This window comes from Miscanthus floridulus, chromosome 12, assembly GCF_019320115.1.
Source record: "Miscanthus floridulus cultivar M001 chromosome 12, ASM1932011v1, whole genome shotgun sequence".
Taxonomy (NCBI): Eukaryota; Viridiplantae; Streptophyta; class Magnoliopsida; order Poales; family Poaceae; genus Miscanthus; species Miscanthus floridulus.
The window spans coordinates 69,200,859-69,343,770 of record NC_089591.1 but is presented as its reverse complement, the minus strand read 5'-3'; the positions used below and the strand labels follow the sequence as shown (position 1 = coordinate 69,343,770).

At 47.6% G+C, this 142,912-nt stretch overlaps 10 protein-coding genes and 2 pseudogenes across 10 annotated transcripts in view; 8 read left to right on the top strand and 4 right to left on the bottom strand.

Annotated features, from left to right (window-relative positions):
- LOC136496071 (uncharacterized) overlaps nt 1-8,918 on the top strand; it is an 11,538-nt gene extending 2,620 nt beyond the window's left edge. Inside the window, exon 4 of the mRNA XM_066491796.1 lies at nt 8,729-8,918. Coding sequence (XP_066347893.1) covers nt 8,729-8,918 — 190 coding nt within the window. The remainder of the gene's footprint in view (nt 1-8,728) is intronic.
- Nucleotides 8,919-30,874: 21,956 nt separating this feature from the next.
- On the top strand, nt 30,875-32,028 carry LOC136498627 (pentatricopeptide repeat-containing protein At4g38150-like). The gene has a single exon (XM_066494515.1). It carries the CDS (start codon nt 30,875-30,877, stop codon nt 31,688-31,690), a length of 816 nt encoding a protein of 271 aa, XP_066350612.1. The 3' UTR covers nt 31,691-32,028.
- Nucleotides 32,029-33,702: 1,674 nt separating this feature from the next.
- Nucleotides 33,703-34,493, bottom strand: LOC136495280 (norbelladine synthase-like; annotated as a pseudogene).
- Nucleotides 34,494-53,363: 18,870 nt separating this feature from the next.
- Nucleotides 53,364-54,593, top strand: LOC136495273 (transcription factor MYB93-like). Its single transcript, XM_066491242.1, has 2 exons — nt 53,364-53,729; nt 53,900-54,593. The coding sequence occupies exons 1-2, from the start codon at nt 53,386-53,388 to the stop codon at nt 54,591-54,593; spliced, it is 1,038 nt and encodes a 345-aa protein (XP_066347339.1). The 5' UTR covers nt 53,364-53,385.
- Nucleotides 54,594-59,931: 5,338 nt separating this feature from the next.
- Nucleotides 59,932-66,070, top strand: LOC136497065 (protein TORMOZ EMBRYO DEFECTIVE-like). The gene is made up of 14 exons (XM_066492847.1): nt 59,932-60,417; nt 61,478-61,660; nt 61,821-61,970; nt 62,562-62,767; nt 62,854-63,139; nt 63,222-63,356; nt 63,498-63,616; nt 63,703-63,859; nt 64,209-64,455; nt 64,546-64,622; nt 64,716-64,835; nt 65,110-65,240; nt 65,316-65,490; nt 65,628-66,070. The coding sequence occupies exons 1-14, from the start codon at nt 60,082-60,084 to the stop codon at nt 65,961-65,963; spliced, it is 2,658 nt and encodes an 885-aa protein (XP_066348944.1). The 5' UTR covers nt 59,932-60,081; the 3' UTR covers nt 65,964-66,070.
- A 452-nt stretch (nt 66,071-66,522) lies between these two features.
- LOC136496539 (uncharacterized membrane protein At4g09580-like) lies at nt 66,523-69,649 on the bottom strand. The gene is made up of 4 exons (XM_066492243.1): nt 69,223-69,649; nt 67,848-68,118; nt 67,509-67,679; nt 66,523-67,403 (listed from the first exon to the last, which is right to left on the bottom strand). The coding sequence occupies exons 1-4, from the start codon at nt 69,381-69,383 to the stop codon at nt 67,242-67,244; spliced, it is 765 nt and encodes a 254-aa protein (XP_066348340.1). The 5' UTR covers nt 69,384-69,649; the 3' UTR covers nt 66,523-67,241.
- A 24,043-nt stretch (nt 69,650-93,692) lies between these two features.
- Nucleotides 93,693-94,732, top strand: LOC136498664 (pentatricopeptide repeat-containing protein At4g38150-like). The gene has a single exon (XM_066494543.1). It carries the CDS (start codon nt 93,693-93,695, stop codon nt 94,506-94,508), a length of 816 nt encoding a protein of 271 aa, XP_066350640.1. The 3' UTR covers nt 94,509-94,732.
- A 3,014-nt stretch (nt 94,733-97,746) lies between these two features.
- LOC136496070 (norbelladine synthase-like) lies at nt 97,747-98,316 on the bottom strand (annotated as a pseudogene).
- Nucleotides 98,317-108,193: 9,877 nt separating this feature from the next.
- On the top strand, nt 108,194-108,568 carry LOC136496069 (uncharacterized). The gene has a single exon (XM_066491794.1). It carries the CDS (start codon nt 108,194-108,196, stop codon nt 108,566-108,568), a length of 375 nt encoding a protein of 124 aa, XP_066347891.1.
- A 19,448-nt stretch (nt 108,569-128,016) lies between these two features.
- On the top strand, nt 128,017-129,152 carry LOC136495179 (transcription factor MYB41-like). The gene is made up of 2 exons (XM_066491168.1): nt 128,017-128,288; nt 128,459-129,152. The coding sequence occupies exons 1-2, from the start codon at nt 128,017-128,019 to the stop codon at nt 129,150-129,152; spliced, it is 966 nt and encodes a 321-aa protein (XP_066347265.1).
- A 5,401-nt stretch (nt 129,153-134,553) lies between these two features.
- On the top strand, nt 134,554-140,524 carry LOC136497049 (protein TORMOZ EMBRYO DEFECTIVE-like). Its single transcript, XM_066492837.1, has 14 exons — nt 134,554-135,033; nt 135,932-136,114; nt 136,275-136,424; nt 137,016-137,221; nt 137,308-137,593; nt 137,676-137,810; nt 137,952-138,070; nt 138,157-138,313; nt 138,663-138,909; nt 139,000-139,076; nt 139,170-139,289; nt 139,564-139,694; nt 139,770-139,944; nt 140,082-140,524. Exons 1-14 carry the CDS (start codon nt 134,698-134,700, stop codon nt 140,415-140,417), a joined length of 2,658 nt encoding a protein of 885 aa, XP_066348934.1. The 5' UTR covers nt 134,554-134,697; the 3' UTR covers nt 140,418-140,524.
- A 759-nt stretch (nt 140,525-141,283) lies between these two features.
- Nucleotides 141,284-142,912, bottom strand: part of LOC136496475 (uncharacterized membrane protein At4g09580-like) — a 2,797-nt gene continuing 1,168 nt past the window's right edge. Inside the window, exons 2-4 of the mRNA XM_066492164.1 lie at nt 142,300-142,570; nt 141,961-142,131; nt 141,284-141,855 (exon numbers count right to left, since the gene is read on the bottom strand). Of these exons, the coding sequence (XP_066348261.1) occupies nt 141,694-141,855; nt 141,961-142,131; nt 142,300-142,570 (604 nt within the window). The 3' untranslated portion in view covers nt 141,284-141,693. The remainder of the gene's footprint in view (nt 141,856-141,960; nt 142,132-142,299; nt 142,571-142,912) is intronic.

The window sequence follows — 142,912 nt, the reverse complement described above, 5'->3', positions numbered from 1 at the left end:
CAGGCTTTAGATAATAGGAGTACAGCGAAGTTACTGGAACTCCGAACAGCTGATTCGAACGTATCCCAACTCCAAACAGATAGCAGACAAGCGACGCGGGGCGCTGATCGAATTCGCCATGGCCGATGGCGGTGTGTAATGACGAGTGACGACCAACCATGGTCGGAGTTTGAAGCACAACAGCAAGCGGTGAGGCGTAGGAGGGATCGATTGGGAAAAGTAGCTAGTACCTCGTCTTGCTGGAGCTGATCGTTGGAGCGGAGCTCCTCGTCCGGCACCTGGGGCTCCTCGCCCTCTCGGCGAGCCCGGAGCATCATATCACGCAGCAGCACCAGCTCCTCCTCCTCCGGCGAGGGCTCTTGCTCTACTCGCGGGCTCTCCATCCGCTGACTACGCTCGGTGCAGGTGCCGCCGCGCCCGCGGAACCCTCGCCAAAACCTGCCGCTATAAGGAGAACGGGTAAAAGTGCCCGGCTCGACGTATAACGACGATCACCGTGTGCGGGGCGGAAATCACGCGCCGTTTTGATTTGTTGCAGTTGCAGAGTTTCTGTTCCACCACCCCGTTCCGTTCCTCTCAGGACGGCGGGCGTTTCTCGATGTGGCTCGCTTTCGGTCCTTTTTCTGATGGGCCTGTACTGCTAGGGTTTAGCAGGCCTGTAATCGGTGATGGGCTAGACGTGCCACCAAGTCTCTCCGGCCCACATATGGGAAAAACAACGGCCAGCCCAATAAAGACTATCAAGGCAACTTAACAGTTTAGTTGTTAAGCGGGAACAAAAAAAAAAAAGGCCATTTTACCCCTATGTACATCCTGTGTGAATTTTGGCATGTTTCCTTTCTTACCACTCCAATACAAATAGACGACGATAGTCTATTATCTCAATTTTCAACAAGCACACTGCGCACACTAGTACAAACACAAATCAGGATTAGTGTGTACCTAGTTTTTTGCCCTACATACCCAAAAAAAAAATTACATCTACCAATGGAGGATGTTCCCTGTCCATATATAAAGATCTATAATTGTCTCAAAATCATGATGTTCCCTATCGAATAGAAGGGGAGGAACTATATACTAGCTAGTGAATTGTTTTCAGAACACAATTTCTGATGACATTTCTTAAACCAAGATTAGAATGGTTCGTGGGGAGCATATTGTCAACTCTAATTAACAATCCTTTCATGAAATTTGGATTACCCACACAAAAAGTTATCTATAGTAAAAAATACATTACTTATATGATATTAAAACGGCAACAAAAGTACAACCCTAATCTAATCACCATTTCTCAAGGAAAACAGATTATATTCTATGGTCCTAATGAACAGAGTATATCTAGAAAAGTGAGTAGAATAATTGATAACCAAGGTTTATTACAACTAGATCCAAATTACAGAGTATCGATATGGATTTTACGTTACAAATGAACAAACAAATTTAAGAAAGAGCAAAGATGATTATTTGGATAAGTTGTGGGTTCTAAACTTTTCTACAAACTCAATGTCTCCTAAGAAGTTAGCCCTGCAGGAGCAAGTTGATAGATTAGTTTTTTTTTAGTATAAACAAGACTGGCTCTCGTTCAAACCCTACTCTATGAATTTCTAGAGCTAGGAATTCTAAGATTCACGCAGCCAAACTTTTGCCGGTAACTTTTTGAAGGAATGGTTTTGTTCTTGCAGCTGAATTGCTACAAATTCTAGTCAACCAAGCAGCATCAATGAACCTACTCAGAATCACCCGGCAACTGTTCTTTCTCAAGAGCTTGCTGTATAGCTTCTCGGAATCAACAGGGCTCAAACTGAACTACCGCAAGACTCATATGTATCCCATCAATGTCACCGATGAGAAGATGGTCCATCTGGCCAGCACCCTAGGGGTGTGACATTGGCACAATGCCATTTACCTACCTGGGTTTGCCCATGGGGATGACCAAGCCGCGCATTGAGGACTTCACTCCGGACCGAATAGAGAGACGTCTCTCCACATGCTCCACCTAGTTGTCTTACTCCGGTCGGCTGGAGATGGTTTATTCGGCAATCACCCCCATCACGACTTATGCCATGTGCACCGTCAAGCTACCGAAAGGGGTGATCGACAACATTGATAGAGCAAGAAAGCAGTGTCTCTAGTGAGCTAATGATAGCCAGAAGAAAGGAGAAAATTTGGTTGCTTGGGAAGTTGTGATGAAGCCTAGGGAGAAGGGTGGTTTAGGCGTCATCAATCTCCGTCTTTAAAATGATGTCCTGCTCCTGAAACAGTTGGTCAAATTCTATAACAATGCCGACATCCCCTGGGTGCAACCAGTCTGGGGCAAATACTATGTGAACAAAGTGTAGCATGCAGCAAGGGAGGTTGTCTCCTTCTAGTGGAATGACGCCATTCATCTCCATGTCATTTTCCCTACCATTGCTAGATGTGAGACAGGTGATGGCGCCACGGTGTGTTTTTGGGATGATCTGTGGGATGAATCCATCCTCTCCCAAGACTTCTCGAGATTGGTATCCTTTGCAATGAAGGCAGATGCTTCAGTGAAAGAAATCATGCATGCTGAAAACCTTGATGATATCTTCTTTCTTCCCCTCTCACAGCAGGCATATGAGGAATTCCAACTTCTCCAAGGTCGGCTCCAAAACTTGCCGTATGATGACAGCAATAGAGATCACTAGGCACCTATATGGGGGAACAGGTATACCTCACGACGCTTCTATCGTCATATCTTCGGGAATATAGATTCACACCCCATTTTCAAGATTGTTTGGAAGTCAATGTGCACTCAAGAATCAAGTTCTTTGCATGGCTTGTACTGGTGGATCGGCTGAACACTAAATCAATACTCTATCGTCGACACTTGAACATAAAAGATTCAGCCATATGTGTCATGTGTACCAGTGGTGAAGAAGAGACTATACAACACTTGTTCTTTGATTGCCCCTTTGCAAAGGATTGTTGGGCAATTCTTCATTTCTAGTGGGATGACTCACTTCCACTCCTGGATAGGTTGGTACAGGCCGGGACTACACATAACCTCCCATTCTTCACTGAGGCAGGGTTAATTGCAGCTTGGTAACTGTGGAAGATGCGCAATGATAAGGTGTTCCAGAGGCATGACCCAACCCCTTCAATTTGGTTAGGAAATTTTAAGAATCAATGTAATCTTCAATCTGTTCGTTTCAAGGATGATCTTAGGTCATCCTTCTGTGTCTGGCTAGATGCTTTTAGTTAACTTTGTATGTAAGTACTCCCTCATTTATTTATTTAATATTAAAATCGCTACTGTGGGGATCTCCCCCACAGTCTTTTCGATCAAAAAAACTTTTTGAAGGAATGGTGGGGTTTATGAAATGTTGGAGCTAAGGGCAATGTTTGGTTCTCCGCCACACCATGCCACAGCAAAGTTGAGGCTACCACACCTATTGACACAGCTGTTTAGATCGCAAATAAAGTTAGGCACGCCACAACTTTTTGTACTGATTTACAACAGCAAAACCCGCCACATGTGTGGCGACTGCTTTTGGCGCCACAAGTGTGGCCATGCCATAGCGCGCATGGCGAGTTCTGGTTGGGAGATTTGTAGTTCATCGCATTTTTTCCAACAAATTTCAGATTGAATTGCTAACGATGCAAGCCATACAAACCCTAAAACTTGTTGCTGCGTGTATCCTAAACAACCTAAAAAAACTAACCTGGGCAAACAATTTAAATTATTGTGGCAGTACCTAGCTAGCAAGAATTCTCACATACAGGCTGGAAAGAAAGAATTTTATTACAACCAAACACGGTATTCTGGTCCAATGCTTCATGGTTATTAATAGAAGAAAGGTGAAAAAAATACCTTACATTACTCATTAGTAATCTAAAAAGAGAGGTTGGGCAGCATTTGATTTTATCCTCGGGGACATAAACATTATGGGCACCTAAACTATAGCAAACATAAATCAGTTATCTTTATCTATACTAATGCTGAGCAAAGACAGTATTTCTTATATAAAATCAATAATGAAAGAAAACGAAGTAATACCTAGGATGCACCGGACATCAATTGTTTATACATGAAAACATAGTTCAAGAAACAAAATAAAATCATATAGAAGGGCTACATCAAGCATGGTCCACTTTTGACTGACACATTCATCTATGTGACAGTGGTAGGCTCGAATTGTTCACAAATAACAACAATCAAATAGCCTACCTTCGTTGCTTCTGAATAAATAAGCCGATAACTTCTTCCTCTCCTACTGCTTCTGAATTTCTTCCTCTCCTACTACTTCTGAATTTCTATATGGTTGTTTGTTAGAAGGATAAATAGCAGACCCGAAACATAATAACAACGTTAAACATGCCTGAATCTTTAACTATCTGGAAGAAAACATGTCTAAATATAAATCAGAACAAATAGCACAAATTAGCAATCCCTTCCCAATCAAGTGTTGTTGAGGTTGAAGTAATTACCCTTCTGCTAAGATGCTCACAAGCAAACTCCTTGGATAGGTGCTATCTCAACTTTCAGATTTAAACGTCTAACTTATTTTCAATGCAAACAAAGATGTATAGATATCCCTGATGTGCTCTTTGTATAAAACATGTATATTAGTTTAGAAACTTTCTGAACTCCCCCTGCATTTGTTTGAGTTTCTATCTCATTTTCATTACAAACTACTATGTGACGTCAGTTTTCCAATATATTTACCAAACGGGAGTAAATACTTTTCTACCTCATGATCTTATGGATGGTTCCTGCTACCACTTCCTCCTGTATCTGAGTATTTTTTATGACATTATTAAAGTACCTCGGCTAGATCTTTGCAGCTTCTAAGGACACCAAATTTATCTCTGTAAGGGACCCCACTACCTGTTTCTGTGTAGAAAATCTAGATCTTGAAGGGCTTCATAAAACTTCCAAGAAAATGCGATTCCACATTCTTATGTCTCTCTGTTCGCATCTGTTCACTGCAAGAAAAAAAATCCTATCTACGTACATATACCTCTTATACACAAAAATTGCCGCCGCGTAGCCAAGAAACCACAAGGGCGCGACAAATCTATGAGAGGGAGAGGTCTTCGAGCCTTACCAGGGTCGCGCATGCCGCCGCCTTAGGCCTTGTTTGGATGCGTATGTATTCATCTCAATCCATATGTGTTAAAGTGGATTAGAGTCTAATTAACTAAATTCCATTCCATTCCACTCCAACACATATAGATTGAAGTGAATACACATGCATCCAAACAAGGCCTTACCGGGTCACGCACGGCACCGCAGATCGCATGCCCTGGGACACTTAACTCAGTCATAACTCATCCCTCCCGTGGCTCGATTTAGTCGTCATGCATGGTGTCTCTCCCAAACCTTCTAAGATGTAGGGTCACACCTTTTTTTCTTAGTTCCCCATATGCAGATCTAGGGTTGTTAGTCTGTGACACCTTTTTTTGATATATGGATCTCTACCTCCATAGGGTTCCTATGCTCTTGTGCTATGAATCTAGGTGTCACACCTTTTTTTCCTTGTTTTCCTTTTTCACGGTGCTCCGGCAAGCATGTACATTGGGCTATGAATCTAGGTTGAGGTTGAGAAGGGTGGCCATTGACTGATGACTACATGGTGCTAGTACTTGTACTATGATTTGGTCGCGAGCTGAGGGGAGATTTGGTGAGTTGGTCTGTGGGAACTCGATATGTCTTTTATTTTATTTTCAGCCAGGTAGTATTCAAAATATGGCCAATCTGGAGCGAGCACGTATGATTTCCTGGTCTTGATGTTGTATTCAATTCATTGTCGATTTGGTGTGGCAATTTATTCCGAGTTTGGAGTTTCTGTCAAGGCACCCATATGCAGGGATTTAGAGAAACGACACACGGAAGGCGCGGCAAAGAAACATGGCAACACCTATCAGATTGCAAGCAAGGTAGTATATCCTAAAATCCTAGATGATGATTGCTAAGGTAGCGATAACATGCATAAAGTGCACTGAGAAATAGTATAAAGACATTCATTGCCAACATTTTGCCAATGCAACTACCATGATAAAAAAAATCATGAGAAGTTGGTAGACAACATTTTTTTCTGTGACCATGCTTTAGCACGTTTTTCATTAAGCAGAAGCAGAGCTTGTTATAACTTTTCCCGGTCACAGTAATCCATTGATTACCGAGAGTCAGACCCAAAACACCAAAGCGCACGAGGTTGTAATTTATGCAAGAAACACTGGCGACAAGCTAAGACGGGACTAGCTAAACTCGCTATCAAAGCAACATCAGCAGTGACCACAAATGCCTATACCTAGCCAGGCATCACTCACTAGCCTCCTCCTCAATGCTTGCTGCAAGATGCATCGGCGTTGTAGCGACTCTGTTGAAGGTTCTAGCATTTCTCTCCTTCCATAGCCTCCAGCTGATTAGGAAGAAGATTGAATCGAAGCGACCCACTTGCTTAGGGATAAGCTTTCTGCTGCGAAGCCACCACTGCAAGGCGTGCTCATCCTAAAGGCCATGCTTTCATCGAGGCACAGCTTCCTGAGCCAAATCACCTAGACCTCTCTACTGAAGATGCAACCATGCAGAAGATGATGCATCGTCTCTGTTGCCTGATCGCAGATGATGCAATAGTCGGAGTCCTGAAGTCCATGACAGAATCTTCTCTCTACCGTCCAACATCTCTCATGCATCATGACACAACAATGGTCGCTATCCACCAGACATGTCAAGTTCACCCCAATATTAAAAACATTCTTTCTGTAGTATAAATCATGAAAACGATGATAGTAGAAAAAGTAGAGGCACCCCCATGAAACATTATCAATTCTACACATTAGTCACCCTGTCCTAGTCTAAAATTGCAGAAGGCACACCCATGAAACGTTATCAGTACTATACATTGTTCATGGTATAACAAGGTATCTATAAAACAAAAGGAGGTATCTGGCCAAATTTTTGCATACAATTGGCTCCATGTAAATTTTTGCATACACAGGGCTTGTCTTCTTGCGCCTAGGCCATGGTTGGTGTCGCAAGCCGGGCAGGAGCCAAGGCCCGTGCTCGGACGTGTCGTCGGTCGGGAGCTTGAGGCCCGGGCAAGCCTCCGAGTCCTGTGCGTGGGCCGCACCGTGCCCATGCTCGGTCAGGTTTCTTGGTCGGAGGGTGTGCACGAGCGTACCCGATGGGTATAGCCCCCGAGCCTTGGGCGATCCTGGAGGGGTCGGTTGGGGGTACCTTCGATTGGAAATCATTGATCCCAAGGCTTAACATATCCAAATGTTACGATCTCGTCACCCGGGCACAAGAAGACACGTCCCAAGCCATAAAGGCTCGGGGGCTCCTCGATGTAGCACTTTGGGTGCGGCCTTGCTGACCGCTCCCCTGACAAGGTCATGCACGGGGCGTGACACAAGAAGACAAGCTCTCCTCGGCCTCTGGGGGCTCTAAGGCTTCCAGCCCCGCACGCCAGCCCCTCGAGCCAACCTTCCTCGCCACCGAGAAGACTCCAGAAGGTGCGCCCAGGGAGGCCGATCCAAACCAACATAGCCTGACACTCAGTGTATCAGAACAGGTCAGCCAGATGATGCCCAAGGCTTCTTCGGCTCCATGACATCGCCACGGTCCACCCAAGCCACCGGAGACACGTATTCTGACACCGACTCGAACAACAATGCTTGTTGCGGTTCTGACCCTGTGACACCAGCCATGTACTATGTTTGTGCTACATATGGTGGAGGACAACGACCATCTTTGCGAAGTTTGGGTGGAACTTCGCATTGAAGCCTAGTTCTTTTTGTTGTTACCCCTGTTCCTAGTTGAGTTGAACTATGTGTTGTTGTTTTTATGTCTCTTAGACGTGAGAGTGTGTGCCTTTGTGGCCTTGGTTTGTACCGATAATCAGCTATGTATCATCCTTTGATGGTAGAGGCTGGAACTTTATTCCGTTATCTAAAGTTAGTTGAGACAGCTTAAATCAGTCAGTTGTTATTAGGTTGTAATTTGCTTCTTTGCTCTTTTTCATATATGATCATTAGATAGTTGTGATATCAAAAGGTGAAAAGATTGTTTCACTGACTCCAATGGCCAATTTTCAAGACAAAACAAGGTCGCGGCGGCGCTCTCCTGATCATGGTGACTGATACACGCATTCCTCGTGATTGCGGCTTCTACTTATGCTTCCTCTCATATTTGCCTATGCTTCCCATGTATTATGTATGCACATACATCCATGCATAGTGAAAAGATGCAATCATGAACTACCATACATACGTCTACACCCAAGAACAGAGCATTATTAGTTGACTAGCAAGTAGTAACAACACCATTTGACGATCGGACGAGGCTGAGCATCCTTTGTGTGGTTGATAATATGGTCTATGGACGTGACCGTCGCTCAAAGACTAATACGAAGCTAAAAAACAATGGAGCACTATCTATTATCTAGCACCAAGCTAGACTGATCCATGCCAGCACCAGAGGTCCGTGTGTCTGCAGCGGTGGTGCACGGCCGCACGGGCGGCCTGCCTAGCTTACCCTTAGCGATGGGAGTGGACACTAGGGACACGGGCAGTGGCATGTGGCAGACAACTAGGACAACAACACTTCATGCTTTTGCAAGTAATTGATTTGTCCTCGGCGATAAGATCTAGCTAGAACCTTAGCCTCCAGCAATGCTTCCGTCCACCTACCGCGACCACTGCCTATTCACTCTAGTTCCAGTCATGCTACTTATACTATATCTGGTTCTCACCTTAGGTACACCATACGCCGGGAGGGGGCCGAGGAGAAAGCCGCATCAGTTGGAACCTACCGCGGCGCCCAACTGGCCGTGGAGTCCGCCCGCTCGATGCAGCACCCCATCCGCCCGCTCGCCAAATCAGCTGGATTTGGTGGAGGGAGGAAAGCAGATGAATCACCGGTGGCCACACCTTATGATGGCAGATGAATCACCGGTGGTCGACAAAGTATTTTGATTTGGTTGGAGAGAGATAGAGAAGGTACTGAGTTTGGGACAGAAACGCAGGGGGTGAGGGATGGGAACAGCAAACAAGCCGGCTATGGTGGACTCCACCAGGCCTACCGGTGGGCGTGTCCACGTATGTGGGTGACTCGAAGTGTTTAGACACGCGGATTGCAAAGGCAGACTACTGAACACATGTGTCACTACGTGGCGGTGTTGCTGGCCTCTTTTCAAGTTGTTGGACACCACACCGTGGCATTTGTATCATGTTTGGTTGTGCTTCTTGACGTAGCGGCAGAGATGGAGGCAACGAGGGACCATGGAGCACTTCACGCTTTTGCAAGTAATTGATTTGTCCTCGGCGATAAGATCTAGCTAGAACCTTAGCCTCCAGCGATGCTTCCGTCCACCTATCGCGACCACTGCCTATTCACTCTAGTTCCAGTCATGCTAGCTTATACTATATCTGGTTCTCACCTTAGGTACACCATTCTCGAACCTCTAGGTGATTTTTTGCGCACAACGAAAACCTAATTAAAAAAAAGCATCATTGGTAGGATTGCTCTGGTCGGCAATTAAAAAAAAGGACGAACAAGAGACAAAAACGATTAATTGGATGATTTGCCATCACATCGTAGCAACACATTTTTTTAGATTCAAGAATGAAAAGTATTTCAGCCTCCCACATCCACACATGAATGAGTATGGTCATTCAATACAATACAAAGGTATTTAGACCATGCTCCGCTCACCTATCCATTCCGTTATGTAATATAGTGTATTTTAGAAATTTAAGAACAAATTATAAAGAAATCCTTATTTCATTTTCTGTTCAAACGCTATCGTCAGCAATGATTAATAGAGATTAGTCGATAAATGATAAGATATATTATCTATCAAATTTGTGCTACTGCTTAATGCAAAACTATCTCTTATCCTCCAAGATCCCTTATATTTGGTTGCAATTTTTGAATATTTAAATGTATAATTTTTTAGTATGGAGGTAGTATTTTTTATAGGTTCTTTATGTTCTAATCCAGCAGGTCAAATAAAATTTACTAGGAGAGCATGTGCCCGGATGCCCTTCACAATAACCGTCCATGTCTGCTACCAAGAATAGTACATGTGAAAACACGTAGCAGCGAGAGAACTCAATTTGTCTAGGAGCACAATTATTCCACTATCTTAATAAAGCTCGGCACCGAAGTAAATAATGAATGAAACTTAGCTAGTCCAAGCCGCCTAAACCGAGCACAGCAGGACGACTTACAAGTCTACAATGTGTAGCTTTACGTGCACAGCTTTATTCAAAAAAAGATTTAAGTGTACAATGGCCTAGTCCTTGTCTAAGCAAGAGTTAACGGCAGCGGCAGGCGGAGGGTCCACGTGCAGCGAAAGCGCAAGGAGCACCTGTGCCCCGTGAGGCCGTGAGAGCGAGTACGGCGCTGTTTCCGATCCACAGAACTGTCGCCCTTCCACAGGCCGATTAGTCATGTCGGCCCTCCAGCCATCGACTGGTCCCTATTAGGTGGCTGAGTCTGCCGCTAATGTATATGGGTTACGTACGGTAGCTGCACTTTACCAGTACAGAGCAAGGGGTAGGTGTATACGTGCATTGGTATGGTACATATACTACTTATATACGACCAGGATCAGGAGTGAGAGCACAAATAATTTTTTTTTGTTTACAAAAATGATTAGTATGATGCTTGGAACACACTACACACGAGTTGAAGGGTAGGCGAGTTGCTTTGCTTGACCACACTTTTTAATGCATCCAATGCAATATGCATGAAACTAGCAAGGTAATCAGGTGAGAAGGTTACTTATAGAAAGCTAAAGTATTACCAATAACATTCGGTCTACAAACTAATATTCCCTCCGTTCGTTTTTTATTAGATGTCGTATTAGCTTTGTTCCAAGTCAGATGGAGCTCTATCTATTATATAGCACCAAGCTAGACAGATCCATGCCAGCACCAGAGGTCCGTGTGTCTGCAGCGGTGGTGCACGGCCGCACAGGCGGCCTGCCTACGTAGACCTGCCTAGCTTACCCTTAGCGATGGGAGTGGGCACTAGGGACACGGGCAGTGGCATGTGGCAGACAACTAGGACAACAACACTTCACGCTTTTGCAAGTAATTGATTTGTCCTCGGCGATAAGATCTAGAACCCTAGCCTCCAGCGATGCTCCCGTCCACCTACCGTGACCACTGCCTATTCACTCTAGTTATAGTCATGCTATCTTATACTATATCTGGTTCTCACCTTAGGTACATTATTCTCGAACCTCTAGGTGATTTTCCGCGCACAGCGAAAACCTAATTAAAAAAAGCATCATTGGTAGGATTGCTCTCGTCAGCAATTCAAAAAAAAAGGACGAACAAGAGACAAAAACGATTAACTGGCTGATTTGCCATCACATCGTAGCAGCACATTTTTTTAGATTCAAGAATAAAAAGTATTTCAGCCTCCCACATCCACACATGATTGAGTATGGCCATTCAATACAATACAAAGGTATTTAGACCATGCTCCGCTCATCTTTCCATTCCATTATGTAATATAGTGTATTTTAGAAATTTAAGAACAAATTATAAAGAAATCCTTATTTCATTTTCTGTTCAAACGCTATCGTCAGCAATGATTAATAGAGATTAGTGGATAAATGATAAGATATATTATCTATCAAATTTGTGCTACTGCTTAATGCAAAACTATCTCTTATCCTCCAAGATCCCTTATATTTGGTCACAATTTTTTAATATTTAAATGCATAATTTTTTAGTATGGAAGTAGTATTTTTTATAGGTTATTTATGTTCTAATCCAGCAGGTCAAATAAAATTTACTAGGAGAGCATGTGTCCGGACTCCCTTCACAATAACCGTCCACGTCTGCTACCAAGAATAGGACATATGAAAACACATAGCAGCGAGAGAACTCAATTTGTCAGAGAGCACGATTATTCCACTATCTTAATAAAGCTCAGCACGGAAGTAAATAATGAATGAAACTGAGCACAGAAGGACGACTTACAAGTCTACAATGTGTAGCTTTACGTGCACAGCTCTATCCAAAAAAAAATTTACTTGCACAGTGGCCTAGTCCTTGTCTAAGCAAGAGTTAACGGCAGCGGCAGGCGGAGGGTCCACGTGCAGCGAAAGCGCAAAGAGCGCCTGTGCCCCGTGACTCCGTAAGGCCGTGAGAACCAGCACGGCGTCGTTTGTGATCCACTTACCTGTCGGTCTTCCATGAGCCGATTGGTACTGTCGGCACTCCAACTGCCGACTAGCTGGTGTCCTCTTCCACATGACAGTTTGTTATATGTCAATTTTTTGTATAATAGCTTCTAGATTTATCAATTAATCATTAAAAAATATTATTTACAAAAAAATTCCACATTCTTTCACACGCCATGCTTTGGCTCCCTCTTTACTCAACCTGAACGCGACATATTTTAGCTTTTTAAACAGGGTTATGAGTCTGACGCTAGTTCGACAACTCACGTGTAACAATGATACAAAGCCCGATTTCTAATTGTATTGAGTTTCATGCATTTCTGATTCCAAGATATATTGGATTTAGTGCGATGCATTAAAATTTAATATAAAAGGTAAAACATAAATAGGTATGTATCATTTTCTATAAATAGTTGGTTTTATTTCTCCCGTTGCAATACACGAACATATTTATTAGTAATAAAAAAACATGCTCGTCGCTTTTATTCTTTCGTTGCTCCTATCTTCTCGCCACTCCTATCTGCTCGCCTATAGCCTCCGAGGAGCAGCGCTCGGCCACCGGACTGTCGGCCCTGCCTGCTAGGCGCGACGCGTGGCTTATGCCTCCCTGCCCTCTGCCTTCCTGCCGCGTCTCGTGGCTGATGCCTCCCTGTCGCCTTGCACAGCCGCTGCCTTCGGCGAACTCCATACGCCGATGAGCCTACATTCTCCCAAGCAACAAGGAGATATTGCGATGTGACAGAAAACGCATGTTACAAGCGTATGTTCCATATGTTCCATTTAGATGTTTCATAGGTATGTTGCAATTGTTGTATGCGGATGTTTTAAAAGTAGATTGTGATGTTGCATACGGAGTATGTTGCAATAGTTGTACACATATGTTATAAATGTCTGTTACCAATGTTTCATCTGTGTTTTTGGATATACGTTACAAGTGTGTTTTATTTAGATGTTGCATATGTTTCACACGTGCGTTGCAAGTGTTTTATCTATACATTGTGTACGTTTGAATTTATTTTAACTCTTTGAAGAATGAGAACATGTTATGTCCTGAGGAACCTGATTTCGAGTTGGACAAACTCAAATGCTTTACCTCTCTTCAGTATTTCAAAAAAGAAAATTTACCTCTCTTTTATTAATTATGGCACCATAGTACAACACCACCTAGACTGCGCATAGTACCAGTGACTACACCCGTTGTCACGGTGTCGACCTTCTACTCTACTCACTCAGTGATTTTTTTTAACACTTTTTGTAAACTAATTTTAAATCTAACACTGTTTAATTTTTTTCCCCAAAACTAACACTTTTGGCCGCGCCTGTTACCATGGCGTGGCGAAACGTCTGTGCCGCGCCATACATGGTGGCGCGGCGAGAGGGATGACGTGGCGACGATCGGGCCGCTGACCGCGCGGCACTGACGCACTCTTATTAGTGGCGCAGCAGAGCCGGCTAGAGGCCCACGGCCCAGTCTCACCGCGCCACGCCCTACCCACCCGCCTGCCCGCACGCACCCGCCGCGCCTGCGCCGTGCCCACTACTCACAAGAGCATTATCGTTGCCTAGCGCATGATCGTTCGTGCAGCCCACACGACGCACTCGACAAATGTACCACACGGCCCACACGGCGCAGTCAACTAATCAGGGGATGGATAGACCATAGATTATATTGTTCAGCACTCAACAGAGTAAGCTGTACCACTTTGTTCCTTTATCTAACAAAACAGAGTAAGCTATACCCTTGCCAAGCATAAAAGCTTTAATATCACTACTACAAAAGTTGACACCAACGGCTAACACACATGATCATAAGCGACTTTTATCAAACCCAAAAGCACAAGTCGAAAACAGCAGCAGAAAGCACTTTCCAAATCTCACTCTTTGCGAATGATACGCACATTCATCATGTACTTCTTGGTTTTCAGTGGCTCAAAGAGGCAGATATCTCCCAGCTGCAAATTGTTGTCACGTGCAAACCATGCCCACCCTTTGCAAAGCCTTTTAACTTTGCGTTGAGCTTTTGGAACCTGAATACGGCAAATCACTTCCCAACTCTTGCCATGACACTAAAGAATCAACACTCTGCTCTTCAATGGAAGACATATATCAGAGTATTTTCTGGAGAGTTTCTAGTTATAGAGGAAAAATGTTTTCAGTGTTCGAAAGTCAAAACAGTTAAAGTTTTCTATCAAACTTAGCTTGTAAATTTCTTCATGGAGTCTAGGAAGCTAAACAACCTGCTTGCTGAAGGACGTGCAATTGAAATGCAATATTAATATTAATCTGGAACAAAAAAGAGAAAAAACTAACTCAGCATAGCTTGAGATCTTCTAGAAATGTTTGACTTCTTCACGACACACACATAGATGGAGATTTCAAAACAAATAGCTAGAAGTCTCTCTTTTAGTTTCTTCTTTTGCATACTATCAAGGCTGGTGCCTCGTGGGAGCATGTAACTCGGAACAGAATGTGCTTCATCGCCCTTTGAAGATGTCATTCCTCCTATGACCAAACAAAACAATGATGTCATAATCTTGTAGATATACATAGATGCTACTAGGTTTGATGACATTGTGACTCAACCTGATGAGTTGGATAGGGATCTTGATGAATTGATACTAATTCTACTCATGTCCCTTTGCTTCAATGCTTTCTTTTTAGTTTTCTGGTGTTGTCGGGTACCATAAAAAGGGGTCCCCTAAGCAAGAACCAAAAAAATCGCTTAGACCCTGTCGAAATCGAAGCCAAGGGACGACTACCAGCTAACCTCCGCCTTGTCCGAGGCTACCGATTCTCCGCCTCGCTCGAGGCCTCGCACGTAAGGCCTCGGACGGGGTATCGATTCTCCGTCTCGCTCGAGGCCCCGCACGTAAGGCCTCAGATGGGGTATCAATTCTCCGTCTCGCTCGAGGCCCCGCACATAAGGCCTTGGACGGGGAACCGATTCTTCGTCTCACTCGAGGCCCCGCACGTAAGGCCTTGGACGGGGAATCGATTCTCCGTCTCGCTCGAGGCCCCGCACGTAAGGCCTCGGATGGGAAACCAATTCTCCGTCTCGCTTGAGGCCCCGCACGTAAGGCCTCGGGCAGGGAACCAATTCTCCATCTCACTCGAGGCCCCGCACGTAAAGCCTAGGATGAGGTGCCGATTCTTCGCCTCGCTCGAGGCTGGCTCAGGCAACAACCCCGTCGCCTCTGCCTCGACCGATCTCCCTGACAGAACATCACGTCTAACTAATGCGACCAACCACTCCCGCAACATCAGCCAAACTGACGGCTCGACACAACGGAGTGACCGACAAGATGGGAAGTCGCATCAACACCATGCCGTCCTGGGACAGGATAGGGCAGGGGCTACTGGCCGCTGTGCTCGGTACTATGCCCACAATTGATGCCCGCACTGCACTGTGCTACCTGATCCTAGCCCCGAGGATAGCGCGACGTGGGGAGTCAAGTCCGAGGGTACCTGTAGCCTTGGAATTAGTGTATAGGACCAACTGTTCCCTCTGAGCCTTGGCAATCCGCTTTAGGGTCTCGATAGCCTCGGGATTCACGCCCGCCGAGCCCCCCAAGATGGTTTGGCCTCTGCACCGACTAGACCTCGGCTCTTTATGTTGTCGGCATACAGCGACCGATGTGTCGTCCACAGCATGTGCCATGCCCTGCATCAAGCCATCACTGGAGCTCCCACGTCGCACAAGATCGGGCGTGACCGACGCGTTGCTCCAGTGCATCAAGGACAAGACCGCTCTGTCGACCATGCCACCACAGTGGCAAGCTATAGGGCTCAAACACACCACCTCCGCTCATAAGATGCCATGTAGCGAACACATGTATCACCCCTGTCCCCCTTCAACTATAAAAGGGAGAGACCGGGGTTGTTTCTAGGGGGGAACACAGGCAGATACTCACGAGACACGAGCACACGAGCTCACGGGTTCACGAACTCACGCGTAGATGCTCAGACAAACACACGCTCAACACTCTGTAATACGCACGCTTCCTCGCTGCCTGAGATCAATATCTCAAGCAACCCACACTGCTCCACGTAGAGACCTGGGACTAGCTCCCTCTCTCACCCTGCTTGTAACCCCCTACTACAAGCACCTCAGTGCAAGGAATACAAGATCGATTTCTCAGACTGGACGTAGGGCATCTATCGCCTGAACCAGTATAAACCTTATGTCTCTTTGCATCACCATCCGGGATTAGGGGCACGTAGTACATTTTCACTAGTTGGTTGAGGGCCCGCCGGTCCAAAACACTGATAGTTGGCGCGCCAGGTAGGGGTTCTACTATGTGTCACCTTCGTCATCCCAACAAGTTCTGGATGACAGACCCCGTACGACCACTGCGTCTCAGCACGGTGATCTGGTTTGGGAGCCTAGAGTTCATGTCTCTAGGATGTGAGTATGATATGGTACTCCTCACACCTAGAGCCCCACCGACCGAGGATGACACCACGCACCAGCAGCCTAGGTGCAGGCGGTGCCCGGGCCACCGCTCTCGTCACGCTCGCCAGGCATAGCATGAGCGGGACCACCCCCGACACCACGTAGGCTCAAGGCGATGCACCGTGCTCCGCCGGGTACCCCCTTGCCCAGCTGTTGGTATAGAGTCCCTAGTTGGGGACCTGTCTAGCTTAAGCCTAGGCAAGGGAAAGACGCCCGGTGGCATGCAGCGGCGCCCAGTCATCAAGCTCTGCCCCGCCACCTCCTGAGCGGTCGACTCCGGTGGAGCATAGCCCGGTGATGGCACCATCCCCGTACCCCTTTAGGTTGACTAATGTTGCCATTGTCTATGCTTCCACATACGCTTCTACTCACATGGAGCCTCAGGATGCCACCAACGCTTTGCCCTCGACCTCGACGCTACAACTTCGACCTACACCCATGCTGACTCCTCGGAGGAGGACGAGGTGTGGGCCGGAGTAGACTTTTCTAGGCTTCGTGACCTTAAGGCTATGCGCTGCTTCTTGGCCATGAGCAACTACTGCTTCGGTTACTCCGACTATGACGACGAAGGCACTTACGATCCCACTCGAGAGTGCTTCCACATCGGGCTCAGGATGCCGAGAGCGAGCGATGAGGACGATGGGGCAGGCAACCGTTCCCTGCTCTACCAAGGGGTAGGCGATGCCACACCTCCGCGCATCGAGCCACCAGCAGCGCAGAGCGAGAACCCTAAGGAGCTTCAACGCCTTGACTTGGAGCAGCTCTGTGAGCTTCAGGCCAAGGTCGAACAAGACCGACTCTAGCTGCAGCAGCTCCGAGACACTCTCAAGCAAGAGCAGTGGGGTCGTGGTGATGGCGGAGCAGCCCAACGGAGGGCTCGTGACGTCAACCACCGCATCAACAACGACGAAGGGGCAAGCAACCCCCTATCTTCAATCGTGCTAGCCAGAATGTCACGGCGACGACAATGCTACTCCGAATGATGCCCGAGCCCTCTACTGCGGAGGGGTGGTGGGCCCACGACAAACTCCGAGACCTCCTTAAGACTACCACGGTGCAGCAGGCCAAAAGTTTTGCCTCTCGACGGCACGGAGGCGCCTCAAAACTTCCCATGGCACTGCCTTGGCAGGATAGGGAGGCCTCGGTTTGTCCTGAGCCTGCTCGGGCACCGATGGCTAACAGGGCCCCCACGGTGCACGATCGCCTTGGCGACCGACACGAGGCACAAGGCGACCACAATGTGGTCAGCAGGCGATGGTGCCACGACAATGAGGGGCCCGCCCAAGGCTACCAACCGCACCGAGGCGATCGCTATGACAGTGGGGAGGACTGCAATCCTTCTCCTAGGCCACCTGGTCCTCGAGTCTTTAGCAGGGCCATCCGCAGCGCTCACTTCCCGGCCCGGTTTTGGTAACCGGCCAACCTCACAAAGTACAGCGGCGAGACCAACCCCGAGCTCTGGCTAGCCAATTACTGCCTGGCTTGTCAACTAGGCAGTGCGGATGTTGACCTGCTCATCATCCGCAACCTCCTGTTGTTCCTATCAGACTTGGCGCAAGCCTAGCTCGAACACCTCCCTCTCTCGTAGATCCACAACTGGCGTGACTTGGTAAAGGTCTTCATCGGGAATTTCTAGGGCACAAACATGCGCCCAAGAAACTCCTAGGACCTCAAGAGTTATCGCTAGGGGTCGGACGAGTCTCTCTAAGACTTTATCCAACGCTTCTCCAAGTAGTGCACTGAGTTGCCCAGCGTCGGTGACTTAGAAATTGTCTAGGCTTTCCTCTCTGGTAGCACCTTTCGAGACCTGGTAAGAGAGTTAGGTCGGAACATGCCAACCTCGGTGGCCATGCTCCTTGACATCGCCACCAACTTTGCCTCGGGCAAAGAGGCTGTCGGGACCATCTTCCCCGATAATGACGCCAAGGGGAAGCGAAGGGACAAGGCCCCTAGGGCCTCGGCTCCCCACCTCCCCAAGAAAAAGAAAAAGGGTTGCCAAGGGAAGCAGTAGGTCCTCGAGGCTGGTCTAGTTGCGGCCATAGATCACAAGAATCCCCGAGGCCCCAGAGGCCCCGGGCTCTTCGATGATATGCTTAGGAAACCCTGCCCTTACCACCAAGGCCCAGTAAAGCACACCCTCAAAGAGTGCACCATGCTCCGGTGTTACTACGCCAAGCTCAGACTCCCCAACGACAATGCCAAAAGGAGGGATGCTGGCGATAGGGACGACGACAAGGACGACGGGTTCCCCGAGATGCACAATGCCTTCGTGATCTTTGGCGGGCCTTCAGCGTGCCTCACGGCATGCCAGCGGAAGAGAGAGAGCGCCGAGAGGTCTTCTTGGTGAAGGTGGCCACTCCTTTGTACCTCAACTGGTCTTAGGAAGCAATCACCTTTGATCAGGATGACCACCCCGATTATGTCCCAAACCCCGGGCAGTACCCACTCGTTGTTGACCCGATCATCGGCAACACCCGGCTCACCAAGGTGTTGATGGACGGAGGCAGCGGCCTCAACATCCTCTACGCCAACACCCTGGAGCTCCTGGAGCTTGACCAGTCGCAGCTCAGGGGTGATGCCGCGCCTTTCCAAGGCATCGTGCCGGGGAAACGCACGTGACCCCTCAGACACATCGACTTGCTCGTTTGCTTCGGCACTCCCTCCAACTACCGCAAGGAGGTCCTCACCTTCGAGGTGGTTGGGTTCAAGGGAACCTATCACGCCATCCTAGGGCAGCCGTGCTATGCCAAGTTCATAGTGGTCCCCAACTACACCTACCTCAAGCTCAAGATGTTGGGCCCCAATGGCGTCATCACTATCGATTCCACGTACGAGCATGCATACGACTGCGACATCGAATGCATCGAGTATGCTGATGCTCTCGTGGAGGCCGAGACCCTCATCGTCAACCTCGACCGACTCGGTAGCGAGGCGCCTGACTCCAAGCGTCGCGCTAGGACTTTCAAGCCCGCGGAGGCCGTCAAGCTCATCCCGGTCGACCCCAATGGCTCCGACGACCGGGCACTGAGGATCAGCGCCACCCTCGACATCAAATAGGAAGCCATGCTCGTTGACTTTCTTCATGCGAATGCCGATGTATTCGCGTGGAGTCCCTCAGACATGCCAGGCATACCGTGGGAGGTCACCGAGCATGCCTTGGACATCCAGGCCTGCTCCAGACCAGTGAAGCAGCGCCTGTGCTGATTCAACGAGGAAAAGCGTAGGGCTATCGGTGAGGAGGTGTAGAAACTTTTGGTGGCTGGATTCATCAAGGAAGTATCCCATCTAGAGTGGTTAGCTAATCTCGTATTAGTTAAGAAGAAAAATGGGAAGTGGAGAATGTGTGTAGACTACACCAGTTTAAATAAAGCATGTCCAAAAGTCCCATTTCCATTACCTCAAATCGACCAAATCATTGACTCCACTACGGGATGCGAAACCCTATCTTTCCTTGATGCGTATTCTGGTTACCATCAAATCAAGATGAAAGAATCCGACTAGCTTGCGACTTCTTTCATCACACCATTCGGCATGTACTGCTATGTGACTATGCCGTTCGGCCTTAGAAACGCAGGGGCCACATACCAGCGGTGCATGACCCAAGTCTTTGGCGAGCACATCGGGTGAACCATCAAGGCCTACATGGATGACAATGTGGTCAGGTCTAGGAAGGCCAGTGATCTCATCGGTGTCTTGGAAATAGCCTTCAAGTGCCTCAAAGAGAAGGGCATCAAGCTCAACCCCCAAGAAGTGTGTCTTCAGGGTCCCCCAAGGCATGCTCTTGGGATTCATAGTCTCGGAACTCAGCATCGAGGCCAACCCAGAGAAGGTCTCGGCCGTGACCAATATGGGACCAATCCGAGACCTTAAGGGAGTGTAGAGGGTTATGGGATGCCTTGCGGCCCTGAGCTGCTTCATCTCGCGCCTTGGCGAAAAGGCTTGCCTCTGTACTGCCTCTTGAGAAAATCTGAACACTTTTCATGGACCCCCGAGGCTGAAGAAGCCCTCACCAAGCTCTGCTCACCAATTCGCCCATCCTGGTGCTGTCGACCAAGGGCAAGGCCCTCTTACTCTACATCACCACAACGACCCAAGTGGTCAGTGCGGCCGTAGTAGTCGAGAGGCAGGAAGAGGGGCACGCTCTACCCATCCAACGACCTATTTACTTCATTAGTGAGGTGCTCTCTGAGACTAAGACATGCTACCCCCACATCCAGAAGCTGATATATGCCATAGTCTTGGCTCGACGTAAGCTGCGTCACTACTTCGAGTCCCACCCGGTGACCGTGGTGTTGTCTTTCCCCCTGGGAGAGATAATCCATAACCAGGAGGCCTCGGGTAGGATAGCCAAGTGGGCCATCGAACTCATGGGGAAGCCCTATCTTTCGTGCCTCGGAAAGCAATTAAATCCTAGGTCTTGGCCGATTTTATGGCAGAGTGGACTGACACCCAACTGCCACCTGCTCAAGTCTAGGCAGAATGCTGGACCATGTACTTCGACGAGTCCCTGATGAAGACCAGGGTAGGCGTGGGTCTGCTCTTCATGTCACCCCTCGGAGTGCACATGCGCTACATGATTCGGCTCCACTTTGCCGCCTCCAACAACACAGCCAAGTATGAAGCCCTCGTCAACGGCTTGCAGATCGCCATCGAACTTGGAATACGACGTCTCGATGTACGGGGCGATTCGCAGCTCATCATCGATCAAGTGATGAAGGAGTAGAACTGCCATGACCCCAAAATGGAGGCGTACTGCAAGCTGGTATGTTGCCTTGAAGACAAGTTCGACGGTCTCGAACTCAACCACATCGTGCAAAAATTTAACGAGGCTACGGACGAACTGGCAAAGAGGGCGTCGGCATAGGCCCCGGTCCCCTCGAACGTCTTCGCCAGAGACCTCCACAAGCCTTCCATCGACTATGCCTTGGCGGTGGGAGAGGGCCCACTGGTCGAGCCCACTGCAGGGCCCGAGGCCTCCTCTGTCACTGAGACCCCATCAGCCGAGCCCAAGGTCATGGAAGTCAATACGGAGCCTCTCGAGGCCAACTAGGGCACGGACTGGCGAGTCCCATTCCTTGATTGCCTCATTCGAGGAGAGCTTCCTACAGATAGGACTAAAGCCCAACGGCTTGCGCGATGAGCCAAAATTTACGTCCTCAGCAACGGCGAGTTGTATAGGTGAAGCCCATTTGGCGTCCTCCAACGATGCATCACCACCGAGGCAGGCCAAGCCCTACTTCGGGACTTGCACGTGGGAGCCTACGGGCACCACGTAGCGCCTTGGACGCTCGTCGGAAACGCCTTCCGACAAGGTTTCTACTGGCCAACGATAGTTGCTGACGCCACCAAGCTCGTACGCTCCTACGAGGGATGCCAGTACTATGCGTGGTAGACGCATCTCCTGGCCCAAGCCCTCCAAAGCATCCCCATTACATGACCATTCACCGTGTGGGGGCTCGACATGGTTGGGCCTCTACAGAAAGCCCCCGGAAGCTACACCCATCTACTGGTAGCGATCGATAAGTTCTCCAAGTGGATCGAGGCTCGTCTGATCAATCGAATCAAATCTGAGCAAGCGGTGTTGTTCTTCACTGATATCATCCACGGGTTCAGGGTTCCAAACACCATCATCACTAACAACGGGACACAATTCATCGGCCACAAGTTCCTGACATTCTACGACGACCACCACATCCGTGTGGCCTGGTCGGCTGTAGGACATCCTAGGACAAATGGCCAAGTAGAACGTGCCAACGGCATGATCCTACAGGGCCTCAAGCCAAGAATATACAATCGGTTGAAGAAATTTGGCAAGAAATGGATTACCGAACACCCATCGGTCATCTGGAGCCTGAGGAACACTCTGAGCCGAGCCACGGGATTCACACCGTTCTACCTGGTCTATGGAGCCGAGGCCATCCTCCCCACTGACTTGGAGTATGGTTCCACGAGGCTACAGGCCTACAACGAGCAAAGCAACCGCACTGCCCACGAGGACGCCCTCAACCAACTAGAGGAAGCCCGAGACGTTGCGCTGCTACACTCGGCCAAGTACCAGCAAGCCCTACGATGCTATCAAGCCCGGCGCATTCGAGGCCAAGACCTGAAGGTGGGTGACCTAGTGCTGAGACTGAGGTAGAGCAACAAGAGCCGCCACAAGCTGACCCCGCTATGGGAAGGACCGTACATCGTCGCCCAAGTGCTAAAGCCCAGAACGTACAAGCTAGCCAACGAGAAGGTCGAAATCCTCACCAACGCTTGGAACATAGAACAGCTACGTCGCTTCTACCCTTAAATTTCCAAGCATTGTATACATTGTTTCTCAAAATACAATAAAGAAGCATTCTTTAGTTATTCTAATTTTTCGAGAAATCCCCCCGAACCTATCGATGGGGGATCAATGTTACGATAACGCTACAAGGGAGACTTGGCTCTGCCTCTGCAGAGGTGCCCACCGTAGGGCTCGAACAAGGCTCAGCTCTGCCTCTGCAGAACTGAGCCTCCCTCGGGGGCTAGAAGGGGGGACCCCCCTAAGTCCCAGGCACCATTTTTTAATCATTTTTCGAATAAAACTCCTACGCCAAAATCTCTAGCGTGCTCTGACAAATCGATTGTAAAAAACCTAAGGACCGAAAGTCTGTCTCAGGGCCAAAAGGCCGGCCGAGCCACGAGACGTCCTACGCCTCCGAGCTACAGCACTCTCTCACCACCTTTTCCCCGAGGGGCAGCTTAGGTTCCGAGGAAGTTTTTTGCAAATGATATGTTCAGGAACAAGACAGAGGGCAGAGACTCAAAAATACAATAAAAACGATTAAAAGGCATAGACACATAAGTACTTTAAAAAAAGGCCTCGACGGCCACAAGCGTCATGGTACGATAATCCTAATCTGTTTACATGGCCCCTTTGGCCCAGGTCAAGGCTCAGGGTCTCCAGCATCGGTGGACGGCGTGGGAGGAACCACCTCCTCTTTGAACAGCTTCGCCAGTGCCACGTCGAGGCCCTCAGCCGCCTCCATCAGCTTCATGACCTCCTCATCGGCCTCCTCATCATCCTCAGCCAAGACATAGCCATCACTAATGGCCTCGAGGTCGATGCCGACGTAGTGCGAAGAGACGACGGCCAGGGCACGCTTGACGCCCGTGTGCAGCGCCCCCCGGAGTCGCTCGCGCACTTGGTCGCTCAACGCGATCAAGCGACTCCCAAGGGAGCTGCCCGACTCGACCCCCAACCTCTAGGGCCTCACAGGCGGTACGAGCGGCGCTCTGTAGCGCATTGTGCTCCCCAATCTCGGCCTCGAGCACCGCTTGCACTTCAGCAGAGGCCTCAACTGCCCGGGAAGCCTCCTTCTCCAACCCTGTGCCAAGACAAGCAGGATGGGGTTAACCACAAAAGAAAATAAGCCAAACAGGGGCGAAGGCCTATGGGACTCACCCTCGGCTTTCTCTTTCCAGCACTGGACCTTGACCCTAGAGGCCTCATCCGCCCTGAAAGCCTCCCTCTCCAGCTCTACATCACATTAGGGAGTTAGGGGTCGAACACAAGAAATACAAATAAAACAAGGGGAACAGGACTCAACCTCGGCCTTTCCCTTCTAGACCAAAGCCTCGACCCTAGAGGCCTCGACCACCTTGAGGGCCTCCGCCAAGGCACCTTTCGTTAGTAGGTGCGTGCCCTACTCTGCCCCTAGCTGCCCAGTGATGGCCTTGGTAGAGGTCATCGCTTCTTCAGCCTAGGACCTAAAGGTGTCCCACTCACCGGCCACCCGGGTCAGCTCCTCCTCTAGCTCCTTGATCCACGCCGCCAAAGGGGCGGCCTGCTCCCGAGCCGTGGCCACTTTGGCCTTCATATCAGCACAGCGAAGGTAGAGGTCCTCCACCTCCACCTCCGCACTAACAGAAGCTCATTGGCATTGGCGAGCAGGTCCTTCTGCTACTAGAGCTGGTCCTAGATGTCCCTCTCCCGCCAGAGGAACAACGACTTCCCGAGGGACCGGGCCTCGAGCTCCTAGATAGGTAGAACAGGGGTCATGCACTGCAAGAAAACTCAGAAAAAGACGACACTGCATGAGAAAAGAAGACGCGTACCTAGGCAACGCTGGGCAGATCGTTAGCCATGATGGACAGTGCTGTCCGTAGCGATCGCTCCGCCAAATAGCGGTATTGCTCGAAAGAGCTCCAGCGCCCCTCCTTGGCCACGTCCTCGAGGGCGAATAGATGCTCCCCCTTAGGGTCGTCCCGGCTCCGCCACAAGACACGCGGGTGATCCCACCCACGGGGCTTGGGCTGTACCCACACGAGGGTCGAGCTTCCCTCGCCAGAGGTCAGAGCTGGCTGCTCCATGGTGCTGGCTGCCTCGGCATCCGCCACCTCCTTCCCCCGGGAAGTATCATCGGAGGAGATTGAATGGACCTCCACTTCCCGGGCGCTCTCCTACGACGACGGTGGGCCTTGGACCAGTGGCGGTATTGAAGCTTGCCCCACCTCTATCTCCACTTCCTGGGCCGTCGGCTTCACCGTGCTCACGCTGGCCTCCGCCACCCTGGCCTCGGTGGTCCTAGGGGCTCAGGCCTCCACCACCTCAGCCTTAGTGGTCCTAGGCGCCCCGGCCTCTGTCGCCTTGGCCTTGGAAGTCCGGGGGGCCTCGGCCTCGCCCTTGGTGGCCACGGCGACTGAGGGCACCTTGGCCCCATCTGACTCACGGGCCTCGGCCTCGTGGGGTGTAGGCTCCTCCTCCACCACTTGCTTCATGGCTGCCTTGGTAGCCTCTCCCTGGGCGACCGGCTCCTTCGGGTCGGCCCTTGCCAACGCCGCGCCATGTTGTATGGTGGCTTGCGCCTCCACCACCCATTGGGTGGTGGAGCTGGTGCTCACCTTGAGTGCCTTACGTGGCGCCAGGGCAGGCACTTCCGCCTGATGCTTTTGGCTGAAGACAAAGCACCAACAAGGATAGCATACGACCAAGGAATGAATAGGAGATGCTACCAACTCCGCCGAAAAAACACTCACCTCGAACGGGAACACAACCGCTTCAGCACTGCGTCCCTCCTCTACAACGGCGGTGGCGGCGGCGATGGCACGACCTCCGTGTCCACCGGTGCCGGCTGGCCCTTGCCGGCCTTCGGTGCCCCCTCAACCCTCTACAGGGGTAGTTGCGTCGCCCCCACCGCCGCCTGCTCCACCTCCGCCATCGAGCCCATCGGGCTGACGGCGTGCTTCCCTAACGCCCGTGCCTCGGGCGCATCGGCCTCGGCCCTAGGGCGGGCGAGCACCGGCCCCGAGGTGTCCTCTCCTCCTCCTCCTGGAAATGTCAGGCTGCTCGCCGATGCCCCCGAACGTCGTCCCCCTAATGTCAGGGAGATGGTCTAGGATACCCCGCCCCGCCTCGCTCTCGCCATCATTGCTCGAGGAATCCGACAACGACAGTGACGGGGACAGCTCCACCAGGAGACCCTCATGCCTCTGATGTCGGCGATGTTTCTCTAGCTCTTCGCGCTCAAGGTTCTTCCTCTTGCGCTTTGCCTCCTCGACGTCCTTCTACTTCTTTTGTGCCTCGGCGTGCACCTAGTTCACCACCCGCCGCTCTGCGTCCTCAAGAACGGGCGGCGGGGAGGCTCACATGTCCCTCATCCCCTGCAAGAACGGCAAACACAAATAAGGGAATAAGAAATGGTGAGGAACGAGGAGGCCTTAGGGGCCATAGCGGTGCGTGACTTACCAGAGAGAGGTACCCCTACGACAGGCGCATCATGAATGGGGTCAGACCACTACTCCTCAGCCGCCCCTCCATCATCTCTCTCACCCGACAAAGAATCTCCTCGTTGGAGAGGGCGACGGTGGACATTCGGACACCATTGATCGGCTCATCCGGTGTCATATCAAACAGGCGCCGCCGCTGAGCCATCAGCGGTAGCACCCTCCGGCGGTGGAAGGCCACCACAACCATAGCCACCATCAGGCCACAGCTGCACAGCCTCTCCAGCCCCTCCAGGAGCAGCTGCAGCTTAGGCTGATCGACCACCGGGACGCCGTACCTCCACTTCTCTGGCTAGCTCTCCACAACCCGCCCGGTGTAGGGGGGAAGTCCACCGTCGTTGTTGCGGAGGTAGAACCAGCTATTGTACCAGCGACGGTTGGACAACGTGAGCTGGGCCGAGATGTAGAGGGGCTACCGGTCTTGGCGCACTTGTAGAGTGCAGCCACCGACCCTCATCGCCTTCCGTGTGCCCGTCATGCCCATCGGCTTGGTGGTGAGCCCCACCCAGAAGAGGTGGAGCCACAGCTCCTAGTGGGGGGCAATGCCCAGGTACCCCTCGCAGACGGCGACGAAGATGGCCACCTACGCGATGGAGTTGAGATTGAAGTTGTGGAGCTCCACGCTGTAGTAGTGCGGGAGCGCCCGCATGAACCGGTCCGCCGGTAGGCCTAGACCACACTCGTGGAAGGCCACGAAGCTCACTATGTAGCCATCGCGTGGCCTTGGCTCCGGCTCGCCCCTCGGAGCAATCCACTCCGGCCTAGTGGGGTCGGTAACCGAGCAGAGGAGGCCGTCGTCGACGAGTGACTGTAGCGTCTCCGCCGACATGTCGGACGGACCCCAAGGATCCGTCTGAAGGACAACAGCGCCGCCGACCATGGGTGCGGTGGAGAATGTGGCTAAGGTGGTAAGGCTCGCTCTCTCTCCCCTTCTCCCTTCTTCTCCCCGGCGCTCTCTATTCCTAGCAACGGCTCGAGGGCAGCAAAGGCAAATGCAAGCAAGGTAAGGAGGAGAGGGGCGAGGCTCATTACGTATTTATGCGGGAAGGGGGCAAAATGGACGGGTGATGAAATCAGGGAAGTTTCCCTCAGATCTGGCATAGTTAATCTAGATCCAATTAAACCGCCCACGCGCCCACCTTTTCCTTATTAATCGTGTGCACAGTAACGTCCCATCTGCTGACATCGCATCGCATCCGACCGCAGCAATGGCAGGTGTCATTCCGTCTCCCCAAGAAATGCCTCAAAAGGTGCACCTGCCGTTGTCAGCCGATGGGAGGGGAATATCCCCCATCTGATTCCTTTTAGATGAAGGAACTAGGCACCGAGCTCATTACGGTCCAGGGGTTAGAAGGCTGGGCCCCCGAGTGTCTCGACAGCCGCCCTAGGACAATAGAGTCAGGGACAACTATAGGCAAGCCCGTACATGGCTGAGGCCCGAGCAAGCGATCGCTCGGGATGCCCTAAGTCGTGTCCGAGACCAGCAGGGATGTCTCTGAATGGGATCCCACCGCAGGGAGGCGCCGAGCCCCGAGGCCCATCGAATGGCCCTGGGACCCACTAGAGAAGCCCTCTGGTACTTTTGGAGTGAGTCTTTAGACCACTAGCTGACCCTTATCGAATGGGGACCGGGCCTCCACTCGGACTTACCCAATAACAGCTCATCGGAGGTGCCACTGCTCGCGCCCACTGAGGGTAGCCTGGCATACTCCACCCCTCCTTCCGAACGAAAAGGATGTGCGAGGGTCGCACAAAAAAGACAGAGAAACTCCTGATCACCCTCTCGCTCCGTGCGGAGGCTCGGGGCTCTTCCTACAACCAAGCCGAGACCCAGCGACCCAAACTCACACTCAAGGGCTCGGCAAACAACCCCTCCTTCCAAACGAAAAGGATGCGCGAGGGTTGCACAAAAAAGACAGGGAAACTCCCGATCGCCCTCTCGCTCCGTGTGGAGGCTCGGGGGCTCTTCCTGTAACCAAGCCGAGACCCAGCGACCCAAACTCACACTCGAGGGCTCGGCAAACAACCTCTCCTTCTGAACGAAAAGGATGCATGAGGGTCGCACAAAAAAGACAGAGAAACTCCTGATCGCTCTCTCGCTCCGCGCGGAGGCTCGGGGGCTCTTCTTGCAACCAAGCCGAGACCCAGCGACCCAAACTCACACTTGTGGGCTCGGCAAACGTGATAAAACCCCTCAAACATGTGAAAAGCCCCTGAAGGAATAAATCCACTCCTCCAGGGCCTCGAGGCTACACCCAGCAGGTGCGCTCGCGCGCACCCACCGAGGTCTCGAGTACAAAACGCCATCCCGCCAAGAGCTGCCGCAAGCTAAGTCTCGTCAAAACCTCAGGGAGAGCGTTCACACTCTCCTCGAGGCTCGGGGGCTACTGTCGGGTACCATAAAAAGGGTCCCCTAAGCAAGAACCAAAAATTTGCTTAGACCCTATTGAAATTGAAGCCAAGGGACGACTACCGGCTAACCTCCGCCTTGTCCGAGGCTACCAATTCTCCGTCTCTCTCGAGGCCTCGCACGTAAGGCCTCGGACGGGGTATCGATTCTCCGTCTCGCTCGAGGCCCCACACGTAAGGCCTCAGATGAGGTATCGATTCTCCATCTCACTCGAGGCTCCGCACGTAAGGCCTTGGACGGGGAACCGATTCTCCATCTCGCTCGAGGCCCCGCACGTAAGGCCTTGGACGAGGAACCGATTCTCCGTCTCGCTCGAGGCCCCGCACATAAGGCCTCGGACGGAGAACCGATTCTCTGTCTCGCTCGAGGCCCCACACGTAAGGCCTCGGACGAGGAATCGATTCTCTGTCTCGCTCAAGGCCCCGCACGTAAAGCCTCGGATGAGGTGCCGATTCTCCGCCTCGCTCGAGGCCAGCTTGGTAACAACCCCGTCGCCTCCGCCTCGACCGATCTCCCTGATAGAACGTCACGTCCAACTAATGCGACCAATCACTCCTGTAACGTCAGTCGGACGACGGCTCGACACAGCGGAGTGACCGATGAGATGGGAAGTCACATCAACACCATGTTGTCCAGGACAGGACGGGGCAGGGGCTACTGGCCGCTATGCTCGGTACTATGCCCACGACTAACGCCCACATTGCACTGTGCTACCTAATCCCAGCTCCGAGGATAGCGCGGCGTGGGGAGTCAAGTCCGGGTACCTGTAGCCTCGGAATCAGTGTACAGGACCAACTGTTCTCTCCGAGCCTCGGTAATCCGCTTTAGGGTCTCTGTAGCCTCGGGATTCATGCCCGCCGAGCCCCCCATGATGGTTCGGCCTCTGCACCGACTGGGCCTCGGCTCTTTACGCTGTTGGCATACAGTGACCGGCACGTCGTCCACAGCATGTGCCATCCCCTGCGTCAAGCCATCACTAGAGCTCCCACGTCGCACAAGATCGGGCGTGACCGGCGCGTCGCTCTAGTGCATCAAGGACAAGACCGCTCCGTCGACCATGCCGCCATAGTGGCAAGCTACAGGACTCGAACACGCCACCTCCGCTCATAAGACGCCGCGTAGCGAACACATGTATCACCCCTGTCCCCCCTTCAACTATAAAAGGGAGAGACCGGGGCCGTTTTTAGGGGGAACACAGACATATACTCACGAGACACGAGCACGCGAGCTCATGGGTTCACGAACTCATGCGTAGACGCTCAGACGAACACACGCTCAACACTCTGTAATACGCACGCTTCCCTGTTGCCTGAGATCAATATCTCAAGCAACCCACACTGCTCCACGCAGAGACCTGGGACTAGCTCCCTCTCTCACCCTGCTTGTAACCCCCTACTACAAGCACCTCGGTGCAAGAAATACAAGATCGATCTCTCAGACTAGACGTAGGGCATCTATTGCCTGAACCAGTATAAATCTTGTGTCTCTTTGTATCACCATCCGGGATTAGGGACACGCAGTATATTTTCACTAGTTGGTTGAGGACCCGCCGGTCCAAAACACCGACAGGTGTTCTTATGGGAAGAATAGCATAGCTGCTTGAAATATCAATGGGTTCTTCTATCTTCCGTCCACCACTAATAGCATTTTTCGTGACAAAACATGGTGGTACTTTCTCGCAACCAGGATCAAATATCAGAACCTTCATCCGATACATTCCATCGTACTTGAATACCAAGAAGTCCATCTTTTTCAAGTCATGGGCACTAACAAATGACCTCCACCCAGATTGAAGCACTATTTTGCCCATATTCTTTGCAACTTGAACATCAAAAGTATAACCGCCAAGTGATTCAAGAGTAATACTTTCTTCTATTTTGTCTCCGAAATGTTTAGCAAATTTACCTGGTATGGCCTGCGGCAGCAAGATTAACGCAGAACAAAGTTTAGATGAGGTAAGAGAACTGTATAAAGTTCAGATGAGGTAAGGGAACAGAAGTGTTAGTTTTAAAAAAAATATAAATTTAAAATTAGTTTTAAAAAGTGTTAAAAAAATTCCACTCAGTCACCCCGCTCTCCTTTCCCATGGCAGCCGCCGCCGCCGTTCGCCGCCTACTGTGTGGGGTTTCCTCCACCTCCGTATCCAACACCAGCCGTCTCCTCTCCTCCACCACTTCCCCACATCCCCACCGGAGCTCCAACACCAACTCATCAGTTGCTTTCGACTGGTCCGACGACGACGCTGACAGCTCCTCACATCCACCCCCGTCCACGGCGAAGAAGGATGAACTACCTCCCCCCTACTACGACCCCTTCAGCAAGAAGCCCGCCGTTGCCGAGCCGTCCGACCCCACCAACCTACAGGAGATCTTCCACAGGATGCGGAAAGAGGGCCTCACCGATTACGCCATCAAGATGTTCGACGGATTGTCCAAGGACGGGCTCACCCACGAAGCTCTCGCGCTCTTCGCCGTCATTAAGGATAAGGGCTCCATGCCCGACGTCGTCGCCCACACCGCCGTCCTCGAGGCCTATGCCAACGCCGGCCCCGCGCACTGGCTCGACGCCGTGCGCACCTACGACCGCATGCTGGCGTCCAGCGTCGTGCCCAACGCGTACACGCTGGCCGTGCTTGTCAGGGGGCTCGCGGCCAGCGACCGGTGCACGGAAGCCGGCAAGTACCTAGTGGAGATGCTCGACCGCGGGATGCGGCCGAATGTGGCGACGTATCTGGCCGCGTTTGAGGCGTATCTGAGGATGGAGAAAGTGGAAGAGGGGAAAGTGCTGCTAGAGACGATGAAGGGGAAGGGGTTCGTACCAGACGAGGAGGCCGTGCGTGGCGGCACTGTGAAGCGGGGGCAAGTGTTCGATGGCATAATGAACTTGCTCTTTGGCAAGTGATAGTGGTACGCTTTGCTTGGTGCATGTTTGAATGTTTGAATCAAAAATAGTATTTGCTCTTTTGGCAGTAGTGGTACGCTTTGCTTCTTGGTGCATGTAGGAATGTTTGATTCAAAAGTAGTATGTTCTTGTGAGCCTTCAGGACTTCCAAGTGAAATATGTATTGTTTGTCCTAAACAAGGCTAATGGCTAATGTTCCTTGTTTAGTAGGCTAAAGTAACAAGTTTTTGGGACAAATTTTGAATGCTAGAATAGTAAAATGTCAAGTTTTTTTAGGGCAGGGTAGTATACAATTTTATTCATTGTGGGAAGCCCTCACATAGCATGTAAGTTCTATACAGCGGAAGTTTTCCAATATTACTTATTTCTTTATTTTTGGCTTGGAGTAGCATTTTGTTCAAATAAATTATGGAGGAAAGCAAAAGGGATGAACTGGCAAATTGATAAAAGCAAGTGAAAAAATGAGCAGGAAAATATTTTTTTTGAAACATTGAGCAGGAAAATAATGAGGCAAGCGGAACCATGCTTAGCCATAGTTGGTCAAAGGAAATCTAAGGAATCTGGGCTTTCAAATTTTTATGGTGATTTTAACATCAAACAGATTTCTCATGCATTTTGCACCCTCAAAGAGACAAATGATGGTGCATGTCCTTCTGCGTCATGATCCTCTTGCAGTTTTTTAACCCGAATGCACATAGCAATTGTTAGACATGTTGTAGCAGTAAACATTTATGAACTATGCATAAAAGTACTGCAGTTTTATATATCACATGTAGTGACCTTTACTCCTTAGTTTTGCATGGAACACCTTGGGTTAATTGCAAGAACCACATAAATCTCTTAATCATGCAAGCCCTGTTGGCTGCTCAGCAGGTAGGTCGCAGCTGTGAGCAATGATATCCTAGTTACACAATCAAAGAAAAATAGAAAACAGACAACCATGAGCAGGAAGCAAATTTCCCTTTCACCTGTCTACTCTTATCCAGCATTTCACTTCTATCATTATCATCATCTAGTCGAGCAAAGAAACAGCCAGAACAACTTAAGCTTTCTATTCTCCAAGACCTAACCATATCTATTATCTATGCTCCGAGCCTGAGAACACATGGGATTCGTTGGATCAGGCCTAACCGGCTAAGCACAGTATGAAACTCTAGTACACAGCCTAAAGAAAATGGACGGAACCAGCGGCAACAGAGAAGCAAGAGGTAGCACATAATCTACGTCTACCGGGTTAGGATGGTGTCATTAGTTCTGTAATTTTTTCATATATAAATTTCTATAGGGATTACATTGAATAGTGATTATCTGATTGTCTGTTCCATGATGTTTGCTGGATCTTTTTTTTTCCTTCAGAGAGTGTGCATCAGAAAGAGAATACATCATGTGGTTAATCATCTGACCTAACCTTTTCGCAAGCACAATATGCTCTCCTGTAGGCATAAGATTCAGAGCACCCATCTAAATTCAGAGCTACGAACGAAAATACATCATGAGAATAATCATCTGAACCTTAGCACCTGGATATGCTATCTGCCAGGCATAATAGTGAGAACATTCATGTAAGTTTAGAACTTGGGAAATAACAAAGGGTTTTTGCTTACTGTGCAATGGCGCCGTAAATGCAAGTCATAAGTCAGATCTAATTCCGATTACAATAGGGGTAGCTTTGGATATGAACAACTCTATTTTTACCCTACATAGCAGACCACACCATGGGCAGGTAACTGAAATTACGATTACACAAGAACCACTACAGAGCAGTACCAAATGACTATAACTCTAAAGTATAATATGTTGTAAGACCAATAATTCAATAACCACACCATTGGTTAACACTCCAATCAAATATAATGATAACAGGAGGAAAGGGCAATGATAATGCGAAATACAGTACAGTACAGATGTAGACATTAGTATACATCTTGTCCCAATGATATGGTTTGGTGATATAAACGAAAAGTGTCACTCAATTGATATGAATGAAAAATTGAAAATTCCCGTTATTCAAACCGAAGTACCAGACAACACACACAGGTGATAGATCTTTGCAACATGTAGGCATGGTAACAGCATGCTCAGTTTTAGTTTTAAAGTACCCGAATCACACGTTCATTTTATTCGTCCTCAGAAACCGTGCTAGCAGTTCTGAGTATTTTCGTTTCAGGCGGTTGCCTGGGCAGTCGTCATCTGCTCCTTGACATACTGGACAAGTCTCTAAGCAAGCAGCCGCCGCTTCGAGCTCAGGACGCCCGTCGTGGTACTCGCACTCGACCGTCGATGTTATCACCGAAGAGCTGGGACCCTTCTCAGTGATCTGGAAACGGGTCACGTACGTGATGAAGCCGAGGCTCAGAAGGTCGCCTTCGATGACCGCCGCCTCCTTGACGCGATTCTCGTCGTCGATTTTGACGAACTCCTCGCTGTAGGTCTGCACTCAAGGGTTCCCTAGCAAGTGCATGCATGGGCATGGCAAACACAGTTTATCGGCAAGTTAGCTAGCCTGTCCGCCAACACCAAGATTATTCATGCATATGCATCGCGACATCGATTCAGGAGGGGTTTTTTTTTTGTTGTTGTTTCAAAGATGCATGGCCTCACCTGGAGGGAACGTGACCTTGATGACGGTACCGACGCTGCCGTCGCCCCTGACGACCTCGACCTGGTGGAGGACCTGCGGGAGCAGCTCGTGGACCAGCTCCACGAAGCGGAGCGTGCCGTAGATCTTCCACAGCTCGGAGGCCGGGACGTCGGCCTCCTGCTCGTGGCCCTTGCTTCCCGTCATCATATCGCTCGAGATTGAGCTGCGCCTCTCAGTCCTAAGCTGTGTTTCCTGTGAATACAATTGAGCTGTCGAGTGCGCCTATATGTAGGCAAGCCGGCCGGGTGCGGCAGTGTCAGTAGCTCGTTCTTTTTGCTTGTTGGAATCTACTAGCTCAGTGCAATGATCGACACGCGATCAAGGACGCGGTATACTTGGTGGGTGGAGAGTTGACATTGCATTATCAGTGATATAGAAGGCTTCTGCTTAGCCTCGCTGCCCACGTTGCTGTCGCGCAGTTGGTATTCAAATGGATTGTGAAAACATGCAAGTTTGGAATGCACGTGGCCTGGGCGCCCGTGCACGTAGCCCTGCTAATGGGTGAGATCCCAACCCGTTTCCACCATATTCCATATCTAATTAATTATTTTTTTATTTCCAACCCACCCCATTCCAAATTAGCTTAGACGCAACCCAACCCGCCCCACGCTGTCTTGGATTGCCAAGGTTCTGCATTGGTAGTATTCCATAGCCTTGCTCGCAATGGCAGGCAGAACAGCCCACGATTCTTTGGTGGCGCATGGCGCAGCGTCGCAGGCATCGAGGGCCGACACCAGCTCCCTGGCCTCGTGCAGGCGGCAGACCTCCTCGGCGCCGCCCAGGTGCCGGCCGTCCGCGAACACCTGCGGGAGCAGCGGCGTCAGGTAGCCGCCTCCGTCATCGCCGAGAGCGACGCGGAGCTCGCCTTTGAACCCGCGTGCATGGACAGATCGAGGCCGAGCATCCCGAGCGTGGACGACCGCAGCGCGACGGAGTGTCGCGGCACCTGCACGCGGCCCGGCCGCCACTGCGGCTCGGGCGGTCGCGCATCCTACCGGCGCGGCCGTCGTAAGCCGTCGCCGCGGCGAGAGATCAGACCTGCAGAGCGGGCACGTCACGTGCATCTGCAGCCGACGTGGAACATGTGCCAGCACTCGGGCAGGCTCCGCACCATCGCGCCGCCGCGAAGGTCTTCCAGGCGCGAGCGGTGGGAAACGCCGTGCCGGCAGCACGACCGCGACGACGCTCAGGCACCAGGTGACGCCGGCGACGAGCACTGCGGCGAAGGCACACGCCTCCCAGATGATGAAGAACACGGCGAGCACGCAGGACCCTCCCAGATGATGAAGAACGCGGCGAGCACGCAGGACGTGACGAGCAACGAGCAGGACTCACCCGCCATGGTTGCCAAGACACCGTAGCCGTCGCCGATGACGTCGTCGACAGACTCGCCGAAGGGAACCATGCATTCCAACCCATCCCAACCCGATTTGCTAAACCCGACCCATCCAACCCATTACCACCCCTCCAAATAGTTCCATAGCATAATCCAACCCAAAAAAACTCCAATTATTACCCGACCATTAGGAGGCCTACGTGCACGTCGCAGTGTCGTTCCAGCGCGGCTGCTGCTGAAGATCAATGAGGAAGCTAACTTGTGGATAGCGGCAGGTTTCAGGCGGCTAGCGCCGTTTGTGGCCGTTTGGTTGCTACTCTTAGTAGTTCTATTATAAATAAAGTGATCCACATAGGCTAGCAAATGTTGAGACTACTATTCACATCACACAATGTAAACTATCACTACTTGTGATTTGCACATAAACTTTTTTCTTTCATCCTACCTCACCATTATTTCATCTCCCTCTTCTTTTTTAGCATGTACCACTTTCTCTCTCTCAAGCATATGTAGCTTCTGCAAGCCACTATGACGTAGAGCATCTACTTTTTTTTATACGATCATATATGGCACTTGAGGCTATAAGTAAAAAAGCAGCATTGGAGAAGGCCTAAGCGTTTCGCTGCTTTAATTCTTTTCTCCGTTCTCCCCCTTTTCAATTTCTTTCCGGTTCTTCTTTCAGTGTCGTAGGCCGTGGCTTACGTTGTGTAACCGTTTCCTCTTAACGAAAAACATGCTCCTTAAGCGCGGTCGTGAAAAAAAAATCAGTGATACCAGGAAATTGTGAATTTTGCTACGTTGCGAATTCGAGTCAGTCGATGCAGGTGCTGACGTGCATGTATGTGTTGACGTGGAAAGAAGTGTGGCCAGGACCAGAGGGCAGAGGTTGTGGGTGTTGTGAATTGAACAACTTCAGATGTAGGTAGCGCGGCCTAGCTCGCCGGTCCTTCCCATCCTCGCGCCGTCGCTGACTCGTTCGTCGGCCCGACCACCTACTTCGCTGTGACCCACGTACTGGTGTACGCGACGCGCCCCACGCCACGCTCCGCCGCTACGTGATCCGTCGCTCCGTGATCCGCCGCCACGTGATCGTCCACTGATCGCGGTCCTGCTGCTGACCACGTCGCGATCCTGCAGCTGATCACGTCGCTCCCTACGTGATTCGCCGCTACGTACGTGATCCTGCCGCTACGTCCGTCCGTACGTGCTGATCACGGTCCTGCTGCTCACCACGACGCCATCCTGCCGCTGATCACGTCGCTCGGCTGCTCCGCCGCCACGTGCTGGTCGTGATCCTGCCGTCCTTTCCTGCCGTCGCTGATCACGATCGCGCCTAGGATCCCGCCCTGTCATGGCTGAAACCGAGGCCGAACGACTCACGCGGGAGCAGCGCGAGGAGCACGAGCGCACTGCCGAGGAGGCCCGTCTTCGCAAGGCCGCCGTCGATCGCGCCGCCGCCCTCGACGCCTACGAGGCCAAGCACGCCGCTGTCCACGCCCAGGCCATTGCCGTCGTCAACATCAAGGTCCTCGTGCCCTTGGTGCTGGATCGTGCCGCCAACAATTACAATCGGTGGCGCGCCCTCTTCCTCGTCATCTTGGGCAAGCATGCCCTAACCGATCATGTTCTCGACGACGTGGTCAACGACGATCGCTGGGCGTGGGTGCAGATGGACTGCACCGTCCTCACATGGATCTACGGCACCATCCACGCCGACCTCCAGCAGTCTGTGATGCTGCGCAGGCCTAACGCGCGCGGCGCGTGGACCTACCTCGAAACACGAGTTCCTCGGCCAGCGCGAATCACGCGCCCTGCTGCTCTTCGCTGAGTTCCGCACGGCCAAGCAGGGGGCGTCCACGATCACCGACTTCTGCCGCCGCCTCGAGGCGATGGCCGCTACCCTCACCGAGTTCGGCGACCCCATCGGCGACCGAACACTCGTCCTCACGCTGCTTCGCGGCCTCAGCGGCAAGTTTCGGCCCATGGTGTCCAACTTGAAGATGTGTCAGCCCTTCTCCACCTTTAAGGAGGCGCGCACGCTGCTCCTTCTCGAGGAGATCGACCTCGACGACGTCACCGCCGAGTCCGACGCCCCACTCGCAGCACCCTCCACCCTTGTTGCCGCACCCAACCCCACCACACGAACCTCTACCGGTGGTGCCCGTTCGGGTGGCACCTACACCGGGCAGGGCAGCCAAGGCGGCCAGGGCGGGCAGCCTTCCCACCATTCCGGTCGCCGCCATGGCAAAGGCAGCAAGCAACAGCAGCAGCACGGCTCCAACACCGGGAGTCCTCGTCCACCGGTGCCCTTCTCCGACCTGTGGGCGGGCACGGTGCAATTTTGGCCACACCCGTACGGGGCCCCGGGGCTGCATCAGTGGCCTCCACCACTTGCGTTCACCGCACTGCCCCAGCAGCAGCAGCACTCAGCACCGCAGCAGCAGTACTTCTACTCCGGGCCACCGCCGTCACCTTACGACCTTAGCGCCCCTCCTGGTTTTGGCTTCGGGGGCGTCCCGCCCATCCCTTATGCCACACCACCACCACAGCAGCAGCAGCAACCCTCCCCCTGGACACCGATGCACGGGGGTCCTGGGATACGCCGTCACTAGTCAGCAACTTCAACACTATGTCGCTGAACCCACCGACGACCGAGTGGTATGCTGACTCCGGCGCCGGCTCTCACGTGGTCAACTCCGCTGGTATTCTATCCTCCTCTCACCCTCCCCCGTCCTCTGGTCCTTCATCTATTATTGTCGGTAGTGGAGCGTTGCTTCCCGTTACATCTGTTGGGTCACACTCGTTTTCCACCACACGATGTCCGCTTTTTTTCTTTCCAATGTTTTGGTCTCTCCTCACATTATTAAGAACTTGATTTTCATCCGTCGTTTCACCACTGATAACAATTGTTCCATCGAGTTTGACCCATTTGGCCTTTCTGTGAAGGACCTATAGACTTGAAGCGTGATCGCCAGGTGCAATAGCATGGGCGACCTCTACCCGTTCTTCCCACCGGCACCAACCAGCACTCCAGCCCTCGCTGCCGCTCCCACCTCCACTACCATCTGGCATCGCCGTCTTGGTCACATCGGTCATGAGGCTCTGTCCAAGCTCATTAGTTCCAATGCTATAGCATGTAATAAGCGCCAAACAGATCATATTTGTCATGCCTGCCAATTAGGTCGCCATGTGCTCCTCCCTTTTAGCATGTCAAACTCTCGTGCGCTTCATCCCTTTAATTTAATACATTGTGATCTTTGGACATCTCCAGTCGTTAGTGTGTCTGGCTACAAAAATTATCTTGTTATTCTGGATGATTGCACTCACTACACCTCGAATTTCCCTCTCCGCCTCAAATCCGACACCTTTGGCGTCCTGTCTCACTTTTTTCGTACGCACGCACATAGTTCGACTCCCCTATCAAGGCAGTTCAGTGCGACAACGGCCGCGAGTTTGATCACTCCTCGGCCCGCACATTCTTCCTCACCCATGGTGTAGTCCTCTGGATGTCGTGCCCATACACTTCCTAGCAAAACGGACACGCCGAGCATGTCCTTCGCACCGTCAATAACATCATGCGCTCACTTCTGTTTCGGGCCAGCCTTCTGTCAACTTATTAGGCTGACTCCCTTCACACCACCACATATCTCCTTAATCATCACCCCACTAAAACCAATGACGGTTGCACTCCCTTCTTCGCTCTTTACGGCACCCAGCCCTCCTACACTCATCTTCGGGTTTTCGGCTACGCGTGCTACCCTAACCTCTCCTCCACCGCTCCACCTAAACTCTCACCTTGTGTGTCTTTCTAGGGTATTCCTCTGAACACAAAGGGTACAGGTGCCTCGATCTCCATTCTAATCGCATCATCGTCTCTCGACATGTTGTGTTCGACGAGGCCCTGTTTCCCTTTTCTGAGATGTCCACATCTCCTCAGGACCCTACCTCACTCGATTTTTTGAGCGACGATGATGATGTTTCCGCTTCGCCCATTGGGCCAAGATCTATGGCTGCAGGTACTCGACTTCCCAGCATCACGGACGTCGCCCCTGGTGCGCCCGGCTCCGTCTGCGCCCCCACCGGCTCGGTGCTGCCCGCATCTGGTGTCTCGGTGCCGGTGTACGCCCACAGTCCCCCAGCTGCCTACCAGCCCGAGCCATCGACATCACCATCTGGTGCCGCTGCCCCTGCGGACTCCTCGTCCCAGGTTGCTGCCAGCGGCACCAGGAGGTCCACCGGCCAGACGACCACCATGGCGCCTCAGGACATTGTTCCCGTCACGAACGTGCATAGCATGAGCACTCGTGGCAAGTTTGGCTTTCGTCATCTAGTGGACCGCCTCAACCTCACAGCAGCGGTCCTCTCTCCGGTGCCAACGTCCGTTCGCACTGTCCTCTCTGACCCAGCTTGGCGCCTCGCCATGCAAGCTGAGTTCGATGCACTGCAGGCTCATAACACCTGGACTCTATTTCCTCGCCCATCTGGCGTTAATGTCGTTACCGGGAAATGGATCTTTCGTCACAAGTTCCTGTCCGATGGCTCTCTTGACCGCTATAAGGCTCGGTGGGTCCTTCGCGGTTTCACACATCGTCCAGGAGTTGATTATGATGAGACTTTCAGCCCCGTCATCAAGCCTGCGACTATTCGGGTGGTTCTGACTTTGGCAGTGTCTCGTTCCTGGCCTATTCATCAGCTTGATGTGAAGAACGCCTTTCTTCATGGGACTTTGACAGAGATTGTTTATTGTGCTCAGCTGACTGGATTTGTTGACTCCTCCAGACCTGACTATGTCTGCTGCCTGAACAAATCTCTCTATGAATTGAAGCAAGCACCTCGCTCCTGGCACATCCGCTTCGCCCATCACATCACCTCACTCGGTTTTGTTGAAGCTAAGTGTGATACTTCGTTGTTCATGTACTGCCAAGGTGCTGATATGGCTCTCCTACTTCTCTATGTTGACGATATTGTTCTTATGGCCTCATCTAGTAGTCTTCTTCAGCATGTTATTTTAGCACTTCGCCGAGAATTCTCTATGACAGACATGGGGCATCTGCATCATTTTTTGGGTGTTACTGTTGAGCACAGGGATGACAACTTATTTCTTTCTCAGCTACAGTATATGCTTGATATTCTGGATCATGCTGGTATGCGTGCCTGCAAGCCTTGCAGCACCCCAATGGATACTCACTCCAAGCTCTCTACCGATGGTGTCTCGGTCGCCGACCCTACACATTACCGCAGTCTTGCTAGAGCCCTTCAGTACCTCACCTTGACTCGTCCGGATATTGCGTATGCTGTTCAGCAGGTCTGTCTATACATGCATGACTCTCGGGAGCCTCATCTTGGCGCTCTGAAGCGCATCCTCCGCTATTTTCAGGGCACTCTAGACCTCGGTCTTCACCTTCACCGGACATCACCAGTTGATCTCATTGTCTACACGGATGCTGATTGGGCGGGCTGTCCTGACACACGCAAATCCACATCGGGTTATGCATTGTTCCTCAGGGACAATCTTATCTCCTGGTCGTCCAAGCGTCAGCCTACTGTGTCTCGGTCCAGTGCAGAAGCTGAATATCGAGCCGTTGCAAACGGGGTAGCTGAAGCCTGCTGGTTGCGACAACTTTTGCAAGAGCTTTGCTGTCCTCTCTGTCGTGCCACCCTGGTCTATTGTGACAACGTCAGTGCTGTCTATCTCTCCACTAACCCAGTCCAGCATCAACGAACCAAACATGTCGAGATTGATTGCACTTCGTCGGAGAACGAGTCGCCTTCGGTGAAGTCCTCGTCCTGCACGTCCTCACCTCGTCTCAGTACGCCGACATCTTCATCAAAGGTTTGACAACGTCCGTCTTCATGGAGTTTAGGTCCAGTCTGAATGTTCGCGGTGCTCCCAGTTCCGACTGCGGGGGTGTTAAAATATAAACCGCCTGTGGGCCTACCAACCCAGGCTCCCCACCATGCCTACGTACGCACTGCTATTCTAAGCCCTTGTTTAGTTCGCGAAAAGTTGGAAATTTGGTTACTGTAGCATTTTCGTTTTTATTTGGCAATTAGTGTTCAATCATGGACTAATTAGACTCAAAACGTTCGTCTCGCAATTTCCAATCAAACTGTGCAATTAGTTTTTTTTTCGTCTATATATAATGCTCCATACACGTATCGCAAGATTCGATGTGATGGATACTATAGCACTTTTCGCGAAAACTTTTCCCAAACTAAACAAGGGCTAATACATCGAGTATTCCCCGGTTCATACGTTCTCAGGTCTCAGTGTTGAATAATTATTGGCGGTCCGGAGATACGGCCGATATGACAGCGCTTGAGTTTTTTTTTTTGACAAATTACTGCGCTTGAGTTGCGTGCAGGCTTGTACTAGGGCTCATACGATGCTGCACTGCTACTCGCCGGCGTAACTACTAGCCTACACGTCGCGTCGTCCTTCTCTGATGAGCTGGTTTGTGCGGCTTCCTTCAGCGAATCAAATCTGCTTATGCTATCGGCATCGGCTACCACACGTCCACATGGGCTAGGCGTGCTGGATTTATGCACAGCGATCGATCAATCCTGACAGCACAGTATCGTGGATGCCACATACTACTAGCCTTGATTGAGGCTACCAGCAACCGGGTACCAGTACAAGTACAATACTTTTGAAAGCAGGTACTGTAGCAAAGGTGTGCGGGATTTTAACTTGACGGCCTCGGAAGATAGGCCAATACAAATTTCAGAATTCACAGGCTGGTAGAGCTCCATCTCTTTGTCAGACGCCGTTGACCTGCCCTCTGCGCCAATTAATTATTTCAATGCGTACTTGGGACGGTTCGACTCATCTATTCGGTACGTCCGAATACTCCAGTGTTTTTGGATCGTTTTTTTATCTCAAGTTTCGACTTTTGAGCAACAATGAAACTACTCTAAGATTTTGACCAGGACTCTTCGACGCATGTGGTGACAATTTTTTAAAATAATAGAAAAGGTTTCGACTTCATACTTGATCGGACAAAAAAACATCGCACTGAATGTAAATGCATGACAAACACACCCCAATGGTTTGAATTGTTATAACCACACAATTATGATCTATGACTACAAGTAAAAAGTCGGTCATTAGACGCGGATTAAAAAACACATCACTATGGACTCTGGGTTCTGTACATCTCAATGGTTTTGTACTTGCATCATCTTCCTATAAGTTTTCATTATGGATCCTAAGGGATAGCCCACTGTTAAGTTTTCATTATGGATCCTAAGAGCATATCCAATAGATGTGCTATCTTTGTCTTGGAGCCAAATTTTAGAAATTTTGGAAAGAAATTGACCTCCAACAGTTTTTGTATCTGGTGAGCTAAAATAAGAAGTGATGTATCCCATAATTCTCGCTAGCTAGAGATAGCACGCAGCGGCCGCTCGCTATTCTCATCCCCCGCGCGAATTCGTGCTCGTCCCTCTCGTTCATGCACGGGCGGATTGTTTCCGACCTCCTACGTGCGCCAGCGCGGTGTTTTCTTCCTTCCCCATTCTCACGGCTGCCACTGAACATCCCTTCACCTCCCCATCTGCGAGGCTCGCTTGGACGTCCCTTGCCCCGTGCGCCTCCAAGCGACCCTTCACTGGCAGCGCGACTCCCTCGGATGGTCCTTCCCCGTTGGCGCAGCTGTCTCGGACGACCCTTCCCTATTCCTCGTCATCCACGTTCATGCGCCTCTCCGACATCCGTTCACAGTCGGCGTGGCAGCCAGCCGCCCCTTGCCCTCGTCGCGTCCTGATTAACTCTGACCTCCATGTGCACGATCTTCAGGATCTCGCAGCATCTGAAAGCCATTGTTTTTGCACCGAGAAGCCAGGGGCCAACCGCTTCTGTACCAAGCTGCTGCGTGGCCATTGGGCAATGGGCAATGGCCGGCCGCTGGTTGGCCTCGCCAACAAGCCCACGTTGGCTATCAGCTGGCCGAAGATGCCACAGATTGGATGCCCCCCGTGCGACGTTGCAACTTGCGAGCCCATTTGACACATCTTGCGAGCCCATTTGATGGCGGACGAATATCGGGCGATCAAATCTTTGAAAGCCTGATGATGTGGCAGGTTTAAATATGGACAATGAAAAAAATTTCCTAGACTGTTGTAGCACTCTTCTTTTTTAGGTGGTTTTCTATTTTATAAAATGGCTAAATCAAAGAATTTGACATCTATTTTTAGCTCATCTCTTGGAGATGCTCTAAGGGATAGCCCATGTTAAGACGAGGATTAAGACATGACCGTCACGCGATTAAGGAGCGTGTGACCCTATCTTTCTCTGCACTAGCACCCTTGCCACCGCCGTTGCTGAGCCGCTGGATCTCCCGTCGCTCGCGCAACCGATCTCAATGACTCGGTTGCCCCGCTCTGCAGGCCCTTTCCCTTCCTCCATTGGCAGTCGGCGGCTCCCGCTATCACCCCCTCTCCATACTCCTCTGATCACTGGCTCCCTTCTAATCACTCACTCTCCCCTCACCACTTGAGGTGTGATACCCTCGCTGCCAGCCCCGTCCATTGTTCTGCAGCCACTCATGGCTCCTGTGACGCATTTGCCACATCGGGCTGCGGTCCCCTTTCTAAACCTCCTTCTAGAACTATCAATGATTAATAAGAACCCTACTTCTTTGGCTGCGTTCGCTGGTCTGGAAAAACCAGACCAGTCGGCTGCTCCTCACAGGTGCACTGTTCATCAACCAGATGTTACAGTGTTTCTCTCTCACACAACCAGCCAGTTTCAGCCAAGTTTCCGACCAGCGAACGGGGCCTTTTTCTCCAACGATGACACGTGGTGATGTCACGTGAGTCGGTGAGTGCAGGAACGCATGACCCATCACATCTTTGAGTTTGCGTAGAGCTAAATCGATGGGACATCGTTCCGTAGAATTTAAAAAAAAAGTATACAACCGTTCAGCCCAGGGCTGCAGCCTGCAGTTTGATGGGCTTTTTCTCAGTCCTTATTAGCCCCGCTCGGACAGACGTGTCAGTTCGCATTGGCCACTGGGCCCATCCCGCTGTGCACGCATGCTCCGGTCACAAGCCAAGCAGCAACACCGGAAGGTCCGGCACACCGCAACACAGCAAGAGCCCCGCGAAACCGCCGAACCGTGAACGAGCACGCGCAAGCGCAACCGAATTGATGCCTCGGACGATCGCCGTGCGGGCCGCGGCGAAAGGAAAGGCGTGCCGGCGGTGGTTTTCCACGGAGCTGGTGCGGGCCGGGAACGCCCGGCATCTACCGCTGCAGCCTTGGCATGGTCAAGTCAGCTCGCACCGGCAGCCAGCAGCCAGCAGCCAGCAGCAGTCGCGGGGACAGCAGAGCAGAGAGCCGGTGGAACCCGGTGCCGTGTGCTTCGAACACGGAAAACATCAGTCAAGCTATAGCCTATACTCGTAGCTAGGTCGTAGCTAGCTAACGACTCTCCCCATCTTTTGGCGCTCGAGGAACAACGACTCTCCTGCCTTTTGACAAAAACCGTGTCTCGGCAATAATCTCTCGGTATGTGCCATTTTCCATCTATATTCAGCGGATTCTTCACCGGATTCACGACTAGTGGCGGATCTACAGGGGGGCTCAAGCCCCCCTACAGCCGGCAAGCCCACGGAGCCCCCCTGAGCCTCTCCTACAAATTTTCACTATTGTTGTCTTAAGAAGGAGAGGTTGCATGTGTGAGATGTGTCTAGAGGTTAAAGAAAGAGCTCTGGTCACGACTTAGGCCAGCCGCTTGTATGTTCAGCCCCATCTATTATATTTTTCTGGATTCGCCAATCACGACCGAATCATTTGCTAGAACCCCAAGCCCAACCTGCACATCGGGTTGGTTGCGGAAAAACACCGCATTTTCCATGGATTTAGTAGCGCAGATATGTATGTATAGTATATATACGTGAGGGCTGTGACTGCGGATGGATTTGTTTATATGTACTTATTGCGTCGAGAGGTCAAACAAACAACGCAATTTGAATAGCACAATACAATACATTAGTATATTGGTTATATATTGTGTTGCGGCCAACGGCCATCCTTGCATATATATATACTCGACAGTCAACATCGCCGAATCAGCACTCGGAAGGTTCGCTTCCTGGGTTTCTGTGGGGCTGCTAATGCCGCCTGCATGCACATTTGACACCTGATGATACTATAATACTACCGTATACGTACTAATATTGTTTCTTTGTGCATTAAGTGAGACTCTTGTTTTTTATCAAAAAAAAAAGTGAGACTCTTGTCAGCCTATCGAAACGAAGAGGGTAGGCTCTGGTGACATGGGCACCGCACCTTAAGGTGGGCAACTACTTATACAAGTATTAGAAGAGAAAATTGTCTTGGTTTTTCTTCTCATGTAGTGTCTATACATAATACATGCCATGTTTTTTACTATTTTCATTTAGGGACTCACCCCTGTTATGACTGTAGGATCATCGATCTAGACTTTGACTGTTCTATTTGGTACAACATGTAAAACAGTAGATCCTAGGACATGTAGAACGGTCTACAGAGAGACAGGGAGAGAAAAGGGAAGGGTACCGAACCTGAGACCGCAGGGGTGGAGGATCCAGTAGCTTCCATCAGGTTCGTCGATGTAGGCTGCGCACGGGCAGCGACGGTCGGTGAAGAGAGGCGACGCAGTGGAGACGATGATGACGGTGGCGGCTTCCCGTCGCTGGCTGCGCGCCCTCGTAGATCGGTCTAGGGTTTTGTCGGTGGGTTTGCGGCTCACGGCGAACCTCGTACTTTGAGCCGCCGGCCCCCACCTCTCTATATAGCGCAGTGCGACGGGGGCCCACCAACCATGTAGGGTTGGGCACCCCCGATCAGGGCGCGAGACCAAGGCCCAATAGGCCGTTGGGCCTACTGGTCAAGAGATCAATCTAACATTCTCCCCCTTGATCTCACTATTACTTTTATCTTTAAACTTTAAACTTCAATCCTTTAAACCTTACTCATTTCTTCACAGATGATGCATAGAGCATGTTTCATCGTCTCGGTCAATCGCCGATAGATTTGACAGCTACAATGCACGTCTCTGATCTGAAATAGTTACTTTAACTTTTGGGCCCTTTATAGTCCAGGAATTATAGGCTTTCCCTTAAACCCATGCCGGCTACATGTTCTCTGAACACGTTGGGTGGTAAGCCTTTTGTAAGCGGATCCGCGAGCATCTTTTCGGTACTTATATGCTCAAGACTTATCATCTGATCCCGGACTTTATCCTTCACAACATAATACTTTATGTCAATGTGTTTGGCAGCACCACTTGACCTATTGTTGTGAGCATACTGTACTGCTGGATTATTATCGCAGTATAATTTCAGTGGTCTATTGATGTCGTCAACCACCTTCAAACCGGGTATGAACTTCTTTAGCCAGTTCACCTGCCCCGTTGCCTCATAACATGCTACAAACTCGGCATACATTGTGGACGATGTAGTGACGGTTTGCTTTGAGCTTTTCCATGAAATAGCTCCCCCTGCGAGAGTAAACACATATCCAGACGTGGATTTTCTATTATCTCCCGCATAATCAGAATCTGAATATCCCACTATATGGAGTGAATCAGATCTTCTATACGTCATCATGAGGCCTTTCGTTCCTTGCAAATAACGCAAGACTTTCTTTACCAATTTCCAATGTTCTATTCCAGGATTGCTCTGGAATCTGCCAAGTAACCCGGTAACAAATGCTAAGTCAGGGCGCGTACACACTTGAGCATATTGCAAGCTTCCGACAGCTGAAGCATATGGAACCACTTTCATTTGATCGATCTCATATTGGTTCCTGGGGCATTGAAAATCCCCATATCTGTCGCCCTTGACTATAGGAGCAGGTGAGGGACTACATTTGTGCATACTAAATTTCTTTAAGACTTTTTTTATGTATGCCTTTTGTGACAGTCCTAATACCCCTTTACTTCTATCTCGGTGAATCTCGATCCCTAGAACGAACGAAGCTTCACCAAGATCTTTCATATCAAACTTTGAGGACAAAAACTTCTTTGTTTCCAGTAGTAGACTGACATCACTACTAGCAAGTAAGATATCATCCACATACAGGACAAGGAAGATAAACTTCCCATTCTTAAACTTTGCGTAGACACAATTGTCCTCAACATTATCTTTAAACCCAAAATTCTTTATTGTCTGATCAAACTTCAAGTACCACTGTCTTGAAGCTTGTTTTAATCCATAAATAGATTTCTTTAGGCGGCATCCCAAACGTTCTTTTCCTTCTATGACAAAACCTTTCGGTTGTGCCATGTAAACATTTTCCTCTAAGTCTCCGTTGAGAAATGCCGTCTTTACATCCATCTGGTGTAATTCCAAATCGTAATGTGCCGCTAATGCCATTATGATTCTGAAGGAATCCTTACATGAGACTGGAGAAAATGTCTCATTGTAATCAATCCCTTCTCTTTGTGTAAAGCCTTTTGCCACAAGTCGGGCTTTATATCTCTCTATATTCCCTTGAGAGTCAAGTTTTGTTTTGTAGACCCATTTACAGCCTACTGTTTTGGCTCCTTTAGGAATTATCTCTAAATCCCAAACTTTATTTGCATTCATTGATCTCATCTCATCTTCCATGGCCTCAAGCCACTTTGATGAATGGTCACTTTTCATGGCTTCTTCAAATGAGGTGGGATCATCCTCCATTTGAAATTCTTCAGTGTTGTACACTTCATAATCAGCAGGAATAGCTGATTTTCTAACTCTTTGAGACCTTCTAGGGGCCTCGTCAATTGGCACATTTTCTGTTTGAGGCTGTTGTTGCTCCCCCTCATGTGTGGCAATAGGTTCTATAGGATCCTGAGCCACAGGTTCCTCATCATCATTCATTGTTGCCACAGGCGGGATAACAACAGGTGCTGGCACCACAGTGTCTTGTCCTGTTGGTGCAGCAACAGCAGGTAGTGAGAAAAATGGCTCATGAATGATCGGAGTGGGTGCAAACACCCTCTTCTCTTCAAGGTCAATTTCTCGAGCTACCATGCTTCCCCTTATCATTTCATCCTCTAGGAAGACAGCGTGTCTCGTTTCCACAAACTTTGTATGTCTGTTAGGACAGTAGAAACGAAAACCTTTTGACTTTTCTGGGTAGCCAATGAAATGACAACTCACTGTTTTGGGATCTAGCTTCCCAGTGTTTGGGTTAAAAACTTTAGCCTCAGCAGGGCTCCCCCACACACGTAAGTGGTTAAGCGAGGGTACTCTTCCTGTCCACAACTCATACGGTGTTTTGGGCACCGACTTACTTGGTACTCTATTGAGAATATGAATGGCGGTTTTTAACGCCTCCATCCACAGACTCGTGGGTAAAGTGGAGTAACTTATCATACTACGCACCATATCCATCAGGGTACGGTTACGCCTTTCAGCTACTCCATTCTGCTGAGGTTCGCCCGGTGTTGAATACTGGGCGACTATACCATTCTCCTGTAAGAACCTTGCAAAAGGTCCAGGAACTTGTCCATATGGGGTATGCCGACCGTAGTACTCTCCTCCACGGTCAGACCTGACTATCTTAATCTTTAAATCATGCTGATTTTCAACTTCTACTTTAAATATTTTAAATTTATCCAACGCTTCTGTTCTTTCTTTAATTGGATAAATGTAGCCAAACCGAGAGTAATCGTCTGTGAATGTTATGAATGAATCATAACCATCCACACTTTTCACAGGAAAAGGACCACATATGTCTGTGTGAATAATCTGTAGAATTCCTGTGCTTCGTTTGGCATCTTTCTTAATTTTCTTTACATACTTTCCTTTTATGCAATCTCTACATTGTTCTAACTCTGAGAGCTCTAATGGAGGAAGAATATCATTCTTAACTAGTCTTTCTATTCTCCCCCTCGAAATATGGCCTAAACGACAGTGCCATAATTTCGACAACGCATCTTGAGCTCTCTTTCGTTTTCTGTTTCCATTGTTCGATGAGGATACATTTTCATTCACATCACATACGGAATTAACATTTTCACGAAGTGATAACAAATAAAGCTCGTCTTGTCGGAAGGCAAGACCAATACATTTATTATTAAACAATATTTGACATTTGCCATTTCCAAAGTGGCAATCATAACCATCATGGTCCAACTTTGAAACACTAATCAAATTTCTTTGCAAAGAAGGTACATAAAGAACATCTCTAAGAATAATTATGAAGCCATCAGCAAGCTCTAATGGAAGATCACCAACGGCCTCAACATCTGCTTGTTCTCCATTTGCGACTTTAATGAAACTTTCGCTTCTTTGCAAAGTTCTCATCGAACGGAATCCCTGTAATGAATTAGCAACATGAATAGTTGCACCTGAATCAATCCACCAAGTAGATTTTGAAAACTTTACATACAAGGATTCATTTACGAACGTAATAATGTTCTCACCTTTATTCTTCATTATCATCTTTAAGAAATCAGGACAATTCTTTTTATAATGCCCTGTCTTCTTGCAGTGGAGACACTGGTCTTTAGCCACTGGGAATTGCTGGTTCTGAGACTGTTGCATGGGACCTTTTCCAGATGATTTGGAGGAAGAACTGTTATTATAGTTCTTTTTCTTATCTTTTAGGTAGTTCACAGAACCACCTTGTGAAACTTTTATTCTTTCCTCCTCCTGCACACACATGGCTATGAGCTTTTCCAAATCCCATTTTTCAGGCTGTATGTTGTAGTTAACAACAAATGTGTCAAATTCTTTGGGCAAAGAAGCAAAAATCAAATGAATAAGAAACTCATCCTTGAGTGCCAAATCCATTGGTTTGAGCTTAGATGCCAGATTGCTCATTCTCAGTATGTGCTCTCTAATGCCACTGCCGCCACCAGAGTACCTTTCTGTGACCAGCTGCTTGATCAGCTGGGTTGCATATGTCTTTGAAGAGCCAGTGAACTGACTCTTTATTCTGTCTAGGTACTCTGTGACCGTGTCACAGTCTGGAATTGAGCCCACAATAGCAGGCTCAATTGTGTTCTTTATCACTGCCAGACACTTCTTGTTGGCAGTGACCCATTTCCTATGCTCAAGGTCATAGGACATCTTTACGGGAGCAAAATCCCGCTCTCTGTTCTGCCATGCAGCATCAGTCTCATCTGTCTCCCTCACCGGTGCCACAGGTTCTTTAGGGCACGGTGTGGTGACAACCCAGTCCACCTCAGCGAGGATAAAGGCCAGGTCTATCTTTTTCTTCCACTCAATATAGTTATCACCTTTTAGAGTGGGGATTTCTTTGATACAACTCATCAAGTTGTATCCTCCTGAAAACATAATTCAAATAGGGTGAGAACAGAAATAACAACAATAATTGCATGCCTTAGTTTAACGTTGGTCAAAATTAAAACATACAATTATTTTCTACACTAATTCTACATCACCGTTGGGCAGAAATAGAATTAATGTATAACAAAAAACATTATAATATTGTCATTAATCAACGTTGGTCAGAATAACAACAACATTATAATCAATTTAAAACATATCCATTTTCAAAATTAAATTCTCCCGTTGGTTCGAATTTAATAATGAAAATTACATCTTTAAATACGCAGCGGAAACTTTAACATTTAATAATCTCTTCCTATTTTCCAGAAGCAAATTTACCATTTACTGAACAAAAAATATCGTTGGATAAATTTTTGTACAGAAATTATCATAAAAAAATCAATTCAAATTGATCAAACTGTCTTCTGGAAAATAAGAAAAACAAAAACTGTGACTTTTCTATTCATTTTACCATTTCGGCCCAGCCAGCACACGCGCGGCCCACGGCCTGCCCATGCGCGCGCGCGCGCGCCAGCGAAATCGGCCCAGCCAGCCGCGGCCCATCTTCTTTTCGCGCGCACAGGCCACACCCAGGCCGCAACCTGGGCCTGGGCCGGCAATGTCCCGCGCGTCCGCGCGCCCGCCTGGGCTGCGACTTGGCCCACTCCATCTCAGCCGTTCCTCTCCATCCGACGGCTGTGCGCGCGCATCGGAGGATCAAAAACGGCGACCGCCGCGGCGCCCGTGAACCCTAGCGCCATTCGGCTTCGCTCTCTCTCTCTCCGCCCCTCACTGCTCTCTCCTCTCCACTCAGTCCCGCCGCAGCAGACACCGAGCGAGGAGCTCCGACGGCGAGAGAGATCAGCAAGCCCCGGCGCCGTCTCCGGCCCCCTCGCCGGCGTGCGCGCTCCCCAGCGGGTGAGCGCGTCGCCGTCGAGCGGCCTGGCCGCGGCGCCCTAGTGGCCGTTCCGGCGAGTAGATCACCCCCGGCCGGCCCTTTTCTTCCCCGCGCGCCGGCGTGACTGTAGTGCCGCGCAACGGCGAGGTAGGCCACCCTCTTACCTTTCTCCCCTTTCTTTTGATTCTTTTGATTTGTTCGGTTTTGACCCGATTTGACGATTAGGGTTAGGGTTGGGGTTTGGGATGGCCTCTGTTTTGCTTTTCCCGAAACGATTTCGGCTTTTAGGGTTCGATTTTGTCATGAAAACGAGCCCTCAATTTTCCTTTAACCCAGTTAGGGTTAGGGTTCATCCGAACCCACTGTCGGCCGAAGCCCCTTCTACGTTCTAGATCCGCACTGGATCTCTTCATCTTTTGCTTTTCAAACCGATTTATCCGTTCTAGATCAAAACCCTAGCCATATCTATACCTAAACCGTGGCTCTGGTACCAATGTTATGACTGTAGGATCATCGATCTAGACTTTGACTGTTCTATTTGGTACAACATGTAAAACAGTAGATCCTAGGACATGTAGAACGGTCTACAGAGAGACAGGGAGAGAAAAGGGAAGGGTACCGAACCTGAGACCGCAGGGGTGGAGGATCCAGTAGCTTCCATCAGGTTCGTCGATGTAGGCTGCGCACGGGCAGCGACGGTCGGTGAAGAGAGGCGACGCAGTGGAGACGATGATGACGGTGGCGGCTTCCCGTCGCTGGCTGCGCGCCCTCGTAGATCGGTCTAGGGTTTTGTCGGTGGGTTTGCGGCTCACGGCGAACCTCGTACTTTGAGCCGCCGGCCCCCACCTCTCTATATAGCGCAGTGCGACGGGGGCCCACCAACCATGTAGGGTTGGGCACCCCCGATCAGGGCGCGAGACCAAGGCCCAATAGGCCGTTGGGCCTACTGGTCAAGAGATCAATCTAACAACCCCACCATGTAACTGTTTAAGTGAAACTAATTAATCGATGCAACACAGCAACACTAGCTAGAGGTAGAGTTAAGAGTTCATCAAATCAGTGTCGGGTGTTTTGTTTTTCCTTCTGTAAAGCCTCATCTGGAAGAAGAAAAAAAACATGACGGCTTCAATTACGTTGCAAGAAAAAAGGTGGACCTTAGATTGAAACTTTGAAATAAAGAAAATGCTTCGATGTTCTATAGCTTGATGCAGCCACTAGCTGTCCATCTGTTGCCTACCCACTTAGACATGTGCAACCGTACGACAGGCCAAGCAAGTGTGAAACACAGCAAGCGCGAATATATCAGTCTTACGTGGTGCGAGATCTCTCCAGCACCTGCCCTCTTTGACTTCGGTAAGATCCACAGACGAAGCAACAACGACGGGTAAATAGAAATAGTTTCTCTCATAACGGCCACAGGCTCTTCAATGTTGCCATGCACGAAACATCCATTGCAAGCTAACCCTCCCTATAAATACACCGCGCTACCTTCTCCGGGACAGGACCGCGCATATATCCCTCCTGCACGGCTGCACCCCACCAGGCCGGACATGCAAACGAACTTGCAAGCGCAGCGCGTGTTCCGTACGTCGATCGACCGATCGAGCTGCAGGAAGATGAAGATGGGGAGGTCCCCGTGCTGCTGCCACGACGCGGGCGTGAAGAAGGGCCCATGGACGGAGGAGGAGGACCGCGCCCTGGTGGAGCACATCCAGCGGCACGGCGGGCACGTCAGCAGCTGGCGCAACCTGCCCAAGGCCGCCGGGCTGAACCGCTGCGGGAAGAGCTGCCGCCTCCGCTGGACCAACTACCTCCGCCCCGACATCAAGCGCGGCAACTTCACCGCCGACGAGGAGAGCCTCATCATCCGCCTCCACGCCCAGCTCGGCAACAAGTACGCCCCCGATCAACGTCAACCCACTCACGTCACGCACTCATATGATGATGGTCACCATCACCATGACACCCATGCATGCATAGCCGCCGCCGGTCACCTGCTTTTGCTAGTCTTAGGAGTAATAATTACACGCTGAAACGGTACGTACGCTGTTTGTCCTGGGTTAGGTGGTCGACGATCGCGACACACCTGGACGGGCGGACGGACAACGAGATCAAGAACTACTGGAACACGCACATCCGGAAGAAGCTGCTGCGCATGGGCGTCGACCCCGTCACGCACCAGCGTCTGCCCCCCGAAGACATCGCCACCGCCTCCCCCGGGGCGATCCTCTCGGCGGCGGCGAGCCTCGGAGGCCTCAGCAGCGCTCTGATGCAGGTGCAGGCGCTGCAGCTTCTGCTGCACGCCGTCAATGGAGGAGGAACAAGCGCTGCTGCTGGTCTCATCCCTAGCCTCAACGCAGCAGCCGCCGATAACGCCATTCTGAACGCGAGTCGTAGCATCGTTCCGAGCTTATTACAGGACCAGATGAACCTCCTCGTGTCTCAAGCGAGCTACGGGTCACCTGATCATCTGAGCAACATCGCAAGTTTTGCAGAGCAGCAGCACGACGTGGTAGTGCAGCGACTGAACAACGCTTCGGCTCCGGTGGTCGGCGGCGCGTATGCAGAGCCGCTAGCTGCTGCATTGGTGTCTACGGCTTATCCGCAGGAAGTGGTGGCTGCGGCTGACAGACCCGTGCAGGTTTTTGCCGAGCTTCTGTCGGAGTCCATTGAGATGCCGAGCATGTGCTCTCTGGAGGACGACGAAGACGCTTTCTGGAAGGACATGCTGCTAGAGAGCAGCAGCTTGCCACTATGAAATTTCCATGCTAGGAAACGGAAGGACTGGTGGGGCATGCCTTGTACAAAATTGTGTGATTATTGTCTCGTTTATTTTAACTAGCTTCGCATTATCTCACTTTGGTCTATCTATATATCAGTGATCTGTGTACAGTGTGTTTCACACAGCTCATACCCCAGTGATATATATATATGCGGCTTAATTGTGTAATGAGCGCTTATTCTTGTAATATATAGATTGCTCCTTTTTTTGGTCAACATAATGTCATTAAAAAACATAATGATGCTGGAGTTTTCGGGTTAATCATTTTTACTCCGTTGACATGTTACACCACCTATATATACCATCAATCAGATAATAACCCACGTACGACTGAAATCGATCTGAACGTGGTACAGAACAAACGTACGCGCACATAGTCGAAACCAGGGGCGGATCTAATGGTGGGGCGGCGGCGGGAGGGGGGGGGGGGGGGTTGTTTCTAAAGCCCCCCTACCGCCACTAATCCCATGGAGCCCCTCCAAGAATTTATACTGTTGCTTTGAGAAAAGGCGAAGATGAAAGCGTTGGAGGCAGCGTGGCCTGCGGCATCGCAGGGGCAACAAGCGGGGCCGGCCTCTTCTCGCCCAGCAGGGCGTTGGGGCGGCGAGCGAGCCCGGGTGTCGGGGGCGGTGAGTGTGGCCAACGTTGTCGCACCTGTCGGTGGCACGGAGCCCCCGAGCCCAGGCGTCGGGGGGGGGGGGGGGGGGTGGGTTGGCGGCGTGGGGGCGGCGATCGCGGGCGATGCTATAGCCGTGGTCAACTCTTGCGTCAACCATATGGCGGCAAGCCTGGCTCTGCACAATGGGCTTGACAGACGATGATAAACTCATAATTTCAGCCTCCTAAACTTTCATCTTAGATCTGCCACTGACCGAAACACTGAAATATTCCGCGAGGAGCTCTGCTTTTTAGTACCTTGTAGGGTAGTCAACACTCCACAATTTTGTTATCGGAGTAGATGTGCTGATTAGTATGTACCATTTTATGTTCAACGCATATATTAGCGCTAATGACTTTAGATTGCTATCGTTTGGGTTAGTGAAAGAGTTGGTATTTCCCGAAAAAAATATTTTATCATTTGGGTTAGCAGAATATTATCAGATTTGATATACTTTAATCGAGTAACGCTAAGAGAAGTCCAGATAAAATGAGTATAACATTACACAATGATATGTACGTATATGCGGGATACACACGCAATTGCATATGCAACATATGACACTCGAAGAATTTATTTCACATCAGTTTGTTCAAATCATGCGAAATAATAATTTTATGTTTTATGGTAAGAATTTCTTTTCTCGTGAAATCAGGTTGACGTGTACGTCATACATGTCACTGTTGGGGATATTGATGCTAACGTTATCCATGGCCTGAATTTCTCACAAATATCTTGTGGAGTGCATTAGTTAGATAGAGTAGGAAGCTGCTTTGTGACGGCGAAGAAGCGGCGAGGGCGACGGCCTTCTAGAGATGGAAGCTAAGCCTGCAGCAGACTGCGGAGTACAATCACCGCGCATATAACGGCATCGGTTACAACTCGAGACCGGACGGCATATACAAAGCCATGACCTCACCCATGACTTGGCGTCCTGATGAATGATTATGATCCCCACACATTGGTCCCGTTCGCTGGTCTGAAACTTGACTGAAAAATACTGTTCCGGCTGGATTATTGTAAGAGAAAAACATTGTTCCGGCTGAAAAAAGAAACCGAATATGGGATAAGTCGAACAGGGCCAACAGCATCAAAAGGGGGCTCACCACACACCACCTACCTGCTTGTAAGTAGTTAGGTCAGTAAAAGGGTTGCCCGAGGTTTGAAGCCATTGACTGTCTCCAAAAGGGTATGGGCGATCGATCGATGTGAGTGATCATCAACTTATCATTGAGTCATTCTGATTCAAGACTTTCAGAAAGCAGTCTCTCGCGGCCATTTCACAGGATATGACGACGGGAGCCATTTTTTTATGCAGAAGGTAAAACAAACTCGCTTTGACCTTTAGTTAAGAACTTCAGACTCCAGAAGCAATATATGCACGCCATCAAACGAGTGAAGACATTTCCACTCGTTGTCCCCAAGAAGAGAACTACTACATGCGTACGTAGCCCCGTAGTACATGCATCTTTTACATATGAAACCTGCGCCTAAACCGCGGTCAGTCAGCGTGCCATGTCACGGGTTTTTTTTTGTTTTTTAGCCGTTCGATCGGACGCGCGGACGGCCCAGATCGGGCGATCCTCGGTCATTTTACGAAAAACCCCTTGTATTTTTCGGAAATCAACCCATGCCCCAGAGGCCCTCTCAGAATATTTTGCAAAAAACACCTCAAATTATTTCCAAATCAGCCTAAAGACCTTCACTTTATCGAAAATCAACCCGCACTCTAGAGACACTCTCAGCAATTTTTACGAAAACATCCTCATATTTTTATCAAATCAAAAAAATAAATTAGCTTAAACTTTAAAATTGCATAGTAAATCACAGAAAAATTATAAATTAGAAAATCAAGTTGATCTGAAATCCTAACGAGTAGAACTATGCAGTACATCCATAATATCACATGTTTTAGTAAGGATTTTTTCATATAAACTTTTACCTATGCTTTTAAGAGGCAAATAAAATTATACCTTTATAATGATAAAATCTAAAAAATACATAAAAATCATAAAATGAATAAAAAATTTTGTTGAGTTTCTCATCTCTACACCTATATTCTTATTGCCACTGGTCTAATCGAAAAGAAAGGTGCGGCCCACGTTTGTAGTGGGTTTCAATTCAACAAAGATGGCACGAAGGTGACATTTGTCGACGACACCCTGAATTTTTTTAAACCCTGCTGCTGAATGCTGACGTTGCCTGATTACCCGTGAAGACCACGAACAGATAAATGCTTATGAACGCGAGTGGTGGGGAGGAGATTCGTGTACGAGAAGGTAACCAGCAAACAGCTGAGCAGTAACCGATGGATAAGTCCGTGCATATTCAAGGGAGCCCGGATTTGACCGTCGTTGTTGGGTCCTTAACGCAAAGGCAAGTGGTGGATGGTGCTCGCCGTCGTCCGTCGTCGCCGCTGACGCCCGGCGCAGCTGAAAAACGCTGGTGCCTGACGCACGGCGCGACTCGCCGGCGAGAGATGTCTCGAGCCGCGTTTACCTAAGCCGATCACTCGACGCCGACGTGCGAACCAAACCACTACTCCTAGCTGCGACTGCGAGAGAATGTTTAACAAACGCAGGCGTCCCCGTTGAGCGACAGGGCGAGACGGAATGAAACGCATGCACGCGTCTCACGCCGCGACGACTTTGTTCTCCGGCGACGGCGAGCCAGCCTTTTGCAGACAACCGCTAGCTGCTGAAGGGAAAGGTTCGTGCAGATACAACAATTGTTGGAGCTTTTTCAAGGCAAGGCACGCCATCGACCGTGACAGCCGGAGACGCCGGCCGGGCGTGATTTTCCTCGAAACAGGTGGATGATCCTCTGCCGGGCCGTCTCCGGCCTCTGATCCGGGTCGTGGCGAGATTTTGCGCGCGGTTAGTTAAGCGCGGGACAGGGACGCCGCGGCGGCGTCCTTGGTGTCTCCCTCTGTGTCACGCTGTCGCGCGTCACGGCCTGGAATTTGGAGGCAGAAGACGAGCCGTAGAAGTGGAACGGAAGCAGATGGCGCGATCACCCTGATGGATCAGAAAGACTGACGCTTTTAGCTTTTATAAGTAGATGAGAGGCGCAAAAAAAAAGTAGATCTACCACGTAAAGATAGCCTCGGTCCTACTCGTAATACGTCCGAGACGAAACGGAACGCCATGTTTAGCAGAAAATCGTGAGGTCATGACTCATGAATCATGATGGACTCCAATTTTTCAAGAAACTTCGGTTTTTGCTTCCTCAGGTTGAGCAGTAGAGTACTGCCCGGTTTGACTCACGAAAGGCGTTCAAGTGGAACCATAAATTTTGGTTAAGGGAGGCCGAGCAAACATGATTACATCTCATAAGTATGACAAGTATATACAATAAATATATAAATATATGTATCAATAACTTTCTCCGTACTTATAAACATGTAGTTAGTATTCATAACGAAAAATCACTATATTATTGATAAAAAAAATATAGTAAATTGATGATTTACTATACTATTTACTATACTGTGCAGTAAATATTTACTGAATATTAACTATTTTTCACTGCGTCAGGGGGCCACGGCCCCTGCCAGCCCCCCTTGGTTACGCTACTGAGCCCGAGGATCTGGATGGGTCTATTTAAGGCCGGAAGAAGAATTTGGTCTCGTTCTTTACTAGTGCTTAAAAAGAGGGGAAAAATCCCTTTTTACCAAGAAGCGGGCTTGGCGTTTTTTTATAAGAAAAGAAAACATTCTTATAAGCAGGTTATCTTTAGAGCTACATATTGGACTCGATTTTGGTCTCAATTACAAAAGTAAAGCATTCGGGCGACCATGAAGTGGGCTTGCCGTTTTTCGAAAACAACTATGTTGCAGATCTTCGCCAAGCATGAGTGAATGTCTTCTAATAGCCTTGAGGCTTAGTTGCCCTTTTGAATTGTCTTTTTTTGTTTCCAATGTTTTATTGCTTTTTGCTAGTTTAGTTCTTTTAGGTAAAGGCTACTTTGTTATAATAATGGATGGTTGTGTGTAAAACTCTTGCAGAGGTCGGAATATTATTCCCTTTTCTAAAAAAAAGCCACACACTTACCTACATTCTACACAGGTTAGAAGTTGTTTCAAGGCAATTTCATACCTCATAAGGTTTTTAAACCAGAAAATGCCTTTAAGCATCTTTTTTTTGAAAAATCTAGAAATAGATAGAACACAACAAACACAAATAATATATTTATACAACTTGAAAGTATCTCTAAAAATTTCATAAAAAATAGATTTAGTTGTAGGAAAGTAAGAAAAATATCTAGAAAACTGAAATGTTTTCAAAATATTCTGACCAGTGTTTAAATAAATCCTAGATATTTTATAGTTGAGAGGTTAAGATATCAGATTTTAGAGTTTATATAAGGATAAAAATTAGACAAGCCGATGTTTCAAGAGGTAAATGAGACTTAAAAAAACTGGTGGAAAGAAAATGTGACCCTGGCCCAACCCACGACGTCGGCTTGCCCTATCCAGCAGAGAGAGGCCCAATAGCCCAGCTCCCTTGTCCCAAAAACAAGAAACAGCCCAGTTCCCTCCACCTGATTGTCCTCTGTTCAAAAGAGGAGGCGAGTTGATTTGATTTTTCCGTGTAAAAAAAAAGTCTAGACGTACACCAAGTTGTTTCGCTGCCGCCTGCCGGCGGGACCCACACTTCGGCGACAGCCCCTTCGCTTTCCCTGCTTTGACTTTGCTTAAACCCCCCTCCTCTCCCTCCACCTCCTCCCGCGCCGCCGCCCCCGTCCCCCGCCGCAAAACCCTAGCTCCGACGACCCCCGCCGTTGCCGCAGCCGCCAGAACCAGCCATGGCTTCGACGCATGTTCTTAAGAAGAACTACCGCTGCGACCGCTCCCTGCAGCAGTTCTACACTGGCGGGCCCTTTGCGGTCGGCCTCGCCCCCGGCGGCGACGGCGAGGGCGGCGCCGAGGCTGAGGCCTTCCTCGCGTGCGCGTGCGGTGGGGAGGTGCGCGTGGTGTCCGCCGCGGACGCCTCCGCCATAGGGGAGCCCATCGACGGCGACTCGGAGGCCATCACCGCGCTGGCGCTGTCCCCCGACTCACGGCTCATCTTCGCCGCGGGGCACAGCAGGCTTATTAGGGTCTGGGACCTCGCGTCCCGAACTTGCATACGCAGCTGGAAGGTGAGTATTGAGCCGTCCTGTGTTTTGTGGGGGGGGGGGGGGGGGGGGGGGGGGGGGGGGGGGGGGGGGCGTACCGAGTGCAGAGAGCTCCCGCTCTGTGCAGGGTCTGGGGAAGGGTGCCAGTGGCAAGCCTTACCCTCGCCTGTGCAATGCGAGGAGACCGCGACTCGAACCTGGGACCTTCTGGTCACAGGCGGTAAGACTCTACCGCTTGCACCAGGCCCGCCTTCATTAGTGAATTCGACCACAGGAAATCAATTTTACGTGAATGCTGCTAGATGACCCTGTATCTATCTATAAAGTAATCCGGAGCTTATTCACGGCATAACAAAAATCTCGGAGTTCTGGTAGTGGTTTGACAGTTTAAAAGATAGCTTAAATGTAGTTGCCCTAAGCTTAGGTAGCTTGTATCCTTGTGTGAATGTCAGAACTGTCAACTGCACATATTCTAAGCTATTCAGCTCTTCAACCTGTAACATTATTCGTTTGATGTTTTGGTTACAGTGTGTTGGTAGGGATAGGGGTCATTGTATAGTAACCGTGGGAAGTTAAATGGATTGAAGTTTTAGAAGCTCTTCAAGAGCTTTGCAATAAATCTATGAGACTCTAGTAGTTTCCTTACAAAAAGCATTTTGTTGCACACGCCTAAAATACCAGAACTCATGCGCTGCTTTTCATAAATTGTGATTTGTGCGAAGTTAAATTAAATGTGATGCTGTATTGTAATGTCTTAGTGTTACCTTCTTATCTTTTCTGTTTAATTTTGCAAAGATAAAGGATACCGTTGTTATTTCCACTGACCACCGTGATGTTACAATCAGACATACTAATTTGTTACAGAGCTTGTGCACAGCTTTTCAATTTTTCATTGTTTGATTGATCTTAATCCTGCCATACTGATTGTTGTGTTAATTAGTTAACTTAGAGACTGTATGGCTGATTTACCACTACAGGCTAACATCTTTTACAATTAAAACTTGCTGATGCTATTATGTTAATAATACTATGCTAGTATACTGCCATGTGAGGTAAACTAATGTATTTAACTTATGCCGTACAGGGACATGATGGTCCTATCATGGCCATGGCATGCCATGCTTCTGGTGGTTTGCTTGCAACTGCCGGAGCAGACAAGAAGGTCTGTGTATGGGATGTCGATGGTGGATTTTGCACCCATTTCCTTAGAGGCCATACAGGCGTTGTGACGACCATTATGTTCCACAAAGATCCAAAGCGCCTTCTGGTGAGGACAATTTGAAGATAAGGAATTGTGCTTTTATTGAACTGGATCACCGAAAATGGCTCTGGGAGCTTGCTAGTTCAAATCACTTCATTATTTTTATGCAGTGTATTCCACTTTCTTTTAATGAGCCCAAGATAACCTTTGTGTGCTGGATCTCCAGTTGTTTTCAGGAAGTGAAGATGGCACCGTGCGAGTGTGGAACCTTGAAACCAAAAAATGTGTTGCTGTGCTTAAAGAGCATTTTTCGGCAGTCACTTCATTGACATTGTCTGATGATGGACAAACATTGCTCAGTGCTGGGAGGGATAAGGTATGAATGGTCTCATGTCTATTATTCATTCTAGAGCTTTCATTCTGCTATCATTACATATGTTTTAAAGTGAAACATTTATGCTTCCCTTGTACTGGAATATATTCATAATCCCTCCGGTCAAAAATGCTTGTCAAATTTGACTTTGCACGGTCTTTGATGTCTATCTTTGACCAGCAATTTTTCTTCTTAAAATCCTTCAAATTTAAGAGATGTTGCAGGCATTTGATTACAAATCTACACATGTTTCCAAACTGAATAATGTAATAGTTATTGATGTCTGTAGTTTTTTAGGTTTGACCAAATTTTGTCTTAAACGACATGTTTTTGTGACCGGAAGTAGTATATTCTTAGGGCTCCATGGGCTCTTCAGAACTATATAGAGTAAGTTGAGGGGCTCAAAACAGTCTAAACTTGCTGGAAGTGTCAGAAGTTGAAGCTTTTCCTCCCATTTTGTGCGTGGACCTTTGTGCTCAAAAAGTGGTGGTCATAGGAGTACCCTTTTTGCTTGAATTTTGATATTTCTAACGTGGGCATTTACTGTGGTGTGCATTTTCTGTGTGTTATTCTGAATGTATGGAACATCTGCAGATTGTTACCGCGTGGGATATTCGTAAGTATAGCTCAAAGAAGACAATACCGACATATGAAATGATAGAAGCTGTTTCCTTCATTGGATCAGGAAGTGAGCTCTTGGCTTGTTTGGGCATAGAACTGGCAAATATAAAGGAGAAAGCGGCCGGTTATTTTCTTACAGTTGGTGAACGTGGGGTTGTGCGCATCTGGTGCTTGGAGAGGTACATTAGTTTGCATTTACATCCTCTTTTGTTCTTTGCATATTTCTGTAGTACATGCAATCAATGGCTTTTCTGGTCTTCTACAGTTCTCTTTGCGTGTTCGAGCAGCAAACATCTGATGTAACTGTTAACTCAGAGAACGAGGAAACCAGGAGGGGCTTTACATCTGCTGTTATGTTGCCAAATGATCAAAGATTACTATGTGTTACTGCTGATCAGCAGTTTTTGTTCTATTGTCCCAAAAGAACTGATGATGGGACCTTTGAACTGTCCCTATATAGACGACTAATAGGTTATAATGATGAGATTCTTGACTTGAAGTTTGTTGGGGAGGAGGAACAATATCTTGCTGTAGCTACCAACTTGGAGCAGGTGAGCTATTCATAAATGATGTCTGCACAGTTCTTGTTGGCTAATGCACTCGAAACTTATCAACTGTTACCTCCATATTCAGGTCCGTGTTTATGATGTTGCATCGATGTCATGTTCTTATGTACTTGCTGGCCACACCGAAATAGTTGTTTGCATTGACACCTGTGTCTCTGCTTCCGGGAAGACACTTGTTGTAACTGGGAGCAAGGATAATACTGTAAGTTGTGATGTCTGGACCTGAAAACTATGTTGACTTACCATAACGTTTTTGTTTGTGGTTTCTTTGATAATCCTCACTGCTGTTGAGTGCATTATTGTGCTGCTTTTCCTATTTTTGAGTGTGACCTTTTTTACACAGGTGAGGTTATGGGATGCTGAAAGAAAAAGCTGTATTGGCATTGGCAAAGGCCATCTGGGAGCTGTTGGTTCTGTTGCCTTCTCAAAGAAAACAAAGAACTTTTTTGTTAGTGGCAGCAGGTTTGCTCTTCAGTTTGTCTGTAATCTTTGTTTGCCTGAAGTGACACCAAAATTGTTATTCTAAAATCAGACTATCTTTTTGTTAGTGATCGAACCATTAAGGTATGGACCTGGGACAATACACTTAGTGATGCTGAAGATGAAGTCCCTCTTAAAGCAAAGGCTGTTGTAGCTGCACATGATAAAGATATTAATTCTCTGGCAATTTCACCTAATGATGGCCTTGTTTGCAGTGGTTCTGAGGTAAGATGGTAGCATGATACTCCATTCCAAATTATAGGTCACTTGGTTTTGTCCTAAGTCAAACTTCTCTAACTTTGAACATGTTTATTGAAAAATTCACTATATCTACAACATTAAAATAGTTTCATCAAATCCACCATAAAATATATCTTGATACTTTTTTTAGTATTATATATGCTAATATATTTTTTTCTAAAAACTTGGTCAGAATTTATAAATTTGGCTTAGGACGGAGCTAAAATGACCTATAATTTGGAAAGGAGGGTGTAGTTCTTTTTTATGTGACTTTTCCTTTTATCTGGCTTACATCATGTGGTTTTCATTATATATTATCACCTTTATTTTGTAGGACCGAACTGCTTGCATATGGAAACTCCCTAACCTAGTGTCCTCTATTGTCCTTAAGGGACACAAAAGAGGAATCTGGTCAGTTGAGTTTTCTCCTGTTGAACAATGTGTCATGACATCCTCTGGTGATAGAACAATCAAAATATGGTCCGTTGCTGATGGCTCATGCTTGAAGACATTTGAGGGTCATACATCAAGTGTTCTGCGAGCTTCTTTCCTTTCACGTGGAACTCAAGTTGTTTCTTGTGGTAATAGGAAATAAGATGTTCATCGAAGTTATTATCTTTAGCCTTTAGGGAGTCTTGTTGACTCTGTTCTTCTGATGTTCCTTAATTCAGGAAGTGATGGTCTAGTGAAGTTATGGACAATCAAGACAAATGAATGCATTGCTACTTATGATAAGCATGATGGGAAGGTATGATATCATTGCCATGTATCAGGGTAGAGTTTTTTTTTTTCTGTCTCATTGCTGGAGGGGACTCAAAACTCACTATTATTTGTTCCACAGGTCTGGGCATTGGCTGTTGGCATGAAAACTGAAATGGTTGCTACTGGTGGAACTGATTCTGTCCTCAACCTGTGGCATGATTGCACCATGGAAGATAAGCAGGAAGATTTCCGTAAGAAGGCAAGTGAATCCTTCTGTTACACTTTCAGCATAATATATAATTGCAAACAAGATGTGCTTGCTTTTATGTAATATATATTGCTGGAAGAAAACTGTGAAATACCTGACGTTAGACCTTGTGTATATCATTGGCATATGATATATGATATATCTGTGAGTTTACCATATTCTTGATATATTCATCTTTGCCTCTGTTTGTTGGGTTTAGGGATCTATACAGGCATATGTCACTATGTCAGGCATCTGCAACACTCAAATTCGTCATTTCTTGCAGGAGGAAGAAGTTTTAAGAGGCCAGGAATTGGAAAATGCTGTGTCAGATTCTGACTATGCAAAGGCAATACAACTTGCATTTGAGCTTAGAAGACCACACAGGCTTCTAGATTTATTCTCACAGCTTGCCAGGTACTATTTCTTGATTCGAATGAAATCAGCAGTTTTAAATTATTAACATGATGTTATACATCATTGGGTTTGCAGGAGAGCTGATGCAGAGGATCCAATAGAAAAGGCTCTTCTTGGTCTTCCAAAGGATGGCCTCCGCGTGCTTCTTGAGTATGTCCGTGAATGGAATACGAAGCCCAAGTTCTGTCATGTTGCACAGTTTGTGCTTTTTCGGGTATTGAGGAGTTTCTCTCCCACTGATATCCTGGAGGTAATAAATTTTCCCTCTTCCTAAGCCGTTTTAACTTCCCTCATCCTAAGGCGTTTTAACATTTATTAAGAATGTGTTCATGGTCTTACAAACTTTTGCTTCTTCTCATGAGATGATTTGTGCTTTTATCTCTGCAGATCAAGGGCATCAGTGAGCTCCTTGAGGGCCTTATTCCGTATTCGCAGAGGCATTTCAGCAGAGTCGATAGACTAGTCCGAAGCACGTTTCTGTTGGACTATACACTGATGCGAATGTCCGTGGTAGATCCAGATGTAGATGCGGGCACAATCAAAGATGAAATGAATGGTTCATCTGTGGAGAACGGTGAACTTGCAGAGCCTCGGCCTGCTTCACCTGTACCAGAGAAGTCAAGCAAGAAGAGAAAATCCAGGAAATCAAGTAAAAAGGGCAAGGAGAAGAAGGTGAAGGTTGCCTCGAGTGGACACAGCAATGATGTCTCTGATGAAGCCTGAATATCTAGCTGAGAATCTGGTTTTTGCTTATGCGTGCTGCCAATTTTGTAGCTGCTGTTGCAACTGACGCCGCCCAATGACAAAGAATCGCATCTGATGTAAATGCATTTTTTTTTTGCTGCGTTTATTAGAAGACCACAGTGCCTTTAAGGCATCTCCTATCTGTTCCAAATTTCCTTAACTTATTGGAGTGTATGGTTTGCTATCAAAATTTGCCATGCCAAAGGTTTTGGTAAGCAAAAGTTGCTAAAAGTTAGGACAAAAATATTTTACATAAAATTTGGCAAGCCAAATGTGAGATGTTGCAAGTTTAGGTAGCAAACCAAATGCCTGCCAAAAACTTGGTTAATGCATACCGCCTAACAAAGAGGGTCGCTTTGGTTACCAAGATTCTAGAAAATTAGTTTCTTTAAATTCTCCAAGAAATATATTTCGAGAACATATATTTATTTGGAGAAATAAGCACAACAAATAAATTCGAAATAAATGGCAGTAAGCACAAGAACACGTCTCCCTTTTATCTTAACAAATTATTAGACAATATAGGTTCTCCAATTATTTGTTGTTTTTAGTACTATATTGCCTCATTATAAGATGCCATCAAACCCCTTTCCCTGGAGGTGTTGTTTCGCCATCTTCCGGCCCCAACCGATCGCAAATTGTGCTTCCTCATCACGGGTGAGAGCATAATTACGCCGCATCACTTGGCATGGTAAAGGAGGAAACAAGCTCTACTGTTTCCTACCGACAGGGAAGACAGCATCACTCGCCAAATGCCAAAGTGATGCGGACAAGGCATTTTACAACAGAACCAGTAGGCCATGGCCAATCAGGTACAGAAGGGAAACTAGAAATGGAGCAAGACATTCTGGAACACAGCAGCTGGACATGGCATTATCTTTGAACCACTGAATATGGATTGAATGAATCTGGTCAATATATATATAGGGATTGGGCTTAATGCCTGTCCTATCCGAACAGCACTACTCGTTTACACATCAGAGCAGCTTGTCTAACGGGCATTCTGCTTCCCAGGTTCATTCATTCATTCATAATGTGGTGAATGGCCACCGAATCATGTTCTGATGATGGCGACACAGGTGCCTATGTAGGCCAGCGGTGGACCGAGTTTAGTCCAAGGACCCGCCAAGCTGTGTAGCCATGCCAACAATTTTTGTCATCCAGCCACAAGGGCCTGTCGATCCGAACTAATGAAGCCACTGCATGCTGGATGTTGATATATACAGGTGAGGTGGACACCTCTCGGTGCTTTGGTGATCATGATGCGCCTACCGCCATTTCTGATGGTTTTTCTTGTGCCTCGTCCTTGCCCAACAATGCTGGTGTGACTGAAACAACACCGATCAGGAATAGCAGTGCTATCGACTGGGTGTCGTAAAGGTCACTCAGCGAAGTTAACTCCCCAAGAGCAATTCCAGCCTGAATGCATTACAGTAGGGGGGCAATAGCAGAACTGGTATTAGCACAATGGGGACACTAGATGGCAACAGGTAAACAAGCATGATATCTGACAACAGAACTTACCCTGACAGTCACATAAGCAGCTGGGATAAGACCAATGAGAGTTCCCAGTAAGAATGTATGGTAGGGGACATCTACTATGGGCGAAGCTAAGTTGATGAAGGTATTTGGCAATGTTGGGGTTACCCTGAGGAAAAGCATGTAATTCAACAGCTTCTCTCTTCTTTGAGCAACCTGAAATGGAAGACAATTTACCTCTCCTCAGTTATGAGATACATAGTCTCTGAGGGGCTTAAATCAGATAGCTTAACAAAAGCGTAGAGCAATTCAGAATAAACAATTTGAGCCTGAATACGGACTTTAGAAACAAAATTAAATTGGGCGATTTTGGTCTTTAGATACCTGTCTCTGGAAGAAGCTGAGCTTATCTGGCCACAGTGTGAACACCAGTGGCTTCCCAATCATCTTCGACAGGAAATAGCACGAAGAAGCACCAGCAGTGGCAGCAAAGACCACCAGGGCCACGCCCCGGAGTTGCCCAAATAGAGCACCAGCAAGCAGAGACATGAATATTGTCCCTGGGATCATGAAGGTCTGCATGAAGATGTACACAGCGCAATAACCTACCAACACCTGTAGGGTGTAGTCACTAGTATAGTTCTCAAGATGGCCACTGCAAAGAAATAAACTAGTGATTAGAAAACAAAGCAAATTTTCATTTCAGTGGTACTAGCAATTACTAAGTACTGTGCACACATCTGAACTTTCATTTCGGCAATAAAAAAACAAAGGGACGTCCAATTTGGTAGTATAGCAAGAAACGAGAAGGCAATGTGCAAACGGTAAACCATTAGTATGGGAAACAAATAGTTGACGTGTGTAGACAGATCAGATCCAGTGTGATTATCGGCTCAAGGCAGATGGAACACGCTTCGACCAAGTCCAAAAGCATATGGCAATTGTGGCTGGCACGAAAGTGACATGGTAATTAGGAAAAATAAAGTGACATGATAATTAGGAAAAATAAAGTGACATGATTAAGTTACCCTTTTAAAAATTTATCCATAGAAATATAGATTTGAATTGGAAAACCAGGTTGTAATTCAAGTTGATCGGTTAGCAGATCTAAATCAGGGTACAACTAACAGCACCAACACTAAGCAGTACAGTACTTGAATATGGCACTGGTCTTACTATTGAGAAATCTAATCTTTCTAATTTGAAGGTAGGTTGGTACAGAACACAAACAAATCATCCGTTTGCAATTTCGAATTAACAAAAGGGGCAGCAAATTTCACCAGATCCATGCTATACGCCTTTCAGAATTTCCACCAAACTAACGTTGAGATCCATTCCGGATCACGAGATAACCGCTAACTAATTCCTTGCAAAGCTGCTACCACCAATCAACTGTTTCATTGCGACAAACGCCAGCCAGTGTCATTTGGCATTGAAATCGCAGACAAAGAATCAAATGTTTGCTGTGCACATTATTATTCTTCAATCGAGCCACCAATACAGATTTGCCTTGCACGTACGAGGGAAAAAAGAAGAAGAAATGGAATTCGAATTGTGCCTTGCAAACTACTCCATTTAGAGGATGTAGACAATTTGCGTGCAGAGATCAGCTAATAATCATAGGGAATCTTGGCATCAAATTCCGGACCAAAACAAAAAGGCTGAAGCTTTCGTGAACAGAACTGACAAGGCACCAAGTCACCAACCGGAACAAGAAAAATGAAGAGCTTATTACGGGGGCAGGAGAAAGGAAACATACGTGAGGATTTGGAGTTCCTCGAGATTACGTGGCAACTTGAGGAAGCTGTAGTCGGAGTCCGGCATGGAAAGGTAGACCCCGACGAGCCCAGCGGCGAAGGCGGCGGCGACCCCGGCGCCGAGCGCGGCCTCCCACACCGGGAACCTCTCGTCCCTCCCCATCCCTCCGCCTCCCCCTTCCCCTCTCAAAAACCGGGGGAACCGGGCGAGGAGGACAGAGAGACAAGAGACGGAATTCGAGAGGAGGAAGAGGAAGAAGAAAGAAGAGAGCTTTCCCTGGCTCCCTCTCTCTCTCTCCTACCTTCCCACTTCCCTTGCCTTTCTCCTCCCTGCCTTTGCTTTTCTTGGCCGAGTTTATACGGGAGGGGCGTAGGGAGGGAGGAGACCAGCAGCGAGAAGAGGGGGGTCAGGAGCTGGAATAGAATATTCTCTCTCTCTCTCCTGTTTATTTAGCTGATTGCCTTTGTCTGAACAATTTTCTGCCCGTCTTCGTGTTTCTTGCTTGGCTTTGGCGTTGCCGTGGCGTTGGTGTGAAGATAAACATGCTTTTTGGTCAGGTTTTGTTGGGTCTGTGGCGTTCTGGCAACTTTCAGTTCTCGGCCCATTTGATATGGTTGCTTGCTCCTGTTTATCTTGCTTGCTTATTTTTAGCAAAACTGCAGCCAGTTCATAAAAAATAAACTTCATTTAAAAAAAAAGAATCGTGTGTGTGGGTTTCTTACGGAGGGCATTGTTTTGTTTCGGTGTAGACAACCAGACATGGTTGAAATGTTGGTGATGTGACTTCGCCTAGTTGAAAACATCAAGCACGTCGGTTTTATCTCACGTTTTCAACAAGCTGAGTCGAATACAAATGGACCGTTGCGTTGCTTGGATGTAGCCTCCAACCTCCGCCAATTTTCGAAATATACAGCCTTTTTCTTTTGAGAAATCGAAATATATAGCTGTGCTCCCGTTTTAAAATGCTCTTTTGCTTGTTTGGTTGGTTTGGGCTTTTTGGCTTCCGATATTTTCAATCCATCGGTGTCGTCCGTTGGGACCGCCCGGCCCGCTGTGATCGTGATTGCCGCTTGGGCACACCACAACGTGGCTCCTAGTGCTGTTGTTTCGTTTTTGCTTTGCCATCGACAGCAGCGGTTTTTTTACTTCAATAATAGGTACTGTAAAATATAAACTGCAGCATCTGACGACCGCCGCTCTCCCCTCCTACTCCTATAGACATCGACAACTCGCGGTCACAGCTTCAGGCCCTGTTTAGATTCTAAAAATTTTCACCCCAAAGTGTCACATCGAATCTTGCGGCACATATATGGAGTACTAAATGTAGACGAAAAACAAAATTAATTGCACAGTTAGGTGAAAAATCATGAGACGAAACTTTTAAACCTAATTAGTCCATAATTAGACACCAATTACCAAATACAAACGAAAGTACTACAGTAGCCAAAACCAAAAAATTTTGCCAACTAAACGCGCCCTCAGTTTCAAAAACAAGTGGCGGATTGAATTGAACCGCCAGGTTTTGAGAATGTCCTTGCCAAATTTCCGGCGATAATTGAAATGGAATGGATGGATTTGTTTGGGCGAAATGATCAGCAGACTGACCACATCACATGGGCTGGAGCACGTAGATGCTGCCTCCGTAGGTCTCACCGTGGACCCGCCGGCCTTGCCATGTGTTGGTTCGTATACAGGTACCCTGACTGTACGCATGCAGCAGTACCCACCACCACCTCACCACTAACCGCTAACTGCCACTGCCATGTTCAGTCCAGAGAAAACAACGAACTCCCCATTTGGCCATTTGTGCATGTGCCGCACGATCGTTGTAGATCGCAGCTCAGTCTCAGAGAGAGGCAGGGCTACGCGGCCTTCGGCGTGGAACGATTGCAGATTTCAGACAAATTGGCGGTCGAAACCATACATGTACCGAACAAAGCCTGCAGAATAAACAGGTTACAGATCTCAATCTCATGCGGATACTATATTTGTTGTCATGTGTTTGTCACTACTCCTACCTAGGATCCAACTCGACGAACACCAAAGGTGGTTGCAATTCTTCTGCAACTGCAACGGATCTCGCCATGGCAGGCAGATCAAGCGCTTGTGCAGAGTCAGCAGTGACTCGGAACGAGCAGTGTTCGGCAGGCCGTAAACGATCGTGGATTATTTACTGCTGATTGGTTTGGTATGAGAGAAAAATATTGTTCCAGTTTATAATCCACGATCGTATACGAGCACACGAACATGCTGGAGATCACGTGAGACAGACGGAGGGCGCACTGGATTTGGACCTGCCGGTATTGAGGCTGGAGCAGCAACGCACGCAGCTATGGAGGAGGAATAGGACCGACGAAAAAGGCTCCTCGCCACCCATCACACCGTCACAAATTTTCAACACGGTAGGCGCGCCGTAGCGGTGGATACTACTGCAGTTATTAATAGTGCTTGTTGGAGATCTGATCCACAAAGGAACAATGAATGTGTTTAGTCGTTCAGTTTTACAGGTTAGTTAGTAGGACATGAAGGAGTGATTACTCAACGCTCCACCACTGCCGTGGCCCGTAGCGTGCACATGGTTGCCTGCCGTCAGATTCACCACGGTCAAACTAATCCCACGCGCCTTTTCCTACAGATCGAGCTCTCTGATTAGCCTACCGATAAGATAACTTCCCTATCGAATAGAAGGGGAGGAACTATATACTAGCTAGTGAATTGTTTTCAGAACACAATTTCTGATGACATTTCTTAAACCAAGATTAGAATGGTTCGTGGGGAGCATATTGTCAACTCTAATTAACAATCCTTTCATGAAATTTGGATTACCCACACAAAAAGTTATCTATAGTAAAAAATACATTACTTATATGATATTAAAACGGCAACAAAAGTACAACCCTAATCTAATCACCATTTCTCAAGGAAAACAGATTATATTCTATGGTCCTAATGAACAGAGTATATCTAGAAAAGTGAGTAGAATAATTGATAACCAAGGTTTATTACAACTAGATCCAAATTACAGAGTATCGATATGGATTTTACGTTACAAATGAACAAACAAATTTAAGAAAGAGCAAAGATGATTATTTGGATAAGTTGTGGGTTCTAAACTTTTCTACAAACTCAATGTCTCCTAAGAAGTTAGCCCTGCAGGAGCAAGTTGATAGATTAGTTTTTTTTTAGTATAAACAAGACGGCTCTCGTTCAAACCCTACTCTATGAATTTCTAGAGCTAGGAATTCTAAGATTCACGCAGCCAAACTTTTGCCGGTAACTTTTTGAAGGAATGGTTTTGTTCTTGCAGCTGAATTGCTACAAATTCTAGTCAACCAAGCAACATCAATGAACCTACTCAGAATCACCCGGCAACTGTTCTTTCTCAAGAGCTTGCTGTATAGCTTCTCGGAATCAACAGGGCTCAAACTGAACTACCGCAAGACTCATATGTATCCCATCAATGTCACCGATGAGAAGATGGTCCATCTGGCCAGCACCCTAGGGGTGTGACATTGGCACAATGCCATTTACCTACCTGGGTTTGCCCATGGGGATGACCAAGCCGCGCATTGAGGACTTCACTCCGGACCGAATAGAGAGACGTCTCTCCACATGCTCCACCTAGTTGTCTTACTCCGGTCGGCTGGAGATGGTTTATTCGGCAATCACCCCCATCACGACTTATGCCATGTGCACCGTCAAGCTACCGAAAGGGGTGATCGACAACATTGATAGAGCAAGAAAGCAGTGTCTCTAGTGAGCTAATGATAGCCAGAAGAAAGGAGAAAATTTGGTTGCTTGGGAAGTTGTGATGAAGCCTAGGGAGAAGGGTGGTTTAGGCGTCATCAATCTCCGTCTTTAAAATGATGTCCTGCTCCTGAAACAGTTGGTCAAATTCTATAACAATGCCGACATCCCCTGGGTGCAACCAGTCTGGGGCAAATACTATGTGAACAAAGTGTAGCATGCAGCAAGGGAGGTTGTCTCCTTCTAGTGGAATGACGCCATTCATCTCCATGTCATTTTCCCTACCATTGCTAGATGTGAGACAGGTGATGGCGCCACGGTGTGTTTTTGGGATGATCTGTGGGATGAATCCATCCTCTCCCAAGACTTCTCGAGATTGGTATCCTTTGCAATGAAGGCAGATGCTTCAGTGAAAGAAATCATGCATGCTGAAAACCTTGATGATATCTTCTTTCTTCCCCTCTCACAGCAGGCATATGAGGAATTCCAACTTCTCCAAGGTCGGCTCCAAAACTTGCCGTATGATGACAGCAATAGAGATCACTAGGCACCTATATGGGGGAACAGGTATACCTCACGACGCTTCTATCGTCATATCTTCGGGAATATAGATTCACACCCCATTTTCAAGATTGTTTGGAAGTCAATGTGCACTCAAGAATCAAGTTCTTTGCATGGCTTGTACTGGTGGATCGGCTGAACACTAAATCAATACTCTATCGTCGACACTTGAACATAAAAGATTCAGCCATATGTGTCATGTGTACCAGTGGTGAAGAAGAGACTATACAACACTTGTTCTTTGATTGCCCCTTTGCAAAGGATTGTTGGGCAATTCTTCATTTCTAGTGGGATGACTCACTTCCACTCCTGGATAGGTTGGTACAGGCCGGGACTACACATAACCTCCCATTCTTCACTGAGGCAGGGTTAATTGCAGCTTGGTAACTGTGGAAGATGCGCAATGATAAGGTGTTCCAGAGGCATGACCCAACCCCTTCAATTTGGTTAGGAAATTTTAAGAATCAATGTAATCTTCAATCTGTTCGTTTCAAGGATGATCTTAGGTCATCCTTCTGTGTCTGGCTAGATGCTTTTAGTTAACTTTGTATGTAAGTACTCCCTCATTTATTTATTTAATATTAAAATCGCTACTGTGGGGATCTCCCCCACAGTCTTTTCGATCAAAAAAACTTTTTGAAGGAATGGTGGGGTTTATGAAATGTTGGAGCTAAGGGCAATGTTTGGTTCTCCGCCACACCATGCCACAGCAAAGTTGAGGCTACCACACCTATTGACACAGCTGTTTAGATCGCAAATAAAGTTAGGCACGCCACAACTTTTTGTACTGATTTACAACAGCAAAACCCGCCACATGTGTGGCGACTGCTTTTGGCGCCACAAGTGTGGCCATGCCATAGCGCGCATGGCGAGTTCTGGTTGGGAGATTTGTAGTTCATCGCATTTTTTCCAACAAATTTCAGATTGAATTGCTAACGATGCAAGCCATACAAACCCTAAAACTTGTTGCTGCGTGTATCCTAAACAACCTAAAAAAACTAACCTGGGCAAACAATTTAAATTATTGTGGCAGTACCTAGCTAGCAAGAATTCTCACATACAGGCTGGAAAGAAAGAATTTTATTACAACCAAACACGGTATTCTGGTCCAATGCTTCATGGTTATTAATAGAAGAAAGGTGAAAAAAATACCTTACATTACTCATTAGTAATCTAAAAAGAGAGGTTGGGCAGCATTTGATTTTATCCTCGGGGACATAAACATTATGGGCACCTAAACTATAGCAAACATAAATCAGTTATCTTTATCTATACTAATGCTGAGCAAAGACAGTATTTCTTATATAAAATCAATAATGAAAGAAAACGAAGTAATACCTAGGATGCACCGGACATCAATTGTTTATACATGAAAACATAGTTCAAGAAACAAAATAAAATCATATAGAAGGGCTACATCAAGCATGGTCCACTTTTGACTGACACATTCATCTATGTGACAGTGGTAGGCTCGAATTGTTCACAAATAACAACAATCAAATAGCCTACCTTCGTTGCTTCTGAATAAATAAGCCGATAACTTCTTCCTCTCCTACTGCTTCTGAATTTCTTCCTCTCCTACTACTTCTGAATTTCTATATGGTTGTTTGTTAGAAGGATAAATAGCAGACCCGAAACATAATAACAACGTTAAACATGCCTGAATCTTTAACTATCTGGAAGAAAACATGTCTAAATATAAATCAGAACAAATAGCACAAATTAGCAATCCCTTCCCAATCAAGTGTTGTTGAGGTTGAAGTAATTACCCTTCTGCTAAGATGCTCACAAGCAAACTCCTTGGATAGGTGCTATCTCAACTTTCAGATTTAAACGTCTAACTTATTTTCAATGCAAACAAAGATGTATAGATATCCCTGATGTGCTCTTTGTATAAAACATGTATATTAGTTTAGAAACTTTCTGAACTCCCCCTGCATTTGTTTGAGTTTCTATCTCATTTTCATTACAAACTACTATGTGACGTCAGTTTTCCAATATATTTACCAAACGGGAGTAAATACTTTTCTACCTCATGATCTTATGGATGGTTCCTGCTACCACTTCCTCCTATATCTGAGTATTTTTTATGACATTATTAAAGTACCTCGACTAGATCTTTGCAGCTTCTAAGGACACCAAATTTATCTCTGTAAGGGACCCCACTACCTGTTTCTGTGTAGAAAATCTAGATCTTGAAGGGCTTCATAAAACTTCCAAGAAAATGCGATTCCACATTCTTATGTCTCTCTGTTCGCATCTGTTCACTGCAAGAAAAAAAATCCTATCTACGTACATATACCTCTTATACACAAAAATTGCCGCCGCGTAGCCAAGAAACCACAAGGGCGTGACAAATCTATGAGAGGGAGAGGTCTTTGAGCCTTACCAGGGTCGCGCACGCCGCCGCCTTAGGCCTTGTTTGGATGCGCATGTATTCATCTCAATCCACATGTGTTAAAGTGGATTGGAGTCTAATTAACTAAATTCCATTCTATTCTACTCCAACACATATGGATTGAAGTGAATACACATGCATCCAAACAAGGCCTTACCGGGTCGCGCACGGCGCCGCGGATCGCATGCCCCGAGACACTTAACTCAGTCATAACTCATCCCTCCCGTGGCTCGATTTAGTCGTCATGCATGGTGTCTCTCCCAAACCTTCTAAGATGTAGGGTCACACCTTTTTTTCTTAGTTCCCCATATGCAGATCTAGGGTTGTTAGTCTGTGACACCTTTTTTTGATATATGGATCTCTACCTCCATAGGGTTCCTATGCTCTTGTGCTATGAATCTAGGTGTCACACCTTTTTTTTCCTTGTTTTCCTTTTTCACGGTGCTCCAGCAAGCATGTACATTGGGCTATGAATCTAGGTTGAGGTTGAGAAGGGTGGCCATTGACTGATGACTACATGGTGCTAGTACTTGTACTATGATTTGGTCGCGAGCTGAGGGGAGATTTGGTGAGTTGGTCTGTGGGAACTCGATATGTCTTTTATTTTATTTTCAGCCAGGTAGTATTCAAAATATGGCCAATCTGGAGCGAGCACGTATGATTTCCTGGTCTTGATGTTGTATTCAATTCATTGTCGATTGGGTGTGGCAATTTATTCCCGAGTTTGGAGTTTCTGTCAAGGCACCCATATGCAGGGATTCAGAGAAACGACACACGGAAGGCGCGGCAAAGAAACATGGCAACACCTATCAGATTGCAAGCAAGGTAGTATATCCTAGAATCCTAGATGATGATTGCTAAGGTAGCGATAACATGCATAAAGTGCACTGAGAAATAGTATAAAGACATTCATTGCCAACATTTTGCCAATGCAACTACCATGATAAAAAAATCATGAGAAGTTGGTAGACAACATTTTTTTCTGTGACCAGTGCTTTAGCACGTTTTTCATTAAGCAGAAGCAGAGCTTGTTATAACTTTTCCCGGTCACAGTAATCCATTGATTACCGAGAGTCAGACCCAAAACACCAAAGCGCACGAGGTTGTAATTTATGCAAGGAAACACTGGCGACAAGCTAAGACGGGACTAGCTAAACTCGCTATCAAAGCAACATCAGCAGGTGACCTCAAATGCCTATACCTAGCCTAGGCATCACTCACTAGCCTCCTCCTCAATGCTTGCTGCAAGATGCATCGGCGTTGTAGCGACTCTGTTGAAGGTTCTAGCATTTCTCTCCTTCCATAGCCTCCAGCTGATTAGGAAGAAGATTGAATCGAAGCGACCCACTTGCTTAGGGATAAGCTTTCTGCTGCTGAAGCCACCACTGCAAGGCGTGCTCATCCTGAAGGCCATGCTTTCATCGAGGCACAGCTTCCTGAGCCAAATCAGCCTAGACCTCTCTACTGAAGATGCAACCATGCAGAAGATGATGCATCGTCTCTGTTGCCTGATCGCAGATGATGCAATAGTCGGAGTCCTGAAGTCCATGACAGAATCTTCTCTCTACCGTCCAACATCTCTCAGTGCATCATGACACAACAATGGTCGCTATCCACCAGACATGTCAAGTTCACCCCAATATTAAAAACATTCTTTCTGTAGTATAATCATGAAAACGATGATAGTAGAAAAAGTAGAGGCACCCCCATGAAACATTATCAATTCTACACATTAGTCACCCTGTCCTAGTCTAAAATTGCAGAAGGCACACCCATGAAACGTTATCAGTACTATACATTGTTCATGGTATAACAAGGTATCTATAAAACAAAAGGAGGTATCTGGCCAAATTTTTGCATACAATTGGCTCCATGTAAATTTTTGCATACACAGGGCTTGTCTTCTTGCGCCTAGGCCATGGTTGGTGTCGCAAGCCGGGCAGGAGCCAAGGCCCGTGCTCGGACGTGTCGTCGGTCAGGGAGCTTGAGGCCCGGGCAAGCCTCCGAGTCCTGTGCGTGGGCCTGCACCGTGCCCATGCTCGGTCAGGTTTCTTGGTCGGAGGGTGTGCACGAGCGTACCCGATGGGTATAGCCCCCGAGCCTTAGGCGATCCTGGAGGGGTCGGTTGGGGGTACCTTCGATTGGAAATCATTGATCCCAAGGCTTAACATATCCAAATGTTACGATCTCGTCACCCGGGCACAAGAAGACACGTCCCAAGCCATAAAGGCTCGGGGGCTCCTCGATGTAGCACTTTGGGTGCGGCCTTGCTGACCGCTCCCCTGACAAGGTCATGCACGGGGCGTGACACAAGAAGACAAGCTCTCCTCGGCCTCTGGGGGCTCTAAGGCTTCCAGCCCCGCACGCCAGCCCCTCGAGCCAACCTTCCTCGCCACCGAGAAGACTCCAGAAGGTGCGCCCAGGGAGGCCGATCCAAACCAACATAGCCTGACACTCAGTGTATCAGAACAGGTCAGCCAGATGATGCCCAAGGCTTCTTCGGCTCCACTGACATCGCCACGGTCCACCCAAGCCACCGGAGACACGTATTCTGACACCGACTCGAACAACAATGCTTGTTGCGGTTCTGACCCTAGTGACACCAGCCATGTACTATGTTTGTGCTACATATGGTGGAGGACAACGACCAGTCTTTGCTGAAGTTTGGGTGGAACTTCGCATTGAAGCCTAGTTCTTTTTGTTGTTACCCCTTGTTCCTAGTTGAGTTGAACTATGTGTTGTTGTTTTTATGTCTCTTAGACGCTGAGAGTGTGTGCCTTGTGGCCTTGGTTTGTACCGACAATTAGCTGTGTATCATCCTTTGATGGTAGAGGCTGGAACTTTATTCCGTTATCTAAAGTTAGTTGAGACAGCTTAAATCAGTCAAGTTGTTATTAGGTTGTAATTTGCTTCTTTGCTCTTTTTCATATATGATCATTAGATAGTTGTGATATCAAAAGGTGAAAAGATTGTTTCACTGACTCCAATGGCCAATTTTCAAGACAAAACAAGGTCGCGGCGGCTGCTCTCCTGATCATGGTGACTGATACACGCATTCCTCGTGATTGCGGCTTCTACTTATGCTTCCTCTCATATTCGCCTATGCTTCCCATGTATTATGTATGCACATACATCCATGCATAGTGAAAAGATGCAATCATGAACTACCATACATACGTCTACACCCAAGAACAGAGCATTATTAGTTGACTAGCAAGTAGTAACAACACCATTTGACGATCGGACGAGGCTGAGCATCCTTTGTGTGGTTGATAATATGGTCTATGGACGTGACCATCGCTCGAAGACTAATACGAAGCTAAAAAACAATGGAGCTCTATCTATTATCTAGCACCAAGCTAGACTGATCCATGCCAGCACCAGAGGTCCGTGTGTCTGCAGCGGTGGTGCACGGCCGCACGGGCGGCCTGCCTAGCTTACCCTTAGCGATGGGAGTGGACACTAGGGACACGGGCAGTGGCATGTGGCAGACAACTAGGACAACAACACTTCATGCTTTTGCAAGTAATTGATTTGTCCTCGGCGATAAGATCTAGCTAGAACCTTAGCCTCCAGCAATGCTTCCGTCCACCTACCGCGACCACTGCCTATTCACTCTAGTTCCAGTCATGCTACTTATACTATATCTGGTTCTCACCTTAGGTACACCATACGTCGGGAGGCGAGGAGAAAGCCGCATCAGTTGGAACCTACCGCGGCTGCCCAACTGGCCGTGGAGTCCGCCCGCTCGACGTGCAGCACCCCATCCGCCCGCTCGCCAAATCAGCTGGATTTGGTGGAGGGAGGAAAGCAGATGAATCACCGGTGGCCACACCTTATGATGGCAGATGAATCACCGGTGGTCGACAAAGTATTTTGATTTGGTTGGAGAGAGATAGAGAAGGTACTGAGTTTGGGACAGAAACGCAGGGGGTGAGGGATGGGAACAGCAAACAAGCCGGCTATGGTGGACTCCACCAGGCCTACCGGTGGGCGTGTCCACGTATGTGGGTGACTCGAAGTGTTTAGACACGCGGATTGCAAAGGCAGACTACTGAACACATGTGTCACTACGTGGCGGTGTTGCTGGCCTCTTTTCAAGTTGTTGGACACCACACCGTGGCATTTGTATCATGTTTGGTTGTGCTTCTTGACGTAGCGGCAGAGATGGAGGCAACGAGGGACCATAGGAGCACTTCACGCTTTTGCAAGTAATTGATTTGTCCTCGGCGATAAGATCTAGCTAGAACCTTAGCCTCCAGCGATGCTTCCGTCCACCTATCGTGGACCACTGCCTATTCACTCTAGTTCCAGTCATGCTAGCTTATACTATATCTGGTTCTCACCTTAGGTACACCATTCTCGAACCTCTAGGTGATTTTTTGCGCACAGCGAAAACCTAATTAAAAAAAAGCATCATTGGTAGGATTGCTCTGGTCGGCAATTAAAAAAAAGGACGAACAAGAGACAAAAACGATTAATTGGATGATTTGCCATCACATCGTAGCAACACATTTTTTTAGATTCAAGAATGAAAAGTATTTCAGCCTCCCACATCCACACATGAATGAGTATGGTCATTCAATACAATACAAAGGTATTTAGACCATGCTCCGCTCACCTATCCATTCCGTTATGTAATATAGTGTATTTTAGAAATTTAAGAACAAATTATAAAGAAATCCTTATTTCATTTTCTGTTCAAACGCTATCGTCAGCAATGATTAATAGAGATTAGTCGATAAATGATAAGATATATTATCTATCAAATTTGTGCTACTGCTTAATGCAAAACTATCTCTTATCCTCCAAGATCCCTTATATTTGGTTGCAATTTTTGAATATTTAAATGTATAATTTTTTAGTATGGAGGTAGTATTTTTTATAGGTTCTTTATGTTCTAATCCAGCAGGTCAAATAAAATTTACTAGGAGAGCATGTGCCCGGACTGCCCTTCACAATAACCGTCCACGTCTGCTACCAAGAATAGTACATGTGAAAACACATAGCAGCGAGAGAACTCAATTTGTCTAGGGAGCATAATTATTCCACTATCTTAATAAAGCTCGGCACCGAAGTAAATAATGAATGAAACTTAGCTAGTCCAAGCCGCCTAAACCGAGCACAGCAGGACGACTTACAAGTCTACAATGTGTAGCTTTACGTGCACAGCTTTATTCAAAAAAAGATTTAAGTGTACAATGGCCTAGTCCTTGTCTAAGCAAGAGTTAACGGCAGCGGCAGGCGGAGGGTCCACGTGCAGCGAAAGCGCAAGGAGCACCTGTGCCCCGTGAGGCCGTGAGAGCGAGTACGGCGCTGTTTCCGATCCACAGAACTGTCGGCCCTTCCACAGGCCGATTAGTCATGTCGGCCCTCCAGCCATCCGACTGGTCCCTATTAGGTGGCTGAGTCTGCCGCTAATGTATATGGGTTACGTACGGTAGCTGCACTTTACCAGTACAGAGCAAGGGGTAGGTGTATACGTGCATTGGTATGGTACATTATACTACTTATATACGACCAGGATCAGGAGTGAGAGCACAAATATTTTTTTTTGTTTACAAAAATGATTAGTATGATGCTTGGAACACACTACACACGAGTTGAAGGGTAGGCGAGTTGCTTTGCTTGACCACACTTTTTAATGCATCCAATGCAATATGAATGAAACTAGCAAGGTAATCAGGTGAGAAGGTTACTTATAGAAAGCTAAAGTATTACCAATAACATTCGGTCTACAAACTAATATTCCCTCCGTTCGTTTTTTATTAGATGTCGTATTAGCTTTGTTCCAAGTCAGATGGAGCTCTATCTATTATATAGCACCAAGCTAGACAGATCCATGCCAGCACCAGAGGTCCGTGTGTCTGCAGCGGTGGTGCACGGCCGCACAGGCGGCCTGCCTACGTAGACCTGCCTAGCTTACCCTTAGCGATGGGAGTGGGCACTAGGGACACGGGCAGTGGCATGTGGCAGACAACTAGGACAACAACACTTCACGCTTTTGCAAGTAATTGATTTGTCCTCGACGATAAGATCTAGAACCCTAGCCTCCAGCGATGCTCCCGTCCACCTACCGTGACCACTACCTATTCACTCTAGTTATAGTCATGCTATCTTATACTATATCTGGTTCTCACCTTAGGTACATTATTCTCGAACCTCTAGGTGATTTTCCGCGCACAGCGAAAACCTAATTAAAAAAAGCATCATTGGTAGGATTGCTCTCGTCAGCAATTCAAAAAAAAAGGACGAACAAGAGACAAAAACGATTAACTGGCTGATTTGCCATCACATCGTAGCAGCACATTTTTTTAGATTCAAGAATAAAAAGTATTTCAGCCTCCCACATCCACACATGATTGAGTATGGCCATTCAATACAATACAAAGGTATTTAGACCATGCTCCGCTCATCTTTCCATTCCATTATGTAATATAGTGTATTTTAGAAATTTAAGAACAAATTATAAAGAAATCCTTATTTCATTTTCTGTTCAAACGCTATCGTCAGCAATGATTAATAGAGATTAGTCGATAAATGATAAGATATATTATCTATCAAATTTGTGCTACTGCTTAATGCAAAACTATCTCTTATCCTCCAAGATCCCTTATATTTGGTCACAATTTTTTAATATTTAAATGCATAATTTTTTAGTATGGAAGTAGTATTTTTTATAGGTTATTTATGTTCTAATCCAGCAGGTCAAATAAAATTTACTAGGAGAGCATGTGTCCGGACTCCCTTCACAATAACCGTCCACGTCTGCTACCAAGAATAGGACATATGAAAACACATAGTAGCGAGAGAACTCAATTTGTCAGAGAGCACGATTATTCCACTATCTTAATAAAGCTCAGGCACGGAAGTAAATAATGAATGAAACTGAGCACAGAAGGGACGACTTACAAGTCTACAATGTGTAGCTTTACGTGCACAGCTCTATCCAAAAAAAGATTTACTTGCACAGTGGCCTAGTCCTTGTCTAAGCAAGAGTTAACGGCAGCGGCAGGCGGAGGGTCCACGTGCAGCGAAAGCGCAAAGAGCGCCTGTGCCCCGTGACTCCGTAAGGCCGTGAGAACCAGCACGGCGTCGTTTGTGATCCACTTACCTGTCGGTCTTCCATGAGCCGATTGGTACTGTCGGCACTCCAACTGCCGACTAGCTGGTGTCCTCTTCCACATGACAGTTTGTTATATGTCAATTTTTTGTATAATAGCTTCTAGATTTATCAATTAATCATTAAAAAAATATTATTTACAAAAAAATTCCACATTCTTTCACACGCCATGCTTTGGCTCCCTCTTTACTCAACCTGAACGCGACATATTTTAGCTTTTTAAACAGGGTTATGAGTCTGACGCTAGTTCGACAACTCACGTGTAACAATGATACAAAGCCCGATTTCTAATTGTATTGAGTTTCATGCATTTCTGATTCCAAGATATATTGGATTTAGTGCGATGCATTAAAATTTAATATAAAAGGTAAAACATAAATAGGTATGTATCATTTTCTATAAATAGTTGGTTTTATTTCTCCCGTTGCAATACACGAACATATTTATTAGTAATAAAAAAACATGCTCGTCGCTTTTATTCTTTCGTTGCTCCTATCTTCTCGCCACTCCTATCTGCTCGCCTATAGCCTCCGAGGAGCAGCGCTCGGCCACCGGACTGTCGGCCCTGCCTGCTAGGCGCGACGCGTGGCTTATGCCTCCCTGCCCTCTGCCTTCCTGCCGCGTCTCGTGGCTGATGCCTCCCTGTCGCCTTGCACAGCCGCTGCCTTCGGCGAACTCCATACGCCGATGAGCCTACATTCTCCCAAGCAACAAGGAGATATTGCGATGTGACAGAAAACGCATGTTACAAGCGTATGTTCCATATGTTCCATTCAGATGTTTCATAGGTATGTTGCAATTGTTGTATGCGGATGTTTTAAAAGTAGATTGTGATGTTGCATACGGAGTATGTTGCAATAGTTGTACACATATGTTATAAATGTCTGTTACCAATGTTTCATCTGTGTTTTTGGATATACGTTACAAGTGTGTTTTATTTAGATGTTGCATATGTTTCACACTGTGCGTTGCAAGTGTTTTATCTATACATTGTGTACGTTTGAATTTATTTTAACTCTTTGAAGAATGAGAACATGTTATGTCCTGAGGAACCTGATTTCGAGTTGGACAAACTCAAATGCTTTACCTCTCTTCAGTATTTCAAAAAAGAAAATTTACCTCTCTTTTATTAATTATGGCACCATAGTACAACACCACCTAGACTGCGCATAGTACCAGTGACTACACCCATTGTCACGGTGTCGACCTTCTACTCTACTCACTCAGTGATTTTTTTTATTTTTAACACTTTTTGTAAACTAATTTTAAATCTAACACTGTTTAATTTTTTTTCCCAAAACTAACACTTTTGGCCGCAGCCTGTTACCATGGCGTGGCGAAACTGTCTGTGCCGCGCCATACATGGTGGCGCGGCGAGAGGGATGACGTGGCGACGATCGGGCCGCTGATCGCTGCGGCACTGACGCACTCTTATTAGTGGCGCAGCAGAGCCGGCTAGAGGCCCACGGCCCTAGTCTCACCGCGCCACGCCCTACCCACCCGCCTGCCCGCACGCACCCTGCCGCGCCTGCGCCGTGCCCACTACTCACAAGAGCATTATCGTTGCCTAGCGCATGATCGTTCGTGCAGCCCACACGACGCACTCGACAAATGTACCACACGGCCCACACGGCGCAGTCAACTAATCAGGGGATGGATAGACCATAGATTATATTGTTCAGCACTCAACAGAGTAAGCTGTACCACTTTGTTCCTTTATCTAACAAAACAGAGTAAGCTATACCCTTGCCAAGCATAAAAGCTTTAATATCACTACTACAAAAGTTGACACCAACGGCTAACACACATGATCATAAGCGACTTTTATCAAACCCAAAAGCACAAGTCGAAAACAGCAGCAGAAAGCACTTTCCAAATCTCACTCTTTGCGAATGATACGCACATTCATCATGTACTTCTTGGTTTTCAGTGGCTCAAAGAGGCAGATATCTCCCAGCTGCAAATTGTTGTCACGTGCAAACCATGCCCACCCTTTGCAAAGCCTTTTAACTTTGCGTTGAGCTTTTGGAACCTGAATACGGCAAATCACTTCCCAACTCTTGCCATGACACTAAAGAATCAACACTCTGCTCTTCAATGGAAGACATATATCAGAGTATTTTCTGGAGAGTTTCTAGTTATAGAGGAAAAATGTTTTCAGTGTTCGAAAGTCAAAACAGTTAAAGTTTTCTATCAAACTTAGCTTGTAAATTTCTTCATGGAGTCTAGGAAGCTAAACAACCTGCTTGCTGAAGGACGTGCAATTGAAATGCAATATTAATATTAATCTGGAACAAAAAAGAGAAAAAACTAACTCAGCATAGCTTGAGATCTTCTAGAAATGTTTGACTTCTTCACGACACACACATAGATGGAGATTTCAAAACAAATAGCTAGAAGTCTCTCTTTTAGTTTCTTCTTTTGCATACTATCAAGGCTGGTGCCTCGTGGGAGCATGTAACTCGGAACAGAATGTGCTTCATCGCCCTTTGAAGATGTCATTCCTCCTATGACCAAACAAAACAATGATGTCATAATCTTGTAGATATACATAGATGCTACTAGGTTTGATGACATTGTGACTCAACCTGATGAGTTGGATAGGGATCTTGATGAATTGATACTAATTCTACTCATGTCCCTTTGCTTCAATGCTTTCTTTTTAGTTTTCTGGTGTTGTCGGGTACCATAAAAAGGGGTCCCCTAAGCAAGAACCAAAAAAATCGCTTAGACCCTGTCGAAATCGAAGCCAAGGGACGACTACCAGCTAACCTCCGCCTTGTCCGAGGCTACCGATTCTCCGCCTCGCTCGAGGCCTCGCACGTAAGGCCTCGGACGGGGTATCGATTCTCCGTCTCGCTCGAGGCCCCGCACGTAAGGCCTCAGATGGGGTATCAATTCTCCGTCTCGCTCGAGGCCCCGCACATAAGGCCTTGGACGGGGAACCGATTCTTCGTCTCACTCGAGGCCCCGCACGTAAGGCCTTGGACGGGGAATCGATTCTCCGTCTCGCTCGAGGCCCCGCACGTAAGGCCTCGGATGGGAAACCAATTCTCCGTCTCGCTTGAGGCCCCGCACGTAAGGCCTCGGGCAGGGAACCAATTCTCCATCTCACTCGAGGCCCCGCACGTAAAGCCTCGGATGAGGTGCCGATTCTTCGCCTCGCTCGAGGTCGGCTCAGCAACAACCCCGTCGCCTCCGCCTCGACCGATCTCCCTGATAGAACATCACGTCTAACTAACGCAACCAACCACTCCCGCAACGTCAGCCAAATGACGGCTCGACACAGCGGAGTGACCGATGAGATGGGAAGTCGCATCAACACCATGCCGTCTGGGATAGGATAGGACAGGGGCTACTGGCCGCTGTGCTCGGTACTGTGCCCATCATGCCAAGTAGAACGTGCCAACAACATGATCCTATAGGGCCTCAAGCCAAGAATATACAATCGGTTGAAGAAATTTGGCAAGAAATGGCTTACCGAACTCCCATCGGTCATCTGGAGCCTGAGGAACACTCCGAGCTGAGCCACAGGATTCACACCGTTCTTCCTAGTCTATGGAGCCGAGGCCATCCTCCCCACTGACTTGGAGTATGGTTCCCCGAGGCTATAGGCCTACAACGAGCAAAGCAACCACACTGCCCGCGAGGACGCCCTTGACCAACTGGAGGAAGCCCGAGACGTTGCGCTGCTACACTCGGCCAAGTACCAGCAAGCCCTACGACGCTATCAAGCCCAACGCATTTGAGGCCAAGACCTGAAGGTGGGTGACCTGGTGCTGAGACTGAGGCAGAGCAACAAGGGCCGCCATAAGCTGACCCCGCCATGGGAAGGACCGTACATCGTCGCCCAAGTGCTAAAGCCCGGAACGTACAAGCTAGCCAACGAGAAGGTCAAAATCCTCACCAACGCTTGGAACATAGAATAGCTACATCGCTTCTACCCTTAAATTTCCAAGCATTGTATACATTGTTTCTCGAAATACAATAAAGAAGCATTCTTTAGTTATTCTAATTTTTCGAGAAACCCCCCCGAACCTATCGATAGAGGATCAGCGTTACGATAACGCTACAAGGGAGACTCGGCTTTGCCTCTGTAGAGGTGCCCACCGTAGGGCTCGAACAAGGCTCAGCTCTGCCTCTGCAGAACCAAGCCTCCCTCGGGGGCTAGAAGGGGGACCCCCCTAAGTCCCAGGCACCATTTTTTAATTGTTTTTCGAATAAAACTCCTATGCCAAAATCTCTAGCGTGCTCTGACAAATCGATTGTAAAAAACCTAAGGACCAAAAGTCTATCTCAGGGCCAAAAGGCCAGCCAAGCCACGAGACGTCCTATGCCTCTGAGCTACGGCACTCCCTCACCACCTTTTCCCCGAGGGGCAGCTTAGGTTCTGAGGAAGTTTTTTGCAAATGATATGTTCAGGAACAAGACAGAGGGCAGAGGCTCGGAAATACAATAAAAACAATTAAAAGGCGTAGACGCATAAGTACTTTAAAAAAGGCCTCGACGGCCACAAGCGTCACGGTACGATAATCCTAATCTGTTTACATGGCCCCTTTGGCCCAGGTCAAGCCTCAAGGTCTCCAGCATCGGTGGATGGCGTGGGAGGAACCACCTCCTCTTCGAACAGCTTCGCCAGTGCCACGCCAAGGCCCTCAGCCGCCTCCATTAGCTTCGTGACCTCCTCATCGGCCTCCTCCTCATCCTTAGCTAAGACATAGCCATCACTAATGGCCTCGAGGTCGACGCCAGCGTAGTGCGAAGAGACGATGGCCAGGGCACGCTTGACGCCCATGTGCAGCACCTCCCGGAGTCGCTCACGCACTTGGTCGCTCAACGCGATCAAGTGGCTCCCAAGGGAGCTGCCCGACTCGACCCCCCAACCTCTAGGGCCTCACAGGCGGTACGGGCGGCGCTCTACAGCGCATTGTGCTCCCCAATCTCAGCCTCGAGCATCGCTTGCACTTCAGCAGAGGCCTCAGCTGCCCGGGAAGCCTCCTTCTCCAACCCTACGCTGAGACAAGTAGGATGGGGTTAACCGCAAAAGAAAATAAGCCAAACAGGGGCGAAGGCCTATGGGACTCACCCTCGGCTTTCTCTTTCCAGCGCTGGACCTTGACCCTAGAGGCCTCATCCGCCCTGGAAGCCTCCCTCTCCAGCTCTGCATCACATTAGGGAGTTAGGGGTCGAACACAAGAAATACAAATAAAACAAGGGGAACAAGACTCACCCTCGGCCTTTCCCTTCTAGACCAAAGCCTCGGCCCGAGAGGCCTCAGCCACCTTGAGGGCCTTCACCAGGGCACCTTTCGTCAGCAGGTGCGCGCCCTGCTCCGCCCCTAGCTGCCCAGCAATGGCCTTGGCAGAGGCCGTCGCTTCTTCAGCCTGGGACCTAAAGGTGTCCTGCTCACCGGCCACCCGAGTCAGCTCCTCCTCCAGCTCCTTGATCCGCGCCGCCAAAGGGGCAGCCTGCTCCCGAGCCATGGCCGCCTCAGCCTTCATATCAGCACAGCGAAGGCAGAGGTCCTCCACCTCCACCTCCATGCCGATAGAAGCTCGTTGGCATTGGTGAGCAGGTCCTTCTGCTACCAGAGCTGGTCCTAGATGTCCCTCTCCCACCAAAGGAACAACGACTTCCCGAGGGACCGGGCCTTGAGCTCCTAGATAGGCAGAACAGGGGTCATGCACTGCGAGAAAACTTAGAAAAAGACGACATCGCATGAGAAAAGAAGATGCATACCTGGGCAACACCGGGCAGATCGTCCGCCATGACGGATAGTGCTGTCCGCAGCGACCGCTCCGCCAAACGGAGGTATTGCTCGAAAGAGCTCTAGCGCCCCTCCTTGGCTGCGTCCTCGAGGGCGAATAGAGGCTCCCCCTTAGGGTCATCCCAGCTCCGCCACAAGACACGCGGGTGATCCCACCCACGGGGCTCGGGCTGTACCCACACGAGGGTCGAGCTTCCCTCGCCAGAGGTCAGAGCTGGCTGCTCCATGGTGTTGGCCACCTCGGCATCCGCCACCTCCTTCCCCTAGGAAGTATCGTCGGAGGAGATCGAATGGACCTCTACTTCCTGGGCGCTCTCCTACGACGGCGGTGGGCCTTGGACCAGGGGCAGTATTGAAGCTTGCCCCGCCTCTGTCTCCGCTTCCTGGGCCGCCGGCTTCACCGCGCTCACGCCGGCCTCCACCACCCCAGCCTCAGTGGTCCCAGGGGCTCAGACCTCCACCACCTCGGCCTCAGTGGTCCTGGGCACCCCGACCTTCGTCACCTTGGCCTTGGAAGTCTGGGGGGCCTCGGCCTCGCCCTCGGTGGACTCGGCGACTAAGGGCGCCTCGGCCCCATCTGACTCACGGGCCTCAGCCTCGTGGAGCGTAGGCTCCTCCTCCTTCGCTTGCTTCGTGGCTGCCTTGGTAGCTTCTCCCTGGGCGACCAGCTCCTTCGGGTCGGCCCTTGCCGATGCCGTGCCATGTTGTATGGTGGCTTGCGCCTCCACCACCCATTGGGAGGTGGAGCTGGTGCTCACCTTGAGCGCCTTACGTGGCGCTAGGGTGGGCACTTCTGCCTGATGCTTTCGGCTGAAGACAAAGCACCGACAAGGTTAGCATATGACCAAGGAACGAATAGGAGATGCTGCCAACTCCGCCGAAAAAACACTCACCTCGAACGGGGACACAACCACTTCGACACAACGTCCCTCCTCTGCAACGGCAGCGGCGGCGGCGGTGGCATGGCCTCCGTGTCCACCGGTGCCGGCCGGCCCTCGCCGGCCTTCGGTGCCCCTCAACCCTCTACAGGGGTAGTTGCATCGCCCCCGCCGCCGCCTGCTCCACCTCCGCCGTTGAGCCCACTGAGCTGACGGCGCGCTTCCCTAACGCCCATGCCTCGGGCGCATCAGCCTCGGCCCTAGGGCGGGCGAGCGTCGGCCCTGAGGTGTCCTCTCCTCCTCCTCCTAGAAACGTCGGGCTGCTCGCCGATGCCCCAAACGCCGTCCCCCTAATGTCAGGGAGATGGTCTAGGATACCTCGCCCCGCCTCGCTCTCGCCGTCATCGCTCGAGGAATCTGATAACAACAGTGACGAGGATAGCTCCATCGGGAGACCCTCGTGCCTCTGATGTCGGCGATGTTTCTCTAGCTCTTCGCGCTCAAGGTTCTTCCTCTTGCGCTTTGCCTCCTCGGCGTCCTTTCGCTTCTTTTGCGCCTCGGCGTGCGCCCGGATCACCACCCGCCGCTCTGCGTCCTTAGGAACGGGCGGCGAGGAGGCTCGTATGTCCCTCATCCCCTGCAAGAACAATGAACACAAATAAAGGAATAAGAAATGGTGAGGAACGAGGAGGCCTTGGGGGCCATAGCGGTGCATGACTTACTAGAGAGAGGTACCCCTACGACGGGCGCATCGTGAATGGGGTCAGATCACTACTCCTCAGCCGCCCCTCCACCGTCTCTCTCACCCGATGAAGAATCTCCTTGTCGGAGAGGGCGACGGTGGACATCCGGACGCCATCGATCGGCTCATCCGGTGTCATGTCGAATAGGCACCGCCGCTGAGCCATCAGCGGCAGCACCCTCCGGCGGTGGAAGGCCACCACGACCATAGCCACCATAAGGCCACGGCTGCGTAGCCTCTCTAGCCCCTCCAGGAGCAGCTACAGCTTGGGCTGATCGACCACCGGGACGTCGTACCTCTACTTCTCCGGTTGGCTCTCCACGACCTGCCCGGTGTAGGGGGGAAGTCCGCCATCATTGTTGCGGAGGTAGAACCAGCTGTTGTACCAATGACGGTTGGATGACACGAGCTAGGCCGAGATGTAGAGGGGCTACCGGTCTTGGTGCACTTGGAGAGTGTAGCCGCCGGCCCTCATCACCTTCCACGTGCCCGTCGGCTTGGTGGTGAGCCCCACCCAGAAGAGGTGGAGACACAACTCCTAGTGGGGGGCAATGCCCAGGTACCCCTCGAAGACAGGGAAACTCCTGATCACCCTCTCGCTCCATGCGGAGGCTCAGGGGCTCTTCCTGCAACCAAGCTGAGACCCAGCGACCCAAACTCACACTCAAGGGCTCGGTAAACAACCCCTCCTTCCGAACGAAAAGGATGCGCGAGGGTTGGACAAAAAAGACAGGGAAACTCCCAATCGCCCTCTCGCTCCGTGCGGAGGCTCGGGGGCTCTTTCTGTAACCAAGCCGAGACCCAGTGACCTAAACTCGCACTCGAGGGCTCGGCATACAACCCCTCCTTCCGAACAAAAAAGATGCGTGAGGGTCGCACAAAAAAAGACAGAGAAACTCCTAATCGCTCTCTCGCTCCGCGCGGAGGCTCGGGGGCTCTTCTTGCAACCAAGCCGAGACCCAGCGACCCGAACTCGCACTTGTGGGCTCGGCAAACGCGATAAAACCCCTCAAACACGTGAAAAGCCCATGAAGGAATAAATCCACTCCTCTAGGGCCTCAAGGCTACACCCAGCGGGTGCGCTCGCGCGCACCCACCAAGGTCTCGAGTACAAAACGCCATCCCACCAGGAGCTGTCGCAAGCTAAGTCTCATCAAAACCTTAGGGAGAGCGTTCACACTCTCTCCGAGGCTCGGGGGCTACTGTCGGGTACCATAAAAAGGGTCCCCTAAGCAAGAACCGAAAAAATTGCTTAGACCCTGTCGAAATCGAAGCCAAGGGACGACTACCGGCTAACCTCCGCCTTATCCGAGGCTACCAATTCGCTCGAGGCCCCGCACGTAAGGCCTCAGACGGGGTATCAATTCTCCATCTCACTCGAGGCCCCGCACGTAAGGCCTTGGACGGGGAACCGATTCTCCGTCTCGCTCGAGGCCCCGCACGTAAGGTCTTGGACGGGGAACCGATTCTCCGTCTCGCTCGAGGCCCCACACGTAAGGCCTCAGACGGGGAACTGATTCTCTGTCTCGCTCGAGGCCCCGCACGTAAGGCCTCAGACGGGGAACCGATTCTCTATCTCGCTCGAGGCCTCGCACGTAAAGCCTCGGACGAGGTGCCGATTCTCCGCCTCGCTCGAGGCCGGCTCGGCAACAACCCCGTCGCCTCCGCCTCGATCGATCTCCCTGATAGAACGTCATGTCCAACTAACGCGACCAACCACTCCTGCAACATCAGCCGGACGATGGCTCGACACAGCGGAGTGACCGACGAGATGGGAAGTCGCATCAACACCATGCCGTCCGGGACAGGACGGGGCAGGGGCTACTGGCTGCTATGCTCGGTACTGTGCCCACGACTGACGCCCACACTGCACTGTGCTACCTAATCCTAGCCCCGAGGATAACACAGCGTGGGGAGTCAAGTCTAGGTACCTGTAGCCTCGGAATCAATGTACAGGACCAACTGTTCCCTTCGAGCCTCGGTAATCCGCTTTAGGGTCTCGGTAGCCTCGGGATTCGTGCCCGCCGAACCCCCCATGATGGTTCGGCCTCTGCACCGACTGGGCCTCGGTTCTTTACGCTGTCGGCATACAGTGACCGACGCGTCGTCCACAGCATGTGCCATCCCCTACGTCAAGCTATCACTAGAGCTCCCACGTCGCACAAGATCGGGCGTGACCGGCGCGTCGCTCCAGTACATCAAGGACAAGACCGCTCCGTCGACCATGCCGCCACAGTGGCAAGCTACAGGGCTCGAACACGCCACCTCCGCTCACAAGACGCCACGTAGCGAACACATGTATCACCCCTGTCCCCCCTTCAACTATAAAAGGGAGAGACCGGGGCTATTTTTAGGGGGAACACAGACAGATACTCACGAGACACGAGCATGCGAGCTCATGGGTTCACAAACTCATGCGTAGACGCTCAGACGAACACACGCTCAACACTCTGTAATACGCACGCTTCCCCGTTGCCTGAGATCAACATCTCAAGCAACCCACACCGCTCCACGCAGAGACCTGGGACTAGCTCTCTCTCTCGTCCTGCTTGTAACCCCCTACTACAAGCACCTCAGGTGCAAGAAATACAAGATCGATCTCTTAGACTGGACGTAGGGCATCTATCGCCTGAACCAGTATAAACCTTGTGTCTCTTTGCATCACCATTCGGGATTAGGGGCACGCAGTATATTTTTACTAGTTGGTTGAGGACCCGCCGGTCCAAAACACCGACAGGTGTTCTTATGGGAAGAATAGCATAGCTGCTTGAAATGTCAATGGGTTCTTCTCTCTTCCGTCCACCACTAATAGCATTTTTCGTGACAAAACATGGTGGTACTTTCTCGCAACCAGGATCAAATATCAGAACCTTCATCCGATACATTCCATCATATTTGAATACCAAGAAGTCCATCTTTTTCAAGTCATGGGCACTAATAAATGACCTCCACCCAGATTGAAGCACTATTCTGCCCATATTCTTTGCAACTTGAACATCAAAAGTATAACCGCCAAGTGATTCAAGAGTAATACTTTCTTCTATTTTGTCTCCGAAATGTTTAGCAAATTTACCTGGTATGGCCTGCGGCAGCAAGATTAACGCAGAACAAAGTTTAGATGAGGTAAGAGAACTGTATAAAGTTCGGATGAGGTAAGGGAACAGAAGTGTTAGTTTTTTTAAAAAAATATAAATTTAAAATTAGTTTTAAAAAGTGTTAAAAAAATTCCACTCAGTCACCCCGCTCTCCTTTCCCATGGCAGCCGCCGCCGCCGTTCGCCGCCTACTGCGTGGGGTTTCCTCCACCTCCGTATCCAACACCAGCCGTCTCCTCTCCTCCACCACTTCCCCACCTCCCCACCGGAGCTCCAACACCAACTCATCAGTTGCTTTCGACTGGTCCGACGACGACGCTGACAGCTCCTCACATCCACCCCCGTCCACGGCGAAGAAGGATGAACTACCTCCCCCCTACTACGACCCCTTCAGCAAGAAGCCCGCCGTTGCCGAGCCGTCCGACCCCACCAACCTACAGGAGATCTTCCACAGGATGCGGAAAGAGGGCCTCACCGATTACGCCATCAAGATGTTCGACGGATTGTCCAAGGACGGGCTCACCCACGAAGCTCTCGCGCTCTTCGCCGTCATTAAGGATAAGGGCTCCATGCCCGACGTCGTCGCCCACACCGCCGTCCTCAAGGCCTATGCCAACGCCGGCCCCGCGCACTGGCTCGACGCCGTGCGCACCTACGACCGCATGCTGGCGTCCAGCGTCGTGCCCAACGCGTACACGCTGGCCGTGCTTGTCAGGGGGCTCGCGGCCAGCGACCGGTGCGCGGAAGCCGGCAAGTACCTAGTGGAGATGCTCGACCGCGGGATGCGGCCGAATGTGGCGACGTATCTGGCCGCGTTTGAGGCGTATCTGAGGATGGAGAAAGTGGAAGAGGGGAAAGTGCTGCTAGAGACGATGAAGGGGAAGGGGTTCGTACCAGACGAGGAGGCCGTGCGTGGCGGCACTGTGAAGCGGGGGCAAGTGTTCGATGGCATAATGAACTTGCTCTTTGGCAAGTGATAGTGGTACGCTTTGCTTGGTGCATGTTTGAATGTTTGAATCAAAAATAGTATTTGCTCTTTTGGCAGTAGTGGTACGCTTTGCTTCTTGGTGCATGTAGGAATGTTTGATTCAAAAGTAGTATGTTCTTGTGAGCCTTCAGGACTTCCAAGTGAAATATGTATTGTTTGTCCTAAACAAGGCTAATGGCTAATGTTCCTTGTTTAGTAGGCTAAAGTAACAAGTTTTTGGGACAAATTTTGAATGCTAGAATAGTAAAATGTCATGCTTTTTTAGGGCAGGGTAGTATACAATATTATTCATTGTGGATCTTATTTTATTGAAGCCCTCACATAGCATGTAAGTTCTATACAGCGGAAGTTTTGCAATATTACTTATTTCTTTATTTTTGGCTTGGAGTAGCATTTTGTTCAAATAAATTATGGAGGAAAGCAAAAGGGATGAACTGACAAATTGATAAAAGCAAGTGAAAAATGAGCAGGAAAATATATATATTTTTTGAAACATTGAGCAGGAAAATAATGAGGCAAGCGGAACCATGCTTAGCCATAGTTGGTCAAAGGAAATCTAAGGAATCTGGGCTTTCAAATTTTTATGGTGATTTTAACATCAAACAGATTTCTCATGCATTTTGCACCCTCAAAGAGACAAATGATGGTGCATGTCCTTCTGCGTCATGATCCTCTTGCAGTTTTTTAACCCGAATGCACATAGCAATTGTCGGAGCCCCTTTGGTAGGGATTCTCAACCAGCTCCTGGAGCTGTTTTTTAGCTCCCACAGCCAAACGGGTACAGAGGCAGGTGCTCCGACGAAGGAGCCCCGCATATTGCGCTCTCTGGTGCGAGATCGGTCGATGGGAGCCAAAAAAATCGAGCTTCACCTGGCTCCGTGCTCAGATCGTGGGGCCCTGGGCGAATTTGCCCCCGGCGTGGGCGCCGACGCTCGTGGCGAACACGGGCGTGGCCAGGACCGGACAGCCGGAGTCTACGGCGCGGCGCTGTGGGCGGAGGAGCGCGGGCAGGTGCGGGACAGAGGGCGCGCGGAGGAGGAGCTAGCGTGGGGGAGGGCGGCGTGGCGCCGGTGGCCCATGGCCGGGCGTACTCCCATGCGCCGGCGGCGGCGGGATGAGCGTGCGGCCTCCAGTCGCTCGGTCGCTCCAGAGGTTGAAGACGCGTGCGTACTCGCGTTGCGGGCGTGTGGTTGCAACCGCAAGCAATTGGATAAGGTAGGAAAAGTATTAAAAAAAGAAAAGAGAAAATAGAAAAAAGGGTACTATGGACTTTTTACTCCTTTTGCCACCCGGAGAAGCTGTTTTGCCAAACGGTAAAAAAAACGGCTTCAGCTCTCTAAGAGAATCTGCTCCTTTATAAGAGTCGAAACCGGAGCTGTTTTTGGAGGAGCTGGAGCCCTACCAAACAGGCCCTTAGACATGTTATAGCAGTAAACATTTATGAACTATGCATAAAAGTACTGCAGTTTTATATATCACATGTAGTGACCTTTACTCCTTAGTTTTGCATGGAACACCTTGGGTTAATTGCAAGAATCACATAAATCTCTTAATCATGCAAGCCCTGTTGGCTGCTCAGCAGGTAGGTCGCAGCTGTCTACTCTTATCCAGCATTTCACTTCTATCATTATCATCATCTAGTCGAGCAAAGAAACAGCCAGAACAACTTAAGCTTTCTATTCTCCAAGACCTAACCATATCTATTATCTATGCTCCGAGCCTGAGAACACATGGGATTCTTTGGATCAGGCCTAACCGGCTAAGCACAGTATGAAACTCTAGTACACAGCCTAAAGAAAATGGACGGAACCAGCGGCAACAGAGAAGCAAGAGGTAGCACATAATCTACGTCTACCGGGTTAGGATGGTGTCATTAGTTCTGTAATTTTTTCATATATAAATTTCTATAGGGATTACATTGAATAGTGATTATCTGATTGTCTGTTCCATGATGTTAGCTGGATCCTTTTTTTCCCTTCAGAGAGTGTGCATCAGAAAGAGAATACATCATGTGGTTAATCATCTGACCTAACCTTTTCGCAAGCACAATATGCTCTCCTGTAGGCATAAGATTCAGAGCACCCATCTAAATTCAGAGCTACGAACGAAAATACATCATGAGAATAATCATCTGAACCTTATCACCTGGATATGCTATCTGCCAGGCATAATAGTGAGAACATTCATGTAAGTTTAGAACTTGGGAAATAACAAAGGGTTTTTGCTTACTGTGCAATGGCGCCGTAAATGCAAGTCATAAGTCAGATCTAATTCCGATTACAATAGGGGTAGCTTTGGATATGAACAACTCTATTTTTACCCTACATAGCAGACCACACCATGGGCAGGTAACTGAAATTACGATTACACAAGAACCACTACAGAGCAGTACCAAATGACTATAACTCTAAAGTATAATATGTTGTAAGACCAATAATTCAATAACCACACCATTGGTTAACACTCCAATCAAATATAATGATAACAGGAGGAAAGGGCCTGATAATGCGAAATACAGTACAGTACAGATGTAGACATTAGTATACATCTTGTCCCAATGATATGGTTTGGTGATATAAACGAAAAGTGTCACTCAATTGATATGAATGAAAAATTGAAAATTCCCGTTATTCAAACCGAAGTACCAGACAACACACACAGGTGATAGATCTTTGCAACATGTAGGCATGGTAACAGCATGCTCAGTTTTAGTTTTAAAGTACCCGAATCACACGTTCATTTTATTCGTCCTCAGAAACCGTGCTAGCACCTAGCAGTTCTGAGTATTTTCGTTTCAGGCGGTTGCCTGGGCAGTCGTCATCTGCTCGTTGATATAGGGCGTGATTGGTTGTCCGAACCGGATCGTCATTTGGCCCATCCCGCATCCTTTGGTGTATTCGCCTGTGTTTGGTTGCTCTACTCGTATCTTTCTCCTGCTTCCTCCCGTGTAGATTCCCTCCTCCATCCCACACGGCTTTGTCTTCTGGATTTCTCCTTCCCTCATGGTGCAGGATGACTTGATTCACCCAGGATGCAGGGACCCATGCGTCAGACACCCAAAAAAACTAATGCATGCATGGAACCAAACACAAACCCGTCTCGTAATGAACCAACAGCCAAGACAACCAAACACGACCATCTACACGAGCTCAACCCAACTTCTTCGGTCCTACCATCCTGGCTCAAGGCTCGCTCTGCGACCAATCACGCCCATACTGGACAAGTCTCTAAGCAGCCGCCGCTTCGAGCTCAGGACGCCCGTCGTGGTACTCGCACTCGACCGTCGATGTTATCACCGAAGAGCTGGGACCCTTCTCAGTGATCTGGAAACGGGTCACGTACGTGATGAAGCATTGAAGCCGAGGCTCAGAAGGTCGCCTTCGATGACCGCCGCCTCCTTGACGCGATTCTCGTCGTCGATTTTGACGAACTCCTCGCTGTAGGTCTGCACTCAAGGGTTCCCTAGCAAGTGCATGCATGGGCATGGCAAACACAGTTTATCGGCATGTTAGCTAGCCTGTCCGCCAACACCAAGATTATTCATGCATATGCATCGCGACATCGATTCAGGAGGGGGTTTTTTTGTTGTTGTTTCAAAGATGCATGGCCTCACCTGGAGGGAACGTGACCTTGACGACGGTACCGACGCTGCCGTCGCCACTGACGACCTCGACCTGGTGGAGGACCAGCGGGAGCAGCTCGTGGACCAGCGCCACGAAGCGGAGCGTGCCGTAGATCTTCCACAGCTCGGAGGCCGGGACGTCGGCCTCCAGCCCGTGGCCCTTGCTTCCCGTCATCATATCGCTCGAGATTGAGCTGCGCCTCTCAGTCCTAAGCTGTGTTTCCTGTGAATACAATTGAGCTGTCGAGTGCGCCTATATGTAGGCAAGCCGGCCGGGTGCGGCAGTGTCAGTAGCTCGTTCTTTTTGCTTGTTGGAATCTACTAGCTCAGTGCAATGATCGACACGCGATCAAGGACGCGGTATACTTGGTGGGTGGAGAGTTGGCATTGCATTATCAGTGATATAGGAGGCTTCTGCTTAGCCTCGCTGCCCACGTTGCTGTCGCGCAGTTGGTATTCAAATGAATTGTGAAAACATGCAAGTTTGGAATGCACGTGGCCTGGGCGCCCGTGCACGTAGCCCTGCTAATGGGTGAGATCCCAACCCGTTTCCACCATATTTTATATCTAATTAATTATTTTTTTATTTCCAACCCACACCATTCCAAATTAGCTTAGACGCAAACCAACCCGACCCACGCTGTCTTGGATTGCCAAGGTTCTGCATTGGTAGTATTCCATAGCCTTGCTCGCAATGGCAGGCAGAACAGCCCACGATTCTTTGGTGGTGCATGGCGCAGCGTCGCAGGCATCGAGGGCCGACACCAGCTCCCTGGCCTCGTGCAGGCGGCAGACCTCCTCGGCGCCGCCCAGGTGCCGGCCGTCCGCGAACACCTGCGGGAGCAGCGGCGTCAGGTAGCCGCCTCCGTCATCGCCGAGCGCGACGCGGAGCTCGCCTTTGAACCCGCGTGCATGGATAGATCGAGGCCGAGCATCCCGAGCGTGGACGACCGCAGCGCGACGGAGTGTCGCGGCACCTGCACGCGGCCCGGCCGCCACTGCGGGTCGGGCGGTCGCGCATCCTACCGGCGCGGCCGTCGTAACCCGTCGCAGCGGCGAGAGATCAGTGTTTAGTTTCGTCGAGTCAAAATCCCAGTTATCAAAGATCTTAATACACGATCTACAAAGAGGCATAAAAAGGGAGGAAAAGGTATAGGTAGAGTATGAAGTCACAGACCATCGAAGACCGTAGTGGTCGGAGCAGTCGGAGTGGTGGAAGCGCCGGCCGCGGCCTCTTGGCGGATGCCATCTGCGCGCCGGCAGCGACGTTCGGTGGAGAGAGGAGTCGGTGCAGTGGCGTCCTTGGCAGCGGCGTGTGCGTCGGGGTGGCGTTGCCAGCGTCGGTGGTGCTTCCCGTCGCTGGTAGCGCCCTTTCTCAAGATCGGGTTAGGGTTAGGATGTCGGTGGGGTGTCTGGCGGCGCGGTGAACCTCGTACAGCGAGCCTCGGCCCCCACCTTTCCTTTATAGCGCTGTGCGACGAGGGCCCACCAACTATGTAGGGTTGTGCGCCCCCGATCAGGGCGCGAGAACAAGGCCCAAAGGCCGTTGGGCCTAATGACGTGGGAGATCAATCCAACATTCTCCCCCTTGATCTCTCATCACTTTCTTCGTTCTTTAATTCTTACTCAAACTTTCGATTCACATTTTTCTTGCTTCAATCCTATTTCATCACATATTAGTATATAGAACTGTCCCATCGTCACAGCAATTAGTGCCGTTAGACTAACAGCCACAATACACTTCTCCGTTTTGAAATATAAACTTTCTTTGGGCCCTTCGTATGTTCGGGAATCATAGGCTTTCCCTCAAAACCATGTCGGCTACGTGTTCTCTGAATACGTTGGGTGGTAATCCCTTTGTGAGCGAATCCGCAAGCATTTTCTCTGTACTTATATGCTCAAGATTTATTATATGATCCCGAACTTTATCTTTCACAACATAGTACTTTATGTCAATGTGTTTGGCAGCACCACTTAACCTATTGTTGTGAGCATACTGTACCGCTGGATTGTTATCATAATACAATCTCAGTGGTTCATTTATATTATCAATCACTTTCAATCCGGGTATGAATTTCTTCAACCAATTCACCTGCCTCGTTGCCTCATAGCATGCTACAAACTCGGCATACATTGTCGAGGATGCAGTTACGGTTTGTTTGGAGCTTTTCCACGATATAGCCCCTCCTACGAGAGTAAATATATATCCTGACGTGGATTTTCTTTCTTCTCCCACATAATCAGAATCTGAATACCCCTCTATCTGTAGGGAATCAGATCTTCTATACGTAAGCATGAGGCCTTTCGTACCCTGCAAATAACGCAGGACTTTCTTCACTAAATTCTAATGTTCAATTCCTGGATTCTTTTGATACCTGCCAAGTAACCCGGTAACAAAAGTTAGGTCAGGGCGTGTACACACTTGAGCATATTGTAAACTTTCAACAGCTGAAGCATACGGTACCGCTTTCATTCGGTCAATTTCATATTGGTTCTTGGGACACTGATGTTCCCCAAATCTATCGCCATTGACTATAGGAGCAGGTGAAGGACTGCACGCATGCATACTAAATTTCTTCAGGACCTTTTCTATGTATGTCTTTTGCGATAATCCTAGAACCCCCTTTCTCCTGTCTCGGTGAATCTCTACTCCCAAAACGAATGAGGCCTCACCGAGATCTTTCATATCAAAGTTTGAGGACAAGAATTTCTTCGTTTTCATTAGTAGATTGATATCACTACTAGCAAGTAAGATATCATCCACATATAAAATTAGGAATATGTACTTTCCATTCTTGAACTTTGCATAAACGTAATTGTCCTCAACATTTTCTTTAAACCCAAAACCTTTTATCGTTCTATCAAACTTCAAATACCACTTGTCTTGAAGCTTGCTTCAATCCGTAGATTGATTTCTTCAGGCGGCATCCCATATTTTCCTTTACTTTTATGACAAAACCTTTCGGTTATGCCATATAAATATTTTCTTCCAAATCCCCGTTTAGGAAAGCCATTTTTACATCCATTTGATGTAACTCCAAATCATAGTGGGCTACAAGTGCCATTATAATTCTGAAAGAATCTTTACATGAGACTGGAGAAAACGTCTCATTGTAATCAATCCCTTCTCTTTGCGTGAAGCCTTTCGCCACAAGTCACGCTTTAAATCTTTCTATATTCCCTTGGGAGTCATATTTTGTTTTGTAGATCTATTTACAGCCTACTGTTTTTGCTCCTTTAGAAATATTTTCTAAGTCCCAAACTTTATTGGTACTCATTGATTTCAATTCATCTTCCATGGCCTTAAGCCACTTTGATGAGTGGTCGCTTCTCATGACTTCTTCAAATAAGGTGGGATCATCCCCCATCTAATATTTTTTTGTTTCATAAACTTCATAGTCATCAGTAATAGCTGATCTTCTTATTCTTTGAGACCTTCTAGGTGCCTCCGGCACTTGTTCCACATTAGGCTGTTGTTGTTCTTCCTCATGTGCAATATTTGGTTCTATAGGTTCCTCAAGGATAGGTTTCTCAAGGACAAGTTCCTCATGTTCATTCATTGTCGCCACGGGAGAACTTGCAATAGGTGTTGGCACTACAGTGTCCTGCACTATCGGTGCAACAGCAGCAGGTAGCGTGAAGAATGGTTCTTCAACCATCGGAGTGGGTACATATACCCACTTTTCCTGTAGGCTTATTTCTCGTGCTACCATGCTCCCCCTGATCATGTTATCCTCCAAGAACACAACATGTCTTGTTTCTATAATCTTCGTATGTTTGTCAGGACAATAGAAGCGATATCCTTTCGATCTTTCTGGATAGCCAATAAAATGGCAGCTGACTGTCTTGGAGTCTAACTTTTCTATGTTCGGGTTGAAAACTTTTGCCTCGGCTGGATAGCCCCACACACGCAAATGGTTGAGTGAGGGTTCCCTTCCTGTCCACAATTCATATGGTGTTTTAGGCACCGACTTGCTTGGTACACGATTAAGTATGTGAATGGCGGTTTTCAGCGCCTCCATCCATAAACTAATCGGTAATGTAGATTAACTTATCATGCTTCTTACCATATCCATTAAGGTATGGTTACGTCTTTCAGCCACTCCATTCTGCTGAGGCTCCCCCGATGTGGAGTACTGAGCAACTATGTCATTTTCCTGTAGGAACTTTGCAAACGGTCTAGGAATGTGGTCATATGGGGTATGTCGCCCATAGTACTCTCCACCTCGGTCTGATCGTACTATTTTGATTTTCTTATTGTGCTGATTTTCAACCTCAGCTTTAAATATCTTGAATTTATCCAACGCTTCCGATCTTTCTTTAATTGGATAAATATTGCCATAACGAGAGTAGTCGTCTGTGAATGTTATAAACGAATCATAACCATCCACACTTTTCACAGGAAAAGGACCACATGTCTGTGTGGATTATTTCTAAAATTCATGTGCTTCGTTTGGCATCTTTCTTAATTTTCTTGACATACTTTCCTTTGATACAATCAACACATTGTTCTAAATCTAAAAATTCTAAGTGTGGGAGAATTGATTCCTTAATCAATCGTTCTATTCTCCCCCTCGAAATATGGCCCAAGCGACAATGCCATAATTTTGAAGAGACATAATCAATTCTCTTCTGCTTCTTAGTTACATTCATAGATGAGGAATCATTCACATTCTCAGCAAGAGATAATAAATAAAGCTTATCTTGTCGGAAGGCAAGACCAACACATTTATTATCAACGAGTATCTTACACTTGCCACCACCAAAATGGCAATCAATTCCATCATCATCAAGTTTCGAAACGCTTATCAAATTTCTACGCAAAGAGGGAACATAAAGTACTTCTTTAAGTCTAAGTACAAAACCATTATTCAATTCTAAAGAAAAAACTCCAATAGCTTCAACATTGGCTTACACTCCATTTGCAACTTTAATCGTTCTTTCTCCTCTTCGCAAGGTTCTCGTCCCACTTAACCCCTGTAAGGAATTTGCAACATGAGTAGTTGCTCCTGAATCAACCCACCAAGTGGATTTATCATAACATAAATATAGGGATTCATCTACAAATGTAATAAATTTATCATCTTTCTGTAGCAGAGATTTTAGGAAGTCTGGACAATCCCTCTTGTAGTGTCCCTTCTTAAAGCAGTGCTTGCACTGATCTTTTTCAGCTCTACCATATTACTGATTCTCAGAATTCTAGGGTTTCTTTCCCTGTGAATTGGAGGAAGAGGCCTTATCCCACTTAGGTTTCCCTTGTGGTTTAGAATTTTTGCCATTAAAGTTCTTTCTTTTGTTATCCTTCACAAAATGAGCAGATTCACTCTGTGAGGACTTTATCCTCTCCTCTTTTTGAGCACACATTGAGATGAGTCTTTCTATGCCCCATCTTTTAGGCTGCATATTGTAATTCACAATGAAGGTGTCATATTCTTTTGGCAAAGAAGCAAAAATCAAATAAATCAGGAAATCCTCCTCCTTCAAATTCATTTCCTTTGGCTTAGATGTTGTAGTGTTCATCTTTAAAATGTGCTCTCTTATGCTACCACCAGTGAATTTCTCATTCACAAGCTTCTTAATTAGTGAACTTGCTGTGGCCTTGGTAGACCTAGTAAACTGACTCTTGATTTTCTCAAGATATTCTGTGGCAGTAGCACATTCAAGGCTTAAGCCCCTTATCTGTTCTTCTATGGTGGCCTTGGCCACCAACAGGCACTTGCGGTTGGAGAGAGTCCATTGCCTATGTTCAAGGTCATATTTCATTCTTATTTCAGCATGATCACGCTTTCGAACAGCGAAATCTGTGTCAGATTCATTTTCACCTCTCACTGGGTCCTCTGGCTCAGTAGGACACAGTGAGGTGATGGCAAAATCAACCTCTCTCAACGCAAGTTCTAATTCATACTTCTCCTGCCACACACGGTGATTGGTCCCATTAAGTGTCGGGATGTTGGTAATGTTCACAATGCATTTGCCTCCTGAAATCACACCAGAGTAAGTAAGAAACATTTATATATAAAATTTCATGCTTTAACTCAACGTTGATCAAATTAAAACTTATAATTCATCCATGCAAAACATTTTACATCACCGTTAGACAGAAGTAAAATTAATGCACAATTTCTCATGGATCAAAATTATAATATTGTTATTAACAACGTTGGTCAGAAAATAACAACATCATAATCTCATCAAAATTATCAGAAATTCATCACTTCTCTTAAAATTAAATTATCCCGTTGGTTCAAATTTAATCAAAGAGAACAATAATTATCATGCACAGCGGAAACATTAATAATCTTTTTATATTATTATTTTTTCAGAAGCACTAAGTACTTTACTGTTTTCTGGCAAAATATCGTTGGATAAAATTTGCACAGAAAAAATTATATCAAAATCATTCAAATTCATCAAAAAAAATATGCATTAAAATTGCTCCGGGAAAATAATAACAAAAATTTTCTTTTCACTTCAGCCCAGCGCGGCCCAGGACGGCAAAAAACCGGCTCGGCCTAGTCCTCCGCGCGCGTGCAGGCCGCACCTAGGCCGCAACCTAGGCCTGGGCCGGCAAAGTCGTGCTGCCGCGCGCGCCCGCCTGGGCCAGCCGGTGGTCTAGTCGCGCTCCACCGTCGGATCAGATCGGACGGCCGAGCGTTTGTTTTGGCCGAATAAAAACTCCGACGCCGCGCGGGTGCCTAAAACCCTAGGTCATTCGGTCGCTGCTTCTCTCTCTCTTCTTCGCCGCTCTCTCCTCTCTCTACCTCATCTCTTCTCAGCGCAACAGCGACCGAGAGCGACGGCGGCGAGCGAGCGTGCAGTGGGGTGACCATAGCGCTGTCGTCGGCCCCCTCGTTGGCGCGCGTGCTCCCCAACGGGTGAGCACGCCGTCGTCGAGCAGCCTGGCCGCGACACTTCCTTGGCCGAGCCCGGCGAGCCAGCTCCCCGGCTCGGCTTCTTCTCCCGCACCGGCGAAGGGACATCCCGACACACGGTGAGGTAGACCTTCTTCTCCCTTCGGATTCGTTTTCTATCTTCTTTCTTTTCTTTTTACTCGTTCACCCGAAAAGGGGATCTAGGGTTAGGGTTCGGTTGAACCCGATTCATGTTTTTTTGTTTGATTCGAGTTCTCCAAGATTATCCCATTTCCCCTCTTCGGATTTGGGTCTGCTTTTCTCTTCTCCGAACAAGGATTTAGATCTAGGGTTCGGAATCCGACCCTCCCCTTTTCCCCTTCTTTGATTTGATATGGGGAATTAGGGTTAGGTCTTAGGGTTTGGCTTCGTGAGCCGAGGGCCCTATCTCTTCTCTGATCTGAATGGATCTGTTCTCTTTTCTTCTTTTACCCGGTTAGGGATACATAGAGGCACCTGGCTCTGATACCACTGTTAAGTTTCGTAGGACTCAATCGAGTCAAAATCCCAGTAATCAAAGATCCTAATACACGATCTACAAAGAGGCATAAAAGGGAGGAAAAGGGATATGTAGAGTATGAAGTCACAGACCATCGAAGGCCGTAGTGGTCGGAGCTGTTGGAGTGGTGGAAGCGCCGGCCGCGGCCTCGTTGGCGGATGCCATCTGCGCGCCGGTAGCGACGTTCGGTGGAGAGAGGAGTCGGTGCAGTGGCGTCCTTGGCGGCGGCGTGTGCATCGGGGCCGCGTTGCCGGCGTCGGTGGTGCTTCCTGTCGCTGGCAGCGTCCCTTCTCAAGATCGGGTTAGGGTTAGGATGTCGATGGGGTGTCTGGCGGCGCGGTGAACCTCGTACAGTGAGCCCCGGCCCCCACCTTTCCTTTATAGCGCTGTGCGACGGGGGCCCACCTACCATGTAGGGTTGTGCGCCCCCGATCAGGGCGCAAGAACAAAGCCCAAAGGCCGTTGGGCCTAATGGCGTGGGAGATCAATCCAACATTTAGACCTACAGAGCGGGCACGTCACGTGCATCTACAGCCGACGTGGAACATGTGCCAGCACTCGGGCAGGCTCCGCACCATCTCACCGCCGCTAAGGTCTTCCAGGCGTGAGCGGTGGGAAACGCCATGCCGACAGCACGACCGCGACGACGCTCAGGCACCAGGTGACGCCGGTGACGAGCACTGCGGCCAAGGCAGCGAAGGCACACGCCTCCTAGATGATGAACACGGTGAGCACGTAGGACCCTCCCAGATGATGAAGAATGCGGCGAGCACACAGGACGTGACGAGCAATGAGTAGGACTGACCCGCCATGGTTGCCAAGACACCGTAGCCGTCGCCGATGACGTCGTCGACAGACTCGTCGAAGGGAACCATGCATTCCAACCCATCCCAACCCGATTTGCTAAACCCGACCCGTCCAACCCATTACCACCCCTCCAAATAGTTCCATAGCATAATCCAACCCAAAAAAAACCTCCAATTATTACCCGACCATTAGGAGGCCTACGTGCACGTCGCAATGTCGTTCCAGCACGGCTGCTGCTGAAGATCAATGAGGAAGCTAACTTGTGGATAGCGGCAGGTTTCAGGCGGCTAGCGCCGTTTGTGGCTGTTTGGTCGCTACTCTGAGTGGTTCTATTACAAATAAAGTGATCCACGTAGGCTAGGAAATGTTGAGACTACTATTCACACAATGTAAACTATCACTACTTGTGATTTGCACATAAACTTTTTTCTTTCATCCTACCTCACCTTTATTTCCTCTCCCTCTTCTTTTTTAGCATGGACCACTTTCTCTCTCCCAAGCATATGTAGCTTCTGTAAGCCACTACGACAAGTGTAGAGCATCTACTTTTTTTATACGATCATATATGGCACTTGAGGTTATAAGTAAAAAAGCAGCATTGGGGAAGGCCTAAGCATTTCGCTGCTTTAATTCTTTTCTCCGTTCTCCACCTTTTCAATTTCTTTCTAGTTCTTCTTTCAGTGTCGTAGGCCGTGGCTTACGTTGTGTAACCATTTCCTCTTAACGAAAAACAGGCTCCTTAAGCGCGGTCGTGAAAAAAATCAGTGATACCAGGAAATTATGAATTTTGCTACGTTGCGAATTCGAGTCAGTCGATGCAAGTGCTGACGTGCATGTATGTGCTGACCTGGAAAGAAGTGTGGCCAGGACCAGAGGGCAGAGATTGTGGGTGTTGTGAATTGAACAACTTTAGATGTAGGTAGCGCGGCCTAGCTCACCGGTCCTTCCCATCCTCGCGCCATCGCTGACTCGTTCGCCGGCCCGACCACCTACTTCGCTGTGACCCATGTACTGGTGTACGTGACGCGCCCCATGCCACGCTCCGCCGCTACGTGATCCGTCGCTCTATGATCCGCCGCCACATGATCATCCACTGATCGCGGTCCTGCTGCTAACCACGTCGCGATCCTGTAGCTGATCACGTCGCTCCCTACGTGATTCACCGTTACGTACGTGATCCTGTCGCTACGTCCGTCCGTACATGCTGATCACGGTCCTGCTGCTCACCACGATGATCACGTCGCTCGGCTGTTCTGCCACCACGTGCTGGTCGTGATCCTGCCATCCTTTCCTGCCGTCGCTGATCACGATCACGCCTAGGATCCTGCCCTGCCATGGCTAAACCGAGGCCGAACGACTCGCGCAGGAGCAGCGCGAGGAGGCCCGTCTTCGCAAGGCCACCGCCCTCGACGCCTACGAGGCCAAGCACGCCACTGTCCACGCCCAAGCCATTGCCGTCATCAACATCAATGTCCTCGTGCCCTTGGTGCTAGATCGTGTCGCCAACAATTACAATCGGTGGCGCGCCCTCTTCCTCGTCATCTTGGGCAAGTATGCCCTAACCGATCATGTTCTCGACGACGTGGTCAACGACGATCGCTGGGCGTGGGTGCAGATGGACTGCACCGTCCTCACATGGATCTACGGCACCATCCACGCCGACCTCCAGCAGTCTGTGATGCTGCATAGGCCTAACGCGCGCGGCGCGTGGACCTACCTTGAAACACGAGTTCCTCGGCTAGCGCGAATCACGTGCCCTGCTGCTCTCCGCCGAGTTTCGCACGGCCAAGCAGGGGGCGTCCACGATCACTGACTTCTACCGCTGCATCGAGACGATGGCCGCTACCCTCACCGACTTCGGCGACCCCATCGGCGATCGAACACTCGTCCTCACGCTGCTTCGCGGCCTCAGCGGCAAGTTTCAGCCCATGGTGTCCAACTTGAAGATGTGTCAGCCCTTCCCCACCTTTGAGGAGGCGCGCACGCTGCTCATTCTCGAGGAGATCGACCTCGACGACGTCACCGCCGAGTCCGACGCCCCACCCGCAGCACCTTCCGCCCTTGTTGCCGCACCCAACGCCACCACACGAACCTCTACCGATGGTGGCCATTCGGGTGGCACCTACACCGGGCAGGACAGCCAAGGCGGCCAGGGCGGGCAGCCTTCCCACCGTTCCAGTCACCATCGTGGCAAAGGCGGCAAGCAATAGCAGCAGCACGGCTCCAACACCGGGAGTCCTCGTCCACCAGTGCCCTTCCTCGACCTATGGGCGAGCACGGTGCAATTTTGGCCGCACCGGTACGGGGCCCCAGGGCTGCATCAGTGGCCTCCAGCACCTGCGTTTGCCGCACTGCCCTAGCAGCAGTAGCCCTCCCGCTGGACACCGATGCATGGGGGTCCTGGGATACGCCGTCACTAGTAAGCAACTTCAACACTATGTCGCTGAACACACCGGCGACCGAGTGGTATGCTGACTCCGACGCTGGCTCTCACGTGGTCAACTCCGCTGGTATTCTATCCTCCTCTCACCCTCCCCCGTCCTTTGGTCCTTCATCTATTATTGTCGGTAATAGAGCATTGCTTCCCGTTACATCTGTTGGGTCACACTCATTTTCCACCACACGATGTCCGCTTTTTTTCTTTCCAATGTTTTGGTCTCTCCTCACATTATTAAGAACTTGATTTCCATCCGTCATTTCACCACTGATAACAATTGTTCCATCGAGTTTGACCCATTTGGCCTTTCTGTGAAGGACCTACAGACTCAGAGCGTGATCATCAGGTGCAATAGCACGGGCGACCTCTACCCGTTCTTCCCACCGGCACCAACCAGCACTCCAGCCCTCGCTGCCGCTCCCACCTCCACTACCATCTGGCATCGCTGTCTTGGTCACATCGGTCATGAGGCTCTATCCAAGCTCATTAGTTCCAATGCTATAGCATGTAATAAGCGCCAAACAGATCATATTTGTCATGCCTGCCAATTAGGTCGCCATGTGCGCCTCCCTTTTAGCATGTCAAACTCTCGTGCGCTTCATCCCTTTAATTTAATACATTGTGATCTTTGGACATCTCCAGTCATTAGTGTGTCTGGCTACAAAAATTATCTTGTTATTCTGGATGATTGCACTCACTACACCTCGAATTTTCCTCTCCGCCTCAAATCTGACACCTTCGGCTTCCTGTCTCACTTTTTTCGTACGCACGCACATAGTTCGACTCCCCTATCAAGGCAGTTCAGTGCGACAATGGCTACGAGTTTGATCACTCCTCGGCCCGCACGTTCTTCCTCACCCATGGTGTAGTCCTCCAGATGCCGTGCCCATACACTTCCTAGCAAAACAGACACGTCGAGCATCTCCTTCGCACCGTCAATAACATCATGCACTCACTTTTGTTTTGGGCTAGCCTTCTGTCAGCTTATTGGGCTGACTCCCTTCACACCACCACATATCTCCTTAATTGTCACCCCACTAAAACCAATGATGGTTGCACTCCCTTCTTCGCTCTTTACGGCACCCAGCCCTCCTACACTCATCTTTGGGTTTTCGGCTACGCGTGCTACCCTAACCTCTCCTCCACCGCTCCACCTAAACACTCACCTCGCTCCACCTTGTGTGTCTTTCTAGGGTATTCCTCTGAACACAAAGGGTACAGGTGCCTCGATCTCCATTCTAATCGCATCATCGTCTCCCGACATGTTGTGTTCGACGAGGCCCTATTTCCCTTTTCTGAGATGTCCACATCTCCTTAGGACCCTACCTCACTCGATTTTTTGAGTGACGATGATGATGTTTCCGCTTCGCCCATTGGGCCAAGATCTATGGCCGCAGGTACTCGACTTCTCGGTGGCACGGATGTCGCCCCTGGTGCATCTGGCTCCGTCTGCGCCCCCACCGGCTCGGTGCTGCCCGTACCTGGTGTCTCGGTGCCGGTGTACGCCCACAGTCCCTCGGCTGCCTACTAGCCTGAGCCGTCGACATCACCATCTGGTGCTGTTGCCCCTACGGACTCCTTGTCCTAGGTTGCTACCAATGGCGCTGGGAGGTCCACCGGCCAGACGACCACCACAGCGCCTCAGGACATTGTTCCCATCACGAATGCGCACAACATGAGCACTTGTGGCAAGTTTGGCTTTCGTCAGCCAGTGGACCGCCTCAACCTCACAGCAGCGGTCCTCTCTCTGATCCCAACGTCCATCCACACCACCCTCTCCGACCCAGCTTGGCGCCTCGCCATGCAAGCTGAGTTCGATGCACTGCAGGCTAATAACACCTGCACTCTAGTTCCTTGCCCATCTGGCGTTAATGTCATTACCGAGAAATGGATCTTTCATCACAAGTTCCTGTCCGATGGCTCTCTTGACCACTATAAGGCTTGGTGGGTCCTTCGCGGTTTCACACAGCGTCTAGGAGTTGATTATGATGAGACTTTCAGCCCCGTCATTAAGCCTGCGACTATTCGGGTGGTTCTGACTTTGGCACTTTCTCATTCTTGGCCTATTCATCAGCTTGATGTGAAGAACTCCTTTCTTCATGAGACTTTGACAGAGATTGTTTATTGTGCTCAGCTGACTGGATTTGTTGACTCCTCCAGACCTGACTATGTCTGCCGCCTGAACAAATCTCTCTATGAATTGAAGCAAGCACCTCGCTCCTGGCACAGCTGCTTCACCCGTCACATCACCTCACTCGGTTTTGTTGAAGCTAAGTGTGATACTTCATTGTTCATGTACTGCCAAGGTGTTGATATGGCTCTCCTGCTTCTCTATGTTGACGATATTATTCTTATGGCCTCATCTAGTAGTCTTCTTCAGCATGTTATTTCAGCACTTCACCAAGAATTCTCTATGACAGACATGGGGCCTCTGCATCATTTTTTGGGTGTTACTGTTGAGCGCAGAGATGACAACTTATTTCTTTCTCAGCTACAGTATATGCTTGATATTCTGGGCTGTGCTGGTATGTGTGCCTGCAAGCCTTGCAGCACCCCTGTGGATACTCACTCCAAGCTCTCTACCGATGGTGTCTCGGTCGCTGACCCTACACATTACCGCAGTCTTGCTGGAGCCCTTTAGTACCTCACCTTGACTCATTCGGATATTGCGTATGTTGTTCAGCAGGTCTGCCTGTACAAGCATGACTCTCGAGAGCCTCATCTTGGCGCTCTGAAGCGCATCCTCCGCTATTTTCAGAGCACTCTAGACCTCGGTCTTCACCTTCACCGGACATCACCAGCTGATCTCATTGTCTACACAGATGCTGATTGGGTGGGCTGTCCTGACACATGCAAATCCACATCGGGTTATGCGTTGTTTGAAAGCTCTAGTTTGGTTTTGGTGAATTGATGAAACCCTAAGTGCTAACCTAGTTTATCAAGTGATCATGAGATAGATAGCACACTTCAAGTGGAGAAGCTAATGAGGATCATAACATGACAATGGTGATGGCATAGCAATGATCAAGGGCTTAAACTTGAAAAGAAGAAAGAGAAAAACAAAAAGCTCAATGCAAAGGTATAATTTGTTGAAGCTATTTTGTTTTGGTGATCAAAATACTTAGAGAATGTGATCACATTTAGGTTTGATAACCGTACTATTAAGAGAGGTGAAACTCATATCGGAATGCGGTTATCAAAGTGCCACTAGATGCTCTAACTCATTGCATATGTATTTAGGATCTAGTGGAGTGCTAACACTCTCGAAAATGATTGTGAAAATATGCTAACACATATGTACAAGGTGATATACTTGGTGGTTGGCACATTTGAGCAAGGGTGAAGAAGACAGAGGAGATGCCAGCGTCGGTCAAGTGACTGGACGCTGGATCTGAATGCACTAGACGCTGCCTTCCTGCGTCCGGTCATGCTGACCTGGCGGTATAGTGGCTAGGGTACTCCACCAGACGCTGGGCTGTGTTCGGTCAAGGTGGACCGGACACGTCCGGTCGAGGAAAACCGGTTTTGGACCCTTACTGTACTCGACCGGACACTGAGGCTCCAACGTCCGGTCAGTTTTGCCAGAGCGTCCGGTCAGCACTTAGCTGTTGAAATCTGACAAACAACATTTGAAGCTGGTGATGCGTGGCGTCCATCGGGCGACCGGACGCTGAGGAGCAGCGTCCGGTCAGTTGGACTGGAGCGTCTAGTTGGCCCGTGTTGTGCCCGGTGAAGGGGTATAACGGCACTATTTCATGGGGGGCTTCTATTTAAGCCCTATAGCCAGCTATGGCTCACATCTTTGGCTATTTTCATTGACATAGCAACCTTGTGAGCTAAGCCAAAGTCCTCCTACTCATCTCTATCATTGATTCATCATCATAGTGAGATTGGGAGTGATCCAAGTGCATTGCTTGAGTGATTGCATCTAGAGGCACTTGGTGTTCGTGTTTCGCTGTGGATTTCGCTTGTTACTCTTGGTGGTTGCCGCCACCTAGACGGCTTGAAGCAGTGAGGATCGTCAAGCGGAGGTGGTGATTGTCTCTGGCTCCGATCATGGTGATTGTGAGGGGTTCTTGACCTTTCCCCGGTGGAGCGCCAAAAGATACTCTAGTGGATTGCTCATGGCTTGTGTGATCCTCATCTTGTATTGGTTGTACAGCATTCTATTGAGGGTTTGGCGTGTGAAGCCAATTAGCGCGTGAACCTCCAAGTGAGTGAATCGCCACAACGATGACTAGCTTGCCAGCAAGCAAGTGAACCTCGATAAAAAATCATTGTGTTCATCTTTGATTCTGAGGTGATTGGTCTTCATTGTTATTCATCCTTGTGATTGATTGGTTCATTCATCTATAAGGCGGTATAATCTTCTTGATCACTCTCTTTACTTTACCGCAAACTAGTTGTTAAGCTCTTTAGTGTAGCTAGTTTTGAGAGCTTGCTTGCTTGGTTAGTGTGGCTCTTTAGTTAGCCTTTGAGAGCACACTAACATAGGGTAGTGTCATAGCCTTTGAGTGAATAGATACTATCTAAACTAGAATTATGGTAGGTGGCTTGCATTTTGAGTAGACTAGCGCAACACTTACTTCGCCTCAAAATTGTCTAACCATTTTGTTAAGTGTTGTTGTAGAAATTTTTATTAGGCTATTCATCCCCCTCTAGCCATTAGGACCTTTCAAGTGGTATTAGAGCCGAGGTCACCGTTAATTGAGGCTTAACAACCTTCGGTGTTAAAATGGCTCAAATCAACAACACCAAGAAGCCACCCCAATTTGATGGCTCCAACTATCCCTATTGGAAGGCTAAGATGACAACTTATATCAAGTCAATCAATAGGAAGGTTTGGAAGGTGGTAGAAAAAAAAATTGAGATTAAAGATCTAGAGAATCCCACCACAGCTGAAGAAGTACTTCTCCAAAACAATGACATTGCTCTAAGTGCTATTCATGATGCAATTGATGAAAGAACATTTGAGCAAGTCAAAAATATTGAGATGGCTCATGAGGCATGGAAGAAGTTGGAAGAATCATTTGAGGGCACTCAAGCCATGAAGGGTGCAAAGGCATACATTCTCAAAGAGAAGTTTACAAGCTTCAAGATGAAGGATGATGAGAGTGTGCCGGAGATGTTCCATAGGCTTTAAGTGCTTATCAATGATCTCAAAGCACTTAGAGAAGAGGTGAAGGACAAGGACTTCTCCCACAAGTTCTTGAGATGCTTACCTTCAAGATTTGGTACATTGGTCACCATTCTAGTGAGAAGCGGTTTGGACACCATGACACCAAACTAAGTATTGGGAGATATTATGACCGATGATACATATAGAGATGATGATGAGAAGAAAGAAAAAAAGGAGAAGAAAGATAAGAAGAAGGATGAGAAGAAGAAGAGCGTGGCATTCAAAGCCACATCATCCAAGGACAAAGCTAAGCAAGAAACATCAAGTGAAGAAGATGAATTATGGGATGATGATGATGATGAGAAGATGGCTCTATTTGTTAAGAGATTTGGCAAGTTCATGGTGAAGAAGGGCTACCGTGCTAGAAGAAGTCTTCATCCAAGAATAAAGAAGAGTCAAGAAGGTGCTTCAAGTGTGGAAGCAAAGATCATCTTGTTGCTCAATGCCCATACAATAGTGACAATGATGATGACAACAAGAAGAATAAGAAGAAGGACAAAAAAGAAAAGAAAGAGAAGAAGAACAAAATGGCCTTCAAGAAAAAGAAGGGTGGTTCATATGTAGTCATTTGGGATAGTGATGCTTCCTCAAGTAAAGATGATGATGATAGTGATGATCACAAGACCACCAAGAAGAAGGTTCTTGCAAGCATTGCAATCAATGAGAAGTCTTCTCTCTTCGAACCTTCATCATGCTTCATGGCTAAGGCCACTAAGGTATAATCTTGTGATGATGAAAGTGATAAAGAACATGTTGATGATAATGAACATGAAAATGAAAATAATAGTGATAGTGATGACAATGAACCTACTAAGGACAAATTATTTAACATGCTAGAAGATGCTAAAGAACACTTTGACATTAAGAGAAGGGAATGCAAGAGCTTGAATAAGGAGGTAAAAGCCCTTAAGCAAGCCCTTGATGAGCTCAAACAACTCATGAGAAGCTAGAGGTAGCCCATGAGAAGCTTGGTAAGGCTCACAAAAAGCTTGAAAAAGCTCATTCCACTTTGCTTAATGAACAAGATAAAAAGAAGCATGTTGAAACTTATGATGTAGGTGTAACTTGTGATTTAATTGATACATCACTATCTATGCCTATCATTGTTGCTACTACTAACTCTTCTTGTAGCACTTTCACTTCTACCTCATCTAGTAGTGATGGTCTCACTTGTGATGCCTCACTAGTGGTTAAGAATGAGAACCTCAAGAAGGAGGTCACTAAGCTCACTCACACCTTAGCTAAGGCATATGGTGGTGAGGACCGCTTACTTATGTGCTTGGGTAGCCAAAGAGCTTCTCTCTACAAAGAGGGATTGGGCTATACCCCCAAGAAAGGCAAGGCGGCCTTTGCTCCTCACAAGACTAGTTTTATGAAGAACAATGGTTGGTTTTGCACTAGTTGTAAGCAAGTTGGTCATAAAGAGCAAGAATGCAAAAACAAGAGCAAAAATACTAATGTATCCTCCATTAAGCTTGATTCATGCTATATGCTTACTAAGGGTACAAATGGTGTGAAGGCTAAGTTCATTGGTAAACCATGGATGGGCTCAAAGAAGAAAGCCATTTGGATACCAAAGAAATTAGTGACTAACCTTCAAGGACCTAAACAAGTTTGGGTACCTAAAAGGAATTGATCTTCTTTTGTAGGTCAATTACAAAGCTGGAGGAAGACATTGGGTTCTTGATAGTGGGTACACTCAACACATGACCGGTGATGCAAGAATATTCAACTCAATCAACACCAATGGCAATGATGGTTATGATAGTATCACATTTGGTGACAATGGCAAAGGCAAGGTCAAAGGGCTTGGTAAGATTGCAATATCCAATGACTTGAGCATATCCAATGTGTTGCTAGTAGAGAGCTTGAACTTCAATTTATTATCCATAGCACAATTATGTGATCTTGGATTCCAGTGCATATTTGGGATAGATGATGTAGAGATCATAAGTGTAGATGGCTCTAACTTGATCTTCAAAGGCTTTAGATATGAGAACCTATACTTGGTTGATTTCAATGCTAGTGAAGCTAAATTATCCACATGCTTGTTCACTAAGTCTAGTATGGGTTGGCTTTGGCATAGAAGGCTTGGTCATGTTAGAATAAAATAATTGAATAGATTGATTAAGCATGACTTAGTCAAAGGCTTGAAAGATGTTGTGTTTGAAAAGGATAAGCTTTGTAGCTCTTGTCAAGCCAGAAAACAAGTTGGAAACACCCATCCTAAGAAAAGTATGATGAGCACTAGTAAAGCATTTGAGTTATTGCACATAGATTTGTTTGGGCCAACACAATACACTAGTATCGGTGGTAACAAATATGGCTTTGTAATAATAGATGATTACACTAGATACACATAGGTATTCTTTCTAGTGGACAAGAGTGATGTATTTGCAATATTCAAATCATTTGTCGAAGGCATTCACAATAAGTTTAAAACAACCATCAAGAGAGTTAGAAGTGACAATGGTAGTGAGTTCAAGAACACTAGAATTGATGAGTTATGTGATGAATTTAGAATTAGACATCAATTCTCAACTAAGTATACAACCCAATCAAATGGCCTTGTTGAGAGAAAGAATAGAACACTCATTGATATGGTAAGGTCTATGCTTAGTGAGTACAATATGAGTTAATCTTTTTGGGCCAAAACTATCAACACAGCTTGCTATTGTAGCAACCGCCTCTATTGTCACCGATTGAAAGAGAAGACACTATATGAGCTCTTGAATGGTAGAAAGCCCAACATTGTATATTTTTGGATTTTTGGTTGCAAATACTATATCTTGAAGAAAGGCACTAGATTGGGTAAGTTTGATAAGAAATATGATGAAGAATTCCTGCTTGGTTATTCCACTACAAGCAAAGCATATAGAGTTTGGAATTTGGATGGTGGTACTCTTGAGGAAGTTCATGATGTTGAATTTAATAAAACCAAGGGTTCACAAGTAGAAGATGATAACTTGGAAGATGTTAGAGGCATTCAACTTTCAAATACCATAAAGAACATGGATATTGGTGAATTAAGGCCTAGGCAAGTGAATGATGATGAAGATGATCAAGTGCAAGTGCTCTCTAACTCAAATGTGCAAGATGATACAAATTAAGTTAGTGCAAGTGAATCTCATGACAATGAACAAGATCAAGTGGCTAGTGCATCATCTCAACCTAATGATCAAGCAAGTGCAAGCAATCAAATTCCAATCCTCCAACCAACCAATGTTGCAAGAGATCATTCTTTGGACACTATAATTGAAGATATTTCAAGAGGTATACAAACAAGATCAAGATTGGTATTATTTTGTGAACACTTTTCATTTGTGTCATCCATTGAACCAAAGAAGATATATAAAGCTTTGAAGGATGTTGATTGGGTGAATACTATGCATGAAGAATTGAATAACTTCATAAGAAATCAAGCATAGGAATTGGTAGAAAGACCAAAGGAACACAATGTGATTGGAACCAAATGGGTCTTTAGAAATAAGCAAGATCAAGATAGGATAGTAGTAAGGAACAAAGCAAGATTGGTAGCACAAGGCTATACTCAAATAGAAGGTCTTGACTTTGGAGAAACATATGCCCCGGTTGCTAGATTAGAAGCAATAAGAATCTTGCTAGCCTATGCTTGTGCTCACAACATCAAGCTCTATCAAATGGATGTCAAGAGTGCATTTTTCAATGGTTATATCAATAAAGAAGTATATATTGAGCAACCTCCTGGTTTTGAAGATGACAAGAAGCCCAACCATGTGTACAAGTTGAAGAAAGCATTGTATGGCTTGAAGCAAGCACCTAAAGCATGGTATGAGAGATTGAGGGATTTCCTACTCTTTAAAGGGTTTACAATGGGGAAAGTTGACACAACTCTTTTCATCAAGAAGATTAGAAAAGATCTATTTGTATTGCAAATCTATGTTGATGACATCATATTTGAATCAACCAATCAAGAATTTTGTGATGAGTTTGGAAAGATGATGGCTAATGAGTTTGAGATGTCCATGATTAGAGAATTGAGTTACTTCCTTAGTCTTCAAATCAAGCAATTGAAGAATGGTACCTTTGTGAGTCAAGACAAGTATATCAAGGACATGATCAAGAAGTTTGGCATGATTGATAGCAAAGTCATTAGCACACCAATGGGAACCAATGGAAACTTGGATAGTGATGCAAGTGAAAATATGGTGGATCAAAAGTTATATCGGTCTATGATTAGAAGCATACTCTATGTGACCGCATCAAGGCCGGATGTCATGTTTAGTGTATGCATGTGTGCAAGATTTTAAGCCTCACCAAGAGAAAGTTATTTGAAGGCTACAAAGAGAATATTGAGGTACTTGAAGCATACACCAAATATTGGTTTGTGGTATCCCAAAGGAGCAAAGTTTGAGCTAGTTGGTTACTCTGACTCGGATTATGCGGGCTGCAAGGTTAAAAGGAAGAGCATATTGGGCACATGTCAATTGTTGGGAAGATCACTTATTTCATGGTCATCAAAGAAGCAAAATAGTATTGCATTATCAACCGTCGAAGCCGAATACATATCCACCGGTAGTTGTTGTGCACAAGTACTTTGGATGAAGGCCACCTTGAGTGACTTTGGAATTAAGTTCAAGAAGGTGACATTGCTATATGACAATGAGAGTACAATCAAGCTAACCAATAATCCAGCGCAACATGCAAGAACAAAGTACATTGATGTCCGCCACCATTTCATAAGAGATCACCAACAAAAAGGGGACATTTGCATTAGAGTGTAGGCACCAAAGATCAACTTGCCGATATATTCACCAAGCCATTGGATGAGAAAAGGTTTTGCAAGCAAAGGAATAAGTTGAACATATTGGATTTCTCAAATATGTGTTGATGCACGCCCACTTACATAACATGCCTCTCCTTCGAGCAATCTAAGGTAAAAGTTGATTGGCATGACATATATCCTTACTAAGGACATAATTAGTGCATCTAGTCATATTTTTAATTTTATTAGAACCTTTCAAGTGGTTCTATCTTATTAGGCTCATTCATAAAAATCAAATGAATTTGATGTTTATATGGTATCACTATTGCTTCTATGCTTGACATAATCTAGTGATAGCATATGACATGTTTATGGGCTTGTAAACCTAGTGTTTAATCTAGAAAATAAGCTATAAGTGTTTAACTCAACATGGTATAAGATAACCCTTATTTGAAGGTGTGAAGAAGCTTGTCCTTGGATCAAACCGAGTTAAATATCTTTGGTAAATGATCTAGACTAGACCAAATTTGGGAGAATAATCCTCACCTCATTGATTGACATTGATAATCTCGACCCTACAAGTGATACTATCTATATTTAGAACATTTGTGGTCATTGATGACAAAGGGGGAGAGAAACAAAGATAATAGCAAAGATAGTGAAAAAGGGTAAGAAATATCATAAAGGGAGTGAAACATAAAGATATCTTGATATATGACATAGGGGGAGAGATATGACAAAGGAAAGTGATCAATTAAAATTTTACGCACATAAGTAGGGGGAGCAAGCTCATAACTTGTATGGTGCATTTGAATATACATTTCATATGTTTGCTTGCATGGCACAAGTATTAAATTTAAACATCCATGCTTGTATGATGAATGTTAGTTGTAAGATTGAATGATAAAATGAAATCACTAGATAACTTTCATTTTTAAGTAAGTCTTTACAAGTGGTATCTTTCTAAAGTTTGTTTCTAAGTGATATTAAGCTAACCATGGTGCTAAGGATGGTATATTGGTGCATTCCGATTGGTATCATGCTTCAAAGGTCTATCTTTTATACCTTAGCATCATATGGTAGACATTGACTCCTATATTTCCTATCTAAGCATATGTGCAAGCTTCAATCCAAACTCTTAGCACATATGTAGGGGAAGCAATTGCTACTATTTGGGGTTCATGAAACTTGTCCATATCCTTTTACACATGGTAAATATGCTTGGCCAAGCAACATGGATTTAATTGAATTTTAATTTATATTTTTGTATAAGGGTTGTCATTAATTACCAAAAATGGGAAGATTGAAAGCTCTAGTTTGGTTTTGATGAATTGATGAAACCCTAAGTGCTAACCTAGTTTATCAAGTGATCATAAGATAGGTAGCACACTTCAAGTGGAGAAGCTAATGAGAATCATAACATGACAATGGTGATGGCATAGCAATGATCAAGGGCTTAAACTTGAAAAGAAGAAAGAGAAAAACAAAAAGTTCAAGGCAAATGTATAATTTATAGGAGCTATTTTATTTTGATGATCAAGACACTTAGAGAATGTGATCATATTTAGGTTTAATAGCTGTACTATTAAGAGGGGTAAAACTTGTATCGGAATGCGGTTATCAAAGTGCCACTAGATGCCCTAACTCATTGTATATGCATTTAGGATCTAGTGGAGTGCTAACACCCTCAAAAATGATTGTGAGAATATGCTAACACATGTGGATAAGGTGATACACTTGGTGGTTGGTACATTTAAGCAAGGGTGAAGAAGACAGAGGAGATGCCAGCGTCGGTCAAGTGACCGGACGCTAGATCTGAATGCACCGGACGCTGCCTGCCTGCGTTCGGTAACGCTGACCTGGCGGTACAGTGGCTAGGGTACTCCACCGGACGCTGGGCTATGTCCGGTCAAGGTGGACCGGACGCGTCCAGTCGAGGAAACCCGGTTTTGGACCCTTACTGTACTCGACCGGACGCTGAGGCTCCAGCGACCGGTCAGTTTTGCTGGAGCGTCCGGTCAGCACTTAGCCGTTGAAATTTGACAAACAGCATTTGAAGCTAGTGACGCGTGGCGTCCATCGAGCGACCGGACGCTGAGGAGCAGCGTCCGGTCAGTTGAACTGGAGCGTCCGGTCGGCCCGTGTTGTGCCCAGTGAAGGTGTATAACGGCTTTATTTCGTGGGGGGACTTCTATTTAAGCCTCATGGCCGGCTATGGCTCATATCTTTGGTCATTTTCATTGACATAGCAACCTTGTGAGCTAAGCCAAAGTTCTCCCACTCATCTCCATTATTGATTCATCATCATAGTGAGATTGGAAGTGATCCAAGTGCATTGCTTGAGTGATTGCATCTAGAAGCACTTGGTGTTCGTGTTTCGCTACGGATTTTGCTTGTTACTCTTGGTGGTTGCCGCCACCTAGACGGCTTGGAGCAGTGAGGATCGTCGAGCGGAGGTGGTGATTATCTCCGGCTCCGATCGTGGTGATTGTGAGAGGTTCTTGATCTTTTCCCGGCGGAGCGCTAAAAGGTACTCTAGTGGATTGCTCGTGGCTTGTGTGATCCTCATCTTGTGTTGGTTGTGCGGCACCCTATTGAGGGTTTGGCGTGTGAAGCCAATTAGCGCGTGAACTTCCAAGTGAGTGAATCGCCACAACGAGGACTAGCTTGCCGGCAAGCAAGTGAACCTCGGTAAAAAATTATTGTGTTCATCTTTGATTCCGAGGTGATTGATCTTCATTGTTATTCATCCTTATGATTGATTGGTTCATTCATCTACAAGGCGGTATAATCTTCTTGATCACTCTCTTTACTTTACTGCAAACTAGTTGTTAAACTCTTTAGTATAGCTAGTTTTGAGAGCTTGCTTGCTTGGTTAGTGTGGCTCTTTAGTTAGCCTTTAAGAGCACACTAACATAGGGTAGTGTCATAGCCTTTGAGTGAATAGATACTATCTAAACTAGAATTGTGGTAGGTGGCTTGCATTTTGAGTAGGCTAGCGCAACACTTGCTTTGCCTCAAAATTGTCTAACCATTTTGTTAAGTGCTGTTGTAGAAATTTTTATTAGGCTATTCACCCCCCCCTCTAGCTATTAGGACCTTTCATTGTTCCTCGGGGATAATTTTATCTCTTGGTCATTCAAGCGTCAGCCTACTGTGTCTCGGTCCAGTGCAGAAGCTGAATATCGAGCCGTTGCAAACGAGGTAGCTGAAGCCTGCTGGTTGCGATAACTTTTGCAAGAGCTTCGCTGTCCTCTCTGTCGTGCCACCCTGGTCTATTGTGACAACGTCAGTGCTGTCTACTTCTCCACTAACACAGTCCAGCATCAACGAACCAAACATGTCGAGATTGATTTGCACTTCGTCGGAGAACAAGTCGCCCTCGGTGAAGTCCGCGTCCTGCACGTCCCCAGCTCGTCTCAGTACGCCGACATCTTCATCAAATGTTTGCCGACGTCCGTCTTCACGGAGTTTAGGTCCAGTCTGAATATTCGCGGTGCTCACAGTTCCGACTATGAGGGGTGTTATAATATAAACCGGCCTGTGGGCCTACCAACTCAAGCTCCCCACCATGCCTATATGTACGCACTGCTATTCACTGAGTAATACATCAAGTATTCCCTGGTTCATACGTTGAGCTTGTTCGCTTGTTGATTTCAGCCAACCCAAATCAGTCAGTCAACAGTGTTTTTCCTCTCACAACAAATCAACACCGACCGGCTCAAACCAGTCCAGAAACCAACAAGCAAACAGGCCGGTTCTCAGCTCAGTGTTGAATAATTATCGGCGGTCCGGAGATACGGCCGATATGACAGCGCTTGGTTTTTTTTTTTTTTTTTACAAATTACCGCACTTGAGTTGCGTGCAGGCTTTGTACTAGGGCTCATACGATGCTGCACTGCTACTCGCCGGCGTAACTAGCCTACACGTCGCGTCGTCCTTCTGTGATGAGCTGGTTTGTGCGGCTTCCTTCAGCGAATCAAATCTGCTTGCTATCGGCATCGGCTACCACACGTCCACATGGGCTAGGCGTGCTGGATTTATGCACAGCGATCGATCAATCCTTACAGCACAGTATCTATCGTGGATGCCACATACTACTAGCCAGCCTTGATTGAGGCTACCAGCAACCGGGTACCAGTACAAGTACAATACTTTTGAAGCAGGTACTGTAGCAAAGGTGGTTTCCACCGGAATCGGTATTTGCACAATGTTTGATATGACGACAAACAATGTAGTAATTTCGTTTGTATTTATGAATTATTGTTCAAACATTGACTAATTAGGCTTAAAAGATTCGTCTCACAAAGTTTAATCAAACTGTGCAATTAGTTTTTGATTTCATCTACATTTAGTACTCCATATATGTACCATAAGTTTGATGTGATAGGAAATTTTTTTTTTATAGTGTTAAAGTTATGAATTTGGGGGAATTAAACAAGGGCTTGACGGCCTCGGAAGATAGGCCGCCTGAGGTGCTCCAAGGGCAGCTCCAGTCATTTCATTCCAACAGGACTGACAAAAGTTCGATAAGATGAAGTTCGGTTTGAAGGCTTCTAGTGTTTCTCAGGGGTGTTTGGTTCCTACAGAAAAATTTTAGTTCCTGTCTCATCGGATGTTGGACATATGTATGAAGTATTAAATATAGACAAAAAAAATAACTAATTGCACAGATTGTGGCTAATTTGTGAGACGAATTTTTTAAGCCTAATTAGTCCATGATTTGACAATGTGTTGCTACAGTAAATATGTGCTAATGGCGGATTAATTAGGCTTAATAAATTCATCTCGTAAATTAGTCTTCATCTATGTAATTAATTTTATAATTAACTCATATTTAATTCTTCTAAATAGCATCCGAACGTTTGATGTGATATGGACTAAAATTTAGTCCATGAAACCAAACACAGCTTTAGATCATTGCGCGAAAAGCCAATACAAATTTCAGAATTAACAGGCTGGTAGAGCTCCATCTCTTTGTCAGACGCCGTTGACCTGTCCTATGCGCCAATTAATTATTTCAATGCGTACTTGGGACGGTTCGACTCATCTATTCGGTACGTCTGAATACTCCAGTGTTTTTGGATCGTTTTTTTATCTCAAGTTTCGACTTTTGAGCAACAATGAAACTACTCTAAGATTTTGACCAGGACTCTTCGACGCATGTGGTGACAATTTTTTAAAATAATAGAAAAGGTTTCGACTTCATACTTGATCGGACAAAAAACATCGCACTGAATGTAAATGCATGACAAACTTACACACCCCAATGGTTTGAATTGTTATAACCACACAATTATGATCTATGACCACAAGTAAAAAGTCGGTCATTAGACACGGATAAATAAACACATCACTATTGACTCCGGGTTCTGTACACCTCAATGGTTTTGTACTTGCATCATCTTCCTATAAGTTTTCATTATGGATCCTAAGGGATAGCCCACTGTTAAGTTTTCATTATGGATCCTAAGAGCATATCCAATAGCTGTGATATCTTTGTCTTGGAGCCAAATTTTTGAAATTTTGGAAAGAAATTGACCTCCACCAGTTTTTGTATCTGGTGAGCTAAAATAAAAAGTGATGTATCCCATAATTCTCGCTAGCTAGAGATAGCACGTGGCGGCCGCTCGCTATTCTCATCCCCCGCGCGAATTCGTGCTCGTCCCTCTCGTTCATGCACGGGCGGATTGTTTCCGACCTCCTACGTGCGTCAGCGCGACGTCTTCTTCCTTCCCCATTCTCGCGGCTGCCACTGAACATCCCTTCACCTCCCCATCCGCGCGGCTCGCTTGGACGTCCCTTGCCCCGTGCGCCTCCAAACGACCCTTCCCTGGCAGCGCGACTCCCTCGGACGGTCCTACCCCGTCGGTGCAGCTGTCTCAGACGACCCTTCCCTATTCCTCGTCATCCACGTTCATGTGCCTCTCGGACATCCGTTCACAGTCGGCGCGGCAGCCAGCCGCCCCTTGCCCCCGTCGCGTCCTGACTAACTCTGACCTCCATGTGCACGATCTTCAGGATCTCGCAGCATCTGAAAGCCATTGTTTTTGCACTGAGAAGCCAGGGGCCAACCGCTTCTGTACCAAGCTGCTGCGTGGCCATTGGGCAATGGGCAATGGCCGGCCGCTGGTTGGCCTCGCCAACAAGCCCACGTTGGCTATCAGTTGGCCGAAGATGCCACAGATTGGATGCCCCGCCGTGCGACGTTGCAACTTGCGAGCCCATTTGACACATCTTGCGAGCCCATTTGATGGCGGACGAATATCGGGCGATCAAATCTTTGAAAGCCTGATGATGTGGCAGGTTTAAATATGGACAATGAAAAAAAATTCCTAGACTGTTGTAGCACTCTTCTTTTTTAGGTGGTTTTCTATTTTATAAAATGGCTAAATCAAAGAATTTGGCATCTATTTTTAGCTCATCTCTTGGAGATGCTCTAAGAGATAGCCCATGTTAAGACGAGGATTAAGACATGACCGTCACGCGATTAAGGAGCGTGTGACCCTATCTTTCTCTGCACTAGCACCCTTGCCACCGCCGTTGCTGAGCCGCTGGATCTCCCGTCGCTCGCGCAACCGATCTCAATGACTCGGTTGCCCCGCTCTGCAGGCCCTTTCCCTTCCTCCATTGGCAGTCGGCGGCTCCCGCTATCACCCCCTCTCCATACTCCTCTGATCACTGGCTCCCTTCTAATCACTCACTCTCCCCTCACCACTTGAGGTGTGATACCCTCGCTGCCAGCCCCGTCCATTGTTCTGCAGCCACTCATGGCTCCTGTGACGCATTTGCCACATCGGGCTGCGGTCCCCTTTCTAAACCTCCTTCTAGAACTATCAATGATTAATAAGAACCCTACTTCTTTGGCTGCGTTCGCTAGTCTGGAAAAACTAGACCAGCCGGCTGCTCCTCACAGGTGCACTGTTCATCAACTAGACGTTACAGTGTTTCTTTCTCACACAACCAGCCAGTTTCAGCCAAGTTGAACGGGCCTTTTTCTCCAACGATGACACGTGGTGATGTCACGTGAGTCGGTGAGTGCAGGAACGCATGACCCATCACATCTTTGAGTTTGCGTAGAGCTAAATCGATGGGACATCGTTCCGTAGAATTAAAAAAAAAAAGTATACAACCGTTCAGCCCAGGGCTGCAGCCTGCAGTTTGATGGGCTTTTTCTCAGTCCTTATTAGCCCCGCTCGGACAGACGTGTCAGTTCGCATTGGCCACTGGGCCCATCCCGCGGTGCACGCATGCTCCGGTCACAAGCCAAGCAGCAACACCGGAAGGTCCGGCACACCGCAACACAGCAAGAGCCCCGCGAAACCGCCGAACCGTGAACGAGCACGCGCAAGCGCAACCGAATTGATGCCTCGGACGATCGCCGTGCGGGCCGCGGCGAAAGGAAAGGCGTGCCGGCGGTGGTTTTCCACGGAGCTGGTGCGGGCCGGGAACGCCCGGCATCTACCGCTGCAGCCTTGGCATGGTCAGGTCAGCTCGCACCGGCAGCCAGCAGCCAGCAGCCAGCAGCAGTCGCGGGGACAGCAGAGCAGAGAGCCGGTGGAACCCGGTGCCGTGTGCTTCGAACACGGAAAACATCAGTCAAAGCTATAGCCTATACTCGTAGCTAGGTCGTAGCTAGCTAACGACTCTCCCCATCTTTTGGCGCTCGAGGAACAACGACTCTCCTGCCTTTTGACAAAAACCGTGTCTCGGCAATAATCTCTCGGTATGTTCCATTTTCCATCTATATTCAGCGGATTCTTCACCGGATTCACGACTAGTGGCGGATCTACAGGGGGGGCTCAAGCCCCCCTACAGCCGGCAAGCCCACGGAGCCCCCCTAAGCCTCTCCTACAAATTTTCACTATTGTTGTGTCTTGAGAAGGAGAGGTTGCATATGTGAGATGTGTCTAGAGGTTAAAGAAAGAGCTCTGGTCACAACTTAGGCCAGCCGCTTGTATGTTTAGCCCCATCTATTATATTTTTCTGGATCCGCCAATCACGACCGAATCATTTCCTAGAACCCCAAGCCCAACCTGCACATCGGGTTGGTTGCGGAAAAACACCGCATTTTCCATGGATTTAGTAGCGCAGATATGTATGTATAGTATATATACGTGAGGGCTGTGACTGCGGATGGATTTGTTTATATGTACTTATTGCGTCGAGAGGTCAAACAAACAACGCAATTTGAATAGCGCAATACAATACATTAGTATATTGGTTATATATTGTGTTGCGGCCAACGGCCATCCTTGCATATATATACTCGACAGTCAACATCGCCGAATCAGCACTCGGAAGGTTCGCTTCCTGGGTTTCTGTGGGGCTGCTAATGCCGCCTGCATGCACATTTGACACCTGATGATACTATAATACTACCGTATACGTACTAATATTGTTTCTTTGTGCATTAAGTGAGACTCTTGTTTTTTATCAAAAAAAAAAGTGAGACTCTTGTCAGCCTATCGAAACGAAGAGGGTAGGCTCTGGTGACATGGGCACCGCACCTTAAGGTGGGCAACTACTTCTACAAGTATTAGAAGAGAAAATTGTCTTGGTTTTTCTTCTCATGTAGTGTCTATACATAATACATGCCATGTTTTTTACTATTTTCATTTAGGGACTCACCCCACCATGTAACTGTTTAAGTGAAACTAATTAATCGATGCAACACAGCAACACTAGCTAGAGGTAGAGTTAAGAGTTCATCAAATCAGTGTCGGGTGTTTTGTTTTTCCTTCTGTAAAGCCTCATCTGGAAGAAGAAAAAAAACATGACGGCTTCAATTATGTTGCCGTCAATTATGTTGCAAGAAAAAAGGTGGACCTTAGATTGAAACTTTGAAATAAAGAAAATGCTTCGATGTTCTATAGCTTGATGCAGCCACTAGCTGTCCATCTGTTGCCTACCCACTTAGACATGTGCAACCGTACGACAGGCCAAGCAAGTGTGAAACACAGCAAGCGCGAATATATCAGTCTTACGTGGTGCGAGATCTCTCCAGCACCTGCCCTCTTTGACTTCGGTAAGATCCACAGACGAAGCAACAACGACGGGTAAATAGAAATAGTTTCTCTCATAACGGCCACAGGCTCTTCAATGTTGCCATGCACGAAACATCCATTGCAAGCTAACCCTCCCTATAAATACACCGCACTACCTTCTCCGGGACAGGACCGCGCATATATCCCTCCTGCACGGCTGCACCCCACCAGGCCGGACATGTAAACGAACTTGCAAGCGCAGCGCGTGTTCCGTACGTCGATCGACCGATCGAGCTGCAGGAAGAATGAAGATGGGGAGGTCCCCGTGCTGCTGCCACGACGCGGGCGTGAAGAAGGGCCCGTGGACGGAGGAGGAGGACCGCGCCCTGGTGGAGCACATCCAGCGGCACGGCGGGCACGTCAGCAGCTGGCGCAACCTGCCCAAGGCCGCCGGGCTGAACCGCTGCGGGAAGAGCTGCCGCCTCCGCTGGACCAACTACCTCCGCCCCGACATCAAGCGCGGCAACTTCACCGCCGACGAGGAGAGCCTCATCATCCGCCTCCACGCCCAGCTCGGCAACAAGTACGCCCCCGATCAACGTCAACCCACTCACGTCACGCACTCATATGATGATGGTCACCATCACCATGACACCCATGCATGCATAGCCGCCGCCGGTCACCTGCTTTTGCTAGTCTTAGGAGTAATAATTACACGCTGAAACGGTACGCACGCTGTTTGTCCTGGGTTAGGTGGTCGACGATCGCGACGCACCTGGACGGGCGGACGGACAACGAGATCAAGAACTACTGGAACACGCACATCCGGAAGAAGCTGCTGCGCATGGGCGTCGACCCCGTTACGCACCAGCGTCTGCCCCCCGAAGACATCGCCACCGCCTCCCCCGGGGCGATCCTCTCGGCGGCGGCGAGCCTCGGAGGCCTCAGCAGCGCTCTGATGCAGGTGCAGGCGCTGCAGCTTCTGCTGCAGGCCGTCAATGGAGGAGGAACAAGCGCTGCTGCTGGTCTCATCCCTAGCCTCAACGCAGCAGCCGCCGATAACGCCATTCTGAACGCGAGTCGTAGCATCGTTCCGAGCTTATTACAGGACCAGATGAACCTCCTCGTGTCTCAAGCGAGCTACGGGTCACCTGATCATCTGAGCAACATCGCAAGTTTTGCAGAGCAGCAGCACGACGTGGTAGTGCAGCGACTGAACAACGCTTCGGCTCCGGTGGTCGGCGGCGCGTATGCAGAGCCGCTAGCTGCTGCATTGGTGTCTACGGCTTATCCGCAGGAAGTGGCGGCTGCGGCTGACAGACCCGTGCAGGTTTTTGCCGAGCTTCTGTCGGAGTCCATTGAGATGCCGAGCATGTGCTCTCTGGAGGACGACGAAGACGCTTTCTGGAAGGACATGCTGCTAGAGAGCAGCAGCTTGCCACTATGAAATTTCCATGCTAGGAAACGGAAGGACTGGTGGGGCATGCCTTGTACAAAATTGTGTGATTATTGTCTCAATTATTTTAACTAGCTTCGCATTATCTCACTTTGGTCTATCTATATATCAGTGATCTGTGTACAGTGTGTTTCACACAGCTCATACCCCAGTGATATATATATATGCGGCTTAATTGTGTAATGAGCGCTTATTCTTGTAATATATAGATTGCTCCTTTTTTTGGTCAACATAATGTCATTAAAAAACATAATGATGCTGGAGTTTTCGGGTTAATCATTTTGACTCCGTTGACATGTTACACCACCTATATATACCATCAATCAGATAATAACCCACGTACGACTGAAATCGATATGACCATAGTAGAGAACAAACGTACGCTCACATGGTCGAAACCAGGGGCGGATCTAACGTGGTGGGGGCGGCGGCGGGAGGGGGGGGGGGGGGTTGTTTCTAAAGCCCCCCTACCGCCACTAATCCCATGGAGCCCCTCCAAGAATTTATACTGTTGCTTTGAGAAAAGGCGAAGATGAAAGCGTTGGAGGCAGCGTGGCCTGCGGCATCGCAGGGGCAACAAGCGGGGCCGGCCTCTTCTCGCCCAGCAGGGCGTTGGGGCGGCGAGCGAGCCCGGGTGTCGGGGGCGGTGAGTGTGGCCAACGTTGTCGCACCTGTCGGTGGCACGGAGCCCCCGAGCCCAGGCGTCGGGGGGGGGGGGGGGGGGGGGGTGGCGGCGTGGGGGCGGCGATCGCGGGCGATGCTATAGCCGTGGTCAACTCTTGCGTCAACCATATGGCGGCAAGCCTGGCTCTGCACAATGGGCTTGACAGACGATGATAAACTCATAATTTCAGCCTCCTAAACTTTCATCTTAGATCTGCCACTGACCGAAACACTGAAATATTCCGCGAGGAGCTCTGCTTTTTAGTACCTTGTAGGGTAGTCAACACTCCACAATTTTGTTATCGGAGTAGATGTGCTGATTAGTATGTACCATTTTATGTTCAACGCATATATTAGCGCTAATGACTTTAGATTGCTATCGTTTGGGTTAGTGAAAGAGTTGGTATTTCCCGAAAAAAATATTTTATCGTTTGGGTTAGCAGAATATTATCAGATTTGATATACTTTAATCGAGTAACGCTAAGAGAAGTCCAAATAAAATGAGTATAACATTACACAATGATATGTACGTATATGCGGGACACACACGCAATTGCATATGCAACATATGACACTCGAAGAATTTATTTCACATCAGTTTGTTCAAATCATGCGAAATAATAATTTTATGTTTTATGGTAAAAATTTCTTTTCTCGGGAAATCAGGTTGACGTGTACGTCATACATATCACTGTTGGTGATATTGATGCTAACGTTATCCATGGCCTGAGTTTCTCACAAATATCTTGTGGAGTGCATTAGTTAGAGTAGGAAGCTGCTTTGTGACGGCGAAGAAGCGGCGAGGGCGACGGCCTTCTAGAGATGGAAGCTAAGCCTGCAGCAGACTGCGGAGTACAATCACCGCGCATATAACGGCATCGATTACAACTCGAGACCGGACTGGCATATACAAAGCCATGACCTCACCCATGACTTGGCGTCCTGATGAATGATTATGATCCCCACACATTGGCCCCGTTCGCTGGTCTGAAACTTGGCTGAAACTGACTGAAAAACATTGTTCCTGCTGGACTATTGTGAGAGAAAAACATTGTTCCGGCTGAAAAAAGAAACCGAATATGAGGTAAGCCGAACAGTGCCAACAGCATCAAAAGGGGGCTCACCACACACCACCTACCTGCTTGTAAGTAGTTAGGTCAGTAAAAGGGTTGCCCGAGGTTTGAAGCCATTGACTGTCTCCAAAAGGGTATGGGCGATCGATCGATGTGAGTGATCATCAACTTATCATTGAGTCATTCTGATTCAAGACTTTCAGAAAGCAGTCTCTCGCGGCCATTTCAGAGGATATGACGACGGGGGCCATTTTTTTATGCAGAAGGTAAAACAAACTCGCTTTGACCTTTAGTTAAGAACTTCAGACTCCAGAAGCAATATATGTACGCCATCAAACGAGTGAAGACATTTCCACTCGTTGTCCCCAAGAAGAGAACTGCTGCATGCGTACGTAGCCCCGTAGTACGTGCATCTTTTACCTATGAAACCTGCGTTTAAACCGTGGCCAGCTAGCGTGCCACGTCACGGGCTTTTCGCGGCCGCTCGATCGGACGCGCTGATGGTCCAGATCGGGCGATCCGCGGTCATTTTACGAAAAACCTCTTCTATTTTTCGGAAATCAACCCATGCTCGAGAGGCCCTCTCAGAATATTTTGTAAAAAAACACCTCAAATTATTTCTATATCAACCCGCAGTCCAGAATAGATGTGCTCTGGTTTTTTTTGCAAAAAAGACCTTTACTTTATCGAAAATCAACCCGCGCTCCAGAGACACTCTCAGCAATTTTTGCGAAAACCTCCTCAGATTTTTATCAAATCAAAAAAATAAATTAGCTTAAACTTTAAAATTGCATAGTAAATCACAGAAAAATTATAAATTAGAAAATCAAGTTGATCTGAAATCCTAACGAGTAGAACTATGCAGTACATCCATAATATCACATGTTTTAGTAAGGATTTTTTCATATAAACTTTTACCTATGCTTTTAAGAGGCAAATAAAATTATACCTTTATAATGATAAAATCTAAAAAATACATAAAAATCATAAAATGAATAAAAAATTTTGTTGAGTTTCTCATCTCTACACCTATATTCTTATTGCCACTGGTCTAATCGAAAAGAAAGGTGCGGCCCACGTTTGTAGTGGGTTTCAATTCAACAAAGATGGCACGAAGGTGACATTTGTCGACGACACCCTGAATTTTTTTAAACCCTGCTGCTGAATGCTGACGTTGCCTGATTACCCGTGAAGACCACGAACAGATAAATGCTTATGAACGCGAGTGGTGGGGAGGAGATTCGTGTACGAGAAGGTAACCAGCAAACAGCTGAGCAGTAACCGATGGATAAGTCCGTGCATATTCAAGGGAGCCCGGATTTGACCGTCGTTGTTGGGTCCTTAACGCAAAGGCAAGTGGTGGATGGTGCTCGCCGTCGTCCGTCGTCCGTCGCCGCTGACGCCCGGCGCAGCTGAAAAACGCTGGTGCCTGACGCACGGCGCGACTCGCCGGCGAGAGATGTCTCGAGCCGCGTTTACCTAAGCCGATCACTCGACGCCGACGTGCGAACCAAACCACTACTCCTAGCTGCGACTGCGAGAGAATGTTTAACAAACGCAGGCGTCCCCGTTGAGCGACAGGGCGAGACGGAATGAAACGCATGCACGCGTCTCACGCCGCGACGACTTTGTTCTCCGGCGACGGCGAGCCAGCCTTTTGCAGACAACCGCTAGCTGCTGAAGGGAAAGGTTCGTGCAGATACAACAATTGTTGGAGCTTTTTCAAGGCAAGGCACGCCATCGACCGTGACAGCCGGAGACGCCGGCCGGGCGTGATTTTCCTCGAAACAGGTGGATGATCCTCTGCCGGGCCGTCTCCGGCCTCTGATCCGGGTCGTGGCGAGATTTTGCGCGCGGTTAGTTAAGCGCGGGACAGGGACGCCGCGGCGGCGTCCTTGGTGTCTCCCTCTGTGTCACGCTGTCGCGCGTCACGGCCTGGAATTTGGAGGCAGAAGACGAGCCGTAGAAGTGGAACGGAAGCAGATGGCGCGATCACCCTGATGGATCAGAAAGACTGACGCTTTTAGCTTTTATAAGTAGATGAGAGGCGCAAAAAAAAAGTAGATCTACCACGTAAAGATAGCCTCGGTCCTACTCGTAATACGTCCGAGACGAAACGGAACGCCATGTTTAGCAGAAAATCGTGAGGTCATGACTCATGAATCATGATGGACTCCAATTTTTCAAGAAACTTCGGTTTTTGCTTCCTCAGGTTGAGCAGTAGAGTACTGCCCGGTTTGACTCACGAAAGGCGTTCAAGCCCGAGTGGGAACCATAAATTTTGGTTAAGGGAGGCCGAGCAAACATGATTACATCTCATAAGTATGACAAGTATATACAATAAATATATAAATATATGTATCAATAACTTTCTCCGTACTTATAAACATGTAGTTAGTATTCATAACGAAAAATCACTATATTATTGATAAAAAAATATAGTAAATTGATGATTTACTATACTATTTACTATACTGTGCAGTAAATATTTACTGAATATTAACTATTTTTCACTGCGTCAGGGGGGCCACGGCCCCTGCCAGCCCCCCTTGGTTACGCTACTGAGCCCGAGGATCTGGATGGGTCTATTTAAGGCCGGAAGAAGAATTTGGTCTCGTTCTTTACTAGTGCTTAAAAAGAGGGGAAAAATCCCTTTTTACCAAGAAGCGGGCTTGGCGTTTTTTTATAAGAAAAGAAAACATTCTTATAATGCAGGTTATCTTTAGAGCTACATATTGGACTCGATTTTGGTCTCAATTACAGAAGTAAAGCAGTTCGGGCGACCATGAAGTGGGCTTGCCGTTTTTCGAAAACAACTATGTTGCAGATCTTCGCCAAGCATGAGTGAATGTCTTCTAATAGCCTTGAGGCTTAGTTGGCCCTTTTGAATTGTCTTTTTTGTTTCCAATGTTTTATTGCTTTTTGCTAGTTTAGTTCTTTTAGGTAAAGGCTACTTTGTTATAATAATGGATAGGTTGTGTGTAAAACTCTTGCAGAGGTCGGAATATTATTCCCTTTTCTAAAAAAAAGCCACACACTTACCTACATTCTACACAGGTTAGAAGTTGTTTCAAGGCAATTTCATACCTCATAAGGTTTTTAAACCAGAAAATGCCTTTAAGCATCTTTTTTTTGAAAAATCTAGAAATAGATAGAACACAACAAACACAAATAATATATTTATACAACTTGAAAGTATCTCTAAAAATTTCATAAAAAATAGATTTAGCTGTAGGAAAGTAAGAAAAATATCTAGAAAACTGAAATGTTTTCAAAATATTCTGATCAGTGTTTAAATAAATCCTAGATATTTTATAGTTGAGAGGTTAAGATATCAGATTTTAGAGTTTATATAAGGATAAAAATTAGACAAGCCGATGTTTCAAGAGGTAAATGAGACTTAAAAAACCTGGTGGAAAGAAAATGTGACCCTGGCCCAACCCACGACGTCGTCTTGCCCTATCCAGCAGAGAGAGGCCCAATAGCCCAGCTTCCCTTGTCCCAAAAACAAGAAACAGCCCAGTTCCCTCCACCTGATTGTCCTCTGTTCAAAAGAGGAGGCGAGTTGATTTGATTTTTCCGTGTAAAAAAAAAAAAGTCTAGACGTACACCAAGTTGTTTCGCTGCCGCCTGCCGGCGGGACCCACACTTCGGCGACAGCCCCTTCGCTTTCGCTGCTTTGACTTTGCTTAAACCCCCCTCCTCTCCCTCCACCTCCTCCCGCGCCGCCGCCCCCGTCCCCCGCCGCAAAACCCTAGCTCCGACGACCCCCGCCGTTGCCGCGGCCGCCAGAACCAGCCATGGCTTCGACGCATGTTCTTAAGAAGAACTACCGCTGCGACCGCTCCCTGCAGCAGTTCTACACTGGCGGGCCCTTTGCGGTCGGCCTCGCCCCCGGCGGCGACGGCGAGGGCGGCGCCGAGGCTGAGGCCTTCCTCGCGTGCGCGTGCGGTGGGGAGGTGCGCGTGGTGTCCGCCGCGGACGCCTCCGCCATAGGGGAGCCCATCGACGGCGACTCGGAGGCCATCACCGCGCTGGCGCTGTCCCCCGACTCACGGCTCATCTTCGCCGCGGGGCACAGCAGGCTTATTAGGGTCTGGGACCTCGCGTCCCGAACTTGCATACGCAGCTGGAAGGTGAGTATTGAGCCGTCCTGTGTTTTGTGGTGACTGCTCCCTGGTATCCACATTGCTGTGCACGGATTAGTGAATTCGACCACAGGAAATCAATTTTACGTGAATGCTGCTAGATGACCCTGTATCTAGCTATAAAGTAATCCGGAGCTTATTCACGGCATAACAAAAATCTCGGAGTTCTGGTAGTGGTTTGACAGTTTAAAAGATAGCTTAAATGTAGTTGCCCTAAGCTTAGGTAAGCTTGTATCCTTGTGTGAATGTCAGAACTGTCAACTGCACATATTCTAAGCTATTCAGCTCTTCAACCTGTAACATTATTCGTTTGATGTTTTGGTTACAGTGTGTTGGTAGGGATAGGGGTCATTGTATAGTAACCGTGGGAAGTTAAATGGATTGAAGTTTTAGAAGCTCTTCAAGAGCTTTGCCAATAAATCTATGAGACTCTAGTAGTTTCCTTACAAAAAGCATTTTGTTGCACACGCCTAAAATACCAGAACTCATGCAGCTGCTTTTCATAAATTGTGATTTGTGCGAAGTTAAATTAAATGTGATGCTGTATTGTAATGTCTTAGTGTTACCTTCTTATCTTTTCTGTTTAATTTTGCAAAGATAAAGGATACCGTTGTTATTTCCACTGACCACCGTGATGTTACAATCAGACATACTAATTTGTTACAGAGCTTGTGCACAGCTTTTCAATTTTTCATTGTTTGATTGATCTTAATCCTGCCATACTGATTGTTGTGTTAATTAGTTAACTTAGAGACTGTATGGCTGATTTACCACTACAGGCTAACATCTTTTACAATTAAAACTTGCTGATGCTATTATGTTAATAATACTATGCTAGTATACTGCCATGTGAGGTAAACTAATGTATTTAACTTATGCCGTACAGGGACATGATGGTCCTATCATGGCCATGGCATGCCATGCTTCTGGTGGTTTGCTTGCAACTGCCGGAGCAGACAAGAAGGTCTGTGTATGGGATGTCGATGGTGGATTTTGCACCCATTTCCTTAGAGGCCATACAGGCGTTGTGACGACCATTATGTTCCACAAAGATCCAAAGCGCCTTCTGGTGAGGACAATTTGAAGATAAGGAATTGTGCTTTTATTGAACTGGATCACCGAAAATGGCTCTGGGAGCTTGCTAGTTCAAATCACTTCATTATTTTTATGCAGTGTATTCCACTTTCTTTTAATGAGCCCAAGATAACCTTTGTGTGCTGGATCTCCAGTTGTTTTCAGGAAGTGAAGATGGCACCGTGCGAGTGTGGAACCTTGAAACCAAAAAATGTGTTGCTGTGCTTAAAGAGCATTTTTCGGCAGTCACTTCATTGACATTGTCTGATGATGGACAAACATTGCTCAGTGCTGGGAGGGATAAGGTATGAATGGTCTCATGTCTATTATTCATTCTAGAGCTTTCATTCTGCTATCATTACATATGTTTTAAAGTGAAACATTTATGCTTCCCTTGTACTGGAATATATTCATAATCCCTCCGGTCAAAAATGCTTGTCAAATTTGACTTTGCACGGTCTTTGATGTCTATCTTTGACCAGCAATTTTTCTTCTTAAAATCCTTCAAATTTAAGAGATGTTGCAGGCATTTGATTACAAATCTACACATGTTTCCAAACTGAATAATGTAATAGTTATTGATGTCTGTAGTTTTTTAGGTTTGACCAAATTTTGTCTTAAACGACATGTTTTTGTGACCGGAAGTAGTATATTCTTAGGGCTCCATGGGCTCTTCAGAACTATATAGAGTAAGTTGAGGGGCTCAAAACAGTCTAAACTTGCTGGAAGTGTCAGAAGTTGAAGCTTTTCCTCCCATTTTGTGCGTGGACCTTTGTGCTCAAAAAGTGGTGGTCATAGGAGTACCCTTTTTGCTTGAATTTTGATATTTCTAACGTGGGCATTTACTGTGGTGTGCATTTTCTGTGTGTTATTCTGAATGTATGGAACATCTGCAGATTGTTACCGCGTGGGATATTCGTAAGTATAGCTCAAAGAAGACAATACCGACATATGAAATGATAGAAGCTGTTTCCTTCATTGGATCAGGAAGTGAGCTCTTGGCTTGTTTGGGCATAGAACTGGCAAATATAAAGGAGAAAGCGGCCGGTTATTTTCTTACAGTTGGTGAACGTGGGGTTGTGCGCATCTGGTGCTTGGAGAGGTACATTAGTTTGCATTTACATCCTCTTTTGTTCTTTGCATATTTCTGTAGTACATGCAATCAATGGCTTTTCTGGTCTTCTACAGTTCTCTTTGCGTGTTCGAGCAGCAAACATCTGATGTAACTGTTAACTCAGAGAACGAGGAAACCAGGAGGGGCTTTACATCTGCTGTTATGTTGCCAAATGATCAAAGATTACTATGTGTTACTGCTGATCAGCAGTTTTTGTTCTATTGTCCCAAAAGAACTGATGATGGGACCTTTGAACTGTCCCTATATAGACGACTAATAGGTTATAATGATGAGATTCTTGACTTGAAGTTTGTTGGGGAGGAGGAACAATATCTTGCTGTAGCTACCAACTTGGAGCAGGTGAGCTATTCATAAATGATGTCTGCACAGTTCTTGTTGGCTAATGCACTCGAAACTTATCAACTGTTACCTCCATATTCAGGTCCGTGTTTATGATGTTGCATCGATGTCATGTTCTTATGTACTTGCTGGCCACACCGAAATAGTTGTTTGCATTGACACCTGTGTCTCTGCTTCCGGGAAGACACTTGTTGTAACTGGGAGCAAGGATAATACTGTAAGTTGTGATGTCTGGACCTGAAAACTATGTTGACTTACCATAACGTTTTTGTTTGTGGTTTCTTTGATAATCCTCACTGCTGTTGAGTGCATTATTGTGCTGCTTTTCCTATTTTTGAGTGTGACCTTTTTTACACAGGTGAGGTTATGGGATGCTGAAAGAAAAAGCTGTATTGGCATTGGCAAAGGCCATCTGGGAGCTGTTGGTTCTGTTGCCTTCTCAAAGAAAACAAAGAACTTTTTTGTTAGTGGCAGCAGGTTTGCTCTTCAGTTTGTCTGTAATCTTTGTTTGCCTGAAGTGACACCAAAATTGTTATTCTAAAATCAGACTATCTTTTTGTTAGTGATCGAACCATTAAGGTATGGACCTGGGACAATACACTTAGTGATGCTGAAGATGAAGTCCCTCTTAAAGCAAAGGCTGTTGTAGCTGCACATGATAAAGATATTAATTCTCTGGCAATTTCACCTAATGATGGCCTTGTTTGCAGTGGTTCTGAGGTAAGATGGTAGCATGATACTCCATTCCAAATTATAGGTCACTTGGTTTTGTCCTAAGTCAAACTTCTCTAACTTTGAACATGTTTATTGAAAAATTCACTATATCTACAACATTAAAATAGTTTCATCAAATCCACCATAAAATATATCTTGATACTTTTTTTAGTATTATATATGCTAATATATTTTTTTCTAAAAACTTGGTCAGAATTTATAAATTTGGCTTAGGACGGAGCTAAAATGACCTATAATTTGGAAAGGAGGGTGTAGTTCTTTTTTATGTGACTTTTCCTTTTATCTGGCTTACATCATGTGGTTTTCATTATATATTATCACCTTTATTTTGTAGGACCGAACTGCTTGCATATGGAAACTCCCTAACCTAGTGTCCTCTATTGTCCTTAAGGGACACAAAAGAGGAATCTGGTCAGTTGAGTTTTCTCCTGTTGAACAATGTGTCATGACATCCTCTGGTGATAGAACAATCAAAATATGGTCCGTTGCTGATGGCTCATGCTTGAAGACATTTGAGGGTCATACATCAAGTGTTCTGCGAGCTTCTTTCCTTTCACGTGGAACTCAAGTTGTTTCTTGTGGTAATAGGAAATAAGATGTTCATCGAAGTTATTATCTTTAGCCTTTAGGGAGTCTTGTTGACTCTGTTCTTCTGATGTTCCTTAATTCAGGAAGTGATGGTCTAGTGAAGTTATGGACAATCAAGACAAATGAATGCATTGCTACTTATGATAAGCATGATGGGAAGGTATGATATCATTGCCATGTATCAGGGTAGAGTTTTTTTTTTTCTGTCTCATTGCTGGAGGGGACTCAAAACTCACTATTATTTGTTCCACAGGTCTGGGCATTGGCTGTTGGCATGAAAACTGAAATGGTTGCTACTGGTGGAACTGATTCTGTCCTCAACCTGTGGCATGATTGCACCATGGAAGATAAGCAGGAAGATTTCCGTAAGAAGGCAAGTGAATCCTTCTGTTACACTTTCAGCATAATATATAATTGCAAACAAGATGTGCTTGCTTTTATGTAATATATATTGCTGGAAGAAAACTGTGAAATACCTGACGTTAGACCTTGTGTATATCATTGGCATATGATATATGATATATCTGTGAGTTTACCATATTCTTGATATATTCATCTTTGCCTCTGTTTGTTGGGTTTAGGGATCTATACAGGCATATGTCACTATGTCAGGCATCTGCAACACTCAAATTCGTCATTTCTTGCAGGAGGAAGAAGTTTTAAGAGGCCAGGAATTGGAAAATGCTGTGTCAGATTCTGACTATGCAAAGGCAATACAACTTGCATTTGAGCTTAGAAGACCACACAGGCTTCTAGATTTATTCTCACAGCTTGCCAGGTACTATTTCTTGATTCGAATGAAATCAGCAGTTTTAAATTATTAACATGATGTTATACATCATTGGGTTTGCAGGAGAGCTGATGCAGAGGATCCAATAGAAAAGGCTCTTCTTGGTCTTCCAAAGGATGGCCTCCGCGTGCTTCTTGAGTATGTCCGTGAATGGAATACGAAGCCCAAGTTCTGTCATGTTGCACAGTTTGTGCTTTTTCGGGTATTGAGGAGTTTCTCTCCCACTGATATCCTGGAGGTAATAAATTTTCCCTCTTCCTAAGCCGTTTTAACTTCCCTCATCCTAAGGCGTTTTAACATTTATTAAGAATGTGTTCATGGTCTTACAAACTTTTGCTTCTTCTCATGAGATGATTTGTGCTTTTATCTCTGCAGATCAAGGGCATCAGTGAGCTCCTTGAGGGCCTTATTCCGTATTCGCAGAGGCATTTCAGCAGAGTCGATAGACTAGTCCGAAGCACGTTTCTGTTGGACTATACACTGATGCGAATGTCCGTGGTAGATCCAGATGTAGATGCGGGCACAATCAAAGATGAAATGAATGGTTCATCTGTGGAGAACGGTGAACTTGCAGAGCCTCGGCCTGCTTCACCTGTACCAGAGAAGTCAAGCAAGAAGAGAAAATCCAGGAAATCAAGTAAAAAGGGCAAGGAGAAGAAGGTGAAGGTTGCCTCGAGTGGACACAGCAATGATGTCTCTGATGAAGCCTGAATATCTAGCTGAGAATCTGGTTTTTGCTTATGCGTGCTGCCAATTTTGTAGCTGCTGTTGCAACTGACGCCGCCCAATGACAAAGAATCGCATCTGATGTAAATGCATTTTTTTTTTGCTGCGTTTATTAGAAGACCACAGTGCCTTTAAGGCATCTCCTATCTGTTCCAAATTTCCTTAACTTATTGGAGTGTATGGTTTGCTATCAAAATTTGCCATGCCAAAGGTTTTGGTAAGCAAAAGTTGCTAAAAGTTAGGACAAAAATATTTTACATAAAATTTGGCAAGCCAAATGTGAGATGTTGCAAGTTTAGGTAGCAAACCAAATGCCTGCCAAAAACTTGGTTAATGCATACCGCCTAACAAAGAGGGTCGCTTTGGTTACCAAGATTCTAGAAAATTAGTTTCTTTAAATTCTCCAAGAAATATATTTCGAGAACATATATTTATTTGGAGAAATAAGCACAACAAATAAATTCGAAATAAATGGCAGTAAGCACAAGAACACGTCTCCCTTTTATCTTAACAAATTATTAGACAATATAGGTTCTCCAATTATTTGTTGTTTTTAGTACTATATTGCCTCATTATAAGATGCCATCAAACCCCTTTCCCTGGAGGTGTTGTTTCGCCATCTTCCGGCCCCAACCGATCGCAAATTGTGCTTCCTCATCACGGGTGAGAGCATAATTACGCCGCATCACTTGGCATGGTAAAGGAGGAAACAAGCTCTACTGTTTCCTACCGACAGGGAAGACAGCATCACTCGCCAAATGCCAAAGTGATGCGGACAAGGCATTTTACAACAGAACCAGTAGGCCATGGCCAATCAGGTACAGAAGGGAAACTAGAAATGGAGCAAGACATTCTGGAACACAGCAGCTGGACATGGCATTATCTTTGAACCACTGAATATGGATTGAATGAATCTGGTCAATATATATAGGGATTGGGCTTAATGCCTGTCCTATCCGAACAGCACTACTCGTTTACACATCAGAGCAGCTTGTCTAACGGGCATTCTGCTTCCCAGGTTCATTCATTCATTCATAATGTGGTGAATGGCCACCGAATCATGTTCTGATGATGGCGACACAGGTGCCTATGTAGGCCAGCGGTGGACCGAGTTTAGTCCAAGGACCCGCCAAGCTGTGTAGCCATGCCAACAATTTTTGTCATCCAGCCACAAGGGCCTGTCGATCCGAACTAATGAAGCCACTGCATGCTGGATGTTGATATATACAGGTGAGGTGGACACCTCTCGGTGCTTTGGTGATCATGATGCGCCTACCGCCATTTCTGATGGTTTTTCTTGTGCCTCGTCCTTGCCCAACAATGCTGGTGTGACTGAAACAACACCGATCAGGAATAGCAGTGCTATCGACTGGGTGTCGTAAAGGTCACTCAGCGAAGTTAACTCCCCAAGAGCAATTCCAGCCTGAATGCATTACAGTAGGGGGGCAATAGCAGAACTGGTATTAGCACAATGGGGACACTAGATGGCAACAGGTAAACAAGCATGATATCTGACAACAGAACTTACCCTGACAGTCACATAAGCAGCTGGGATAAGACCAATGAGAGTTCCCAGTAAGAATGTATGGTAGGGGACATCTACTATGGGCGAAGCTAAGTTGATGAAGGTATTTGGCAATGTTGGGGTTACCCTGAGGAAAAGCATGTAATTCAACAGCTTCTCTCTTCTTTGAGCAACCTGAAATGGAAGACAATTTACCTCTCCTCAGTTATGAGATACATAGTCTCTGAGGGGCTTAAATCAGATAGCTTAACAAAAGCGTAGAGCAATTCAGAATAAACAATTTGAGCCTGAATACGGACTTTAGAAACAAAATTAAATTGGGCGATTTTGGTCTTTAGATACCTGTCTCTGGAAGAAGCTGAGCTTATCTGGCCACAGTGTGAACACCAGTGGCTTCCCAATCATCTTCGACAGGAAATAGCACGAAGAAGCACCAGCAGTGGCAGCAAAGACCACCAGGGCCACGCCCCGGAGTTGCCCAAATAGAGCACCAGCAAGCAGAGACATGAATATTGTCCCTGGGATCATGAAGGTCTGCATGAAGATGTACACAGCGCAATAACCTACCAACACCTGTAGGGTGTAGTCACTAGTATAGTTCTCAAGATGGCCACTGCAAAGAAATAAACTAGTGATTAGAAAACAAAGCAAATTTTCATTTCAGTGGTACTAGCAATTACTAAGTACTGTGCACACATCTGAACTTTCATTTCGGCAATAAAAAAACAAAGGGACGTCCAATTTGGTAGTATAGCAAGAAACGAGAAGGCAATGTGCAAACGGTAAACCATTAGTATGGGAAACAAATAGTTGACGTGTGTAGACAGATCAGATCCAGTGTGATTATCGGCTCAAGGCAGATGGAACACGCTTCGACCAAGTCCAAAAGCATATGGCAATTGTGGCTGGCACGAAAGTGACATGGTAATTAGGAAAAATAAAGTGACATGATAAT

Excerpts from the sequence above, each read along its gene's own strand:
- LOC136498627 (XM_066494515.1), top strand. The coding sequence starts at position 30,875 with ATGGCAGCCGCCGCCGCCGTTCGCCGCCTACTGTGTGGGGTTTCCTCC.
- LOC136495273 (XM_066491242.1), top strand. The coding sequence starts at position 53,386 with ATGCAAACGAACTTGCAAGCGCAGCGCGTGTTCCGTACGTCGATCGAC. Across the intron at positions 53,730-53,899 it reads CACGCCCAGCTCGGCAACAA|GTGGTCGACGATCGCGACAC; the intron begins GTACGCCCCCGA and ends GTCCTGGGTTAG.
- LOC136497065 (XM_066492847.1), top strand. The coding sequence starts at position 60,082 with ATGGCTTCGACGCATGTTCTTAAGAAGAACTACCGCTGCGACCGCTCC. Across the intron at positions 63,860-64,208 it reads TTGTTTGCAGTGGTTCTGAG|GACCGAACTGCTTGCATATG; the intron begins GTAAGATGGTAG and ends TTTATTTTGTAG. Across the intron at positions 64,623-64,715 it reads ATGATAAGCATGATGGGAAG|GTCTGGGCATTGGCTGTTGG; the intron begins GTATGATATCAT and ends TTTGTTCCACAG.
- LOC136496539 (XM_066492243.1), bottom strand. The coding sequence starts at position 69,383 with ATGGGGAGGGACGAGAGGTTCCCGGTGTGGGAGGCCGCGCTCGGCGCC. Across the intron at positions 68,119-69,222 it reads GAGGAACTCCAAATCCTCAC|TGGCCATCTTGAGAACTATA; the intron begins GTATGTTTCCTT and ends ATTTCTTTGCAG. Across the intron at positions 67,680-67,847 it reads TCAGCTTCTTCCAGAGACAG|GTTGCTCAAAGAAGAGAGAA; the intron begins GTATCTAAAGAC and ends CTTCCATTTCAG.
- LOC136498664 (XM_066494543.1), top strand. The coding sequence starts at position 93,693 with ATGGCAGCCGCCGCCGCCGTTCGCCGCCTACTGCGTGGGGTTTCCTCC.
- LOC136496069 (XM_066491794.1), top strand. The coding sequence starts at position 108,194 with ATGGCCGCTACCCTCACCGACTTCGGCGACCCCATCGGCGATCGAACA.
- LOC136495179 (XM_066491168.1), top strand. The coding sequence starts at position 128,017 with ATGGGGAGGTCCCCGTGCTGCTGCCACGACGCGGGCGTGAAGAAGGGC. Across the intron at positions 128,289-128,458 it reads CACGCCCAGCTCGGCAACAA|GTGGTCGACGATCGCGACGC; the intron begins GTACGCCCCCGA and ends GTCCTGGGTTAG.
- LOC136497049 (XM_066492837.1), top strand. The coding sequence starts at position 134,698 with ATGGCTTCGACGCATGTTCTTAAGAAGAACTACCGCTGCGACCGCTCC. Across the intron at positions 139,077-139,169 it reads ATGATAAGCATGATGGGAAG|GTCTGGGCATTGGCTGTTGG; the intron begins GTATGATATCAT and ends TTTGTTCCACAG. Across the intron at positions 139,290-139,563 it reads AGGAAGATTTCCGTAAGAAG|GAGGAAGAAGTTTTAAGAGG; the intron begins GCAAGTGAATCC and ends CATTTCTTGCAG.